The sequence below is a fragment of the Halichoerus grypus genome, chromosome X, assembly GCF_964656455.1.
Source record: "Halichoerus grypus chromosome X, mHalGry1.hap1.1, whole genome shotgun sequence".
Lineage (NCBI taxonomy): Eukaryota > Metazoa > Chordata > Mammalia > Carnivora > Phocidae > Halichoerus > Halichoerus grypus.
The window spans coordinates 92,392,458-92,536,636 of NC_135727.1; the positions used below are offsets into that span (position 1 = coordinate 92,392,458).

General features: G+C 42.2%; 2 long non-coding RNA genes and 1 pseudogene across 3 annotated transcripts; all 3 read left to right on the plus strand.

Moving 5' to 3' along the window:
* Positions 1-29,157: 29,157 nt before the first annotated feature.
* Positions 29,158-96,795, plus strand: LOC118523088 (uncharacterized). 2 transcript variants are annotated; one of them, XR_013444696.1, is made up of 5 exons: positions 29,158-29,453; positions 51,449-51,601; positions 74,663-74,796; positions 76,412-76,497; positions 95,859-96,795. It is a non-coding gene; the product is annotated as an uncharacterized LOC118523088 (long non-coding RNA). The 2 variants fall into 2 exon arrangements; XR_013444695.1 differs by lacking the exon at positions 95,859-96,795 and adding an exon at positions 80,015-82,115.
* Positions 54,361-61,803, plus strand: LOC144380511 (uncharacterized). The gene is made up of 2 exons (XR_013444697.1): positions 54,361-54,486; positions 60,406-61,803. It is a non-coding gene; the product is annotated as an uncharacterized LOC144380511 (long non-coding RNA).
* An 11,937-nt stretch (positions 96,796-108,732) lies between the features above and the next one.
* On the plus strand, positions 108,733-110,371 carry LOC118523087 (splicing factor 1 pseudogene; annotated as a pseudogene).
* Positions 110,372-144,179: the final 33,808 nt, after the last annotated feature.

Here is a 144,179-nt window from a genome sequence, read left to right on the forward strand (position 1 = left end):
TCCAGGTGGCTGCCTTCCGTGGCATCCACCTGACCCCTGGGAAAACTCACACCCTCACTCCACCAAACTCTAGACCTGCACACTGTCTACACTGCTGCTCTCTTTCTTTTTTTTTATTATGTTAATCACCATACATTACATCATTAGTTTTTGATGTAGTGATCCATGATTCATTGTTTGAGTATAACACCCAGTGCTCCATTCAATATGTGCCCTCTTTAATACCCATCACCAGGCTGACCCATCCCCCCACCCCCCTCCCTTCTAGAACCCTCAGTTTGTTTCTCAGAGTCCGTAGTCTCTCAAGGCTCGTCTCCCCCTCCGATTCCCCCCCTTCATTTTTCTGTTCCTGCTATCTTTTTTTTTTTTAACATATAATGTATTATTTGTTTCAGGGGTACAGATCTGTGATTCATCAGTCTTATACAGTTCACAGCGCTTACCATAGCACATACCCTCCCCAATGTCTATCACCCAGACACCCCATCCCTCCCCCCCCACCACTCCAGCAACCCTCAGTTTGTTTCCTGAGATTAAGAATTCCTCATATCAGTGAGATCATATGATACATGTCTTTCTCTGATTGACGTATTTCGCTTTGCTGCTCTCTTTCTTTACCTGGCCATTTCAGGCTGCCATCTGGCCTCCTCTTTACAGGTTCATCCAGGTGGGCGCAGTCATCAGTCTATCTTCACACCCCCAAATCTTGAGGACAAGCTTTACCAAAAACTCTCAAGCTGCACCACAGAGACAAGATCGGATGGGTTGGTGAGTTTCTGCAGATGAGATGTTAGTCTCCCCATCTAGAAGGCAACCTCCATGATTCTGAATCACCTTGGGGCCCCTTCTCTTAGCTTGAGGTGGCGGTGGGGAGGTCCAGAAGAAAGGGGCAAAGTGCTCCCTACTGCAAAATTTCCTTTCAAAAAATAATTTTTAAAAAGGAATCTCCAACCTGCTCTCACATCGGCTGGGGGAGGAGGATGGGCTGATAAGCCAAGAACTTGTTGGCACCTCACAGTTAAATTTTCCGGAATATGTGTAGACACCACATGAATATGAATATGCCTGGAATTAATGGATACAAATAAAATATTTGTACTCTTCCCATTTTATCCTTGCACCTGCCTCTAGCTAGGGTTACCTAGTATTTTATAAAGCCAAAATAATCTTATTTTTTTCATGGATGGATGTGTTTTTCTAGAAATAGTCCTTCAAGTTGCCAGAAAATGACTAGATGATAATTCTAATTCACTCTAAGAAATTAAAAGCTCCAGAAAAGGTGAATATGTAGGTAAATATAAAATACTGTTTATTTTAAAATCTTTTAACAGATTTAAAAGACATAATATTGCATAAAATAATTATAAAACGTATTGAATTTATAACATATAAAGATATAATATATAAAGGTATAATGTATATGACAACAATGACACAGAGAGGGGAGAGGAAGAAATGGAGCTATGTTAGTGCAAGTTTTCTATATTTTACCAAAAGTAAGTTAGTATTAACGTGAAGTAGATAGTGACAAGTTAAGATAGATTTTATAATCCCTAAAGCAACAATAAATGATTTTTAAAAATACAGTAAAATAATTCAACAAAGGAATTTAAATGGTATAATAGAAAAAATCTAACAAAAGAAGAAAGTAAAGAAGGAAGAGTGAAACAAAAAAGACATGAAACATATAGAAAAGAAGTAACAGAATGGAAAATATAAATTCATCATGTAAATAATTAGATTAAATGTGAATAGATTACACATTCCGGTAAAAAAAAAAAAAAAACATAGACTGTTAGATAGGACAGAAAACAAGATTCAGGGGCACCTGGGTGGCTCAGTCAGTTAAGGGTCTGCCTTCGGCTCAGGTCATGATCCCAGGGTTCTGAGATCGAGCCCCGCATTGGGCTCCCTGCTCAGTGGGGAGCCTGCTTCTCCCTCTGCCTCTGCCCCTCACCCCTGCTCGTGTGCTCTCTCTCATGCTGTCTGTCTGTCTCTCTCAAATAAATAAAATCCTAAAAAAAAGAAAACAAGATTCAACTATATGCTGTCTACAAGAGACACACTTTATTTTGGAGGACACAGCTACGTTAAAAGTAAAAGGATGAGGAAAGATGCACCATTCAAACAGCAGCTATAAAAGTGCTTGGGTCGCCATATTAATACCTGACAAAACAGACGTTAAGACAAAAAATATCAGAGTCAAAGGGGGTATTTTGTAATGATAAAAGTGTAAATTTACCGGGAACGTAGAACAATTTGAACCTATATGTATGTAACAATAGAGCCCAAAATACATGAAGCAAGAGCGGACAGAATTGAAAGAAGAAATGGACAATTTAACAATAACAGTTGGAGCTGTCAACACCCCATCTCTCAATAATGAATAGAAAAGCCAAGACAGAATATCAGCAAGGATATAGAACCCTTGAACGACACTATCAACACACTTGAACTGACTGACATCTATAAAACAGTCCATCCAACATGAGTAGAACACACATTCTTTTCATGTGCCAATGGAACATTCTCTAGGATAGACCATGTGCTCAGCCATAAAAAGCCTCAGTAAATTTAAACGGTTTGAAATCATACAAAACATTATTCTCTGAACACAGCAGACCTGAATTAGAAACCACAAAGAATGAAATTTGGGAAATTTCCAAATATTTGGAAATTAAATAACACTTTTTTTCTTTTCAAAGTAGGTCCTACGCCGAATGTGGGCTTGAACTCATGACCCCAAGATCAAGAGTCTCACACTCCACTGACTGAGCCAGCCAGCTGCCCCTATATCACATGTTTCTAAATAACTCATGAATGAGAGAAAAAATTACAAAAGGAATTTAAAAATATGTTGAAGTGAAAGAAGATGAAAATACAACATATCAAAATTTATGGGCTAAGGCAGTGCTTAGAGGAATGTTTTATAGCTTAAAAACCTATATGAGAAAAGAAAAAAAGAATCCCAAATCAATAACCTAAATTTCTACCTTAAGAAATTAGAAAAAGAAGAGCAAACTAAATCCAAAGCAAACAGAAGGAAGAATATAATAGAGATTCCAGCACAAATAAATGAAGTAGAAAAACAACAACAACAAAACTATTAAGAAAATCAATGAAACCAAAAGCTGGTTCTTGGGAAAGGTCCATACATTTTAACAACCTTTAGTTTGACCAAGACAAAAGAGAGGAGACAGAAGTTCCCAATCTGGAATGAAAAAGGAATCACCACTATTGATCTAACAGAAAGTAAAAGAACTGTTAGGGAACACCGTGATCAACTTTATGCCAACAAATTAGAATATGTAGATAAAATAGACAAATTGTTAGAAATATGCAAATGACCAAAATGGACTCAAGTACAAATAGAGACTCTAAATAGGCTTATAGTAAGTAAGGGCATTGAATTAGTAATTAAAATTCTGCTTGTGAAGAAAAGTCCAGGCTCAGATGGCTTCACTGGTGAGTTCTATGTAATATATAACAAGAATTAACTTTGACTCTCAACAAATTTTTCCAGAAAATGGAGAAGAGAACACTTTCCAACTCATTCCATGAGAACACAATTGCCCTGATACCAAAGCCAGATAAAGACAGCACAAGAAAAAAAAACAAAAAAATACTGACAGATGTCCTTCATGAACACGGGCATAATAATCTTCAACAAGATATTAGCAAACCAAATCCAGCAACATATTAAAAAGATCATACACTGGGACCAAGCGGAATTTATTTCACAAATGCAAGATTGATTTATCATCTGAAAATCAATTTATATAATAAATCGTATTAATGGCATAATGGATTAAAAAAACACACTTTCATCTCAAATAGATACAGAAAAAAACATTTGATAAAATCTTACATCCATTCATGATTTTAAAAACCAAAAAACAAAACCTCTCTGCAAACTAGTAATAGGCAGGAACTTCCTCAATTAGATAAGTGGCATCTATGAAAAACCCACAACTAAAATCATACTTAATGATGAACATTAAATGCTTTCCCTGAAATGGAAACAAAGCAAGAATGTTCACTCTTGCCACGCCACCTTTATTCAGTATTGAGCTGGATGTTCTAGCCCATGGGGGAAAGAAAAAAATTAAAGGCATCCAGATTGGAAAGGAGGAAGTAAAAGTTACCTTAATGTGCAGATGATATGATTTTAAAATTTTAAAATTCCTAGGGTATCCACCTGTATTTTAATTTTTTTAAAAATTTCATTTTATTTTAAAATTTAAAATTTTATTTTAAAATTCCTAAGGTATCCACAAAATATTACTAGAACTAATAAACAAGTTGAACAAGGTTATAGGACATAAGATTAATGCACAAAAATCAATTATGCTTTTATATACTAGTAATGAAAAATCTGCAAATGAAATTTAAGGAAAGGATTCCATACACAATAGCATCAAAGATATGAAATATTTAGGAGTCAATGTAACAAAAGAAATGTAAGACTTGTACAAAACATCATTGAAAAATTAAAGATCTAAGTAAATGGAGAGACATTCCATGTTGATGGATTAGAAAACCAAATACTGTTAGATAGATCTATCGATTAGTATAGATAGCAATAGATCTATAGATTTAACTCAGTCCTTATAAAAATCCCAACTGGCTCCCCCCACCCCAGAAATGTACAAGTTGATTCCAAAAGGACCCAGAATAGCAAAAACATTTTTGAAAAAGAAGAACAAAGTTGAAGGACTTTCACTTCCTGATTTCAAAGAAACTAAAAACAACCATAAGGACAGTAATCAAGACAGTGTGGTATTGTCATGACGACAGACAATGGTACAGAATTGAGTCCATAAACAAACCCTTATGTTTATGGTTAATTAATTTTTGGCAAAGATGCCAAGACAACCCAGTGGAGAAAGGAAAGTCTTTTCAACAGATGGTGCTGAGACAATTGGATAGCCACACGCAAAAGGATAGATTTGTACCCTTACCTAGCAACATACACAAAAATTCACTCACGGTGGGTCACAGATCTAAATGTAAGTGCTAAAGCTATAAAACTTTTAGAGAAAAACATGGGAGCATATTGTAGCTTATGGTGGATTAGGCAAAATTTCTTAGGTGTAACACCAAACAAAATACATGAAAGAACACCTTGATGAATTGAAATTCATCACAATTATAAAACCTTTGAGCTTCAAAATACCCTGTGAGGAAAATGCAGGGGCGCCTGGGTGGCTCAGTCATTAAGCGTCTGTCTTCGGCTCAGGTCATGATCCCAGGGTCCTGGGATCGAGCCCCACATCAGGCTCCCTGTTCGGCGGGAAGCCTGCTTCTCCCTCTCCCACTCCCCCTGCTTGTGTTCCTGCTCTTGCTATCTCTCTCTCTCTGTCAAATATATAAATGAAATCTTTAAAAAGAAAAAGAAAATGGAAAGACACAGACCAGAAAAAAATACTTGCGATTCATATTTCTGGCACAAGGTTTGTGTCCAGAGTGTACAAAGAAATTTTACCACTCAATAATATGACAACAAGCTTAATTTAAAGATGGGCAAAAGTTTCAAATACACATTTCACCACGGAAAATCTACAAATGACCAATAAGCGCAGGAAAAGATGCCCTACACCATTAATCTTCAGGGAAATGCAAAAAAAAAAACCACAACGAGACAGCCCTTCCTACCCAGAAGAATGTTGGTGAAGATGTAGAAAAATTGGAAGCCTCATGTATTGCTGGTGGGAAAGTTAAAACAGGACAATCACTCTGGAAAAACAGTTTGGCAGTTTCTTAAATAAATGAAGTTGCCATAAAACCCAGCAATTCTTGAGGTATCTACTCAAGAGAAATGAAAACATAATACGCAAAGACTTGGACGCCCATGTTCATAGGCACGTTATTCCTAATAGCCAAAAAGCGAAAAGAATTCAAATGTCCATCAATTGACAGATGGATAAATAAAATGTGTTCTATCCATTCAATGGACAATAAAAAGGAATGAAGTACTGATATTTGTTAGAACATGGATGCATCTCAAAAACATTATGCTGAGAGAAAGAAGCCAGACGCAAAAGCCCATATACTGTGATTCCATTTCTATGAAATGTCCAGAGAAGGCAAATCTATAGGGATAGAAAGCAGTTTAATAGTTGTCTGGGGCTGGGTGTTGGGAGTGGGAATGGCGAAAAGGATATTTTTTGAGCAATGGAAATATTCTTTTTTTCTTTTTTAAGATTTTATTTATTTGACAGAGAGAAACACAGCCAGAGAGGGAACACAAGCAGGGGGAGTGGGAGAGGGAGAAGCAGGCTCCCCGCTGAGCAGGGAGCCCGATGTGGGGCTCAATCCCAGGACCCCGGGATCATGACCTGAGCCGAAGGCAGACGTTTAACCCACTGAGCCACCCAGGTGCTCCAGAGATGTTCTTAAAGTGGATTGTGTTGATGGTTTCTCAACTCTATAAATTAAAAAAAAAATCATTGAATTGTACATTCAAAATGGGCCAATTTTGTGGAGTATAAATTATTCATTGATAAAGCTGTTTTTAAAAAAGTCAAAGCTGGCCTGGTTCTTACCCACAAGACGCAGAGTGCCTGACATTTAACAGAAGAGACAGACACATCTGCAAATGTAATATTTTGAGCTAATTTCATTTATAGACGTGTATTCAATGCGCTATGGTTTTCTTTCTAATTATGTTTCACACCTGATCTCAAAATCCAACCTTCTCCTTGGAAAAGGTGGATTTAAATAACAGCACCCTGAAATCTCTCATTATTAAGCCTCTCTCTTTCTGTCAATCCATCCGTTCTCTATCTACCATTGAAATAGTGTAGAAGACAAAATGGAAAGACTAGATGCAGTGCTTGCTTTCGAGTAGTTTATATGTAAGTACACGAATAGCAGCAGTTTCCCCGTCATTCTCTTTTTGACTCTATCTCGGTCTCTGTTTTTTCCCTCCAGGTAGAAGATGCTGAAATGATAATTTGACTAAGTTTTCTGAGTGCAGTCTGGAAACATTTTGCAGAAAAGCTGAATTTAAGGGGAGAAATTTCCTGGAGTGGAAGGAATTGGTGTGGTGAAAAGCATAAAGTAAATGTTCCAGAAAAGAGAGATACATATGGGAGAATAATTTGATTCAGTTTTTGTTGGCCTATGTATGGAGAAGAACAAATGCATTTGCTTGGCTAACCTTATTCTGTAACAGATTTTTAAGGAGTGGGTGGAGGATGGAGAGGTTAGTTGAAGAAGACAACCAATTTGAAATTTGGTTGAAATTCCTCATAATTCTCACAGCTCATAGCTAAGACATTGATCAAAAATAGTTTCCAAAATTTGTTTACTAAATTCCTGGACATGAACTTTTTTTTTTTTTTTTTACCAGTTTGGACATTGCAGAAATTTAGGGAATTCAGAATGTCAGAACAAGGGTCTTCCATTCAGAAAGGATAAACCAGAAGTTATTACTGGAATTTACTGGAGAAATTTAATTTTTTTTTCCAGTTTTTATCGTAGGATTTTCCTTGGGACATGGTAAAGGAGAACACCTCCACCCCCCCCCCCCCCGTTACCCAACATTGTAGCCTTATTCTCCGAAATTGTTAATTTCACACATCTGAGGTTGATATAGGAAATGTAAATTCATGCGATTGCTGAAAGCAAAGGGTGTACTGTGGCCACACTGGGGCAGCAGACACTTGGCTTTTCTAGCTTTCTCTCCTGGAACTGTAATAAATGGAGCGATCGTACACATTACTCTCTTTGACTTAAATGTCTTTTTCAGACTGCTAAACCGAGAGAAAGGACTATCCTTAAAATACTAACAACAGAGACCTCACGTGTTAATTAAGAGGTTGGGGAAGAGCTTGATTTTTTTTCCTAAATGGCTAGTTTTTCAGAGGTCATTGAGAGCAAGGGACTGTTTCTTAGTCATTGGATAGCCTCAGGGCAATCGCATCTCCTGAGAGCTCAATAAATTTTGGTTGTCATTAGTGTTTCTAGAAGGCAAGTGCTCCAACTCGCCAAAGCATAATGTCTAAGCTTTCAGACCACCTCCATCCGGAGGGACCTGCATCTCTTCAGCTGCGGGTACTTCCCGCGGTCTAGCAGATCTGCAGCTTTTCTAAAGTTCTACGGTACTGAATTCAACATGATTCAGTTCCCAGCTTCTCAAGGAAGCTTAAAAAAAATCGGTGATTCTGAGAAAGCATATCTGGCATGGTTACTTTTTGTTTACCTTGTGAAATTAATAAAAGGTGGGGCGCCTGGGTGGCTCAGTCGGTTAAGCGGCTGCCTTCGGCTCAGGTCATGATCCTGGGTTCCTAGGATCGAGCCCCGCGTCCGGCTCCCTGCTCTGCCGGGAGCCTGCTTCTCCCTCTCCCTCTCCCTCTGCCTGCCACTCTGCCTACTTGTGCTCTCTCTCTCTCCGTCAAATGAATAAATAAAATCTTAAAAAAAAAATTAATAAAAGGAAACCTCATTAAAGCTGATTCAGGATGCTAGAGAGGGGAACTGGTAGAGGAAGTCTACCAGGAATGTCAATTACAGGAAAACTGTCAATTACAGACCCCTAACAGAAGAATCTGCAAGAGGAAACAACGATCAATTACAGGCCCCAAGAGGAAAAGATGTACACTGTATCTCCTACAAGAAATTGACTACCCCTGCAACTCAGCCACTGAGAAACCCATTATCACCTGAACCCTTGCTTTTCTCCAGTGGACTTTTGTTCAAAACAACCCCTCCCAACTCCCTCCTTCTCCATAAAATAACTTAGTCAGACCTGCCTATGGCTTTGCGGAACCGTGTTTGTTCAGGACGGCAATTTTCTGCTATTCCCGAATAAACCTATTTTTGCTGGTAAAATAACTGGCTGTTTTATTTTTAAGGTTAACAGCCTACATGGTGCCAGCACCAGAACTACAGTTGGAGGTCTGGGGGTGGAAGGTGAGGGTGGGAGGGCCAAGGTTGCAATCTTGTGTCTACTACTTCATCTGTCTCCTTTGTTCCCCTACCAGCCTTTAATAAACACCATGGTCTCCTGGATGAGGTGTGGCACTCATGAGGGCACCAGCTGCCTAACTTTTGTGAAGATTAAAAAACGGAAACTTTCTTAAAGTGAAACAGCAGAGCTAGAAGGGGGAGCATACCACTCAATGTCAATTACAGAAAAAAATTGTCGATTATAGACCCTAATGGAAGAGTCCTCAACAGGAAAGAATGATCAATTATATGCCCCAAGAGAAAAAGATGTACTTGCATCTTCTATTAGAAATTGACTACCCCTGCCACTCAACCAAAGAGAAACCATTATCTCTGCTGCACCCCTGCTTTTCTTCAGTGGACTTTCATTCCAAACAACCTCTCCCAACTTCCTCCTTCTCCAAAAAATTGTGTTCCTCTCCTCCATTTGTTGGACTTGCCTGTGGTTTTGCCATCGCTTGCATGTCCCAAATTGTAATTCTCGGCAACTCTGGAATAAACCTTTTTTTTTTTTTTTTTTTTGCTGTTAAGATAGCTGGCTATTTTCTTTTTAAGGTTAATACTTTTTACCTTTCACTAACTCAACCCCATTTGTTTAACCCATTTGTTGGATGCCTACTTTTTCTTAGGTGCTCCTTACAGATCTCATGTTCTTTTTCTCTACATTGTAGGAAAGCTGGTTTGCACCTTGTTTCGTAGGCGCCATTCCTTCTGCCTGGAATGTCCTTTTCTTCTTCTCGAGTTAATTCCTCTATGCCTTCACAGTCCAGCCCAAGGCACGCCCTACTGTAGTTGAGATGCGGCCACAATGGACTCTCAGCCCCCAGCCTTACCCTCAGCACAGGATGAGATCACAGAGTCTTTTCGTTTTCCTCTGTTATGAGACCATAAGCTCCCTGAAGCCAGAGCCCTGCCTTATTTGGCTTTGCATTCCCAAAGTCTAGCAGCATTTCTGACACATTGGAGCGGCTCCATCCATGTTTGTGGAACGAGTAAATGAATCAATCCACTTACCACTGAATGAGATGTTTCATTTCCTTCCCTTCTCTTCCCCAGTTAAAATGCCTTGGTATTAAAAAAAAAATCCCTCTTAGGAAATTATTTTAGAAAGAGGCAGTCAGCTCCTACCTCCCACACAAGGAACATCAGAGAATACAAATGAGCCGTAATTTACAAGTGGTACTTCCTGAAGGAGGAAATTTGTAGCATGAACCTCTCAATGTTTCAGCCACTGCGTAGTCCTATGGTGATAGAAGCCAAGCTCCAGGCCTGCGGCTCCGGGAGATGCCCCACATCGGGCTTCCAGAAGCCCCTCAGTGTTCTAAGGAAGTTATTCATCGATTTTCACAGCATCTCTGCAGGCTAAGCATGAGAAATGGAGAATTTCTTTTCTTCCTGTCCTTCTCTCTTTCTGCATGAACCTTCTTAACAGTCGGGGAGTTAGAAAACAGAAAAAGACCTAAGCAAATTGCCTAGCATCACGTAAACGAGAACAGCCAAGCCAGGACGCACTCTGGTGCTCATTCCACAAATCCGTGCTTCCTGTAACTTACACAGGTCTGTGTTTTAATGAATTCGTGGCATATGGGCCATAATATTCAAAGTGCCTGGCATTTCCTGCAATTTATGATCAGGCCGGGAATAGGTTGTTTTCTCCTTTTGAGTGAATTTTCACATGCCTAGGTTTGGAGTTAATAAACTTGACATAAGTGAAAATAGTTTCTAGAATAGGTAATGCTTTTTTGTTCCTTCTGTGATCTGGATCCACATCTTCTCTTTCTCACCCCAAACTTCATCCCTACCCATGAACTGCCATCACTGTTTCTTCTCTGGCCTTTTGAGAATGAGCGGCGAGATACTGTTCTCGAAGTCTGCATCATGGGGGAAGGAAGATGATTTTGTTTGCTGTCTTCTCTATGAACAGAGACGTTCACAGGCCCTCCCCAGTGACCTACAGTTGTTGGACTCTTGTCTGTAGATAAAGAGCTCTCCTTCTGACTTGACTTTTGTTTATCTGGTTTCCAAAAGGCCTTGTTGATCCAGGTAGTGGTGAAAGTCTGTGAATTCAGAAACGGCCCCACCCATGCGCTGTGTTTGGCTAAGTCTTTCGGAGTTGCGTCGAGTGAGAACGGTAGCTAGGTCGCTTTGGTCCAGCTCGCTGAGAAAGTTGCCGTTGCGCATTTATTGTGGGCATTTGATGCTCAGTACGGGTTATACCCATTGATGTCAGTGAGCCTAGGCAAATACCTGTTTTACTAATATTGATGTTTGTGTTATGTTCTGGAAGTGAATTGAAGTTCCCTGTAAGCCTGACCCCCTCTTCTCCACCAGATCTTTGGTTGGCAAATGCTAGCAGTGATTTTTTTTTTTTTAAGAACCTCAAATTGCGTTTCTCAGGCGTGCCTTCTAAAGGAGATTATCCCATGCTTTGTTTTCTTTCTAATATTTTATGTGTGCAGTTCTTACCAGCTTGCAAGAACTCTTTAAAATGGAATCCCCGAATATGTGAAATGCATTCTTTTTCTGAGACAGACTGTCATGGGAGCTATTTAGAGCCTACATCATCCTGTTTGAGGGCTGAATGCTGCACTTTTCTGAGCATATTCTTAACTCAAACAGCAAAAGGCTGCAAGTCAGCTGAGTATTTCCAGACCCAGGCAATTTGTCAGTGAACTGTAGATCTTCAGGATTTTCCCTTGCACTAGGAGCCCTCCAGAAGCACCACTGGAATTTCCAGAATGAGTCCTGAGCATGTTGAAGCCGCTGGCATGACCCTGGGTGCCCTGGCATCCAGGAAAGTCCTTTTCTCAATGTTCAGATGACTCCTGCCCTACACCTGGGTTAAAATATTTGGAATTCCTAAGCTAATATAATAATGAGGAAACCTCTAGGTTTCAAAGATCCCAGTTCAAATATAAACATCAGGAAAGCGAGGGAGTCAGTCTCCTGGGTTTGCAATTTGTTACAGATGTGCAATTCTTGGGGCCCATGGGGGCATACAAAGTCCTTCTCTCACTGAGGGGAGACAGAGGCTGGGGGAGAAAAGAGGAGTGTTTCCCAAGGAACTCAATTCAGCCAGGTACACAGTATCTATATTGGATCTTGTTAGTGCTTGATGGGGCAAGAGGGTTCCCATGGTAATTCCCTGAGGTTAACCAGCTGTGACAGGGGAAAGTGATAGCCATATGATTCATGAATGTGTATAACCAAACTGGCCCAGGCAAGGTTCACAGGGTCACATAGAGACCAGTGTCTGAGGTCGGATTTCAGGCGGCGTGCATGTGCTATCCTGTATGCAGACTAAAAAAGAAGCAGTAAGTGTTGGCTTGAATAATAACCCCCACCCATGATTCAACACCAGTTAGGAGGGAATTTGTAGGGGCACAAGATGAAGAAGTGGTGTGGTTTTTTTTTTTTTCTTTCCTTTCCTGTCACATGACAATGGACTAGAAGAAAAATAGAGAGCTCATAATTTTACTTGGATCTCATTGAGTGTAGGCTGGTATCGTGTAATTTATTTGGATCTTATGGGACGTCTCAGATTCACAACTGATTTACCTGGCTTGTGAAGTGATTATTTTAAAACTTGAATGATGGATGCTCACATTCCATGGTTCACGGTGGGATGAATTTAGAAGGGGAAACAATGACCCATGGTGTAAGCCAGAGGCACGTCAAAATCAGAATCTGTGCTAATTAAAATAACTTCCTCTTGAATCTCAGATTACCTTGGGAAAGTGTATGATCTTCTGTGCCAGCATTTTGAAACATTTGAGCTTCCGTGATGCCTGCTTGACTTAATTCCAAATGCATGACCTCCTACAGATAGAACATGAGAGCAGGAATTGACTTTGTAAATAGTATAGATCAAATGAGGCCCAGTGACTTACTTGCCCAGGCTAATAAGTGGTAAAACCAAGACCAGAACATCAGAAAGCAGGGCTTTGTCATCTGAGCAAGTTTCCTTAGTGTTCCCTCCCTTTGGCCACCCAAACGGTTAAGTTTGGAGGTGATATATTTATCAAATGGATTCTACTATAGAGTCATTCAGTCTTATATCTTATGCCTTTTCTTACAAATAGAAGTACAGCAAAGAAAAGTTGATATTGCATTGTCTGCGCTCTTATTTACTTGTTACAACACATGAAATACAAAATTGAAGAAGTCACTTTTTATAGTGCTTTTATAGTGTTAGGTCTAGAAATCTTAGTAGACACGTTTATAAATGTTCCTGATTTTTTTTAAATAAGTCTTACTTTTAATATAAGAAACTGCAATTCAAGCCAGTAGTCAAAAAGCTTGTTTTCCTGTAGGCACAGGCTTAGAATAAACTGAAACCAGATTGAGGCGGGTTTATCAGTTGAAGTTTGAAAGGCGTTGCTGGTCTAATCTTACATGTTTTTACTCTGACAGTTAAGTTGGTGAATTCCTTGCTCTTAAACAGATTCTATTAAGAGTTTTATATTACTTGAGATTGTTTAATCCAGCATAGGTTTTACCCTATATTTTCTTAAAGATTTTTTTAAAAATTTTTAAGTAGTCTCTACACCCAACGTGGGGCTCGAACTTACAACCCCGAGATCAAGAGTCACATGCTTTTCCGACTGAGCCAGCCTGGTGCCCCCTCCTGTATCTGTATCTTCAGTGAGTCTCACAATCGGTAGGGAAAGGTCCTGGTTTGTAATATGAGACAATCCCTTTTTCTCTTTTTATTTATTTCTGGATTTTGTTTTCAAGTCCCATTCTATTTTTGCTCGTATAGGAGTTACGGAATGCTTTTTATCCTTTCTCGGAGAATGGAAATCCTACTCATGTTCCCAGACTATGTTCAAACACTACTTCCTTTGTGAGGCCTCGTTGATTTCTACCCCTCCTCAGGTATCCAAAGAAATTCCTTCCTCTTCAATATTCTTAAACCTGTTTCATTATACATCTCCTCCAGTACTTCATTTAAATCTGCCTTCTGGGTTTCGTTTATTTGTTGAGCACCTACTACCTGCTAGGCAGTGGTCCAGGCCTAGGTAATAGAACACTGAACAAAATCTCCAGTCTCGTGGAGATTATATTCTAGTGGGTGTAGACAGACAAGAAATGAATGAGTATTGAGAGAAAGACAAAGCTAGGTAAGGGAGGTAGGGACTGCTGGAGAAGGAGAGATGTGTTACTCTTTTTTTTTTTTATTGGTTTGCTGGGAAGGTGACATTTGAGCAAAAATCTGAAAGAAGGGTGGGAGTGAGCCCTGCAGTTATTCTGGGGAATAGCATTTCAAACCGAGGGAAGAACAAGTACAAAGGCCCCAAGGCAGAATTGGGCTGGGCATGTTTGAGGAATAAACAAGCAAAAACAAGGATGTGGAGTGAGTGAGGGGGAAAGCAGGAGGAGATAAGATCAGACTAGGAGCAGGACATGGATTTTTACTCGGGGTGGAATGCGAAGTCCCTGGAAGGTGTTGAGCTGAGGCGTGACAGAGCTCCAGTGTCAGGACGGACTGTTGGCAGGCAGGGGGAGAAGAGGAGATAATGGCGGCTCCCGCCGGGAAGTAGTGAGAAGTCAAATTCGGGATAGATTTCGAATTGATGGATTGGACGTGGAGTGTCAGAAGTCGAGGATGACTCCAAAGTTTCTGCCCTGAACACCTGGAAAAATGGAATTGCCAAATACCAAGATGGAAAAACAAGGAGCAGGTGAAGGGGGCAAAATCAGGAGGGGTTTGTTGTTGTTGTTAGTTATTTTTTATTTAAAAAAATAATTTTTAGGGGCGCCTGGGTGGCTCAGTCATGAAGCGTCTGCCTTTGGCTCAGGTCATGATCCCAGGGTCCTGGGATCGAGCCCCGCATCGGGCTCCCTGCTCAGCGGGAAGCCTGCTTCTCCCTCTCCCCCTGCCTCTGTGATGTTTTTTTCTCTCTCTCTCAAGTAAATAAAATAAAATCTTTAAAAAAAATTTTTTTAATTGAAATACCATATTCTAACAGAAAAATAGTCACTGACTTTTCACAGAGTGACTTCCCCCCGAAACCTGCATCCAGATCAAGGAATAAAACACCGTCACAGATACAGAAGTAGTGATTTCAAGTAGGTATTTGGATAGCAGGTCTGTTGCTCAGGGGAGATATAAATTTGAGATTTGTCAGCAAATAGATGGTAGTTAAAGCCACGAAACAAGGTGGAATCACCTAGGAAGTGAGTGTGGATAGAGAAGAGGTTTGAGGACGCAGCTGTGGGACCTTCTAACATGTAATGATCGGGGAGATGAAGAGGACACAGTAAAGGAGACTGAGAAGGAGCAGACAGTGAAGTAGGACACACCAAGAGAGAATGAGAAGAAAGGAAGACCATCTCCTCAGTACATGAATTCTGCTAGATATTGGGGATAAAGCAGTGAGCAAGATAGACCATGTCCCTGACCTCAAGGAGCTTATGTCAAGTAAGGTATACAGACAGGTAAAAAAAAAAAAAAAATCATTATCTATCTATCATCTATCTACCTATCTATCAAATCTATCAATCATCTATCAATTATCTCTCTCTCTCATCTATCTATCATCTCATTATAATGTATAAAACAGGCTCTGAAGAAAAAGCACAGTGACAGGGCACCTGGGCGGCTTAGTCGGTTAAGCCTCTGCCTTCGGCTCAGGTCATGGTCCCAGGGTCCTGGGATCGAGCCCCCGAGTTGGGCTCCTTGCTCAGCGGGGAGCCTGCTTCTCCGTCTCCCTCTGCTGCTCCCCCTGCTGTGTTCTCTCTCTTTCTGTCAGATAAATAAATAAAATCTTAAAAAAAAGAAAAAGCACAATGAAAATATTTATGGGGGGATCTGATTTAGTTAGTAATGGCTTCTCTGAGGAAGTGATATTTAAGTTGAAGCTTGAAGGATAGAAAGGGATTATCGAAGATAAAATGTGGGGGATGTATGAATTTGCTAGGGCTGCCATAACGAAATACCATAAACTGGGGGGCATAAAACTGCAGAATTTTATTCTCTTACAGTTCTGGCAGCTAGAAGTCAGAAATCAAGGTGCAGCAAGGTCATGCTCCCTCCGAAGGCTCTAGGGAAGCATTCTTTCTGGCTTCTTTCAGCTTTTGGTAGCCCCAGGCACTCACTGGCGGCAGCATCCCTCCAATCTCTGTCCCTCTCTTCACGTGGCCTTGTTCTCTGTGTCCTCTCTTCTTATCCAACACCAATGATTGGATGTAAGGCCTACATTAAATCTAGCATGATTTCCTTGCAAGATCCTGAACTAATGACATCTGTGAAGACCCTATTTCCAAATAAGGTCACATTCTGAGATTCTGAGTAGGCATGAATTTGGGTGGGGGGTATCCAATCCACTACAGAAGATGACCAGAAGAATTTTTAGCAATTTTGTTATCTGGTTCACTTTGCGTCAGTAGCTTGAAACTGGCCGCCATGGGGATATTTACACCATGGAAACTGCCAGATGCTACAAATCGGGTTTAGTTATTTTTCTTCTGGAGAGGCTTTTTTTTTTTTCTTTTTAACTTTTTATTTTAATTCCAGTTAGTTAACACACAGTGTTGTATTAGTTTCAAGTGTACGATATAGTGATTCAACACTTTCATACATCACCCTGTGCTCATCGCAACAAATGCGCTCGTTAATCCCCATCACCTATTTGACCCATCTTCCCACCCACTTCCCTTCTGGTATAAGCTGTTGTTCTCTATAGTTAAGAGTCTGTTTCTTGGTTTGTCTGGAGAAGCAATTGTTAAACATTCAACCAGTATTCCATGGGTTTGAAGACCTTGAGTCCAAAAAAAATTGTGTCTAGTAGGGCTGGACCATAATGAAGTGTGGTGCAGACCAAGGCACACAGGGCCTTGAATACCATGGCGAGGCTTTTGGATTTTAACCCAAGTACAGCTGGGGTTTATCTGAGAATTTTAATCAGAAGAATGGCAGGGTCAGATTTATGTTATTGTTCTAGTTGTTTATATGCCAGTCTTTCCTACGAGAGAGCAAATTCCTTGAGAAGGATTTTATATTCATTGTTTTTTAGCGTCCCTCATGAAATTTTGCACATAAAAGACATTTGATAAATGCCAGTTCATGAACACAGGGTTTTATAAATACCACACTGATTGGCAAAAACTATGGTTAGTGAAGCCAGCAAACTCGATCAATCACGAGTATGTCACGGAGGAATCACCGGAAACTTCTATCATTACGTATGCCACCCATTTAGCAGACATACATTCAGAATTTACTGTCTACAAGCAAAGGGCGGGGGGTGGATAAGGCAGTGACAAATACACAGTCTTAACTGTAACTTGGAATCTTGTAGAAAATGCAACAAAAGCCTGTCAGAGCCCTTTTGTGATTAAATGTGTGACAAAGTGAACATGAGCGGATATCTTGAATTTGGGGGTTTGGGGAAGTTCCTATACTAAGCACAATTTTTAGAGAAAGTATTATGACCTGAACTATACTCTGAGTTCACTATTGCCCCCTTAAAAGGGTGGTAAGCAGGCTTAGAGGACTGAGGAAGCCGAAGGACTTTGTGTCTTTGAAATGACCTTGGAGGCTTGTTATACCTTCTACTTGCCCACATCCGCTAGTTCTGCCACCTTTGTCCCTGTGGGCTGAAGTAGGCAGAATTCTAAGATGGCTCCCAATAAACCTCACCTTTGTATAATCTTCTCCCCTTTGAGGGTGGTTGAAACCTGTGAATATAAGATAGTAGGCCTGTGCTGATGTTATGTTTATAGCAAAAGGGAGATTATCCTGGGTGGGCCTGACCTAATCAGGTGTTTCCTTTAAAAGCAGAGTGTCCTCTGGCTGGTGGCAGAAGAGAAAGGCAAAGATTTGAAGCACAAGGATTCAATGCACCGTTGCTGGCTTGAAGATGAAGTGTGAGAAAGAATGTAGGTGAATTTCTAACAGGGGAGCATAGACCCCGGTGGAGAATGAGCTAGGAAATGGGGACCTCAGTCCTAGAGCTGCAGGGAAGGGAATTCTGCCAACAATTAGAATGAACTTAGAAATGGATTTTCTCCCCAGAGTCTCCAGACAGGAATCCAGCCAGACCAACACCTTGATTTCAAACATGTCACACCCTGAGCCTCAGAGAACCGGCCACACTGTGCCTGACTTCTGACCTACAGAACTGTGAGATACTAAATTTTCGTTGTTTTCAGCTGCTGTTCCATTTGTGGTAATTTCTTACCTAACCAGAGAACTCGTACCAGGGCCTCCGCTTTGGAGGGCTGGCTCAAGAATAGTAAAGACAGGGGCGCCTGGGTGGCTCAGTCTGTTAAGCGTCTGCCTTCAGCTCAGGTCGTGATCCCAGGGTCCTGGGATCGAGCCCCACGTCGGGCTCCCTGCTCAGTGGGGAGCCTGCTTCTCCCTCTCCCTCTGCCTCTTCTCAGCTCATGCTGTCTCCCTCAAATAAATAAATAAAATCTTGGGGCACCTGGGTGGCTCAGTCGGTTGAGCGTCTGCCTTCAGCTCAGGTCATGATCCCAGGGTCCTGGGATCGAGTCCCACATCGGGCTCCCTGCTCTGCGGGAAGCCTGCTTCTCCCTCTCTCACTCCCCCTGCTTGTGCTCGCTCTCTCTCTCTCTTAAATAAATAAATAAAATCTTAAAACAAAAAAGAATAGTGAAGACCACATTTCTTTCATTTACCCTGCAGAAGTGAGGTGAAGAAAGGTCAGTGCTAGTTTGCAGAACAGGAGCTGACCACAGAGAAATGTCTATAAGGCACCAGAGGCTCCTACGGGGGCAGGAATGACATTATCACAAGCTGTTATTCATATAATTATGACTTCGCAACTGTCCTGTAAATTCGAATTGCCTTTATGGTACTCTGTGCCAATTCTTATGGGATGTGCTATTGCAAATAACAAGCATGCCACTCTGTGGACCTGGTAGGCATTGATGCAAATCCTGGCCATGGAAAAAGAAATCGCATGAAATGCTGCGTCACGTTCTTTCACAACCCAAGTTGTTCCCTTGGAATATAGTTTTTCTCTTTTTGCAGGTTAGGCAGGTACTCTGGAGGGTGTGGGGCCTTGAATAGAATTCTAGTTGCTCTGTGGAAGCAGCAGTTTGTACAACAGAAGCCTAGTGAGAAAAAGAGAACTGCGATATTTCTAGAGATTTCCAATCGGTGCGTAGGGGCATTCTCTAAAGAGAATTTCAGATGCAGTAAGACGTGTTTGTGGCTCACTTTACTTGTAGCTATTGACGTAACTGGTTTTCTGAAGTAGAGCTGATGAGTGATAGGTGCTGTCGGGCAGCAGACCTTCCTCTGGTCCTTCTAGCTGGACACCTATTAGTTTTTTTTAATGTTCATTTCCTTCCGATTCTCCTGAAAGATGCGTTCTCATTCAGATTCCATGCTTCTTAGCTTCGTTTACTTAAGGTTGGGTCTCTATAGGAGTAATCAATGTTGCTCAATTCTATGTAAAATCAATGTATGTTGGGTGGGGAAGTACAGATGATGGGGAATGGCTTATAAGGAACCGGCAAAGGAAAGAGAAGCATCTGCCCCTTCTCCCACGCAGAAAATAATATAATTGAACATTTTCAATATGTTATTGAAAAATAATATAATAATCCCATAATAATACCTTTCCTTTATATAGTACTTCTGAATCAAAAACATTTATTATCTCCATCGGACATATACATGAACAGTGAAAATCAGTACCTTCCCATTGAGAAGAAATAGATCTGGCCAAATATCTAAAACGAGATACGTGAATGAGAAGAGAATTAGCACAGCAAAGAACAGATGATGCAGAGGAGGAGGATTTTAGAAGAGGGTTGGATGGGAGAGAACTTGCTGGATGTGTACTAAGGGTCTTGATTTTAAAATTTGTGTGGTTTCGGGCACCTGGGTGGCTCAGTCAGTTAAGTGTCTGCTTTGGCTCAGGTCATGATCCCGGGGTCCTGGGATCGAGCCCTGCATCAGGCTCCCTGCTCAGCGAGGAGTCTGCTTCTCCCTCTGCCCCTCCCCTTGCTTGTGAACTCTTCCTCTCTCTTTCTCTCTCTCAAATAAATAAATAAAATCTTTAAAAATAAATAAATAAAATTTGTGTGTGTATTTTTTTTTTTTTAATTTCAGGTAACTTCTAGAGTGGGCTGAGAAGGAAGGCTGTCTCTCACTTGATAGATTCAAAGGGGCAAAATGAATTTTATTAATTAAATCTAAACTATTTCTTGCAGAAAATATTTCACGGTGGTGTAGGGGAGGAAAAATTGTTTCTCCTCTACTCTCCTAGGTTCACTGGCCGAGACCTGTGAATCAAGTTGGTAAAAGAACCGATTAACAGGAGAAAACACAGTTTTAATTACGTATGTGCCCACAGGAGTTCACAAAGAAAAATGTGGCTCAAGGAGGCAGCCAATCGTTTGAGGCTTATATACCATTTTAGGCAAAACAAAGGAAAAGGGGTTTGGGGCTTCTTGGCTGGGGAGGTGAGTTATGGGAAGGTAAGGGAAGGAAATGTATGGTAAATAAGGGTTGTCTTGTAAACAGGTAAGGGTCTCTCAGGTGATGAGTTGTCTCCTGAGGAGTAGCTCTCTTCCTGGTAGGAGGCATTTTTACAAATGGAAATTTCCTTTATAAATGTAAATTCCTTTTACAAAAGGGAAAATTTGTACTCTATTTTTAGGCAGTGAGGGGGAGGTAAAGAGCTTCTCCTGTGTCTGTTGATTCTCAATTGCCTTTAGCTGAAAATAATTCATATGTCAAAGAGGCACATTTTGGGGTGGCATATTTTGATCTCTTCTGTAGGTACATATCAAGTTTTCTTTAGAAGTAGCTTTTTCGGTGTCACTTATTTTGCAAATTATTTTCACATATTTTTGCCTCTTTAAGTTAGAGGTAGAAGGAAAAACCCGTCCAATCAATTGATAGCAATATTCCTCTGTTCATTACTTGAGGTAAGACCTATCTGAGAGAACACTTGAGCAAGGACAGAACAGATCCAGGTCAGTTCATTCAGCAAATAACAACTGAGCCAGCAGTACAGCTAGGGTCCCTGCCTTCATGGAGCTTACAGTCTTGTGGAGAGGAGACAGAGATTTAAGAAGTGAAACTTAATAAGATAATTTAAGGTGGTAAAGAGGGTCAGAATATACCACCCCAAAATATGCCACTTTGGCATAAGGATTATTTTGAGCCGAAGGCAATTGAGAAACAGTAGACAGAGGAGGAACTCTCTGGCCTCCCCCTTTCTGCCTAAAAGCAGGGCAAAAATTTCCATTTGTCATGGTGTCTCCTTCTCACATACCAGGAAGAAGAGAGTAACCCTTAATCACCAGAGCTGACTCTCATCCCTGGAGATGGCACTGACTTGAGTCTCCATAATGAACTGTACAAAACAGCTCTTATCTACCATTAGTTTCCTCCATATCCTTACCTTCCCACAATTTATTGCTCCTAGGAACCCAAATCCCTTTTCCTTTGTCCTGTCACTTTTTCTCAATTTATCATTCCTTTGCTCAAATGGTATATAAGCCCCTGGGTCTAATCACCACTTTGGAGTTCACTTCTTTTCTATATAGCGTCCCCCCCCCCCGCCAGGCACCCATAAAATTAAAAATATCGATGACATGTGTAGGTTTTTTTTCTCCTGTTAATCTGTCTTTTCTCATTTTAATTCACAGGCTTCAGGTACTGAACCTAAGAGGGTAGAGGAAATGCTTTCTCCTCCCCTACATTGGTGATAACAGTTATGAAGAAAGTAAAAGAAGGTAATGAGATAGGGGATTGAGGGAGGTGACTTAGGTTAAGGTAGTTAGGGAAGGCTCATCTGAGGAGATGACATCTTAGTTGAGACCTGTAAGTTTAAAAAGGCACAGGCCATACCAAGACCTCAGGAAATGCATTCCAGGCAGAGGGAATAGTAAGTGAAATATCTCTGGGTTAGGTGTCATCCTGGAGTATTCAACAGGCAGAAAGAGAAGGCCAGAGTGGTTGGAGTGGGCTGCACTAGGGAAAGAGTTGAACTAGATGAAGTCAGCAATGTTGGCAAGGGCCAGACTGTGCAGGATCTTGTAGGTCAGTGGTTCCCAGACTTGAGTGAGCATCGAAATCACCTGGAAGACTTGTTAAACTTAGTACAGGTTCTTGGGCCTCATCCCTAGAGTTTTTGATTCTAGGTATCTGGGGCGGGACCCAGAATTTGCATCTTGGAAAGACCTGAGTTCTTACCCTATTTCGCCACACCTTGAGTGAAACCACTGATGTCACGGAGCCTCAATTTCCCACTTGAATATCAAACATCAGAAAGAAAAAAACTTCATAGGGTGTTAAAAGATCTCATCTATGTGCTAGAACAGGGAAAATTTAAAGTCTTAGGATTGTTAACAAAGATGACATTTATGGGTTACAGACAAAGGAAATCCCAAATGTAGTTGTGGAATGTGTGAAATTAAAGAAGGAGGTGCAGAAGAAGGAGGAGGCATGGAGAGTTGCAGGCAGGCATGATTTTTTAAAAATTATTTAAGGTAAAAAATATTTGTTAAAAGGAGGGCCCACCTTGGTCCAGAGGTTAGATTTTTAGACCAAACTTGAATGCCTTAATCTTGAATGCACTAATTCATAGAGCTGTGTAACTTTGGTCTTTGAAGAAATAAAACACTCTGTTAAAGGCTCAAAAGACTTTTGTCAGAGGAGACCAGTAAGCAACTCTTACAACCTTTTTGAAGTGGAAATGATTTGAACTACCCAATATTTTACCCATCAGGGTAGAGGGTTTGGTAAGGCTCACCCTAGGCGCTGTCTTGGACCATACCCTTAACGCTGATAACAGCTGGGAATTTAACCTAAAGGTTTTTGAGCATAATGTGTGTGTACTGGAAGAATCAATATTTATTTAATTTTAGATAACACAATTGAGAAAGACTGGAGGTAAAAAAGAGGTTGTGCGTGTGTGTGTGTTCATATCTATGCAGGATATTCCTGTTTCTAGTCTGATAGCAGTCAAAAGAAATCTACTTGATCCATGGAGAAGTTGAAGATGAAGGTAGAAGTTAAAATACTCTTGTTTTCTTAAATGCCTTGACACCAGCCCTCACACATTTCCAAGGGCAGAGAGGACAACCTTATAGTTTTATATTTAAGCCATCCATCCTTCTGTGCCTTTGTTTGGTAAGAGCCTGGTAGTAACCCCTGTTTTTATGTTTGAACTGTTTGAAATGAGAACCTGATAGCAGAAAGACTTTCTCTGAAAATTTCTAAGGAAAGGGCAGACTCCTATCTTATAGGAATAGTGTCTGTGTCATGTTTTGCGGGTGTGAGTTAAATCAGAATTTCGAGATGTATCTAAAGTGGTCTGCTAATTCCTCCTTCACTCATGTTCTCAAGAGAAGGGACAGGGTTGGAGAAGGCTTTACTTTGGTATCCCTTATTGGAATTCAAATCCTGGGAACCTGTCACACTTTCAACTCTGATCAATTAACAGGGATTAATGAGATGGACACCTAGAGCTGGTGAGGTGCAAATCCAGAAGGGAAAAAAAAGAGGTGATGTCGGTGATGTCAGAAGTGATGAGCTGGTGCCAAAAGGCAGACTTTGGTCTGGAGGCCCCTCCTTCACCCCAGATGCAGCAGGCCCTACATGATGGTGGGGGAGACTTTGGGTAGGACTCAGGTTACTTAGACTAGAAACTGGCTCCATTGTAGTGTCCTCTTGATGGAACTTTTTAATGTATAGAATAAATACCTACCTGATAATCCTGTTCTTTCGACATTTCTTTCATATGTCCAACAGCTACAGAATGGGTTTTTCCCCTTGGGGAGATTGTACTGGAGGATTCATTCTTCTCATGCCTTCTCTCATTTCCCTTCCTGCTCCAGAACGCCATTCAATCTGCTTCCATGGAGATGGTCTTTCCCGGATGGAAAAGTTGCAATTCAGGTACTGCTGGCAAACCAGGGAGGTAGTAGACAAGGAACTTGGTCTACGGAGTCAGAGTTGGATCAAAAGTTGAGCTCTGGGGGCGCCTGGGTGGCTCAGTCATTGGGTGTCTGCCTTCGGCTCAGGTCATGGTCCCAGGGTCCTGGGATCGAGCCCCGCATCGGGCTCCCTGCTCAGCGGGAAAGCCTGCTTCTCCCTCTCCCACTCCCCCTGCTTGTGTTCCCTCTCTCGCTGTGTCTCTCTCTGTCAAATAAATAAATAAAAAATCTTTAAAAAAAAAAAAAAAAAAGTTGAGCTCTTTGCTTCCAAGCTCTGTAACATCAGGCACGCTTGTATCAGTCAAGGTTAGGACAACAAAACAGAAATTACTCTTGGTGTTTCAATCAAAAGGGGTGATAACACAGAGCCTTGGGTGCTTATAGGACTGTTGGAAGGGCTGGAGGAGCAAAGTCAGGAAAAGCCACTGCCAGCTAGCTCTCAGATCCACTGCTCGCTTCAGAGACTCGGGAGGCTGCTTCAGGTGTCCGGGAAAGGAATCACAGGAGACCACCACCAACAGTCATGGCTGCCAGTAACATCACAGAGAGTGATTAGCTGAGAAACTCGTGGAAGCTAATGAAAAAAAAAAATCCTATCATTTGAGACAAAGAGGTCTATCTGCAGGTAACTTTTCTTCACCTTCCAAATTTTGTGCCTCACCGTTTCATTAGGGGAACCTAAAATGAATCCACAATCTTGCCGGCAAGGAAGTCTGGGAAATGTGGTTCCCAGACTTCTAACCTCTGAAAACCAAGAGAGGCATAGAAGAAGGCACAAAGAAATGGTGAGTGCCAGCGAACTCCGTGTCTGGCGCAGCAAGGCATTATATCCTTGAGCCTATATCATCACCAGTAAAATAGAGATCCTAATATCCAGAACTACAGCTGTCACCAAAAAATGTATGCAGAATGACCAATAGAGTTCCAAAACCATTTGTCCCTTTTCTGGAAAATCATATGATTATAGAAAGCCAAAACACTTTTAAAAAATTTTTTTTAAAGATTTTATTTATTTATTTGACAGACAGAGACACAGCAGAGAGGGAACACAAGCAGGGGGAGTGGGAGAGGGAGAAGCAGGCTTCCCACGGAGCAGGGAGCCCGATACGGGGCTCGATCCCAGGATGCTGGGATCATGACCTGAGCCGAAGGCAGACGCCCAACGACTGAGCCACCCAGGGCCCCGCCAAAACACTTTTTGAAAGGAAAACAAACAAAAGAACTTTTGTGCTACTTATTTTTTTAAAAAATATACGAATAATGAAGGCTTTCAGAGCATGCCACCCCAAAATATGTCACTGCATGAGGATTATTTGAGTGGAAGGCTACTGGGAAGCAGCAGACACAAGAAAAACTCTCTGCCCTCTCTTTCTTTCCCAGGAAGGGCAGGAAGATTCTTAATCACTGGAGACAACTCTAGACTCTTACCAGCCCAGAGATGACACCAGAGGCATTACTAACTAGTCCCGATTTTCCATTCGTTTCCCCATATATTTGCCTTCCCGCAATTTGCTTCCTTCCAAAACTCCAAGTCCTTCTCCTTTGTCAGCTCTCTAAAATGTATTGTTCTTTTGTTAAGATGCTGTGTAAGTCTAAGTTCTAATTACCTCTTTGAGTTATTACTTAATAATACTCATCACTGAGTATTCCTGTGTATACGTACAATGTACATATTAATAAACTGTTTTCTCTTGTTAATCTCCCTGTTGTCAGTCCAATTTGCAGGAGCCCCCGTCCAAGAACCTAAGACGGTAGAGGAAAAAAGTTAAGTTTTTCCTCTTCTATGACAATAAATGCTGATTATAAAAAATTTGAACATAGCAAAGAAGACAAAATGCACTGGATAGTTAAGGAGATGATTTTATTCAGGCCATTGCAAGCGGAAGAATGTTCATTAATTAGAAACATCTCAAAGAAGAAAGAGAACACTTGAGGTTTTATAGAGGCAAGTAGACAAGGGTGTCATGGGGCAGGTGGGCAAGAAATCTTATGGGAGTTATCAGGAGTCATGAGAAAAGGTGGAGGTGGGTCTTATCTCTGAATTCCAAGGATAGGGTGGTCCTTTGCATTTGTTCTTTCCTGGAAAAGGGGGAGCAATTTCTTAACCATTGCTGCTTCCTGGGAACATGGGGCTCAGATAAAATTTAATGTGGTCAGAGCCCCCCCTTTTGTTGAAGGCAAATAGCATGAATCACTTAACAACTCAGAGGTGATCATAAACCCGAGTGGAGGAAGCAGGGTCTAAGAAATAGTCTTTCTAAGACCCTTATTGCCATTGTTTCTGTAAAACCAGTTAAACCATCAGTTAAGATTTGCGGGCAAAGGTAAGTTGTTTTAGGATCCTGGAGATCAGGCATTTCAAAAGAGGGCTGCCTGAAGTGAAAAAGAGGAACGCTGATATAAAAATAAAAAAAAACACAACACAACTAGATCCCCCAAAATGGGTGGAGGAAAATCTTTAGTAGCTCAGGGGTCAGAAGAATTGTAGTTGTTTGACATATTTCTTTGTTGGCGCCTTGAACGTGATTATCAGCTATCAGGTTATCAACTGTAAAGATGTCAGAGAAGTTTTGGGGAACAAATGGATAGCAGTTGCCTCCAAATACTACGCATGCACCCTCTCTGGAGGCCAGAATTCTGTGAGCACCAGTCAGACAGCGCAGCTCACTGACCTTCTGGAAGCTCTTAAGTTAGTATGTTCATACTCTCAGTCATGTTGTCCAGTCTTGGTTACCAATCATATCAGGCCATGCATGACCTGAGCATTTCGCTGGACTTCTTCAGTAGTCCAGACAGTGGTTCTGATCTGTTGCAATAGTGAGTTGGGTCTTTCAAAGTTTATATCAAGTCTTTGCGATTCAGCTTGCAAGGTTTCTTTAGGTCATGATGGGGGTGGGGGGGGTGGGGGAAGGTCAGCTGCAAGGGAGTCCAGAGTCTCAACAGTCAGAGCTTCTGGGCAGTCAGGTTTTAGTTCATGGTGACTCTGAGTCAGGCGGGAGGGAAAGAGATCAGATCTGTGAGTTTGGAGTGTTGTGGCCAGATGCTCAAGAAAACTGGAAGAATTGACAATTTAGCAAGAATGGATAATTTGGGCAAAGCAACAGGATCCAGCCCAATTTGCAGGTAGGGACCAACATTGTTTTTTCCAGAGGGAGAAGAAGTCACCGAAATCTCTGTCAGACAAGACAGAGTTTGTGTATCTATTAGTTACCTGCAGTTTACAAAGAGATGCAAAATAGTTCATTGACGATGACCAGGGCCACAGTCTGACTGCCTGGAAGGGTGTGCTGGTAACAATGTGGAGATCTCTCCTGAAACAAAATTTGTCTCTGCCATTGAGAATTATTCACTTACCAATTCTATGAACATTTGTTATATAGTTGAGACCATAATGAATTTTCAGCCCAGTATTTTGATTTATTTTTTTATGTGCTTTTCCCTCCTCCATTGAAAAGGAATTCTTTAGAAGGGGAAAATGTTAGATATGTATAGAATGACACATCACTCTGAAAACAGAATCTATTTTCAGTGTCAAAAAAATTAACAAACAAGGTTTAAACATCAACAGGATATAAATTGGGAAATTCAGAAAGGAAGGAAATGATACCACAAAATGCCAAATATTTATGTACTGGACTCTCACAAGTGACTTTTCACATATTTATTTTTGCATCCCTCCAGCAGGAACATAGACATCAGCACTGAGAAGCCCTTTATTGAAGTACAGGAATGAGTGTGTTTTGATCCTAATTAGAAACAGAGTTTTGCCTGCCTCAGTGAGAGGAGAAGCTGAAGAAACACAGCAGTCATTGTTTCTACTAATTTGATGTTATAATTCAATGCGAGGTTGGAAAACTGTGCCCCTTGGGCCCAACCTAACTTTGGGGGAGGAAAAAAAAACCCTACCTTTTTCTCTACCCTCTTAGGTTCAGTGCTTGGAGGTCTGCAAATTAAATGGACAAAAGGCGGATTAGCATTGATTCATAGAGGTACTCAGTAGTTCACAGAAAAATGTGACTCAGAGGGAAGTTAGAATTTGGAGCTTTTATATCATCTCTGTAGAGTATGGGAAGGAGCAGAGGCCCTTAGGAGAAGAGATGGGAGATATGGTAGTGTTGTGGCCATGTCTGTTTGGGTGTTCTCCTAGAGAAGAGAAGATTAGAGCTGTTCCTGAGAAGGGGTTAAGACAGTTGAGCTCTTTTGGGAGGCTTTGCTTTTAGTATATAAGAGACTCCGGGAACTCAAATGCCTTCCACTCAAAATAATTCTTATGTCAAAGTGGCATATTTTGGGGTGATATCCTGATCCCTTTCATGGCCTGCTTTTGTAAATAATGCTTTATTGGAATACATCCATGCCCATTTATTTATACGTTGTCTATGGCTGCTTTTGCCGTAAAAGTAACAGAGATATCTTCTGGGCCACAAAGCCTCAAACATTTACTATCTGGCTCTTTCCAGAAGAAGTTACTGATCTTTTATTTAATCATATATAGTGTATATATATATATATACTCCACATTTTGTCCCTGAAGATAAAAAAATCTCATACAGAGATTTTTCAGTTTAATACATGATTTTTTTTTGAGCTTCTACCATGGGCCGGGGGTTTTTCTAGCAGGGAGAACCAGAGACAGGGGTGCTTGTAATCTGAGGCAGCCAGTGGAAGTGTTAGAACAGAGAAGAGCCAAGCACGAGACGAGCAGACAGAGTCAAGGGACAGACTCTGTGAGGATCACCAGGGAGGGATTATGGAGGAGGAATGATTTAAATGATGCATGGAAGGAACTGATAGTATATAGACAGGTAAGGATGGGAGGAAAGAACATTCCACCCGGGGAGAATTCCATTCATTCGCTCATTCATTTAACAGATCTTTATAGCGCACCAAATGGAAGTTTCTGCCTTCACAGAACTAACATGTCAGGTAAGTGGTAAGTGTTTTGAAGCACAAAATGCTCTGGTAGGAAAATAGCAGGTGTTTTAGGGAGCGATTGCATTGTCTTCCGTGACCACAGAGGAGGCTGCAGTGGGATGGGGTATAGGGAAGCCATTTTGTCTGGAAAAATAAACAGAGATCAGATTCTGGGGGGTCCATTAATGCGAAACTGAGAACTGTGTTTTGCTTTGCATTTTGCTTTCCATTGTTTTTCTTGTTTCTGGCTTGGCACTAGGGAACCCCTGGAAGGTTTGAAGATGATCTGTGTGCTTTATGCTAATAGACCAATGTGCTTTATGCTAATAGACCGATGTGCTTTAATATAAGGAAGAACTGGGGGCAGAGAAGGAAACCACTTCAGAGGCCAGAGTGAAGAAGCATCTGAACGAGGATGTAGGCAGTTGCAACAGAAAGGAAGTGGGAAGAAAAAGATTGCAGCAATAGAAGGACAGTAATTAGCAGTTGACAGAACATAGAGACGTTGCTGAGGGTTTAAGCTGGAGAGACAAGTTATTGCTATTCCGAAGACTGGAAGCATGGGAAGAGGAGGTTGAAGTGTGGGTTATAATAGATTACTTCCCTCTGCCAAAGGACAATCCAGAACTTCGCAGTGCCAACATGTGAGCTTCATCTGGGTAAGTCTGCTAAACTTAGTATTTTAAGAACACGATTCAAACTAGCTATTCCGCGCTCTGGTTTTGAGACTTCCCAGTCTGAAAAAAAAAAAAATTTCAAGCACTGTCATGATATCTTTAACAGTTTTGAAACCTGTATTTTTCCATTCTGATTGAAAACAAAAGTATCAGCTATACAACACTCTTTAGAAAGGGGATATATTAGCAAATCAAAAATGTAGCACTCAATCCTTAAGGCATGGTAAATTAACGTCAGATTAACTGCAAGTTTTGTTTTTCTTTCTTTTTTTAGAAGATTTTATTTATTTGTTTGAGAGAGAGCAAGAGTGAGAGAGAGAGAGAGAGAGGGAGAGAGCGCATGTTCGCATGTGCGCATGCTCATGAGCGGGGGGAGAGGGGCAGAGGGAGAGGGAGAAGCAGACTCCCCACTGAACAGGGAGCCCAATGCAGGCGTCGATTCCAGGACCCTGAGATCATGACCTGAGCCAAAGGCAGATGCTTAACCAACTGAGCCACCCAAGCGCCCTGTTTTTCATACTAATAGTTTGGCTTTCTCTAGACTAGAGAAAACTTCTGTGATTTTTATCATGACATTTACTAGGAGTTAACCATGCCATTGTCCTTTGAATGTCTGGAAAGAACAGGCCACGGAAGCCCTGGGAGTGAACAGTCAGTCCCTAACGCAGGGAGGCAGGGTTGTGTAAAAGGAGGCATCAGAAAGACAAGGACTGTCCCCTGACTTTGTCACTTGCTAGTTGTGTTAGCCTCTGTACACCTAGTTTGACAGATTCGTTAGCCTCTCAATGCCTCTGTCTCCTCATTTTAAAATGGGAATAAAAACACTGCCATGGGAGTTAAATGATCAAATGCAGGTAGAAAGCAGCTGGTGTGGGGCCTGGTCTGCAGTCAACGTCAGCTATGGTTATATTTCTTTTCTTTCTTTCTTTTTTAGATTTTATTTATTTATTTGAGAGGCACAGAGTGAGAGGGAGCACAAGTGAGGTGAGGGGCAGAGGGAGAAGCAGGCTCCCCGCTGAGTAAGGAGCCCGATGCAGGACTCGATCCCTGGACTCTGGGATCATGACCTGAGCCAAAGGCAGATGCCCAACATCTGCAAGAACATTGTTGTGTTATTCAGGATTCCCCAGTGAAACAGAACCAATACAATAGATAGATAGATATGGATAGATTGATGGATAGATAGATAGATAGATAGATACATACATACATATAAAAGATTCATTAGGGGAATTGGCTCATGTGGTTATGGAAGCTGAGAAGTGAAGATCCCATGATGTTCATCTGCCAGCTGGAGAATCAGGAAATCTGCTGGTATAATTCTGTCTGAGTCCAAAGGTCTAAGAACGAGGTGCATCCATGTCCAAGGGCAGGAGAAGATAGATGTCTCAGCTCAAGCAGAGAGAGTGAAGTTGCCCTTCCTCCCCCTTTTTGTTCTATTTAGGCCCTCAATGGCTGGATGATGCCCTTGCATTGGTGATGGTGATTTTCTTTATTCAGTCCACTGACTCAAATGTTAATCTCTTCCAGAAACACAGACAGATACACCCAGAAATCATGCTTTGCCAACTATCTGGGCATCCCTTAGCCCAGTCAAGTTGACTCATAAAATTTACCATCACAATTGACCATCCATCTGAAGGACTTTTTGCTTTCAGTTGTGTGTTTGTGTGTGTGGGGGGGTCCTTTAAACTAAGCAGCAAAGAGTCAGTATAGAGAATAAGGCCTTTGCTCTTCCGCTCACCAGCGCCACCAACACAAGCAAAGTGGTGGTAAAATACATAAGAAAAGGCACCTGTTCAGTTAGGTTGTTCTTAAATGCACTGCCTTCTACTATCTTGGGTGCTTTTGGCCTGCTTTCCATGGGATTTGAGAATTTGTGAGCAAATATGCTGGGACTATTTGCTATGGGCAGGTACTTGTACTTTTGGCCTTGTGATATGAGCAGTGTGGAAGGGCAGATAAAGGGCTGTGGTCCTGAAACTCCTCCCATTGGAGACTGGATAACTCTGGTCCAAGCCAAAAAATCAGAAGAAAAAAAAAAGGATGCTGAATGCTGGAATTACGTCTTCAACTAAAATATATCATATTTCCACAATTGGAGAAATAATTGACATGGACAGTCATATAGGTGTCAGTTGACTGTCAAAACAAAGTTGTTACCTGTGTGTTTTCCCCATCACGTTTTCAGAGAACTGGCAAATTCTAGCATTCTGGGGAGCATCGGCCTTTTTTGAGTAAAAGATAAAAGAGTCGCGTCTAGAGCAAGAGCTAGGAGGGTTTTCATGTGTCATGCCTACTTTGAATTTAAAGCACAGTATGTTTGAGGATAGTTAGCTGTGAGGCGGAAGTTGTAAACTTTGCTCCCTGCCCATCTCTTACTTCTGTACTCTTTTGAGCATGCTCTTCACTAGGAGTTCTCGGTACAATTAGAGACAGAAAGTGATGCTGCTCATTCTCACTTATATTAATTAAGGCATGTTCAGGTTTTATACAGTTTGCATAACTGAGTTTTTAAAAAAGATTTTATTTATTTATTTATTTTGAGAGAGAGCAAGCGAGAGCAGGGGGAGGGGCAGAGGGAGAAAGAGAAAGAGGATCTCAAGCAGACTCCATGCTCAGTGCGGAGCCCAACGTGGGGCTTGATCTCAGGACTCTGAGATCATGACCTGAGCTGAAATCAAGAGTCGGACACTTAACTGACTGAGCCACCGAGGCGCCCCTCGTAACTGAGTTTTAAGACCAACATTAGCTGGTCTATTGTAGCAATTGTATGTATCAATTTTCTCTGCCAACTTGCTTTCACTTGCATTTTTTTTCTCTCTTATGAGTATTCTTTGAGGATAACATCTCTACTAAAAGCTCTTTTTTTTGTCTCCAGGTACCTTTGAATGAATGAACTAAACCTGTGTTTAACTCAACAAAACACTTCTGTCCATTTGTTTAACCGTATGAAAATAGCTTTTCTCTTTCTTAATGAGGAAGAATTATTTTCTCATCTCTTTGCTTTAATATCAAACTTTCTTATTAATTTCTTTGTTATTATGTAAGGGTCTAATTAATGACCCACAAAGGGTTATTCATGGGAGTGAAAACACTGACCTTGTCAAAGATGCCTTAATTGGAGGAAAATATGACATCTTCCCCACATGCAGTCATGGTTTGGACATATTGATTTCTGTTCTCTGAGACCTAGTTTTCTGGTTTTGTTTTTATTTGTTTTTATTTTTTTTTAAAGATTTTATTTATTTATTTGACACAGAGAGACACAGCGAGAGAGAGAGCACAAGAAGGGGGAGTGGCAGGCAGAGGGAGAGGGAGAAGCAGGTTTCCCAGCGAGCAGGGAGCCCGATGCGGGGCTCGATCCCAGGACCCTGGGATTATGACCTGAGCCGAAGGCAGATGCTTAACGACTGAGCCACCCAGGTGGGTTTTTATTTGTTTTTAAATATGAGTTCTTATTGTCTGTAAATTGCCATCTCAGTGCATGCATAAATAACACACTCACACAACACAAACCAGATTACTTGGCTAATGAAATTAAGCAACTGGACTGGTAGGTTTTTCAAAGCTGAGTCAGAGTGTCTGACACTTAGGGGGGGAAAAAGGTTGGTATGTGATCAGTTTGATGCTCAGAGCCAGGCACGAGGGAGCTGGTTCCCTTAAGTTCACAGCAGCGAGCCCAACTCTTCCCGCCATGTCATAGATTTCAGTAGGAGAAAGCCTTTACTCAAGGGTGCTGTGATTATGCCTCAAGCAGCTGTGGAATGGTGGTTCTGGGAACCAGAAATAGATATGCTCTTCTTGGAGTCATTTACTGCTCTCGCAGAAACAATATATCCAATGGTTAATTGAGTACATAAGTCCTTATTTGTAGAAGACATCATGAAGCAGGGTCTCAAAAGAAGCATTTTCAAAAATTATAAAGGTCGACACTTGTAATAAAAGGGAACTGTGCTAAAATCAACTGCACATATTTTTGTAGATATTTGACTTAAATATTGACATTTTGGATCACTAAATATAAATGGAGAACAACCACTGGCAATGTTGCCGATTGAAGTCATATTTGTATTGCTTTTTTCTTTTCATTTTTTTTTTTTTTAGAGAGAGAGAGAGCAAGCTGGAGCGGGGGGGGAGGGCAGAAGGAGGAAAGGGAGAGAGAGAATCTTTTTTTTTTTTTTTAAGATTTTATTTATTTGCGAGAGAGAGAATGAGAGACAGAGAGCATGAGAGGGAGGAGGGTCAGAGGGAGAAGCAGACTCCCTGCTGAGCAGGGAGCCCGTTGTGGGACTCGATCCCGGGACTCCAGGATCATGACCTGAGCCAAAGTCAGTCGCTTAACCAACTGAGCCACCCAGGCGCCCAGAGAGAGAGAATCTTAAGCAAGCTCTGTGCTTAGCACAGAGCCCAACGTGGGGCTTAATCCCACCACCCTGAGATCATGACCTGAGCCGAAATCAAGAGTTGGACACTTAATTGACTGAGCCACCCAGGTACCCCGAGGTCATATTTATATTTCTATTATTGAATTTCAACTAAATTTTTATTTTATTTTATTTTTTATTTTTTTTAAAGATTTATTTATTTGACAGCGAGAGAGGGAACATAAGCAGGGGGAGTGGGAGAGGGAGAAGCAGGCTTCCCGCCGAGCAGGGAGCCCGATGCGGGGCTCGATCCCAGGACCCTGGGATCATGACCTGAGCCGAAGGCAGACGCTTAACGACTGAGCCACCCAGGCGCCCCGAATTTCAACTAAATTTTTAAAGATGAAGTCTCTTTAGTTTATCTTACTAATACTGCTAACAACAACAAGCTAATATTTCATATTTGGGGGAAATTCACACTCTTATACTTCCATAACACAAAGCTATCTTATGTTTGTATATCAACCGAGTGGCAGATTATTATGTGGCAAAAGTATTATCACCTTTTGCAGTTCATTCAATCCATCAATAGTACTTTCTGAACACCTACTATGGCAAGGCACAGGCCCAGCAGCATTAAAGAATGCAGTCCAGAGTTTTTGCTGTTTCCTGCTCCTTGAACATATCTTGTTCTTTTCTATTTTGATTCTTCATTCACTTCTGTCCTGTCCACTCTAATGCCCTCTTCTCTATCTCTCTAAATCCTACCCATTTCCCTTAGACCTAGGTCAAGTGTCTTCTTGGCAAATCTCTCCCAAACTACTTCAGAGGTCGGTGATTTCTCCCTTGTCTGAATTCTTATGCAGTTCGTTAATTGCTGGCAATATCTCTTCTACCTTGGTGTATTTTTGTTCTGATTCGTTTGCCTTAATAGAAAGGAAAGCCCTTGGGCAAGGTGAGCATGAGGTGAGGGAAAAGGGACAATGTTTTACATTTGTGTTCCTCACAGGGACTTGCTGGCCATGCATTGCCACTGAGAAGTGATTGGGGAATTCAGAGAAGACAGTGATACCTGGCATAAGGTCAAGGAAGGGTTCAAGGTGGGATTTGATCTGTACTTAGAAGGGTAGGTAAGATTTAGGTAAGGGGATAAGGTAGAGGTCATATTTCAAAGGATACTTGAGTGAAGGGCAAGTATGAGTGAAATTGAGGACTTAGCATCAAACGGAAATATATACTCTCCAAATTATTAAAGGCTGCCAAGAAGATGGATGAGTTATGGAGCATACTGGTCTATTGGCCTCCTGAAGCACACAGTAGAGTAATCAAAGCCCAGAAAGTGGGAAAGAACAAGTGATGCCCAATGCAATTGTTTCTCATTGGCTGCTTTTCTTATAAGACAAGCTCTGCTATATTTAACTTTCTTGGTATATACCTTTTCTCTACCTCTCTTTTTCCACCATGATTTATTTATTTTTATTTATTTTTTAAATTTATTTTATTTATTTATTTGAGAGAGATAGTGAGAGAGAGAGAGAGCACAAGCTGGAGGAGAGGCAGAGGGAGAGGGAGAAGCAGGCTCCCTGCTGAGCCAGATGCGGGACTCGATTCCAAGACCCTGGGATCATGACCCGAGCGGAAAGCAGACACTTAACCAACTGAGCCACCCAGGTGCCCCTTCCACCATGATTTAAAGAATTTTTTTTTAATGTGGGCTATTAGGTAAGAGATTCAGAGGTTTCCCATTTCATCATGGGGAGAACTAGGAATGACCCTTTTATAAAGATTAAAAAGTCCTTTGACTGCCATATCCTAGAAGAGGGGCCAGGCCTTAGTTAGGGGCGCACAAACATAGGAACAATCACTGGCCAGTAAATGAGCTTTCCCATCCATTCTTACTGGGAAAATAAGGGTTTTCATGATGTCAAAGGAGAGCGTGAGGTTTTACTTTCTTCTTGCCTTGAGCACCATGATGAGGAATGCCCATAGGCTGTTTGGAATAAGGAAGTTGACAATCAGGTGACAGGATTAGGAGAAACTCTGGGATTTGATAAATTGAAGAGTTAATGGAATCAGTAATTTTCCACTCATTAAATTAAGGAAATTGCTACATATATTTGGCAACGGGGGTGGAGCTATGAATTCCTTCATCCTGGAAAAGTCTGAAAGTAAATAATTATGGTCTTCATCCATGTAGAGTAAAATTTTATTCAATCGGACACTACCAATGCAAATTCTTATGATGCTTGAGAGTGAGAGGTATAAAGGGAATAAAAAGATATCAAAGATTTTCAATTGCTTGTCGTTAGGGATGTGCAAATTACAAACATATATTATCTCATCCTTGAAGCAGAACCCCTAAAGATTTTTCCTACTCAACACTTTGTTAATACAGTTCAATTACATGGAAGTTGATATGTTCTGTCCTTCATGTGTTTATTTATTCATTCATCCAACAAATATTTATTGAGCACTTAACTATGTGCCAGGCACTGTTCTAGCAGCTGGGGATATAGTGGTGAATAAGAAAAAGAATGTATTCTTATGAAGATTACTCCTAATAAAGATAGCCACTAAGTAGAAGAGAAAACAAATGTATAACATAAAGTTAGTGTTTTATGTTATTGTCTTATAAAAAAGAATAGAACAGGGGCAGCTGGGCGGCTCAGTCAGTTAAGCATCCAACTCTTGGTTTCAGCTCAGGTTATGATCTCAGGGTCGTGAGATCAAGCCCTGCATGGGGCTCGGTGCTGAGCGTGGAATCTGCTTGAGACCCTCTCTCCCTCCCTTTCCTTCTGCCCCTCCCCCCAATCCCTCTCTGTCTCACTCAAATAAATAAATAAATCTTTAAAAAAAGAATAGAATAAATTGAGGGGGTAGAATATTATAAAATAAGAGGACAAGTATAATTTTTCATAGAGTGGTGAGAGGTAGCCTCCTTGAGGAGGTTATATTTGAGATGAAAAGACAATTATAAAAGTTCTATTGAATATTTCATAATTATGTTGGGGAGAGCCACATAACTTACAGTATTGAGTCTCAACATCTCATAAATTAGTATATCTGTTCACTCAATCAGATTAACTTTTATGAGGTTTCATACTTTGTTTAATATAGGTCTTATCCATTTCTTGTTAAAATTATTTTTAGGTTTGGGCGCCTGGGTGGCTCAGTGGGTTAAGTGTCTGCCTTCGGCTCAGGTCGTGATCCTCGGGTCCTGGGATTGAGCCCAGCTTCAGGCTCCCTGGTCAGCGGGGAGTTTGCTTCTCCCTCTCCCTTTGCCCCTCCCCCCGTTCATGCTCTCTCTCTCTCTCTTGCTTGCTCTCTCTCTCTCAAATACATACATACATACATACATAAAATCTTTAAAAAAATTATTCTTAGGTTTAAAATAGGTTTGTTTCCATTGTAAGTCGAATATTTTGTCATCATAGTTTCTATCCGATTATAGTTAGCATAGGAAAGCTATTAATTTTTTGATAATTATCTTGTCTCTTGTATATCTTGTATAAGAGAGTTACTCAGCTTATTAGGTTTGCCTTGGGGGGAAACAGTCATATCACTTTTTTTGTGTTGACTATGCTCTCTAGAACAAAATGGAATGATAATAGTCATTATGATCTTTTTTCAAAAAAAAGATTTTAGGGGCACCTGGGTGGCTCAGTCATTAAGCATCTGCCTTCGGCTCAGGTCATGGTCCCAGGGTCCTGGGATCGAGCCCCGCATCGGGCTCCCTGCTCAGCGGAGAGCCTGCTTCTCCCTCTCCCACTCCCCCTGCTTGTGTTCCCTCTCTCACTGTGTCTCTCTCTGTCAAATAAATAAATAAAATCTTTAAAAAGAAAAGATTTTATTTATTTCATTGACAGAGAGAGGGAGAATGAGCACAAGCAGGGGGAGTTGCAGGCAGAGGGAGAAGCAGGCTCCCTGTCGAGCAAGGAGCCCGATGCAGGACTCAATCCCAGAACCCTGGGATCATGACCTGAGCTGAAAGCATATGCTTAACCGACGGAGACATCCAGGCGTCCCCATTATGATCATCTTTTAAAAAAATTCTAACAGTAAGAATCCTTATAACATTTATTTTACCAATAAGTGGGATGCTCGCTGTTGCTTTCTTGTATAAATCTCTTTTTTTCAAGTTCAGGAAGTTTCTTTTTATTATTTGTTTGTTAAGAGGTTTAGCAGGAATGAGTGTTGAATTTTACCATATGCTTTTTGGTGACTTTGTATGATTTTTTTTCTCATTTAATCTATTTATGTGAAGTATTAGATTAACTTTTTTTAGTGCTGAAACACCCTTACTTTTGTGGGACAAACTCCTTTGGGTCAAAATGGATTAATTCTGTGGAATGTAATTGGTAATGTTATTTCCATTGTTATCTATATTTGTTAGTGAAATTGTTATATAAATTTTGTGTGCGTGTGTGCGTGTGTGTGTTGTGTGCTCACTTTGCCTGATTTAGATGTCAGAGTTATGCTAGCCATAGAGAATGAAGTGTACAACTTTTAGTTCTTTCTGGATTTAGATTGGAACCTCGAAGTAACTTCCCTTGAAGTTCTGGTAGAACTTTCTCTTACATCACCTTTGTGTGGTGTCTTGGAGAGGGTAGCACTTTGAATAACTTGAAATTTTCCTATGGTCATTAGATAATTTTGGTGTTGTCAATATTTTGTGATTTGAATAGGAGAGGATATTTGTAAGCATATATAACAGAAAAAAAGATTAGTAGCCAGAATATATAAAGAATGCTTCCAGTGGTTATTTGTTTAAATCTGGTTTTATTAGTTTGTTACAACCCTTTTTATCTTTATTCAAATATTGATGAAAAGCTGGAATCAATTTTACCAAATTCACAATTATGATTTTTCTCCAGGCGGGGGGGAGGAAAAAGGGGAGTGGAGATGTACATCTTACCAGTCTTCACATGATGGTTTCTTTGGTCTTTATTCATAAATATTTCATAATTTCAGTTTTTATTTCTGTTTTGAGTCATTTAGTAGTTTTTTTTAAAGTTATTTATAGTTTCTTAGTACATAGCTGCTTTTTGGCTGTTCTTTTGTTGTTAATGTCTAGTTTTATTTCATGTTGTGAAAGAATAAGCCTATATAATATTGATCTTTTGAATTTATTGAGATATTCTTTGAGCTGTAATGCGTGTTCTGTTTTAGTAATTGCCCCATTAGTTGAAAAGAGTAAGCAGTCTATTTGCTGGATTCTGTGTTCTACAAAATTTGTTAAGCCAAGCCTATTAATTGGGTTCAGATCCTCCATATTCAAGTGTATTTTAAGGCACTCAATCTGTCAAAATACGAGTGAGAACATAAATTACCCACAAGGATTCACTCATTAGTTCAACAAATATTTATTAAGGACCTGCCACATGTCGGGCCCTGTTTTAGGTGCTGAGGGTATAGCAGTGAATGAAACCAAGACAGTGTTTTCAAGGGACTTAGCTTCTGGTTGGAGGAGAGACAATAAATAAGAGACAAGGGGTGCCTGGGTCCCTCAGTTGGTTGTGTGTCTGATTCTTGATTTTGGCTCAGGTCATGATCTCAGCATCGTGGGACTGAGCCCCGCGTCAGACTTCTCACTCAGCTGGGAGTCTGCTGGAGATTCTCTCTCTTCCTCTCCCTCTTTCCCTGCCACCCCCTTTCCCGCTTTCTCACTCTCTCTCAAATAAATAAATCTTAAAATAAATAAACAGACAAAAATATCTGTAATAATTCAGGTGGTAAGAAGTGGGCAGAAGAGGGACGCCTTGGGGGCTCAGTCAGTTAAGCATCTGCCTTCAGCTCAGGTCATGATTCTGGGGCCCTGGGATCCAGTCCCACATCGGGCTCCCTGCTCAGCGGGGAGCCTGCTTCTCCCTCTGCCTGCCACTCCTCCTGCTTGTGCTCTCTCTCTCTCTCTGGCAAATAAATAAATAAAATCTTTGAAAAAAAAGAAAAAGTGGGAAGAAGAAAAATAGAGCAGATAAAGGGATAGAGAATGACAAGGATGGTTAAATTGGGGGATGGATGCTCTTTTAGAGTGTAAGAGCAGGTCTCTCTGATGAGGTAACATTTGAGCAGAATGGACAGGGGGATGGGGAATCCAGTGCCGCCAAGAGCTGGGACTCAGGGTTCCAGAGGGAGTCCAGGACCCAATTATGTCAAATACCAACAAGAAAATCCTTGTAAGTGCTTTTACCTCATCTGAACCTGCTTTCAGGGGCCCCGCACATGAGCAGAGACTGAAAGAAGGGGAGTGGTGGGTAAAGCCTGTGGTTTTCTGGAGGAAGGATGTCCTAAGCCAAGGAAAGAGTCTGTGCAAAGGCTGAGGTGAGAATGTGTTTGTGAAATAGCAGGGTAAGTGAAAGGAGCTGTAGGTACCATGGTCAGGGAGAAGTAGTGCAAGGACTTGAAGGTCAAAGTAAAGTCATAGTAAAGCTTTGGATTTGTGCTTTTGTCAATTGTTTTTCTGTATCGGTCAGATTTACTTTATATAGTTCAGTCCTTGAAAAAAATTTTTTGATTTGTACGTACAAACTCAAGACTGATATAGCTTCTTTTTTTGGAGAGGGAGGGAGAGAGAGAGAGAGAGAGAGAGAGAATCTTAAGCAGGTTCCATCTCACAACCCTGCGATCATGACCTGAGCCGAAATCAAGAGTCGGACACTTAACCGACTGAGCCATCCAGGTGCCCCTGATATAGCTTCTTTGTAGACCATTCTTTTATCAGTACAAAATACACTTCTTTGTCTATTTTTTAAAAAAATTCCAGTATAATTAACATACACTATTATATTAGTCACTGTTTTTTGACTTGAATTTAATTTTGTCTGATATTATTATTGTTTATATTTTCATAGAAATGTCATGGCATATCTTTGGCAATTCATTTATTTTCAATATTTTTTGCCATTTTGCCTTTTAAAATATCAAAAAGCCCAGCATTTATTTTTTGTTTTAAGCTTTTCACTTTTATTACGGTTGCTGATACATTTAGACTTTTTCAGTCACATTTTTTCTATTTACTGTAATACCCTGTTTCTTCTTATTTCTTCTTTCCCTTGCCCACCTACATAATGTAATACCACCATAATCTGGTGTCTCATTGTCTTTCTGGCCCCATCACTAATAACTCCTGCCTTGGTTCACTCAGCTATAGATATACCAATTTTTTCCTGTGTCTCAGGGCCTTTGCACTGGCTAGTGCATTTGTCTAGGATACTCTTCCTCGAAACATCCATTTGGCTTACTCTTTCTCCTTCTTAAGTGTTTCCTCATATATCACCTTTCACCCATGTCTTTTGTGACTGACCACTATATTTATAATTGCGCTCTCAAGACTCTCTATACCATTTCTTGCTTTATTTCTATCCATAGCACTTTTTACTATCTAACATATGATGAAGGCACAGATGTGGGATCTGATTTATTCACTGCTGTGTATATAAGTTTAGCATATTGCCCAGTGTGTATTTCCACACTTAGTAAATATTTGATGAATAAATGAATGATTGATTGAATGAATGAATTTTGTTCAGTAAGCCTTTTTTGAATAGCACCTAGATATTGACAGTGTTCAGAACTAGGGAGATAGAAATTACTGATGAAGGTACAGTTTCTGCCTGAAGGGCTTTTTGTCTTAATAAAGGGCACCAACTTGGAAAGATACTGTCACTATATGATAGAAATAACTGGATACTATGGGGTCCAATAGAGCATCAGCACTCTAGGGTTGGGAGAGGATTCTGAAGAAGGTGACATCAACATTGAGTCTTGAAATATGAAGAAAATATTAGCTAGATGAGGGAGAAGCACCACAGGCAAATGAACATTATTGTTTTTTGCTGGGGTGGTAGTTATTAAAAATGAAAGACTTGGGGCACCTGGGTGGCTCAGTTGGTTAAGCATCTGCCTTCGGCTCAGGTCATGATCTCAGGGTCCTGGGATCGAGTCCCACATCGGGCTCCTTGCTCGGTGGGGACCTTGCTTCTCCCTCTCTCTCTGCCTGTCGCTCCCCCTGCTTGTGCTCTCCTCCCCCCTATCAAATAAATAAAGAAAATATTCAAAAAAATGAAAGACTCATGGGGCGCCTGGGTGGCTCAGTTAGTTAAGCACCTGACTTCGGCTCAGGTTATGAGCCTCCTTCTGGTATATCATCATAAGGTCAGTAATAGCCTGCCGCTATGTCACAGTGCCTGTGTCATTCCCCTCACTTTATTTCATCACATAGGCATTTTGTCATCTCACATCATCACGAGAAGAAGGATGGGTACAGTAAAATAAGATATTTTAAGAGAGACCACATTCACATAACTTTTCTTACAGTATATTGTCATCATTGTTCTATTTTATTATTAGTTATAGTTGTTAATCTCCTACTGTACCTCATTTAGAAGTTAAACTTTATCATAGGTAATGCACATATAGGGAAGAGTATAGTATATACGGAGTTTGTTACTATCTGCTGTTTCAGGCATCCCCTGGCGGTGTTGGAATACACCCCGTTGTAGGCAAGGAGCAACTACTGTACTCATTTGTTTAACACTAATCTACATGTAAAGTATTTTTGGAATTGCTAAACCCCTAGGAGAAATTTATCAACTAGAATACAGTGCTTATGTATGGTCCTTTTTGTATTTAGCCTTCGACTATCCAGACAAAACATTGTTTTCACAAGTGAATCAGAAACAGTCGAATACATTGATAAATGGGGAGAAGAGACAAGTCTTGCTTACAAAAGAATTCTAAATAATAGAGGTAGATACTCCCTCCTGCAGGAAGTGAACTTAATGGCCCATCTCCTAGGGTGGGCTAGACTTAGTGACTCATATCCAGATTAGAGTAAAGGAAAAAGAAAACTTTACAGTGGAAAGACATGGCAAGCAGTACATTAACCAAGTGATGAAGGTTAACGACATCAGTAATAAGTGATGTTGATAGCATATGCCACCAGATACACTAGAAAGGCACTTCATCTTTGTGGTATTCTTCCCCCAAACTCATAACACTAGTATAATCCTGAGAAAACCATCAAACAAACCCAGATTGAGGGACATTCTACAAGACACTGGCCAGTATGCGTCACGAGTGTCAAGGTCATGGAAAACAAGAAAAGACTGAGAAAGTGTTAAGGACTAGAAGAAACTGGGGAGACATAACAACAAAATGCAACGTGGTACCCTGGATTGGACCTTGGAGCAGAAAAAGAGGCTGTTAATGGGAAAACTAGTAATATCCAAATAAAGCCTGCTGTTTAGCTAATGTACTAGTACTAGTACTAATAGTATTAGCTAATTAGCTAATATTAGCTAAACCTGTGAGAGGTATACAGGAACTCTCTGTACTATCTTTGTAACTGTTCTATAAATCTCAGATTATTTCAAAATAAGTTTATTTGTTTAAAAAAGTTAATTAGGTCAGCTCCTTTTCCCCTCGTAATCTTCAGTGAGGTTATGTCATACATTTGTAATATACTGAAATTCATTTGTCACAGGTTCCATCCTATCCTGGAATGCCCTGATATCTTGGTTTATTTTACTTTTTAAAGATTTTATTTATTTATTTGAGAGAGAGTGTGTGAGAGAGAGAGCGCACAAGAAGGGTGAGTGGCAGAGGGAGAGGGAGAAGCAGGCTCTCTGCTGAGCGGGGAGCCCAATGAGGGGCTCGATCCCAGGACCCTGGGATCATGACTTGAGCTGAAGGCACATCCTTAACCGACTGAGCCACCCAGGCACCCCACTGATAGATTTTCTAAAATTTGCATACAATAAGGTTTACTCTTTGTGCTGCAAAATTCTATGTGGTTTTTTTTTTTTTTTTTTTTTTTACAAATCATGTATCCACCACTCCAGCACCAGACTGAAGAGTCAGTCCCACCAGACAAAAATTCTCCTGTGTAACCCATTTGTAGTTAACTAGTCCTCTACCCCTATCTCTGGCAATTACTGATCTGTTTTCCATCCTATAGTTTTGCCTTTTGCAGAATGTCATATAGATAGGATCCTATAATATGTAGCCTTGGATCTGGCTTTTTTTCACTTATCAAAATGCATTTATGATTCATCCATGTTGTTGCATGAGTCAAGTGTGTTCCTTTTATTGCCAGATAGAATTCCATTGTATAGATGTAACATAGTTTTGTTGTTTTTGTTGTTTGCTTATTTGTTTTTTGTCATCATCTGTTGACAGACATCATGGTTGTTCCTAGTTTGGAGTGATTATGAATAAAGCCTCTTGAAACATTAGCATACAGGTTTTATGTGTGTGAAGACTGTCTTTCCATTCACTTGGGTAAATACCTAGGAGCAGGATTGCTGGGTCATATGATAAGTCTATCATGAGTTTCCATTTATAAGAAACTACCAAATTATCTTCCAAAATGGCTATTCCATTTTGCATTTCCACCAGCAATAAATGAGATTCCTATTACTCTGTATCCTTGACAGTATTTGGTATTGTGGTCAGGGGGTCCCCCAAGACCACCCTTGAGTTCAAAAATTCACTATAAGGACTCACAGAGCTCAGAAATGCCGTTAAACTTATGGTTATGGTTTATTAGGGAGAAAGGATACAGATTAAAATCAACCAAGGGAAGAGGCACATAGGGCAGGGTCTAGGAGAGTTCCAGGTGAGAAGCTTTCAATCGTCCTCTTGGCCGTGGAGCCATAGACAAAGCTGACTCCTCTCAGCGGTGATATATAACAATACACACAGAGTGTTGCCATCCAGGGAAACTCACCTGAGCCTTGTTGTCCAGAGATTTTACTGGCGTTCCATCACATAGACATGGCTGGCCACCTGTGTGGCTGACCTTAGTTTCCAGCTTCTTCAGAGGGGGGCTGATACCACATAAACCAAAGTCGCCATCATAGATCACATTGTTAGATTAGCTGCTGTGGCCCGACGCTCCCCTGTTTTTTTTTTTTTTTTTTAAAGATTTTATTTATTTATTTGAGAGAGAGAGAATGAGAGAGAGCGAGTACATGAGAGGGGGGAGGGTCAGAGGGAGAAGCAGACTCCCTGCCGAGCAGGGAGCCCGATGCGGGACTCGATCCAGGGACTCCAGGATCATGACCTGAGCCGAAGGCAGTCGCTTAACCAACTGAGCCACCCAGGCGCCCCGCGACGCTCCCCTGTTAAGCTAAGAAACTTAGCAGATAGGACTCATAAGGACTTAAACATTACTTCTCAAGAGCCATGGGCACAAGCCAGACCTCTCTTTGGGGAAGGTTAATTCTACACAAATAAGAACTGAATATTTTCTAATCCATTGTATGAGTTTATGTTCAGAAAACTGAAGCTTTTTCTATGAACAAAAATAGTGAACTTTTCACTAAAACTCCATAGTACTGTGGTGCTGGTGGTGGTGGGGTGTGTGTGTGTGTGTGTGTGTGTGTGTGTGTGTGTGTGTGTGTAGAAAGAGAGAGAATAGGGGGAGGGACAGAAGAAAGGGCCAGGAGAGATTAGGATTATAGTAATAATATATTTAGGAAAACTTCCAGGGCGCCTGGGTGGCTCAGTCGGTTAGGTGTCTGCTTTCAGCTCAGGGCATGATCTTGGGGTCCTGGGATTCAGCCCCTGGGATCGAGTCCCATGTTGTTGGGCTCCCTGCTCAGTGGAGAGTCTGCTTCTCACTCTCTCTCTGCCCCTCCCCCCTGTGCTTTCTCTCTCTCTCAAATAAATAAATAAAATCTTTTTAAAAAAATTAAAAAATAAAAGGGAAAATTTCCCAGATTGTATTACTGTCATTTATGTATTTGGTTTCCTGCTCCATTTTGGTTGCTAGGAGATATGGGATGAGGCTACAGTCTTTTGTCTATTCTTTCCTCTTTTATAAACTTCTGATGTCAGTATCATTTAGAATTCAATTAAGTTGTACATTTTTTTTCACTTTATTTCACTGCATCATTTATTTATTATTTATTATTTTAGGGTTGACAGGACACAAACATGCCGGGCAAGTTTTTCGAAGGTCATTGTCAGATTTCAAGTACAAGATGAGACACTGACACTTGTGTTTGCCTTGCCTTTCTTCCAAAATCCTAGTGAAACATCCAAATAGATATTTTTAAAAATATTGATCCTTGGGGCGCCTGGATGGCTCAGTCGTTAAGCGTCTGCCTTCGGATCAGGTCAGGATCCCAGGGTCCTGGGATCGAGCCCCACATCGGGCTCCCTGCTCCGCGGGAAGCCTGCTTCTCCCTCTCCCACTCCCCCTGCTGGTGTTCCCTCTCTCGCTGTGCCTCTCTCTGTCAAATTAAATAAATAAATAAAGTCTTTTAAAAAAAATATTGATCCGTAAAAGCTCTAAAAAAAATAAGGGTACCATCAGTGGCCCAGAAATTTTAAGCCAGTGGGAAGATTTCTAGAATGGGAAAACCAAAGGGGGACGGTTGCTTAGACGGTACCCTCCTCTTCCCCAGAGACATGAAGACATTCCAAGCTTTGAGTCCACAAGCACAGAAAGGAAGAGTGGGGCCATTATTATAGTAAGGAGGTTCTCTAGTGAAGACATAACATCTATTTAGCTCTTACTAGTACATACAGAACCTTTGTGCGTACAAAATGATGCCATTTCTAGGCCAGTGAATTATACATGGCACATCTTCCTCGGAGAAAGGAAGCAGAGAATTTACCCACACCAGGGCACCGAATTTTGAAAGGGGAATGTGACTGCATTTCAGCCCTACTCACCGCCCCAGTGGGATGCCTCTGCTAGGGGCAAAACCTCCACAACCTTAGCTGGGTTTTTTTTTTTTTTTTCTTGTTTTATTGCATCTGCAAGATAGGTACACAGAAGTTTCTCTGCCCTTCCTAGGGAAGGTGGTTCTTCAGTGCTGTGTGGGAAGGGTTCCTGTAAGGCAGCGCAAACAACATTCTGTGTTTTTAATATCCAGGCCCTCCTTAGAGGCTGCCGAGCCTACTATTCACTTCTGATTGTCTCCCAAGTGACGTAGCCCCATTCCTTCTAGGTCCTTCCTCTTACAACTAAAAAAAAAAAAAAAAACCCTGGAAATAACACACAAACAAGCATAGGAAGACTCTGGAAGGTAGAAAGAAGAAGGGGGACTGCTTAGGGACTGCAGGATTGAGGAACAACATGGGAGTGAGTTTCCTTTGCTTTCTCATTGCCTCCCATTATATCCTGGACCAGGGGCTGCAGAAGCCTCCAGGCCGCTGCCAACAGGCACAGACCGAAAAAAAGCTCCAAGAAAAGCCTGTTTCCCTTAGCCAAAGGAACAGGAAAAGGGTCGCCTTACAGAACAGCCAATCTTTTTTGGTAATACCCACTCTGCTCCAGCCAATCACATCACAGTCCCCCAGCGCTCTTCCAGTGGGGCCAAGCAAGAAGCTGATCTTCCACCTGATTCTGATCCCTGGCCCAATGGAAGCCAACCATCCCTGCTTGGTGGTATCCGGGGGCTGAGCGGATCACACTATGTAGGACATTTTCCGTAACTGTAAGGACTTGGATTTTGACTCTGAGAACTCAGTGGAGGGTTTTGAGCAGGGAAGGACACGATCTGACTTAGGTTTAACAGGATCCGGCTGGTGTGTTGAAAATGGACAGAAGGAGGGGGGAGAGGCAGAAGCAAGCTGTATTTTCTTTGTGGAACCGCAAGACAACTGGACGAAGTTGCCAGGGCACCTTTTATCAGGTTACTTTTGTGGTTAAGACAGCTGAGACTCAGGTAAGAGGCATGTTCAAGGTCACACAACCAGCATGGCCCAGAGCGGCATCTAACACCCGGATCTTCAAGTTTCCGTGAAAGGAGTCACTAAATGTACAGAACTTCAAGAAGATTTTAAAAGAGCTCCTGTTAAAATGCTGCGAAGTGTTTGTGAAAATTGCATCAAACAGGGATAATGGGGGAGAGCAGAGAAAGAAAGGACCTGGAAGAAGGATGCTAAAAATAGGTCTGCATTGTCTCCCTTCCACCGTTAGATGGCGAGTTTCTATTTGTTACCGAGGAAATAGTGCCCCGGTTTCCCTGGCATTTGACAGAAACGATGGAATTAAGGACTGAAACTAATGAATGAGGGGGTCAAGGCTTTGAAAAAAGCAAAAATCCAATTGATCCAGGACATGTGTGGGGCGGTGGGAGAGGAGGATCGGGGCTCTGAGAATGGGGGCGGGGGGTAGAATGAACACAAAAAAATTGACAATCACAGCTGACAGCACAAATTAGAGCATTGATTTTCAAACGGCAGGTCGTAAAAGAGAGTAGTTCCTAAAATCAATTCAGTGAGGGGGCAACTAGCAGTCTTTTCATTAAAAAGAACAGAATAAAATAGAAAAATACGTTGTACACGGTAAGATCAGAATTTGTGAAACTTGTCCCGTTTTATAAAAATAAATATGTATGTGTTGAGCTGTAATGCAAAATGCGTTTACAATTTTTTTTTTTTTTTTTACCATGGGTATGGTCAAAAAAAGTTCGAAAGACACTAGACCCGGATGAAATGGAAACGAACAGAAGGATTGTACCCACTTGAATCACATATGATTTTGTAGAGGGGTTTCTCTGGGTTATGAACTTTCTTCCGCCCCCCCAGTCTCAGGGCCCATTGTGGGCTGAATTGTATGCCCCCCAAATTTATATACGGAAGCCCTAATCCCCAGTACCTCAGAACGTGACTGTCTTTGAAGGAGATGATTTAGTTAAAATGAGGCTGTTAGGATGGGCCCGATTTCAATCTGATTAGTGTCCCAGGAAAATTTGAACACAAAAGAAACACGAAGGATGTGCACGGACAGAGGAAAGACCACGCGTGAGGACATAGGGAAGAGAAGGTGCCTGTCTGCAAGACAAGGGATAGAGGCCTCAGGAGAAACCAGACCTATAGACACCTTGATCTTGGACTTCTAGCCTCCAAATCTGTGAGAAAATAAATCTCTGTTGTCAAGCAACCCAGTTTGTGGCATTGGGTTATGGCAGCCCTAGCAACCTAATACAGGGCTAGCGTCTGGTACGCATTTCTGGGACCTGGGACAAGGAAAGACCTGGGCCAACTGAATGTCCTGCTGCTTTCTAAATGAGAGTTCCTGGATTCAGTTCAGTTCTTCACAGAGGAGAGCGCATAAGCTCTTATGCCAAACGTACCTGCATTCTTATAGCCACTCCATCATTTTAATAGACATGACTTTGGCTTAGTTAACCTCACCGAGATTAAATTTCCTCATTTATAAAGTTGGACTAATCATACCTTTCCTGCAATGTTGATGTAAAGATTAAATGAGTCAATTATCTAGAATTCCTAGCAGTCAATAAATCCTTGTCATTTTTTCCTGTTGTCATTGGAGTTGATGTTTATTAGAGTTATGTATTCATTTTGTGCTTGTTGCAATTTCTGTCTTTCCTTCGAAGGTACACTGTCTGCTGGGAACATCTGCTGAAATGGTTAAAGGGTAGAGTGGGAATAAAAGAAGCTGAAAAGACCAAAATGATCTGATCCAGTGTAGAAAGGGTTGGCAGTGGGGGTGGTGGGGAAGAGGGGTGCTTGTTTGACATCCACTTCAGTTCATTAAGAGGTTAATTAGTAAATGGATCCGAGATCTAAATAATGATAAAAAACATGAAATCGTACAAATAATAGAGGAACACATGAATAAAGTTCTTTTTTAAAATTTTGAGATCATTGTGGATTCATATGCAGTTGTAACAAATAATACAGAGAGATCCTGTGTACCCTTTACCTAGTTTCCCCTGCTGATAACATCTTGCAAAACTATAGCACAAATAGGCAAATTCATAGAGACAAAAAGTAGAACAGAGGTTACCAGGGGCTTGGGGAGGAAGGGGAATGGGGATTAATTACTCACGTTACAAAGTTTTTGTTTTGAGTGACGAAAAAGCTTTGGAAATAGTGGTGATGGTTACGCCGCACTGTGAATATGTTTAATGCCACTGAATTGTACCCTTAAAGCTATGTATATTTTATCACAATAATATGGGACACCTGGGTGGCTCAGTTGGTGAAGTGTCTGCCTTCGGCTCAGGTCATGATCCCAGGGTCCTGGGATCGAGCCCCGCGTTGTGCTCCCTGCTCAGCTGGGAGCCTGCTTCTCCCTCTCCCTCTGCCTGCCGCTCCCCCTGCTTGTGCTCTTGCTCTCTCTCTCTCTCTCTCTGTGTCAAATAAATGAATAAAATCTTTAAAAAAATAATAATAATAATTAAAAAAAACACCTATAATGAAGTGAATGTTTGGGCGTCCCTCTCCAGTTCATATGTTGAAGCCCTACCCTCCGGTGTGATAGTATTTGGAGGTGGGGCCTCTGCAAGTTAATTAGTTTTAGATGAGGTCATGAGAGTAGGGGCCCCATGATGGGATTAATGTCCTTAGAAGAAGAGGAAGAGACACCAACGCTCTGTCTCTTGGCTGTGTGAGGAGACGGCAAGATGGCAGCCATCTGCAAACCAGGAAGAGGGCCCTTACAAGGAACTGAATCTGTGGCACCTTGATCTTGGACTTCCAGCCTCCAGAACTGTGAGAAATAAATATTGGTTGCTTAAGCCACCAAGTCTATGGTGTTTTGTTATGGAGGCCCGTGCAGACTAACACACCGATAGGACAATATCACAACCAGATACAGTCAAGATGCAGAACAGTTAATCACCAACAGGGATCCTTCCTTTGCCTTCGCAGCCACACCCTCCTCCCTTATCGCTGAGTTATGGCAACCACTAATCTGCTCGCCATTTCTATACTTTTGTCACGTCAGGGATGCGGTATAGATAGAATCATATAGCAAGTGACCTTTTGAGATGGGATTTTTTTTTTCTCAGCCTAATTCCTTTGAGATCCACCCAGATTGTTGCTGTATCAATAGTTCATTCCTTCTTATTGCTAAGTGATATTTTATTGGTATGGATGTACCACGGTTTGTTTAACCACTCACCCAGTGAAGGACATTTGAGTTATTTCCAGCTTTAGGCTATCATTAAGAAAATGTATATGAACATTTGTGTACAGGTGTTGGTGGGAACGTAAGTGTTCATTTCTTGCAGATAGATGCAGAATAGTACAATTGCTCAGTTGTACCGTAAGCTATGTTTAGTCTTCTGGAAAAGTGCTGTGCTCTTTATCAGAGTGGCTGTGCCCTGGGGCGCCTGGGTGGCTCAGTCGTTAAGTGTCTGCTTTCAGCTCAGATCATGGTCCCAGGGTCCTGGGATCGAGCCCCGCATAGGGCTCCCTGCTCAGCGGGAAACCTGCTTCTCCCTCTCCCACTCCCCCTGCTTGTGTTCCCTCTCTCGCTGTGTCTCTCTCTGTCAAATAAATGAATAAAATCTTAAAAAAAAAAAAGAGTGGCTGCGCCATTTTCCATTCCCACCAGCGATGTCCGAGTGATCCGGTTTCTTCACATCTTTGAAAGCACTAAGCATGTTCACTATTTTTTTTTTTTTATTTATAGCGATTCTGACAAGTGTGTACTGATATCTCATTGTGGTTTAAATCTGTATTTTCTTGATGGCTAATGATGTCGAACATATCTCTATGTGTTTATTTGCCATTCGTATATTCTCTTTGATGAAATGTCTGTTCAGGTCTTTTGCATGTTTTCTCATGTATTGTTTGTTTTCTTTACTGTTGGGTTTTGAGAGTTCTTCTTTTTTTTAGAGTGGGCTCCACACTTGGAGCCCAACGAGGGGCTTGAATTCAGAATCCTGAGATCAAGACCTGAGCTGAGATCAAGAGTCAGACGCTTTACCGACTGAGCCACCCAGGCGCCCCAAGAGTTCTTCGTAATTCTGGATACTGATCCTTTGTCAAGTATGTAGTTTGCAAAGATTTTTCTCTCATCTGTTGGTTGTCTTTTTTACTTTCTTAAGAGGGCCTTTCACAGAACAATAGTTTTAAACTTTGATGAAGTATGATTTATCAGTTTCCCTTTTAGAGATCATGCTTTTGAGCCCAGTCCTAGTCATGATGTTTGCCTTGTCCTAGATCGTGATGATTTTCTCCTATCATTTTTATAAAAAGTTTTACAATTGTACATTTATCTTTATGTCTGTGACCCATTTTTAGCTATTTTTTTGCATAAGGTATGAGGTTTAGGTAAAGGTGGTTTTTCCCTACTTCTAGACGTTCAGTTGCCCCAGCGGTGTCTGTTGTAAAGGCTATTCTTCCTCCACTGAACTGTGTTTCACTTTTGTCAAAAAGCAATTGAGCATATTTATGTGGGTCTATTTTTGGCTTCTCTATTCTGTTCCATTCACTGATGTGTCCATTCCGCCACCAATATCACGTTGTCTTGACTACTGTAGCTATGTAGTAGGGCTTAATATTGGGAAAAGTGATCCCTACCAGTTTATTCTACTTTTTCGATGCTGTTTTAGCTATTCTAGGGCCTGTACCTTTCCAAATAGATTTTAGAATAAGCTTGTCTTGCCTACGAAAAACCTTGTTGGTATTTTGGTTGGGATTGCAATAAGCCTATAGATTAATTTGGGGGGGGGGAATGGCATCTTTATACTATGTTGAGTATTCCAATCAATGAACACTGTATGTTTCTCCATTAATTTGGTTTTGTTTCTTTCTTCAGCATGTAATTTTCAGCATACAGATCTTATACATGCTTTCTTAAGTGTATACTTAAGAATTTCATTTTCTTTGGAGAGACTGTAAATGGTATTGTAGTTGGAATATTGCTTCTACATGTTTGTTAGTATACAGAAATGCAATTAATTTTGTGTGTTGATCTTGTATCCTACAACCTTGCTGAGCTAACTTCTTATTTCTAGGAGTGTTTTTGTAGGTTCTTTAGGATTTTCTAGCCTCATGATCATGTCCCCTGCAAATAGGTAGTTTCATTTCTTTTTTTTAATTTAAAAAAAATTTTTTTTAAAGGATTTTATTTATTCATTTGACAGAGAGAGACACAGTGAGAGAGGGAATACAAGCAGGGGGAGTGGGAGAGGGAGAAGCAGGCTTCCCGCGGAGCAAGGAGCCCAATGCGGGCCTCGATCCCAGGACCCTGGGATCATAACCTGAGCCGAAGGCGGACGCTTAGCGACTGAGCCACCCAGGTGCCTCTAGGTAGTTTCATTTCTTCCTGTGCAATCCATATGCTTTTTATTTCTTCTTACTACAGTGTTTAGAACTTCCAGCACTATGTTGAGTAAGAGTGTTAAGAATGCACGTTATTGCCTGTTCCCAGTCTGAGGACGAAAGCATTCAGTGTTTCACCATTAAAGTAAGATGTCAGCTGTAGGGTTGTGTTTTTTTTAAGATTTTATTTTTAGGTAATCTCTATACCCAACATGGGGCTCGAACTCACAACCCCGAGATCAAGAGTCGTGCACTGACTGAGCCAGCCAGGTGCCCCGGCTGCAGTTTTTTATAGATGTTTCTTAACAAGTTGAGATGGTTCCCCTTCATCCCTGTTTTGCTGAATGTTTTTATCATGACTGGGTATCGGATTTTGTCAAAAGCCTTTTCTGTGTCAGTTGATAAGCTCATACAATTTGCCTTCTTTAGCTTGGTAGATTACAATGGTTTATTTTCGAATATTCGACCAGCCTCTCATGCTTGCAGTAAATCCCACAAGGTTATGCTGTATAATTCCTTTTATACATTGCTGGATTAGATTTGCTAATATTTTACAGAGGTGTTTTGTGTTACTAGGGTTCACAAGAGATATTCTGTAGTTTTTCTTTTTTTGTACTGTTTCTGTTCGGTTTTGGTATCTGGGTCATACTAGTATCATAAAATGGGTTGGAAAGTGTTCTTGTCTATGCTATGTTCTGGAACCGATTGTGTGAAATCGGTGTTAATTCTTCTTTAAATGTTTGGTAGAATTCTCAGTGAGACCATTCAGGAGCTTTTTAATTACAAGTTCATTTTTTTTTCAGTGGTTATAGAACTATTCAGGTTGCTTATTATTTCTTTATGATGGTTGAATATGGTGGCTTGTGGATTTGGAGGGAGCCTGATGCGGGACTCGATTCTGGGACTCCGGGATCATGACCTGAGCCAAAGGCAGTCGCTTAACCAACTTAGCCACCCAGGCGCCCCTGGAAGAATCGGTTCACTTCTAAGTGCTCAAATTTATGAGCATACAGTTATTCGTAGTATTCCTTTATTACCCTTTTAATGCCTTCAGGATCTGTAGAGATAACCTATGTTTTATTTCTTATATCGGTGATTTGTGTCTTCTAGTTTTTTTTATCTTTGTCAGTCTTGCTAGAGTTTATCAGTTTCATTGATTTCTTAAAAATAACTTTCTTTTGTGTCATCGATTTTTCTGTATTGTTGTCCTGTTCTTCATTTCATGGGTCTCTATTTGGTTCTCTCATATAACTTCTATTTCTTTGCTGAGATTTTCTATATTTTTTCATTTGTTTGGAGAGAATTTATAACTGCCTATTGAAACATTTTTATGATGATCGTTTTAAAATCCTTGTCAGATAATTTCTTCATCTGATTTGTCTTCATTCTGTTGATTACCTCTTCTCATTCATGTTGTGATTTTCTTGGTTCCTGCTACGATGACTTTTGGTTATATCCTGAATGTTTTGGATATTATATTTGTAGACTCTGGATCTTATTAATTCTTTTTTTTTAATAGGCAGTCCCTGGTTGAGGTGGAGGAGGAGGGCTGAGTGGGTATATAGTTTCAGCTTCTTCTGGTCTCCGATGATCCTACTATGGCAAATGTAAGCACTGATTCTCATTGCCTCATTATAGATATATGGGATGGAAGTTCAGCTCTGTCCTTGGCTCCATTAGCACGTTTCCAGTGAAAATGAGGCACTGATTCATGACACCTCTCTGCCTCCTAGTGTGGATGTAAAGTCAGCTCCTCACCAGCCCCCACCGACATTGGTGAGAAGGAAGGCCAAGGGTTGACTCAATGCTTTTTTGCTACAGGGTAGGGGCAGTACTCAGCTTTGAGCTGGGCCCCTCACACACAAAGGGAGAGAAAGAGGAAAGTGGAGGGCCACCAAACGCTACCTCTCGCCACCTCCTTTTGTCCTGTTGATGCCTGCTGAAGATTGAGGTTCATTTCCCAACAGGGCTCCCGAATACGTGGGTAGAGGGGAAGCCAAGTTTGGATTAACCCACCTCATTAATGGTGGGTGGTGCTGGAGGCCACCTCTCCACTGGGCCCAGCTGATGGGGGGGGGCTGGTTAGCGGGGAAGGGGAGTGGCTACTTGCCCTGTTTCATCCCACCTTGTTCAATCTTGTAACTGGGTTGGCATGGAGGAGATTCAGCTTCCTACTGGGCCCTGCTGACCCCAGAGGCAGGGGAATAGTGGATAGTGAAACACTGACTAGACTGTACTGGCACCACCTTGTTCAGTGTGGTTGATGCCAGATAGGGGTAGATACTTAGCTCCCCACTGTTGGGGTTCTGCTAACACTTGGCATGAGGGGAGATTAGAGTACTGAGCATCAGTACCACTGCAGGGGAATCCAAGTACCACCTGCATCTGCCAGTGGGGGTTGGAAGATCCCACGGGGCAGGGGAGGGTGTGCAGTTTTTCTGTTGGTTGGTTGGGGTAGTGGTGATAATACCCAAAACTTTTCTGTTGTTATGTCATCCTTTTCCTGGTACTTTGGCTAGGGATATCAAGCTTTTCTTGGGGCTTGTTTTTTCGTCTGTGTCTGTTGGCAGTTCTGGATTGGAGGTTTCTGCAGGGCCTTATCTGGGATATATAAGGGAGGCAATAAAGAAACGCAGAGAGTTCCCTTGTTGCTGTCAAGTTTGCCATCCCTAGGAAGTCAGTTTTCTTCTTTCCACCTTTCAGAGTCTTCTTATGCTTGTTTGTTGTGTTATGTCCAGGGTTTCTTAGTTGTAAGAGGAAGGCCTTAGGAGGAATGGAGCAGTCCCTCTTGGCCAGAACCAAAAGTTCCTTGTATTTCCTTTTAACCTGGGAGTAGAGAAAGCTTTTCAAACTATTACTCAACATTTAAAATCAATAAATAGAAGATTAATAAATTTTGTTTACATTAAAGACACATAAACATAATCAAATGTAAAAGGACAAATCTGGAGAATATATTTGACATCTATATGACTAACAAAAGACTAATAGTCTCTGACTCAATAAAGAGATCTTATCAATTAAGAAGGAAAAGACTAAAATTTTCATAGAAAAAATTGGCAAATGGCAGGGTTCACAGAGAAATGCAAATGACATTCGGAAAGATGTTTACTTTCACTCACAATAATAGAAATGCCAATTAAAGCTACACTGTTACCATTTTACCCAAATCACATTGGCCCAAGTCCCAAAGCTTGACAAAAACACAGTGTTGACAGGCCTGTGGAGAAATGAGCATTCTCATGCGTTGTCGGTGGGAGCGTAACAGGGTATAATTCCCAAGGAGAGAAATCTGGCAGTATGTATCAAAATGACATTTACCCCTTGACCTAGCAATCCCACATCTGGGAATTTACCCTGTAAGTATGCCTGTGTAATTATGAAATAATAAATGCACAAAGTTATTTATTGTGGCATTTTTATTGAAGTATACCTGACACGCAGTGTTATATTTGTTTCGGGTGTGCAACATAGTGATTCGACAATTCTATACATTACTCAGTGCTCATCACGATAAGTGTAGTCACCGTCTGTCACCATACATTATTGCAGTGGTGTTCTTGACTATATTCCCTATACTGTGCTTTTCATCTCTGTGGCATTCTTTTTAATAGGGAGGACTGGAACTATCTGAAATGTCCACCAGTAAGGGATCTGTTGAATAAATGAAGGTTTAACCTCATAATGAAATATTATATGGGCATATAAAAAGAATGAGAGGATGTCTATGTACGGAGGCTATTTATATTTATAAAAAAATGTGCAGAGCATGTATATAGCGTTTTATTTTTTGTATATGAAAAGGAGGAAATAAGAATATGTATATGAATTTGCTTTATTTTTTTTTCAAAAAATACTGGAGGGGCTCCTGGGTGGCTCAGTCAGTTGAGCGACTGACTCTAGATCTCGGCTCAGGTCTCCATCTCAGGGTTGTGAGTTTGAGCCCCGCATTGGGCTCCATGCTGAGCGTGGAGCCTACTTCATTAAAAAAAAAATACTGAAAGAAAAACCAGAAACTGATAGAAATGGTGACCTATTGAGGGCTTACAGAGCGGCTGAGGAGGAGAGAAGGGGAATTGGAGAGAGATTTCTCTGAGTATGCCTTTTTACATAGAATTCACTTTTGAAATATATAAATGTTTAGCAGCCAAAGCATACAGTGAAATGAAAAAGAAGACAAAGCAAAGCCTAAAATTGGAAACAAACAAAGAACTTAATGGCATATTAGAGGTGACAGAATCACGGAGAGACAAGAATTATTTCAAATGACTTATTAACATAGTACTTAGACTGTACTGAAGTAAAAAAGAACTGAAAAGAAATCTTAAACATTCCTTGGTAGTTTTATTGTTAGTAGCAACCTTGGTATTGAAAATTTGAAACTTATGTAGGTGTATGTATGTATTATAGGTAGAGCAAATAACTAATTATGTTAATTATGTTTGGAACCAAAATTTCCAGTGTAATAGAAAATATGTGCGTGTATAAAATAAATGTTTGGGAAATCCTATGATGTTAAATTTGAATGAAAAATATCAACACAATCTCCTGATTAATATATATGTATATCTAGATCATATATATCAATAGGATCTCATGATTAATATATAAAAGTATATAATATATTGTAAATATAAATATATATTATGCATATATATGGTTTTTCCCAAAACCAGCGACATAATTTTTGGCCCAGTGCAAAATGAAAATACAGGACTTCTTGTTCAAAAAAGCAGGGATAGGGGCTCCTGGGTGGCTCAGTCGGTTAAGCATCTGCCTTCAGCTCAGGACATGATCCCGGGGTCCTGGGATTGAGCCCTGCATTGGGCTCCCTGCTCAGCGGGGACCTGCTTCTCCCTCTGCCTCTCCTCCCACTGGTGCTCTCTCTCTCTCTCAAATAAATAAACAAAATCCTTAAAAAAGCAGGACTAAAGTGCCATTAAAGTACTAAAATATAAAGTTTTTTCCTTTCTTCTATGGTCTCTTACTCAACTTGTCATGGTGTTTTTTATTTGCTATTTTATGTTGTTCTAAGTAAAGAAACATTAAAATCTTAAATTATTAGCATGAATTTTACCCTTCATCTTTATATTGTGCAATGTCAGTTTTAAAAGCAAATGTAAGAGCATTTAGTTCCCATGTGGAATAACTGAAATTTCACAATTTTTATTTTGTGACTTGTCCTGGAGACTGCCTTGAGCTGGCCAGAAGAGACTAACACAAACCAGATTCTGGAAGTGAGAAGGAAGAAGAAAGGGTCTCCCTAGGCCCAGGATGCTCCCTTTGCACTGGATACTCATGGCAAGTGGAGTTGCTCACAGGCCCTCCACATGGGGCATGTGGGTCCTCTAACCTGATGGTTGCTGGGTTTCTCCTCCTGCCAGTCTCTAGACTAAGGCTGGGGGTTAGGGAAGCCAAGCCAGGCTTCTCCTCTTCCCCTGGGGCCTGCTGCCCCCAACCCAACAGCTAATGGGAGACCTCCAAGTATATTGCAACCTTGGTGCTCGGAAACATTAGTGACGGGGATTGGTAGTGGGTGAGAGCTTACCCTTGCCCTTGAATGTGATGTGGCATTGCCAGCCTGGGGTGAAAATGCCACCACTGTGCCTTGTCTCGAGATATTGTGGGGTAAACATACTCAACCCTGATCTTTCTTGAGCTCACATCTGGGCTTTCACTGGGGACAAAGGACAACAATGGGAAGGATTGGAGATGGAGAGGCTAGGCAGGGCCCAGAGCACCAGCACATGGGGGAACAGCCCCCAAGAACATGTCTCGGGGACCCATGCATGAGCCTAGGCATCAAGTCCTTGGTGCGTGCTCCATTATCACTGGGCTCCACTTACCAAACACAAATATTTGTGGTAAAATTGCAAAGAATTTCAAGACAGTAATTACAGAGCGTTAAAGCCCAAACACAAGGCTCTTCTGAGCATGAGTGTCTTTGTGACTGTACCCTTCTATTCTGTAGCGCTGTTCACTGCCCTGGCCTAGAAGCAGTGGTATCCCAGTAGCAATAAGCTTATATTGAAAGCAGATCTTGATTTCTAAATACCATTCTCTAATGAAAGGAAACAGTGCTTCTTGGAGAAATGGTCTATTCTTGGCTTGGTCCAGGCAAAGTATAAGGTGAGGCTGGGGCTTCTTATGTCAGAAATCAAGAAAGCACTGAAAGACCAATGGGGTTGTGTCAAAGGAACCCAGGAGCCAGCTTTTTTTTTTTTTTAATTTTAAAGATTTTATTTATTTGTTAGAGAGAGAGAGAGAGAGCACACAAGCAGGGGGAGCGGCAGGCAGAGGGAGAAGCAAGCTCCCCGCTGAGCAAGGAGCCCGATGCAGGGCTGGATGTGGGGCCCAGTGCAGGGCTGGATCCCTGGGATCATGACCCGAGCTGAAGGCAGCCACTTAACCAACTGAGCCACCCAGGCACCCCCACAGGAGCCAGCTTAAAGGGGTTCTCACTGGTCAAATGTGAGACAATGGAGCATAAAGAAGAATAATGACTGTACTTGCTTATAATGATTGACTGAATTAAAACCATGAGTCCATCACGATACTCAAATGAGAGAGAAAACTCATTAGCGATTTGTGATGGCTATTCTACCAACACTTTGTTCTGAAAACTGGTAACTAAAGGAAAGAGGTAAGCATTTACCCTGACTTTGTAGGAAGGACTTTAGTTCATCTCTATTTGATTCTTTATAGGTGAATGCCAGCTACCAATTGCAAATGAATTTTTACAGTAGCATCATTTTGCCGCCTTGCAAGAATATAATCCACTCAGGCAAGATCATCAAGGAATGCTACAACAATTAGGTGACAGATCGATGGAAGCAGCATACTTGTGTGGTGGTGCTGGGGCACCTCCCCCTCAATTTACTTTCTAATTGCAAAGGGAAAAAATGCAGCTTGGGAGTCATGACCTTAACCCAGTGATCACGCTTAACATCAGTTTCCAGTGAGACGGCCTGATGCTACGTGATGCGATATGAAGCGCACGACATCACTTTGTGTCATATTCTTGCTAAAAATGTTCAACCTGAAATCTAATCTCTAGGTCTAGCATCCGGTTTAGTGGGTATATGTGTTTGCCGGGGCTGCCATAACAAAGCGCCACGCACCGAGTGGCTAAAACAACAGAAATGTATTGTCTCACAGTTCTGGCATGTGAGACGAAAGTGTCAGCAGGCTTGGCTCCTTCTCAGGGTTGTGAGGGAGAATCTGTTCCAGACCTCTCTCCTAGCTTCTGGTAGTCTACTGGCAAACTTTCATGCTCTTCGATGTGCAGAAACATCACCCTTCACTGCCTTCATGTTCATATGGCATTCTCCCTGTGTGCATGACTGTCTTTGCACTTCCCCTTTTATGAGGAAATTTCCAGTCATTTGGATTAGGGACCCACCCTACTCCAGTATGACCTCATCTTAACTCATTACACTTGACCCTTGAACAACACAGGTTTGAACTGTGTGGGTCCACTTATACATGGATTTTTTTTTTAAAGATTTTATTTATTTATTTGACAGAGGGAGACACAGCGAGAGGGAACACAAGCAAGGGGAGTGGGAGAGGGAGAAGCAGGCTTCCAGCGGAGCAGGGAAGCCCGATGCGGGGCTCCATCCCAGGACCCTGAGACCATGACCTGAGCTGAAGGCAGACGCCTAACGACTGAGCCACCCAGGCGCCCCTACGTGGATTGTTTTTGACAAATACAATACAGTACTGTAAATGTATTTTCTCTTATTTAAGATTTTCTTGTAACATTTTCTTTTCTCTAGCTTATTTTATTATAAGAATGCAGTATATAATACACAGAACATATGAAATAGGTGTTCATTGACTTTATGTTATCGGTAAGGCTCTGGTCAACAGTGGGCTCCTAGCAGTTAAGTTTGGGAGGAGTGAAAAGTTATACATGGCTTTTCAACTGTGTGGGAAGTCAGTGCCCCTAGCCCCTGTGCTGCTCAATGGTCCACTGTACATCGGCTACAACCTTATTTCCAAGGACGGTCACATCTGAAGTAGTGGGGTTTAGGGCTTTAACAGATGATTTTGGGAGACAGACATAACATCATCACAGGAAATCTAGAGGTAGAAGAACAAGTGCAATACCACCACAAGGAAATAACCAAAGACAAATCCAGGATGTGAGACTTTCTACGTGTCTTCACGAAGAAAATGCCATTTATAAAAAAGAAGTAGGGGGACTATTTTAAAAAAGACTAAAGAAACCAAATGCATGAGCTGTGATTGGATCCTGGTTGAAAAAAGAAACTGCTATAAGACATCGTGGTGGAAACTGGGGAGATTTGAATACGGACCGGGTATTCTGAGAGTTAAATGATATTAGGGAATTCCTGTTAATTTTCTTAGGGGTGCTAATTAATATTAGGAGAGTTATAAGAGAATGAACTTATAGGGGCGCCTGGGTGGCGCAGTCGGGTAAGCATCTGACTCTTGGTTTCGGCTTAGGTCCTGATCTCAGGGTCCTGATCTCAGGGTCGTGAGATCAAGTCCCGCGGAGTCCACTTGGGATTCTCTCTCCCTCTGCCCCTCCTGCTCATGTGCACACGCTCGCTCTATCTCTAAAATAAGTAAATAAATCTTTTTTTAAAAAATAGGAAAAAAAGAGAATGAACTTATATTAGAATATGCAGCCTGAAGTTATTTGAAGAGTCACGAAGTCTCCAATTTACTTTTAAATAGCTCAGCAAAAAATTATTTTAATTAATTAAAAAATTAAATATATATATTATATGAAGCAAACGTGTATATATTGTGTATAGAGATAAAGCACATATACCAAAAAGTTAACATTTGTTGTATTTAAATGGCGGCGCTGTGGGATGTTCACTGTGTTAATCAACTTTCTGTAGGTTTGAAGTTTTTCCATAATAAAAAAGTTAACAGCAAATGAAAAAAAAGGTGGTTTATTTCTGTCCGTTTGTTTTTTGAAGAGAAGCTTCTGCCCACCTTTCAATTGGAAATGGAGCATGCGGCGGGGGGGGGGGGGGTGCGGAATCCAACAGGCTTAAGGTATAGAAGATGAAAATTCAGTCAGTGAGAAAGAGAAATTCGCTGTCAGGGTTGTTTAGCAGTTGGGCTGGTTTCCAAGGGATTCCCCCTCAAAGTCTTTATTACTGAGAGGTGGAGGCTGGAGAACAGGCTGTCAATCAAGAATGATTTGAAGGCCCCCAAAAGACCTGCTGACCTCTAAATATCTCCCCCACCAGCTTCCCATGTGGCCTGAAATCCCGGTAACCTGGGTCAGTTCTTAGGAATCACGTCTTTTTCTCACTCTTCTGGGGCTCCCTTTTAAAATGCAAAGCTGGGAGGGTGCCAGGGCCTATTAAGTGGGGACAATTGTCTGAAGAACCAGCACCCGCCCATAGGCCCTCAATTCTAATGGCTCCTTCCCAACCCCTTACCACCGCTGAGATAGGACAATGCTTGCTTCAGGAAACTGAAATTGGACAATGTGGGCTCTAAGAAACGTCTTAGGTGAAGATACCATTTCAAGAAAGCTTATTTTCCGTGAATAAAACGGGGTGCATGAGGTCATTGCTGTTTTTACTTTGTAAACTGGGTGGCATCTGAAAGCTCCTTAAAACACTTCAAAGAAGCCTCCTCAACTCTTCGGGGCCTCCCACCCCTTCCCTTTGTAACCGAATTCTTACTGACCCCAAAGCTTTTCATTGAATGAAGAGTTTCCAAGGGGTCTAAAAAATACCTGAGACAATTAGGGAAATGAAAACCAGGGGGTCAAGATGAATTGACCCTTGGCGGAGGATTTACATAAATAGGTCCTAACCTCTGGCTGCGAATAAAAGATAAATGCCCCATTAGGGTCAGAACCACAGTTCAAGGGCATCTGCGGGGCCAAGCCTGGCTTCTCGGCTATGTCAGGAATGTCAGGAATGCCACTGATCATTGTGTGTTGGCAGAGCGCAGGGGGTTGGTTGCCGCCAGGCTAACAGAAACTCAGCCCTGCCCACTGGGTGAAACTGTAGCTCTCCCACACAGCGATCTGCCTGTCCAGAGCGTGGGAAACCTACATCCAGAAGGAATGCCTTTCAAAACGGGAAGGATGCCCGGCTCCCGAAAGGTGACCAGACTCGTGTATGAGATGGCCGTGTTAACCTGGGAGGTTAGAGGCACACAGGGACCATCCCCCTGCGAAGAGCCAATTTGCTCCCTCCGTGGGGGCGCAGCTCCGGGAGACGTCTGCCCCTTCCCTGGAGATCGGCCGACCCACGACTGGCCTTCCCCCCCCGCCCCCCCCGCCCCCCCCGCCGGAAGGCCTCCGCCGTGCCTCCCTCGGCTGAGACTGAAGAAAGAAGGCGCACGAGGACCGAGGACGTTACGAGAGAATGTGTAGAAGAAAGGGTGGCACGGTGACCCTCATCCAGATAGAAAAAATTACCATGTGTTGAAGATTATACTGTACTCCCCGCAGCGGAGGGAAGGAAGCACATTTTATAACCGACTTTAAAAAGAAGCAGCCCGGATTTATAGGGAGTAAAGAATGTTGAAATGAATTGCAAATGGAGGCAAGCTGAGTTTTGGTGCCTCCCCCCCCCATCCACCCACCCACCCACACGCCCACACACCCCGGGGAGAAAGAAGCCAAATGAACCAGACAGGACAGAATTTGCATCTCTATCCCTTACCTACAATTTACAGAGTTCTAAAACAGCTCCTGGAGGGAGCAAGTGCTGTAGGCAATAAGGAGTCTTCCACTGAAGTACGAATTTTCTCCACAGGGGCGAGAAATTTTGCTTTTAAAATATTGCCTCAGAGATGCGTCTCCTCCATCTGCTTACCTTTCACTCCTGCTCCCCCCCAACCCAAACGCGTACATACTTTTTCTTTTTTTTAAGATTTTATTTATTTGACAGAGAGAGAGAACAAGCAGAGGGAGGGGCAGAGGGAGACGGAGAAGCAGGCTCTCCACCCAGCAGGGAGCCCGATGTGGGGCTCCATCCCAGGCTCCTGGGATCATGGCCCCAGCCAAAGGCAGACGCTTAACCTGCTGAGCCCCCCCACCTCCCACGTACTTTTTAAAACGGAGAGTGAGGTGGGCTCAAGAATCTTTGGCCAAACTTCATTTGCAACCTCCACCCTTTTCTACCTTGCTTTATTTCCTTGTCACAGAAAAAATACACACAGTGCTGGCTGGGTTGTTCCCACTAGGAGGCTGAGGACTCGGGACAGAGAATCTGCTTGCTCTGCAGGTGTTTGGACAGGCAAACGCCCTCCTCTTGATGGCCATCCTGGGCTCATTTTGCTGAGAGTCTCCAAAGTGACGCATTGCATCGTGGAAACAAAGAACAAGGACCTCCTGAATTTTACTGCACTGAGAGTATATTTTTCTTTCCTGTTGCATCAAAGGGGTTTGTGACGCTTTCTCAAAATACTAACTCTGACTTGATGTCTAAAGTAACAGATGGAAATCTGGGCCCTTAAGATGGAGCTCTTTCCCCTATACCTGCCTCCAAGGGAAGAGAGGCAGAGATTCAAGGCAAAATCCTGATGGAGAATTACTCCTTGTTCCTGGGTTTAATTTCTTATTTTTATATTGTTGCATAAGAAATCCACTGCAAAAAGCATCTGCTTTCAAACCCGGGAAATCTTGTTCTAGGCTCATTTATTTAAAGACAAACAAAGACAAACCCACTAGGCCAGGCTTTGGCTGACCACCCCCACCCCACCCCCACCCCACCCCCATTTTCCTCTGGAGCAGTGATTCTGGAGCTACTGCATGAATTTTATTCTATTATTGAATGAACAAAGCCAAGGCTGGTGATGTTGAGAAAGCATGAGAGGAAAAAAAAAAAGATATCACGGTGACAGCACACTTCTGCAGAGTTCCATCCAAAAGCAAATAAATGACCTACTTATGGTTCTATAAAGAACAGGGCAGATTCTCACATGGAAAAACTGCCCTCAGAAGGGCGCGTGAGACCCTGGTATGTGGAAAGGAATTTATGCAGGGCTCTCTTCACATTGGCATGCAGGTATGCGAGTGTGGGTTAGTAGACATTCCTTTCTGACTCATTACCCATTTTGCCCCTGCGCACCCCCTCTTTAGTGCTTGAGGTACTTTTTTTCTGGCTTTCCCTGGGCTGGGACAGAGTTTGATGGTATCTTGGTGCTCTCCGAGGAGAAGCTGACTAGGCCCCTTTGCACTTTCCTTTTGCAGCGAGTTGTTAAGGCTTGCTGCCAAGCTCCATCAAATCAGCATGGCACAGCTGTCTCTGAGCTGAGAGCTCTTACCTGTCACCAGACTTTTCTGGCAGTCTGGCAGTCAATACATATTTATCAACCAGACAGACAGTGAGACAGACAGTAATGTAGGGGAAGAAGCACTTTCACTCTACCCTCTTATGTTCTGTACCTGGGACCTGTGAATTAAACTGACCAAACGCTAGATTAACAGGAGAAATTGATAGTAACATTTTTTTACATTCACAGGGACTTCACAGAAAAGAAGTGAAAACCCAAGAAGTAATTAGGCCTGGGTGTTGATACATCATTTTGACAAAGGGTGATAAATTGTGGAGAACTGACTAGATAAAGGCTTGGGCTTTCAGGTGCAAGAAAGGTGGGAAGGTGACTAAGAAATATATGGGAGAAATTAATGGCAGGTAAGGGTGATTTAATAAGGTTTGTTTAGGCAAACTCATCTTGGTGCCTTCTCTGTCTCCGATGGTAAGTGTTGTTTCCCTCCTCCACAAGGGAAATTTTTGCTTTGCTTTTGGGCAAAGAACTTTCGGTGTTTGATTTTTCTCGATTGCCTTTGGTTCAAACTAATCCTTATGCCAAAGTGGCGAAACTTGGGGTGTCATGTTCTGATCCCTTTCAGTGAGAAGGCGTCAAAATGGCTTGCAAAGCTTTCAAATACTTGTGCCACTAGAATGAGAAAGCAAACGTCTAGCATGGCCTAGAGATCCAGAGGCCAGGGTAGATGAAGCCAACTTCCCCCATCTGAGTAGAGGCCTCAGAGGCCTGGGGGGAACCAAAAGCAGGGGTGGGAGCCAAGGATGAGAAGGAGTTCCAGGAAGGGCCTGAGAAACAGGGTCTTTGATCAAGAGTCACCCTTGGGTCCCAGCTACTCCTCTTGGAGGTGGGATGAAGAAAGAGTTGATGTTTAGCATCTCATGTCCTGAAAAGAGGCTGAGGGAGAGAAAAAGATGGAGAAAGGAGTCACGTGCTATGAATCTGCTCCTGCCCCTCAAGTTCCTGGAAGTCTCCTGTTGGTTCCTGTGGCCTGTTGTTCTGTTCCCTCTGCAAAGGAAAGATGAAATCTGTTGCCTTGTAGGTACAGACATAATGACCAATGAAGGGAATCAGAGTATAGCACTCTGAAATATGCCACTTTGGCATAAAGGTTATTTGGAACAGAAGGCAATTGGAAAGCAGCCATCACAAGAACTCTCCCTTTCTGCCTAAAAGCAGGGAGGAAATTTCCCTTTGTAAAAGTGATATACATTCCCATTTATAAAGACATCCCCTTCTCCCATACCAAGAAGAGGACAAGACCCTTTTCAGAGAACATCTTGCGCCTCCATAGCAAACCCACTAAACAATCCTTACCTACCATACGTTTCCTAGTCACCTTCCCACAGTTTACTGCCCCTAGGAGCCCAAACCTGTTTTCCTTTGCATGGTCACTTCTTCACAGTTTATTGCCCTTGGTTAAAAGATCTTACTGCCTTTGGGTTTCATGTCTGTTCTGTGAAGCCCCTGTGCACATAAAAAATATTAACATCAACATGGGCGCCTGGGTGGCTCAGTCGTTAGGCGTCTGCCTTCGGCTCAGGTCATGGTCCCAGGGTCCTGGGATCGAGCCCCGCATCGGGCTCCCTGCTCTGCGGGAGGCCTGCTTCTCCCTCTCCCACTCCCCCTGCTGTGTTCCTGCTCTCGCTATCTCTCTCTCTGTCAAATAAATAAATAAAATCTTAAAGAAAAAAATTAACATCAACAAAGAAACATATGTCTTTCTCTTGTCAGTCTGTCTTCTGTCGGTTTAATTGACAGGTCTCAGGAACAGAACATAACAGGATAGAGGATGTTTCTCCTGCACTCGCTTCGCTTGACTGCGTTTGATTGCTCAGGAAAAGAGTTCTTGGGTTTTTTTCCCCACCGTTTCTATTAAACACATGGTTTAACACCAATTAGAGATCTTTGCAGAAGCTCCTCTAAAATGTTGCTTATTCTGGGAGGACAGTAAGACCCTCATGACCACGTGTTCAAGCTGCCCTGAGGACCACTGCTTTGTCCCTTCGCGGAGCTGCTCTACTGAGTCACAGCAATCCAGGAAAATTTCCTGGATTCAGACAATCCTATTATTCTGGAAAATTCATTTTTCCTGTCCCTCACACGGGCCTGCTTAGACAGAGGGACCATAGATCACAGACTATAAAGTCATGGTCAATTAAAGAAAATGACTCCTCCATTCCTTGTCTTCGGGGCTAATCGCGGAGGCCCAGGGACTTCCGAGCTGTCAGAGTGAGGCCCTAGGCTAGTTTCCCAGTGAAATCAAGCAGAGAAAAGCAAAGAGAGGAATCATCAGGGGAGCCCTAATTATTGTTTGAATTTTATGTTCGCAGTTTAACTCTACGAATCAAAAAAAGGGACGTTCACCCTGGTTTGTTAGGACACATGGTAATACCACAGCATTGCTATCAACAGCTTTCGGCTCTCTTCGTGATCAGTGGCCTCTTCGTAACAGTGTGTATTCTGAGCTTTGCAATACCTGACACATAAATTGTAAAGAAGAGGAGTTTTCCACAGGCTAAAGAGATATGAGAAAAGCAGTAAAACCTTCCAGAAATCTGGAACATTTCTGAGGGGTGTATGTTTGGTTAGAGTGTCCAGTTATTCTGTGACTAACTTCATTCCTACGGTTTTCTCAAGACAAGTTTTGTGAAGATATCCACTTATAAACACCAACTGCCTCCTTTGAACTATCCATGATGCCTACATTGATTTCCCCTAAATATTTATACAGCCAGGATGTTGGAGAGCTTGGGCGCCATCTTCTCTGTCATAAACAATTTTCTGTGAAACCTTTCCATGTTAACTTGCGGTACCTGATTCTCAAACCTGATATAAATTTAATGCATTCCCTTTTCCCACAAAATGTCTTTGATGCTCACTGTTTTGCTATTATTCTCAAAATATACACTGTATTCTCCTAACCCTGGGCCCCAAATCCCACAGAATGAGGGTAAACCACAGAGTCACAGAGAGAAAACACCTCTCTGTTCTGTGGATACTATTTTGCGTTGGGGAAAGGGTAGCGTTCACAGTTTAGTCTTCTGGATTTAATTTATAACTACTTCAGTTGGTGCCTTTTTTTAAAACCTCAAAAAAGCAAAATGGCAAGCCCTAAATGCCTGTTTTTCTAACTCCTTTGGCCCAAGGGGTTATCCAAGGCTCAGAGCACGTACATTATTACCAAAATACTGCCTTGTGTATATTCTTGAGAGACGGGGATGAGTTTGTAATGTTTTACAGGCCTGGTTCAGAGCTCTATATTGCTTTTCTTTTTGGCAGTCAATCTGTCCTACATGTGACAAGCTCTGTCCTACATGTGACAAAAACGTGTTGTTGCGTGTATGTAAGTAAGCTCAGAAGCAGAAACCGACAAAAAAGTGAAGATTCCCAGAACCTGGGAGAACCCACTAGATTCTGACCATCTGACAATCTCATGTCTCCACCTCCCAGTTTCCAGTGATCATAACGGTGACTGGAAGTGTTGAGCTGCTGATTTTATCCCAGAGTCATTTTTCTCTGTGGGTGCCTTGGATCTGGAGATAGAGAACCGTGCCTTCAGCTAAAGCCGCGTAGAAGGCTGGAGCACTTCCTGGGTGCCCTTTGAAACCTCGAAACTCAGCCCTTCAAAGTGAGAGCTAACTCATTCTGTCTTTCCCCTGAACAAATATATTTGCTGCTTATCATCTTTTTTTTTTTTTTTTTTGCCACCCCCACCCTAATTGACTTAGCTAACATTGATTTATCAAAGCAAAAGCATGGCTCCGACTGAGTCATAAGTTACACTTTTACCTGACATTATCTGGGCCTTTAGAAAGGAAGGCATAAAAATAATGGAAGTTTTGTGTACAGATGTACATACACGCACACACGTCTGTGTCTTTCTGTTTGCTTCATTCATCGTGCTGTTCCTCTTCTCGCTGTACACCCCCTCCATGCCTCACTTGCAGGAGTTTATGAGAGCGTTACGTTTTCTCATGAGCCAGGGGGTCATTTTTCAAGTTGAACCCTATTAACATCCGTTGCCAATGCTGGTTTTTCAGCAGTTCTTCTTTGCAAAACTTTGTTTTGGGGTCAGAAAGTTTATTTCTCTCTCGAGAGCCGGTGTGGCAAGAGGAAACTGAAGCTGGTCTCTGGGTGTGTGTTTGTGCTAATTTGCTGTACAATCAAATACGGATATAGGTCAATAAAAGCTGTTCTTTGATCTATTGCTACAAAGGATTCATTGTAAATACATTAGTGGATAAGAGGGTTACAACTGCGTAACTGCCCCTTGTGAACGGTGCCCTGTGTCACCCCTGAGCTCGTGCAAGGAGTGAGACATCTGGCTTCAGCCTGCCTGGGGTTTGGTTTTTTTTTTTTTTTTTTTTTTTTCCCGTTGTGGTAAAAAACACATAACCTAAAATTTACCATCTTAACCATTTTGAAGTGTACAGTTCAGTAGTGTTAAGTATGGCCTCCCTGAGTTTTACTTTGCTGAATTAATTTTTTTTTTTTTTTTAGGGAGTGGGAGAGGGGGGCGGGGAGGGGCAGAGAGAGAGAGAGAGAGAATCTTAAGCAGGCTCCACGCCCAGGGCGCAGTCTGACGTGGGGCTCGATTTCACAATCCCGAGATCACGACCTGAGCCGAAACCAAGAGTCGGATGCTTAACCGACTGAGTCACCCAGGCGCCCCCGAATTAATTTTTAGTAGGTAGTCACAGTATCGTTTCTTTTGGGGGTATCCCCATAACAGGATAGTATTCAGGCAGAGAAATAGCTTTTTTTGTTTATTTATTTTTTTAATTTTATCTATTTATTTATTTTTAAAGATTTTATTTATTTCTTTGAGAGAGAGAGAATGAGAGAGAGAGAGAGCACATGAGAGGCGGGAGGGTCAGAGGGAGAAGCAGAAGGGAGAAGTCTGGATGCAGGACTCAATCCTGGGACTCCAGGATCATGACCTGAGCCGAAGGCAGTCGCTTAATCAACTGAGCCACCCAGGCGCCCCGAGAAATAGCTTTGAAAGAACAACAGGAATAACAGCAACAAAAAGATTTGGCAAAAAAGGCCAATATTTCTATAGGCAACTATTTTGAGTTAATACCTGATATTATTATGTGTCTAAGCACCGGCCAAGGCCTTGTAAAGAATGCAACGAGACATGATCAGTGACCTCAAGGTGTTTACACTCCTGTTATGGGATGAAGGGATCAGAGTTACTCACATTCACTAAAATGAGAATCAAGACGTCCACCTTATCTACCGCACTCGGTGTTTGTATGTAGAGGCACGTTTCCTTTTACCCATAAACTTGTAGTGTGTGTAATTAAGTCCCAGAGCAGAGCAGTCAGTTGAAAAGGTCCTTGTTTGAAGTCACAGGACCTATTTAGGTGTGACAAACAACCCTTGGTGGCAGGGGATTTGGAACCAACCTCTGCTGAGTGCTGGGACTGGTGTGGGGCCAGTGGGGCCAGTGGGGCCCGTAAGAGTCTCAGTGGGAGACTCTTCTATGGATAAAGACTCCACGTCTCCGATCCCATGTCGATCCCAACCCCTGCAGAGTTTACACGGCTTGCTGTCAGTTAGCCTTCAGCTACAGGCCATTAACTTAAGTCAAGTTGATCGTCTAACAAGTGATAAGACATATAAAAACGTTTATAATCTCTAAAGTGCCAAGCAAATAGGAATGATAATGATTTCAGTGTTTATATGATTAAAATCAACCTTTCCAAAGTAACTTCTCTGCCATTTCCTCTAAAGGCAGTGTCTTCCGCTCTGGGTGCTGGGGACAAACATGGAGGAAAGGAACTGACTTTTTCTGGTTCACGCTGGAAATCGAACCGGGTGCACCTCCCCTCCGGTCTCAGTCAGGCATTCATTTGTTTTTATTTTTTTATCGTTTGCCTTGACCTATGGGGCAATCAGCACTCACACGTGTGCAACGCTCCCACAGGCAAATGCACTGGACAAAGCCTATTAGACTTCATCATTGCTATGGTGATAACCTTGGATCTGTTCTAATCTGTGAAAGAGCCCATCATTCAGAACCTTCTATACTTTATCATTATTAACAAATTACTTATGACTCACCTCATAAATGACCCCAACTACACCCGTGCTCGTGACTAAACGTTTCCAGCCTCAGTCTGGCCCTCCGGCAACTGAATTGTTCTGCCCTCCCTCGCATTGACTCCGGTTCTGGGAGGCTTGCAGATCCTTTCAGTTCAATGGTTTCTATTCAATTCCACAGACATTGAGCACCTGCTATGCTCAGGCACTCAGATGGACTCGCGGGACGCAGACGGAAAGCAAACCTGGTTTCCACCTTCCTGATGCTCACAGTCTAGGGACAAGATGCTTCCACAATACTCTCCCTAGCTGTCTCTCGTTTTTCCGTTGGTGCCTTCCCATCCCAGGTCTCTCTCTCCTCCCTGCAACTGAGGTCCCAGCGAGGCATGCAGGAGACCTTTCAGGGGTGTCTGAGATTCCTCTTTGCCCTTATAGACCTCTGGATTTGCAGTTACCGAGGTGAATTTTATTGCATATTTGCCTATATGCCAGTGCTGTGTGCTTAACCTTCTTTGATCCTCGACACCCTATGAAGTAGGTGCAGATAAGGAAATTAAAGCTAAATAAGCCAAGGGTCTTGTCCAAGGTCACATAAGCAGTAACAGGAGAGTCCTGTCCTGAATGAGGGGCAGTCTAATTCTACAATTGTTGTGCCCGTGATCTCTAACCATCAAGTGTGAGGCATTTAAGCAAATATTCTGACCATGATTATTTGAAGACCCATTTCCATGTATTCCTGATTCATGCCGCTGGGTCTGAAGATGATTTTATGACAGCTATGTCCACTGAAATCTTAATACACTGATGACAAGGAGTGAAAAAAGTACAAAGAACTTTTAAAAGACCCAGTATTTCCCAGCTTCCCCAGCAAGGCGTACCAGGATTCTAGCCTAATCGGCAAGCATATTTTCCATGAGGCTCAGCAACCTGTTGATGACATAAGGCCCCATGCCAGAGCCCGCAGTGGATTCGAGCATGCGGTAGAGCCCAGGAATCTGAGGAAAAGCTTTTGTGGAAACACAGCCTCCACTGTCTATGTGAAGAGGCTTGGCCTTTTGTTTTGTTTCTGTTATGAGAAATGGCCGGAGACCTGCCTGGTAGACCGAGTAAGACAGAATCGACAAGAAGGCCATTTCGTGAATGGAGACACCAATATGTATCACCTACCACCTTGTGACCCTTCATGAAGCTTTGATCCTGTAAATTCAAATGGGTTTCTCAACCCACTTTGCATTTAAAATCTGCCTGGCTCTGGAAGAAATTGGTCGTTACCATGGTAGCCAGCCTACATAACAGAAAGTTTTCTACTGTATTATTTTCTCTGCATGGGCTTCAGTTAATAACTCGTGGGGAGCTTCTATAGACCCGGCGTATGCTGAGATCCACAGTCTAAGAACTGAGCATGCATCTCTCCCACCTATGAAAGGTTAAGGCCAAGGATTAGACTGGCCGTGCTGGGAACCTGGAAGGTTCCTGGACCTCCGCACATGTCTTAGGTGAGTGGTGCTGAGAGGCAACAAAAGCTGGCAGAACACCCCAAAGGACTACAAACTTGCTATGCGCTCGAGAATACTCACACACACTCAGAAAGAGAGGCCCAGTGTTGGAAGGCCCGGTGCTTGCCTTCCTGTTAAAAAGCCCACTGATGAAGCAGGATGCCTTGCCCCAGGGCAGGGAAGATTGTATGGTTTTACCGTACTCTGCACAGAGCCAAACAGATGAAGAAAAGGAGCTAGGCACTCCCCCTACATGTTCCCCCAGCATCCTCTCTGTTGTAATTGCCTATTGACCTGTTTGCCAAATTCCACTGCTAATTTCACATGGGTCGGGGCTATGCCTGTCTCCTTCATCCCATGGCTCAATAAATAGGCTCAATAAATATAAATATTTGCTGCTGACAAAACGAATGCAGCTTTAACAATGCTAATTTGATGAAGAGATGCTAACAGACGATGATCTCTATGTGATTCAGTGATGTGATCAGAACCAGAACAGGGAGAAAGGGAAGCTGTGGAGAGAAATTGAGGCTCAGGGGCCACATCTGTTTACTCAAAGATAGAAGAGCTGTGGTGAGCGTGGGAGAGGCACGTCTCGGCTGACCAGGGGCAAATCGGGGAGAAAGGCAGGATGGGGTTTAGACGCCCCCCGCCAACAGACGAGCACTCGATGAGGGGGATTTTGTAATTTGGGGAGCAGAGAAGCACTCTGGGAAGGAGTGTGGGGCTACACCCCAGACTGAAATGAAGTCCTAGATTATCAGAAAACAATCTCCCTTGGGGAGTGAGGGGGACCTGGCCTGCCACCAGGGCAGGGCCAGCGACAGAGGAAAAGGGCTGGGGACAAGAACCATAGATGCGCTGAACAGCGTCCAGCTGGTTCCAGGAGCAGCCAGGCATTGCTTATGCCTGAGCCAACCCCGAGATAACTTCACAGCCAAGCAACTTGGCACCAAGGACCTGGCTCTTCAGCAGTGAGGGTCCTGGAGAGGCTGCTTACCTTTGGTAGGCAAACCTTGGGCCAAATCCAGTTGGCCACCTGTTTCTGTAAATAAAGTTTTATTGGAACACAGCCACTCCCATTTGTTGACATACTGTTCGTGGCTGCTTTGTGGCCCGGTTGTTGCAATGGAGACCAGATGGCCCACAAGACCTCAACTCTTTACTGTTTGGCTCTTGACAGAAAAAGTTTGCTGACCTTGGTGTAGCCAGCCAGCCTGGGGGCGGGGGGGCGGGCTCTCTGTTTCCTCTGCTGTGATGAGCAGGGAGTGGACCGAACACGGCGTGTGGCGTGGAAGTGGCCTTCTTGTCCCCGGGTCTGGTCTTAGATCATTGCAGACAAGTCACCTAACTTTCCTGAAGCATGCTTTGCCAATCGTGATATGGCCGGTGATTACCACCCTTTCTACTTCGCAGGGGCCAGTGAGAAGTAAAGGAGAGAAGCTGTGGGAAAATATCCCACAAAGCCCTCCCGTAAGTTGTCCCCCAAGATGGCCAGCCTAGGCATTAAGGAGTTGGTTGGTCACATGGGCCCAGTGTGGAATTTTTGTGTTACCTTCTCTTAAGAAATCTCTAACCCATGATTTTTTTCCCCAGTTTTTTTTTTTTTTTATCGTGGTATACACAACGTAAAATGTACCATCCTAACCATTTTTAAATGCTTCTGAATTCATTGTTGTCTCTGACAGTTTTCCCAAGTCTTTTTTTTTTTTTAAAGATTTTATTTATTTATTTGAGAGAGAGAGTGAGAGAGAGAAAGAGCACAAGAGGGGGGAGCGGGAGAGGGAGAAGCAGACTCCCTGCTGAGCAGGTAGCCCGATGCGGGACTCGATCCCGGGACTCCAGGATCATGACCTGAGCCGAAGGCAGTCGCTTAACCAACTGAGCCACCCAGGCGCCCTTCCCAAGTCTTATCATTGTTTTTCTGAGGAGAGGATTTGCTGAACTCTTTCAACAGCCACTCTGGAAGTCCCACCTCCCATCCCATGATGTGTCGACAGCCAACAGCTGGGTCTTTCCTGTCCTGTGAAAGCATCGGATTCATGGATTTTGTGGGGGGAACATCCTCCAAGTTCATATGGACACTCGCAGGTGAGTTCCCTCTGGTTGTATGCCCTGGTGAGGCACGTTGTTCGTACCCTGTATTGAGGGGGATGGTTGTTGCCGTAGCTGGTGGGGCCCCGGCAGATCCTTGGCCTCTCCGTTACAAGTGTTTGGCAGAGCCGAGGGAATTTGCGCATCTCCGGCTCAGGGAAGATTGACAACTTGATAACAAAAGACTGTTCAAATCCTTGTATGGGGCCCTGGTTAGGCTTTCCTGACCTCTGCATACATTGCTCCCCAGGTTCAGTGAGCATCCACCCAGGTCATCTGTGGCCCAATCCCGTATGTCTTGCTCTCCCACTCGCCTAGATGAATTACCCCAGACACCTTTGGTCCAGCGGACATCACACAATAGATATTGCTGTTGATTGTTTATGCCTCTGCGTCTCTCTGGCCAGACGTGCAGCCCCTTTGAGGCAGAGAATCTCATCTCATCCAGAAGTAGTATATATCATATATTATTGAGGGAGTAGTATTTATAATAGTAATGACTCAATATGATAATAGTAATGATATCTAAAACGAAGAGCTCACTGTCGCCCTGCAGCTGTTTTAAACGCACTTACTAACTCACCGAAGCCTCACCACCACCCTTGGGGAGAGGTATTCTTCTTCTTCTTCTTCTTCTTTCTTCTTTCTTTCTTCTTTCTTCTTTCTTCTTTCTTCTTTCTTCTTTCTTCTTCTCCTCCTCCTCCTCCTCCTTCTCCTCCTCCTTCTTCTCCTCCTTCTCCTCCTTCTTCTCCTTCTTCTCCTTCTTCTCCTTCTTCATTTTGCAAATGAGGAAACTGAGGCTCAGAGCATGTAAGTAATCTTTCGGTCAACTTCGGCTACCCTATACCTGCTAAGAGAATAATAATTTGAAGGAAAAAAGAAAAAGTCGACTGCAGCAAAGACGGCCAAGCCTCCTCAAGTCTCTGAGAGAATAAAGCCCAGGGATGTGAGGGAGACAATGGAGTTTGCTGATCACGGTCTGATGCTGGGGAAACAATGTTTCTGAGGCCCTCAGGCTTTGAAGCAATACCACCTCTCACTGGCTCCTTTATCCAGAGGCTCTGGGTGCTAATGGGGGTGGGGGTTTGGGGCTCTCCCGCGCTGCCCCCTTCCAGAATTTCCAGGGCAACCTCCTGAGGGTGGGCTGCTCCCAGGTCCCGAACTGGCTCCTCACAAAGGGGGCACGTGTGCTCTCAAGCCTGAAATCTTTTGTCATTTAAATGTCCTTCTTGGTGGTGGAGCGGTCCTCTTACTTTTGAGACTGCAGCCAGAAACAGCTAGAAACCTGTGACTGCCCGGGGGCCCTTTCCTTTATAATTTCTGGCTTTTTGAAAAAAAGGAGAGGAAGAGTGGAGCCTCCCCGTCAGACAGACCAGCACCAGACGCCTGGAGAGATGCAGGGGTGGATCCCCCCCGCCACCGCTGTAATCATTGTGTATCCTGGGTCAGGGCCCTGATGTTACAACGACTTTTTATAGTTCACTTTAGCCATTATTGTACATTACCTTTGCCATGGTAACCCTACAGCTTTCCCAGAGATAATGTGCAAGAGGCTGCGGGAAAATGCTGTTCTTTCCTTGCAGCTGTGGCCATTTTATTGACTCATTTCCAGGCTCTGAGGACATGCAGCACCCAGGCCTTCCCTCCGCCTTTCTTCCGAGAGGCCAGAGTCCAAAACGCCGGCAAATGTTCCTAGCGGTGAGTTGGTACTGCTCATTCCACCTGGAGGAAGAAAAACAGGAAGGGATTTTACCCTTTGGGGTCACAGCTATCTTTCGGACGGGGTGGGGGGTGGCGATTGCAAAGGTGAAATGTCTGAGTCAGGGAACTTCCTCTGTCTTTAAGATGAAAATGCTGTGGGCCAGTGTAATTGGTGCCCTGGAGCCTCCCCTTTTGCCCCCAAATCCCCCAAAGCCCTCCTTTAAAAAAAAAATTTATTTAAATTTAATTAATTAACATATAGTGTATTATTAGTTTCAGAGGTAGAGTTTAGTGATTCATCAGTTGCATATAACACTCAGTGCTCATCCCATCACGTGCCGTCCTTAATGCCCATCACCCAGTTACCCCAGCCCCCCATGCCCTCCCCTCCTGCAACCCTCAGTTTGTTTCCCAGAGTTAAGAGTCTCTCCTGGTTTGTCTCCCTCTCTGATTTCGTCTTGTTTTAATTTTCCTATGAAAATATCTGCCCCATATTTTCAACTCCCTCCTCTCAAAAGCCCCTTTCCTTACAGAACGGACGTCAGATTGTTCCATTTCATTAGGTTGAACCACACGAAATGGCTGATATTTGATCAAGTTTTACCCCTCTGATGGTTCAGCCTAATGTAGTTACAGGTTTCCGTTTGAGCAGGAGAGAGAGAAGCAGTACCATGAATGAGAACCGGGACAGCATGACTTCCTGAAGGAGAAGCAGTGGGGCCCGAGGGGGGGGGCCGACGGGGCTTCCCAGCCCTGTCTTCAGGTGTGGGCACCGCAGATGGTGCACCTCTGCCTGGATCCCAGCCTCAGGGTGAGGAGCTGATGCTGGTCGGAATGGGAAGACAAATATTAGGCTCCAAGAACATCAGCTTCCCTGATGAGTCATGCAACCCTACAAAGTCGAAGCAGGTTGTGGTTGAAAAATGCAAAACAACCCTGTCCTCATCAGAGTTACAAAACATTGGCCATATGCACACGCAAAGAAGCACTTTCAGCCCGCTGTATTGCTCTTGCTGGGCAAAGGCTGAGCTTTGATTTCCCCCCCCCCCCCGATGTTCTTTATGGTAGCTGCTTCCCTAGATTAGAAAGGTTTGCAGTTCCTCACATCTGTGTCTCAGGCTGAGCGTGGCTATTACATTACTTGAATCAAAGAAATAATGAAACCAAACCCCAATAGCTCAGATAAAACATGTAGAAACTAGCTAGTTGGGGAATGAATGTAACCTTTAAATCTACTAAGGAATGGGCTCTCGGGTGATTCATGCCAACGAATAACCAGGAAAATGAAGATCACAGTTTGAAATGGCGGACCTCTGCTTTTCAAACTCAGTATCACGTTAAAAAGTATGATTTGTGTTCGTGTGGCTTGTGGCACAGGATACACAGGCTCTTATTGGAATTTATTTCGCTAGAGGCAACTGATTGACAGAATTCTTCGGATTTTGTATCTTCTTCAGCCACCAACATGTTAAAAAGGATAGACTCTCTTCTCTTTGTGTCCTCATGAAATTTGCACGAAATAGCAAGAAAAACCAGAGAAGGCATTCAATTCTTGGGCAGGGGTCCCCTCAGCCACTGTGCCCAAGGCCTGTCTGTAGTGCCTCAGAAGACTGACCTTTCTCTGGTTCTGGCTCTTTTTTTAAATACAAACCACAAATCATCCAGTGCCACGTTCGTGATCCCGATCCTGATCCTGGTTCTGCTTTAGAAAACGTTATGTTCCTTGAACCCAGTCTCCCAGAGCACTCCTGGACAGAGTTTACTAGACTGGGTCACCCAGTGGTCTCTACTCACCTCTTGTAAGGATTCTTGTCGCCCGAGTAGTAGTGGTAGTGTTTGTTGTCGTTCAGCTAATCTCTCAATTATGGTAGCCCCCCCCCCCCCGCTCCGCCCATTGGTGGTTTCGCTTTCTGTGGCTTCAGTTCCTCGCCGTCAGTGGCGGTCCAGAAGCAGATGATCCCTCCTTCTGTATGCAGAGGGTTCAGGACTATCTGAGGTTGCAGGCATCCCCTGGGGGTCTTGAAACATATCCCCCACAGAAAAGGGGAGACCGCCAAAACGAATAAACCAGTTTCCTCTTGTGCCAGACTGCTGCAATGATACTACCTTACAAAGTTGTTGCGATGAGAATTAAGATTCACTAGATAAAGAGCCTGAAACAGGGGCTAACCCATAACAGATGCTCAAGAAATATTTATTCTAGTCCACTTAAAAAAAAAAAAAAAGCAACCGTCAATTTAAAGCATTTACTTCATGATAACACATGGAAACTGGAATCCAGAGAGATTCCATTTCACTTCACTTTGCTGCTGGTTCACTCACCATCCCAGGCCCCCCCGACACCCCGTGTCAGCCCCTCGGCGGGGGGGGGGGGGGCAGGCTTAGGTTCACAACCTCGCATTCCCCTAGCTGGGGCCAGCCCTCCCGTAGAGCAGTTGTTCTAGAAAGCGTGGCCGGGACCTGCAGCCGGGGCACCTAGGAGCTTGTTAGAAATGCAAATTCTTGGGTCCCCTCCAGACCTACTGAGTCCACGCTGGGGTTGGGACCCAGCGGGTTTTGACAAGCTCTGCAGATGGCTTGAGAAGCCCCGCTGCTTTAAAGTATGGGCCGTGGAGGGAGGTGAGGGCAGGGGGCACGGTCTTGGCTTCGTGCCTCGGAGCATCCTTTCTCTCTCCTTATCTAAAGGGGAAATAAAGAGAAAAACCTTTTTCCTCTCCTCTGGGGACCTTGAGTGGCAGCTCCAGTGGGTCCCTTTGCTGTGTGTTCTGGGCAGCCGCGGCGGACCTCTGGATGTTGGGCTTGAGGCAAGAGTAAGTTTTTCTGTCATCTTCCTTCACTTGCTATTATCAGAGGTAAGCATAGTTCCCTTCAGAGGCTTAACTTCCCTGCCCTCTCAGTCTGCCTAGCCCTGTCCTTCTCCTCCTCCGTGCTTGGAGTCCTAGCCCCAAGGAGGAAGAGAAAATGGGGTAAACTGGAAAGAGGGGGCTGCCTAGCCAAATGGGCCCACCCTGGTCTTTGGTGATAAGTTGTGGATTGCAATTTTCCGTCCAATGTCTTTAATTATTATTATTATCATTATTATTATTTTATTTGAGCAGAGCTGACACACAATGTTACAGCAGGTTCGGGTGTACAACATAGTGGTTTGGCAACTCCGTACATCATGCTGTGCTCCCCGCAAGGGTAGCTACCCTCTGTCACCATGCAACACTATTTTTTAAAGATTTTATTCATTTATTTATTTATTTGAGAGAGAGAGAGAGAGAGAGCATGAGCAGGGGGAGCGGCAGGCAGGGGGAGAGGGAGAAGCAGGCTTCCCGCGGAGCAGGGAGCCCGATGCGGGGCTCGATCCCAGGACCCTGGGATCATGACCTGAGCCGAAGGCAGACGCTTCACCGACTGAGCCCCCCAGGCGCCCCACATGCAACACTATTACAATACCATTGAGACTCTACTTCCTATGCTGTACTTTTCATCCCCTCAGTCCAATTTCTTGTCTTGGATTTTCTTTCAGGTTGTTTGATCTGAAGCACCTTCGAAGCCCCCCTACTCCTCCCTCCCCACCCAAACCCCAAAAGACACTCCTTCGAAGTCTCTCTAGTAATCTGTGGCTGAGAAGATTACATAAGGAATATACAAAGCACACCTGAAAACATTAGGCGTCTTCCAGGAGGGGAGTGCAAAAGGCCCGGCATGCTTTTCCCGAGTGGAGTTTTCGGTCTGATGAAAACAAACAAAAAACAAAACAAAACCAAAAAACCCACAAAACAAATACTGAACCAAAAATGAAAAAAACTTGCTGTCTTCTGTGTCACCTCGTGCTCCAAAGTCATAGCAACTGTGTACATTCCTGAGAAGTGATTGCATTTAAATATTAGCCCCATGAATGGGGGTGAGGGATGACAACTGGTTGTGTAAAAAATCATATAGAATATGCACTTTTTTTAGTATTTATTTTTAAGAACTCTTCATTATGGAGAATTTCAAACATATGAAAAAGCAGACACGATAATCTAACAAAACCCGCTGTGTCATCACCTAGCTTCAACGACTATCAATTCATGGCCAATCTTGTTTCCTTTATGCCCCCATCTCCTTCCTCCTTCCTATATTTTTGGGAATAAATCTCACATGTCATATTATTTTATCCATCACTATTTCAGAAGGTAAGGCCTTTAAAAAAAATACAGCCATGATACCATTATCATATTTTGTTATGTAGAAATTTTTTTTATTATTATGTTATGTTAATCACCACACATTACATCATTAGTTTTTGATGTAGTGTTCCATGATTCATTGTTTGCGTATAACACCCAGTGCTCCATGCAGAACGTGCCCTCTTTAATACCCATCACCAGGCTAACCCATCCTCCCACCCGATACGATTATCATATTTTAAAAAGGTAACAACAATTCCTAATGCCATCAAGTATCCATCAAGTGTTCAAATGTATAATTTTTCAGACGTAGCATAAATTATTTGTTTTAATTGGGATCCAAATAAGGCCCACACACTGTGATTGGTTATTCAGCTTTTAGGTCTCTTTAAAGCTATAAATCTCTCTCTTCTTTCAGTTGATTTGTCATTTAACCTGTTCTCCTTCCCTTTACAATTCCTGTAAAATGTTATTTGAACTAGACTTGATCATATTCATGTTTGGTTCCTTTTTTTGCAAGAACGCTTCATATGTGGTATTGTATATAGCATATTTCACAAACAAATGTTAAGGATTATAGGCTTATCAGCTATTTTGCGTTCCATGAATCACTGTTTTATCTCCATCAGAGCAGATGCTTGAGAGTCTGTAATATCTCCCAATATATTTTAAATCAATTTTAATTCTTCAGAAATTTGAGAATTTTTTTCTTCCCTCTGGAAGAATTCTGTGTGTCTGGCTGTGGGGGGTGGGAGCACATTAAGTTCTAAACCAGACCAAAGGCCCTCTTAGTAAACAACTAAGGCCTTCGTTCTTTGATTTTTTTTTTTATTTGAAAATGTCTCTGGAAAGGTTTTCCAGAGGTAAAATCTAGCGTAAGTCAAACAAACAAAGTTATGTGAGTTTTATTGGGGTTCTCATTCAGAAGGTCTAAAGGTATTTGCAACAGCAATAAGATATTCATCTATGACTTTAGTGAATTCATTTATCAGTTTTAGTAGTTTTTCGTGGAGTCGTTTGGGTTTTCTATATACAATATCATGTCATCTGTGAATAGTGAAATTGTGACTTCTTCCTTGCCGATTTGGATGCCTTTTATTTCTTTTTGTTTGATTGCTGTGTCTAGGACTTTCAGTATTGTTGAATAGAATGAGAGTGGACATCCTTGTCTTGTTCCTGACCTTAGGGGAAAAGCTCTCAGTTTTCACCATTGAGTAAAATGTTAACTATGGGTTTTTCATATATGGTCTTTATTATGTTGAGGAATGTTCCCTCTAAATCTACTTTGTTGAGGATTTTTATCATGAATGGATGTTGTGTTTTGTCAAATGCTTTTTCTGCCTCTATTGAAAGGATCATATGGTTCTTAACCTTTCTTTTATTAATGTGGTGTATCGCATTAATTGGTCCACTCTTGCAGCCCAAGAATAAATCCCACTTGATCTTGGTGAATGATTCTTTAAATGTATTGTTGGATTTGGTATGCTAGTATTTTATTGAGAATTTTAAAAAAGATTTATTTATTTATTTGAGAGAGAGAGAGAGAGAGAGAGACAGAGAGAGGGAGAGAGAGTGTGTGTGTGTGAGCACCGGGGGAGGAGTAGAGGGGAGGGAGAGAATCTCAGGCAGACTCCATGCCAAGCAGGGAGCCTGACATGAGCCTGATCCCATGACCCCAAGACCACAACCTGAGCCAAAACCAAGAGTTGGATGCCCAACTGACTGAGCCACCTAGGCACCCCTTTAGTGAGAATTTCTGCATCTGTGTTCATCAGGGATACTGGCCTGTAGTTCTCTTTATTAGTGGAGTCTTTATCTGGTTTTGCTATCAGGGTAATGCTGGCCTCATAGAATGAATTTGGGTTTTCCTTCCTTTTCTATTTTTTGGAATAGTTTGAGAAGAATAGGTATTAACTCTTTTTTAAATGTTTGGCAGAATTTGCCTATGAAGCCATCTGGACCTGGACTTTTGTTTGTTGGGAGTTTTTTGATTACTGATTCAGTGAAGTCACAGAATACAAAATCAATGTGCTGGAATCTGTTGCATTTCTATACGCCAATAATAAAGCCACAGAAAGAGAAATTAAGGAATCAGTCCCATTTATAATTGCACCAAAAATGATAAGATACCTAGGAATAAACTTAACCAAAGAGGAGAAAGACCTGTACTCTGAAAACTATAAAACACCGATGAAAGAAATTGAAGATGACACAAAGAAATGGAAAGACATTCCATGCTCATGGATTGGAAGGACAAATACTGTTAAAATGTCTATGCTACTGGGGCGCCTGGGTGGCTCAGTCAGTTGAATGTAGGACTCTTGATTTCAGCTCAGGTCATGGTCTCTGGGTCATGAGGTCGAGCCCCATGTCAGAGTCCGTGCTCAGCGTGGAGTCTGCTTGTCTCTCTCCCTCCCCCTCTGCCCTTGTCCCCACTTGCATGCATGCTCTCTCTTTCTCTCTCAAATAAGTAAATAAATAAAATCTTCAACAACAACAATAGAATGTCTACCACCCAAAGCAGTCTGCACGTTTAATGGGATCCCTATCAAAATACCAATGGCATTTTTCACAGAGCTAGAACAAACAATCCTAAAGTTTGTATGGAAACCTTGAAATTAAGTAGATCTCTCTGAATTTCCAATTTAAAACACATTGTTTAGCAGATGTTTTCGAATTGTCTTCAGTTTTCAGAAATTTGATTTTAGTATGTCTGGATATGGATATGTGTTTATTCTATTTACGGTATTTGGTCTTTTGTGTCTGGCTTTTTTCATTTAACATAATGTTTTCAAGGTTTGTCCATATTGTAGCACCATAAATTTTTATATATTCTATTTTGCTTTTCATTTTAGTTTAAAATATTTTAAAATTCCCCTTAAGGGGACACCTGGGTGGCTCAGTCAGTTAAACATCTGACTCTTGATTTAGGCTCAGGTCATGATCTCAGGGTCGGGAGATCAAGGCCCGCATCAGACTCCACGCTGGGCATGGAACCTGCTTAAGATTCTTTCTCTCCCTCTGCCCCCTCCCTGCTCTTTCTCTCTCTCAAAAAAAAATTATATATTAAAAAAAATTCCCCTTGAGATGACTTCTTTTTATCCATGGGTTACTTAGAAGTGTATTGTTTAACTTACAAATATATGGTGATTTTCCAGATATCTTTCTATTATTGATTTCTCTTGTAATTTTGTTATGATTTGAGAATATACTTTGTATGAGTTCTATTCTTTTTAATTTGTTAATGTTTGTTGTATGTCCCAGAATGTGGTCTGTCTTGGTGAATGTTCCATGTGCACTTGGGAAGAATGTGTATTTTGCTCTTGTTGCGTGGAGTGTTCTATAAGTTGTCAATTTGGTCAAATTGTTTGCTAGGGCTGTCCATGTCATCTACGTCCTTACTGATTTTCTGTCTACTTGTTCTATCAATTATTGAAAGAGGGTCGAAGCCTCCGACTGTAATTGTGGATTTGTTTGTTGCTTCTTTCAGAGGTATCAGTTTTTGACACTCTGTTGTTAAGATGTTTAGGAAGTCTTTTTCACTTATTTGGAAAATTTGATTCTGATTTGAATGAGGTAGGGCATGATGAACTAAAACCAGGGAAAAAACAACCTCTTGAATTAAAATTAGAAACACAGTGTCTTGAACTTGTAGTTCTTTAGTCGTTTTGGTGAACCATCTTATTGTTTTGCTGAGTCCCTCTAGTATTAAAAGGAATCCAGCAATTGCCTGCCTCGTGAAGGCGTCCCGTGCACAGCTGGCTTTCAAGGTCATCATGTAGCCAAAGCTAAATTTAGGACTAGTCGAGTCAGTTCGGTGGTACAAATTTGCCACACTGAGACTCTTAAATATTTTAAGGTTCTAGCAACTGGTTAATGTCTCAGAAAGGGGACACAGAGAAGGTGGCTTCCCTGGGGTCAAGAACATTGGAGAGGTGACAGCTTTTCTGTGGCTGTGTGGGATGTAGGATGTATGTATGCATCTTCTGCTGACTGCAATCGACACAGTACCCACCATCTCTCCTCCAGCTTGTCACATAGACTGTATGCCTCTTACAAATAAGGCATTGCTATGTGGTTTGCCTTTGGCCTCAACAGGACCCAGAGTATAAGCTACCCTTCCCTCCAGCTGTGTTGTTCCAAGGGTTCCCAGTGGGTCTTCAGGGCAGTGTCACTGGAGTTCGGTCCCTTTGAAGGAAACATATCTCCTGTTCCATGCATTTAAATATTGCTCTAAATTCTTTTCTACTTCCCCCACCAAGAAGTAGAGTTGTTTTACCCTCCTCTTGAATCCGGCCAAGTCTGTGACTTGCTTTGACCAGTAAAATACAGGGTAAGTGACACTGCGCAACTTCCAAGGCTGGGCCTTAAGAGATCTACAGCTTCAGTTTTTGTATGCTTGGAAAGCTCCCTCTTATAACCCATCTGCCATATTATGAGAAGGCCAAGTTACATGGAGAGGCCACGTATAAGATGTTCTAGTTAACAGCCTCAGCTGGGCTCTCAGCCGGTAGCCAGCACCAGCTGCCACCATGCGAGGGAGCCATTTTGGATATTTCCGTGTAATCAAGTCTCCACAGGTCTGCAGCCCCAGCAGACATTATGTGGATATGCAACAAAGGTGTAACCTTGGGGGCCTGGGTGGCTCAGTTGGTTAAGCGACTGCCTTCGGCTCAGGTCATGATCCTGGAGTCCCTGGATCGAGTCCCACATCGGGCTCCCTGCTCAGCAGGGAGTCTGCTTCTCCCTCTGACCCTCCCGACCCTCCCCCCTCTCATGTGCTCTCTCTCTCAGTCTCTCTCTCTCAAATAAATAAATAAAATCTTTAAAAAAAAAAAAAAAAAAAGGTGTAACCTTTCCCAAAGAAAGGTTTGATCCTTGCCCTTTTTTTAAGAGGTAGCCTCTAAGGCCTTAAAATGTCCTGTCTGATAAGAGTGTCTTTGTTTACCTGGGGGCCATGGGCCATACCAGATAGTTTTTGCTGATATGATTTATGGTGGGGGGGGGAGGGTCTTAGGCCACACGGTATTAGCTTGATCTCTGAAGAGTCTGGAGGCTAAGGTCAGCCATGGGGGAGGTCAGCCATGCATCCATGACTGAGCCCCAATAAAATCTCCGGACACCAAGGCTCAGGTTAGCGTCCCTAGTTGGCAATATTCTGTGCACATTTCTAGAAGTAAGTTCTGTCTGCACAATTCCACTGGGAGAGGACAGCTCTCCTGGACCCTGCCTTACGTGTCTCTTCCCTTTGTTGATTTTAAGCTGTATCCTTTCACTGTTATAAACTGTTAACCGTGAGTGTAATGGCTTTTCTGAGTTCTGTGAGTCCTTCTCATTGAACCTGAGGGTGGTCTTGGGGAGCCCCAAATGGCAGTGGAGGAGAAGCACTGCCCAGCTGAGCCTTGCCAACTCACAGAATCATGAGCAATAGTAAAGCGTTGTTGTTTTCTTAAGCCATTATATTTTGGGGTGGTTTGTTATGCAGCCGTAGATAACTGAAACACCTGTCTTCTCTACTAGATGGGTGAGATTTTTGAGAGCCAAGGTAGTTCTGTAATTTCCACCTCTGTTAGTGTAGCACCTTATGCACTGCAGGTGTACGCTAAACATTTGTTAAATTGTTACATTGGAGGAGAGGCATCTTCATGGACTAACTGAGATGGGGGACTTGCAGAATGACATTATTTCATCTGGATATAAAAGAAAGGAATCCCTACCCCTTTTGTATGAAATCATAAATGCAGTTTTTCAAGATTGCTGTGCTAGCAATGATTTCTTCTTCTTCTTCTTCTTTTTTTTTTTTTAAAGATTTTATTTATTTATTTGACAGAGAGAGACACAGTGAGAGAGGGAACAGAAGCAGGGGGAGTGGGAGAGGGAGAAGCAGGCTTCCCTCGGAGCAGGGAGCCTGATGCGGGGCTCGATCCCAGGCCCTGGGATCATAACCTGAGCTGAAGGCAGACGCTGAACGACTGAGCCACCCAGGCGCCCCGATTTCTTCTTCTTCTTTTAGGATAATTGTACCGTGGTGTAAAGAATACATATCCTAAGAATATGACAGTTCGGGTCCAAGTTCTGCCTTTGGTCACTACTTTTATGGACTCGGGCAAGTCTCCGCTTACCAAATCTCATCTTGAACCAGAGATAATAAAGGCAGTCCTACAAGGCTGTCGTGAGTTGTTTTTTTTTTTTAATTGGAGTATAGTCGAGACACAATGTTGTATTAGTTTCGGGTGTACAACATAGTGATTGGCTAAGTCTCTACATGATGCTCCCCACAAGTGTAGCTCCCATCTGTCACCATACAGCGCTATTACGTTATCATTGACTCTATTCCCTATGCTGGACCTTTTATTCTCGTGACTTATTCATTCCATACCTGTAAGCCTGTATCTCCCACTCCTTCTTCTGAGGTTTTAATGCAAGCAAAAGTGCTGTGAGAGATGTAAAGTGCTATGTAGGTATAAAGTATCATTGTGTGCAGACTTTCGATCAATGATGCCTGTTAAATTTTTATCATTTTTAGCCCTTTTAGCCCATTATCTATTATAAATACTTTTAAATACGACTGGCATCTCAATAGCATCAGGCATCTCAAGCAAGCTCCACACTCGTTGCGGAGCCTGACATGGGGCTTGATCTCACGACCCTGAGATCATGACCTGAGCTGAAATCAAGAGTTGGACGCTTAACCGACTGAGCCACCCAGGCGCCCCAAAAAGCAACTTTAAAATAGTAGTTTTCCCTCTAGTTTTCTTACATCATCTCTTCACCCCCACAAACCACTCCACTTCAGTTTTCCCAGAAAAGGAATGGAGAAAAACAGTCAGAAGAGGCGGCACGGAAGCAGGATTTCTTTTCTCCAACGTCACGTGTGTGTGAGCGTGTCAGATGTCCCTACCTCACATTTCACCTCTCTTGCCACCGTGCCTTTTAGTCCAATAAACAGCAACTGCTAAGTATTGACAAGATACTATGTGCTATGCCCTGACAGGCTTTGTGAATTCGGGCCCTTCTTACTGAACCAGGTTTGATAGCATCACGTGGTGGTGCTCCCAGCACTTTGGAATGGGTCCACAGGCCTATGAGAGCCACTTCTGGGTTCTTCGGGTTCATACCTGCAGCTCAGAGGAGAGGATCCAAAAGGGATGCCAAAGTCTTGCCATGAACCTTCTCAAGGATGCTGTAATTCCTCGGGGTCTTTCCCAGTATGTTGCTTTGATGCCATTTAGAAAACATCAGTTGTCTTCTTGGGTCTCATAAGGTGCTAGCTGCCTCCTGCACTTACATGCGTCTTATCAACCTCAATGATTTTGAATATTTGCCAGTTCCTAACAGAGTAGCATGACGATCGGAGTTGGAAGGAGCCTCAGAGATTGGAGCCCTGGCTCGGAAATTGGTTGTCATTGACTCGACAAGAGTTAAGAGCAAAGAGTAGTGGCCTATAATAAGAATATGTGAGCAGGTTCTAAGAGTCCAGCAAGGAAGGGTTTAAACCAGAGCCTGGAGACAGAGTGGTAAGTTCCAGGGATGGGGAGCATGGGAATGAGAGTCAGCCAAAGCAAGTTGATATGCCCGATAAGAAATCAGGATTGAAAGATATTTTGACAGCCTGGAAAAATCAGCTGAAATGAAAAGAGAGGCCATTTCCAGAAGTCAATAAAAAATATTTCCAATGGATCCAAAATCAGCCATATAGGCATGTAGGGGAAACCAGGGTTAACAGAAATTCAGTAAAACACTTAGGGCCCAGCTGTCAAATGGGCCAGAATGAGTCAATCATAGGACACCATTCTCTATAATGTGAATCTTAGGATGCACGAATTAAGGCCAGAACAAAAGAGGTGATGGTCCCACTGTCCTCTGCCTGAGTTATGTGTAAATTGCATTCTGTTCTCAGTGCCGTATGTTAAATTGTATGGATAAATGAAACTGTATTGAGAGAAAGAATGTAATATGGTGGGAGGTGTAGAAGTCACTTCACCTGAGGAATGGGGAGCTAAACTGGACTAGTCACATTCACCAGGTAAGAGAAGATAGTTGGGGGTATACATCAGGTGTTTTTAACAATTCGAGGCGTTGTTATGTGAAAGCACAATCGGGCCTATTTATGTGGGTCTTGAAGATAGGATTTTGATAACTGGATGAAAGCCAGAATGGGCCAATTAGAGCCAAGTGAAGGTGAGAACTGTAGTGAAAGTTGCGCATACAAGAGGAGGGATATGGTATGAAAGGGCACGCTACTCAATGGAGAAGTGCTCACGAAGAGGCTGAATGACCACCGACCAGGAAGACTGCAAAGTGGATTCCTACACTGGGGGGAGGCTGAACCGAATGGTCTTCAGGATCCCTAGAATCTGTCAAGTTTCATGACCCTATGATCCCCTGTACGAAGACACATAGACGTTCAGAGATTTCTATTGGCAGCCTGGCACTCTAGTTGGCCACATAATTATGCAGCAGGCTGGCCAGCAAAATGGCCAGTAGGTCCAGTGTCGGTGTAGAATGCCCACACAACCCAGGCTTAAGGTCCTGAACTTAACTGGACTGTAAACTTCATGAAGACAGAGACAGCATCTTATCTGTTTGTGTGGCAGTGACTGGCCCATAGTAAGAGATGCTTGTCAAGTGTTTGCAAAATGAATGAACGGACAAATGAATATTGGGCCTTATATTGGTCCCCTGGGTCGGCTACAACAAATTGCTACATATTCAGTGGCTTAAACCAACAGAAATTTGTTCCCTCACAATTCTGGAGGCCAGAAGTCCGAAATCAAGGTGTTAGCAGGTCTGTACTCTCTCAGAAGGCTCTAGGCAAGAATCTGTTCTTGGCTCTTCCAGCTTCTGGTGGCTCCCAGCCTTCCCTGGCTTGCGGCTACATCACTATGATCTCTGCCTCCATGGTCACATTGCCCTCCCCTCTTCTCTGTGTCCCTTATAAAGATACTTGTCATTGGATTTATTTATTTTTTTAAAGATTTATTTATTTATTTATTTATTTGACAGAGAGAGAGACAGCGAGAGAGGGAACACAAGCAGGGGGAGTGGGAGAGGGAGAAGCAGGCCTCCTGCTGAGCAGGGAGCCCAATGCGGGGCTCGATCTCAGGACCCTGGGATCATGACCCCTGAGCTGAAGGCAGATGCTCAATGACTGAGCCACCCAGGCGTCCCTTGTCATTGGATTTAGAGTCCACTTGGATAATCTAGAATGATCTCCTCATCTCAAGATCCTTAATTACATCTGCAAAGATTCGTCTTCTAATAAGGTTCCATTTACATCATTTTGGGGACCACCATTCAACCCACTACGCTCATTTTTAATGGCCATTAAACTATCACCATTATCCAACCAAGAGTTCTTGGCCCGTGACACTACTTTTCACGTGCAAAACAGCAGTATTGAGAAATTCACAGTGTAGTGCTTAACAGGCTAACTCTTGGAGTCAGACAGGTCTGAATTTGATACCAGTTTTGCTACTTAGTAGCAACGTGTCTTTGGCCAAGGTGTTGAACTCCTGTTTATTTCACCTTCCCCATCTCTAAAACGAGAACAGCAGTATTATCTCAGAGATAAATACAAATGTCCAACGGAATAATGCTTGAAAATTACTTAATATAGGACCATATAGCTGACACGCTACAAGGCAGTTTCCAGAAGGCAATAAAAAAATATGAGCTTATTCCTTTTCCCTGGTTTCAGGCTGCCTAGAGTGTCAGGTTTTTATCTTTCCCTGGAAATTTAGTTGAAATCAACATATGTTTACTGAGACTTTACTCTGTGCCATTTCACTATCATATAAAATAGGTATAAATGAAAATAAGACAGATACAGTCCTTGCCCTCACAGGGCTTACAGAGTGATGGCATCAATGGTTAATAAAACCTGGAAGTATAAGGGGCGCCTGGGTGGCTCAGTCGTTAAGCGTCTGCCTTCGGCTCAGGTCATGATCCCAGGGTCCTGGGATCGAGCCCCGCATCGGGCTCCCTGCTTGGCGGGAAGCCTGCTTCTCCCTCTAGGGGCGCCTGGGTGGCTCAGTCGTTAAGGGTCTGCCTTCAGCTCAGGTCATGATCCCAGGGTCCTGGGATCGAGCCCCGCATCGGGCTCCCTGCTCGGCTGGAAGCCTGCTTCTGACTCTCCCACTCCCCCCGCTTGTGTTCCCTCTCTCGCTGTCTCTCTCTCTGTCAAATAAATAAATAAAATCTTTAAAAAAAAAAACCACCTAGAAGTATAATAAGCATTGCCATTATAACAATTGGGGAAAATACAGGGAGTGGAGAGGAGTATATAGAACGGGGACCTAACGCAGGCACAATTCTGGATAGAGGAAGAAGATTGTATATGGGAGGATACTTACATTTACAGCAGGGCCTGATTTGGACTCAGGCTATACCTGAGAAACCGGTAGACTAGTAGTTCCCCAGGAATGTGGTAGATGTGTGCCCTGTGTCTGGAGAGCAAGGCTGGGAGTTGGGGAGGCCTCTTAGTTTAGGTTCCCCTAGAAGTAGACTCTAAGACCAAGATTTGAGTGCAAGTAGGCTTTTCTTGGAGATAGCTTTCAAAAACACTACTTTAAAAGAAGATTTTAGTTATTTATTTGACAGAGAGGGACACAGCGAGAGAGGGAACACAAGCAAGGGGGAGTAGGAGAGGGAGAAGCAGGCTTCCCGTGGAGCAGGGAGCCCGATGAGGGGCTCCACCCCAGGACCCTGGGATCATGAGCTGAGCCGAAGGCAGATGCTTAACCGACTAAACCACCCAGGTGCACCCCAAAAACACTATTAAGGGAGTGGGGAAGTGACACTCATCAGAAAAGAGCCACCACACGAGGCCTTATCAAGCCAGTTACCACTGTCGTTCACTGGAGCTTCATTGTAGTGGGGATCTCTAGAAGCCAATGTCGAACACAAGCCTCAGAGTCATCTCCACCTGCTCCTATCAGAAGTTGGTTGAGCACCGTGCCCAAGAAGCTGGGCCATGGGCAAGGCGGGCAGGCTACTAACAAAGCCCCTGGGCAAAGCAATGCACCTGTTGGGCCATTGGTAAGGCCCAAGGCGGTATAGGCAGGACATAGACAGCACGTGATACAGTGGGGGAACGTGGTCTGCACCCCAGCTTGTTGCCAGGGATGAGATCTGAGGCCCATGAACAGAGGGCTTCTAGCAAGAGCCAAAGAAGTTTTTCTCATGAGGTTCCACTTGATACTCGTGATACTTGGGGAACGACTCATACTTCTTAAAGGCCAGGTGACAAAATGCAGCACAGAGCTGGGAGGAGGGGCTTTTCCCATATGAATGCCTAGAACACAGCGTGGCCCATCAGCATGAGGACTTAAAATGAACCAGTTCTGTTCAAACCTCTCATGATTCACAGCTTTGAGGTAAAGCAAAAGCTGCTTCCCTGGCATGGAAAATCAAGGCAGGCCTGTTTTTGGCTTCACAGGACTGGGAACCCCAAAAACCAACACCAAGGGAGGAAGAAAATTGGAGAACACGTTCTTCCAGGAATTCTCGGAAATAAATGGGGAGACTTTGGAAGAAAGTCAGATAGGTTTTGGTACAGATGAGGCAGATGGACCAGTGGGGTTTGAGTTTCTACTGTTGACCCACAAAGACATGAGCAGCCTGTGGAAATTTAGTTTACACATGACTCCCTGCCTATACCTCCCCCCTTAAGAAGCTGCTGATATGTATGGACCACCTATTACTGTCAAGCATTCTATATATCTTTAAAAAAATTTTTTTAAACATCTTTTTTTTAAAAGATTTTATTTATTTATTTGAGAGTGAGAGCACGTGAGAGAGAGAGAGAGAGAGAGCGAGCATGAGCACAGAAGGAGAAGGAGAAGCAGACTCCCCACTGAGCAGAGAGCCCGATGCGGGGCTCGATCCCAGGAGCCCGGGATCATGACCTGAGCCGAAGGCAGACACTTAACCGACTGAGCCACCCAGGCGCCCCGCATTCTATATATCTTATCTCATTTATTCGTTGTGATAAATCCAATGTATAGGTGAGGGAACTGAGTTTTCCAACAAAGTTAAATAGTTTGCTTACTGTACACAGCCAGTCAGCAGCAGACCTGGTATCTGAACCCTAGCTTGTCTGACTTGGGAACCCATGCTTGTTTACACTACCTCTTATGCTAGCTGGTGATGTAAATAAATACACATGCACGTGTGGGTGTGCACGTATAAACAGTTTGAACCTGGAAATGGATTTCAAGTTAATAATAATCTCGAGAAGCCGAAACCACAACCATTTACTGAGTTATACGAGATGCTTAAGTTATGCAAGAGTTTTTGTTTTTTTTGTTTTTTTTTTTTAAGAACAACCCCAGCAGAATTTAAAAAAGAAGGATGGAGGACTGAAGATGAAGGGAGTAAATGCCATTATTATTCACTGACATACCAAAAAAAACACAAGAAAGGAAAAAAATGGCACACCTTTGTCTTTTCTCTTAAAGTGAATAATAGCTATTTGCTTGACAATGGCTTATTTTTGTCCCAGAGTGGTGGATGAAATCTGGGTCCGTGTTCTCAAGGCTAAAAATTCCCTGTCTAAAATGGCTACCCCAACCACTCAGAGAACTAACGGAGACCAAGCACTAATATTGGAAGCTTGTTCTTGTGCTAGGAGTTCTAGCAGTGTCTCTCTGACTGCTTTTAGACGAATGAGAAAAGTTGACTTTATTTTTGGGGCTGAGCCCATATGTTAGTCCGTGATGCCCTTCAGAAGAAGGGGAAAGGAAAGAGAAATAGGGTTTAAGGTGTGAGAGTGAAGAAACTTACACTCTCCAAGGATCTGGAGTGAGCACAATCCAAGTGTAGCCAAGTAAGACATTTAAAGAAAGTGTTGGAATCCTCATATTCTCCTTGGTGTTGGCAAGAAAGATGTCGAACATGTAAAGAAATGGCTGAATAAATACACGGAGAAAATATCAACCCAAGCCTCCTTTCATAGTGCTAGTGTATCCTCAAGGAATGGAAACCAATTTTAATAGGAGACATGGTTCATAAAATTACAGATAACATTTACTAAGCACTCATCTGTCAGGCAGTATGCTTTGTCATGTATAATCTCAATTATATCAAGGGCACCCCAAAGCAGGCTTTATTTTTAGATGAGGAAACGCGGGCTAGAGAGAGAATTTACACTGCCCACGCGCTTGCAACTTCTACATGATAGAGCTGGAATTTGGAGCTCGAAGAGTCAGACTTTAGAACTTGTTTTCCAAGATGAGTATATTATACCGCTTCCCTGTATGCTAAAAGAGAAGCATGGTCCTGGTCATAAAAATTTTCCTTGAAGTGTAGGGGTGCATAAATTAGTTTTGGACTATCCATTCCTTCTTAGCATACATCACCCTTGTGAGTAAATTTCTGAAATATTCACTCGCATCATGCCTTCCTGCTGGGTTTTAAGCACGATGAAGGCAGGATTCTGTCTGTTTTGTCCGGCTCCATGTGCCCAGTACCAGCACGGGTAGTTACCGGACAGAGCAGGCACTGAGGAATTTTTGTTGATTGAATAAACCATCCATTCCTCTATTTCTCTCTGTTAATGGCGGGGGTGGGGGGGGCAGCGAAAACTCCCAAGAGTTGCTGAGGAATGCAATACATTTTTAATTCATTGGTTTCTTAACATAATGGTGCCCTGTCCCGATAGCTCCTTACACTTGTAATGTCTAATTATTCAGGAGGCAACATTTGTTAACTGCCTTGTTTTAGGCAGAATATCAACTCTTAGATGCGAATTGTATTTTCATATTCATAGGGTCCAGAAATGTACCTTTTGAAGCATTCATGGGGGTGGTGTTTTAAATGTACTTTTAAAAAGCTGCACTCAAAGGAACTGATTTGGGTGGTTTTTTTGTTTTTTGGGGTTTTTTGGCTGACAAGCTTTTCCTAGGTGTGGCTCAGATTCTAAAAACTCTACTCTTCTAGTAATGTGTCCATATCATAAGGTGCTGTACAAAGAGATGCATGAAGGTATGGTTTGAATCAAGTTGGTATGATGTGAAGAGACAGAAATGCTCCCCCTCTGCCTGCAAATGACTGAAACTTTCCCATGCATCCATATTTGGTCTAAAATTTTGGAACGCACTTAGAAGGCAAATATACTAAATGAGTCCCTAACCCACTACCTTGAATTACTATTCCAGATTTAGAGTTTTCCAAGCTCTAGATAGAAAGGAAGATTCAAGAAGATGGGACGCAGGACAGGTCCATTTCAATGAGGAGTGGGGAATGTGGTGAGGGGTAGAGAAGCTATGTGCGGGATAGGAAATCCATAGGAGGGAAGAAGCCAAGATAAGATTGCAGATAAATGCTACGGTGTGGGGAGGCACCAAAAGTCATATTCCAATTTCCCATTTGCCCTGCATGGGTCCCCTCAGATCGACACGTGGGGCGAGCAGAGCAGGAGGGCAGCCTAGGGACAGACTGCTATCCATAACTTCGGAGCAAGTATTTCTGACTTTGTGAGAGTGTCATGTGTATGACTGCCGTAAATGTGGAACTGAATGCTGGACAGCTCCTGCTTTCGCGACCGTCCCAGAAGGCGTGGGACGTTTGCCGTATTAGCCAGCTTCCAAGATGGACCACGATGATCCTTGCCTCTCGGTATTCACTTCCTTGTGTAGACTCCTCCCACACAGAAGAGGACTTTGCAAAATGATGGCGTGTGACCTCCGAGGTTAAATATAAAAGACAGCAGCACAGCTGCCACTTTGGTCTCTTGGACAGTTTTTCCGGAGGAAGTGAGCACCCATGTCATGAGGATACACACGCAGTCTTATAGAGAGGGACTCAGGCCTCCCACCCACAGCCAGCAGCAGCCTACCAGGCATGTGAGTGAGCCCCCTTGGAGGTAGATGCTCTAGCCTTAGCTAAGCCTTGAGATGACAGTAGCCCCACTGGCATCTTGAGTACAACCTCATGAGAAACCCTGCACTAGGACCACCTAGCCAAGCCATCCCCAGATTCTTGACCTCCCGAAACTGCAAGATAATACACGTTTATTATTGTTTTACATCACCACGCCTGGGGTAATTTTTTGCACTGCATTAGAGACTACTACATTTTCTTGAAGTCTGTGATCACGATTGCATTATACTTACTACTTTGTCAAATAGGTATCGAAGTCTTCCAGATCTCTTTAAAGGTGGTGATTTGTTCTTTTTTTTTTTTTTTAATTTTGAGAGAGAAAGAGCGAGAGAGCGCGAGAGCTTGAGAGCGTGCTCGAACCTGGAGAAGAGCAGAGGGGGAAGGAGAATCTCAAGCAGACTCCACGCTAAGCTGGACATGGGGCTTAATCTCACGACCCTGAGATCCACGACCTGAGCCGAAATCAAGAGTTGGATGCTTAACCGACTGAGCCACCCAGTGCCCCGATTTGTCCTTTTTTTAAAGCTTCATGTAAAGACCTAAGAATATGGAAGGACTCTCAATCCAGGCAGGCATGAATTGGAGTACTGGTTTGGCCACCTGTGTGACCTGGATCAAGTTACATAATCTAACTTGTAAATGTATTATGAGCATGAAAGAAGCAAATGTATTTGAAGCACTTAGGATAGTTCATGGCTTATGGCAAGAACTCAATAAGTGCTATAGCTATTGTAGTTTGTCACTTTGTAAAAAGAGAGGTCTCTAAGGGTCTTACCTTATGGCTTTGTTAACACTAGCCAGTACTCCAAAGGAGCTGCAGTATGTCTTGTACCCCAAGTGGGGAATTTGGTTTCCATTAGAATTGTTAAATAAATTTATTAGGGCATAATTTGTACACCATAATTTCACCCATTTTAAATGTACAATTTCTGAGTTTTAGTAAATTTACCAAGTTGTGCAACTATGACCATCATCCAGTTTTAGAATATTTTTCATCACCCCAAAAAGAAATCTTGTGCCCATTTGCAATCACTTCCCATTCTCACCTCCAGCTCCAGGCAACCATGAATCTATTTTCTGTCTCTATAAATTTGCCTTTTCTGGACATTTCATAAAAATAGGACCATATAATATGTGGTCTCATGTCTGGCTTCTTCCTCATAGCCTGTTTCTGAGGTTCTTCCATGTTGTAGCATGTATCACTACTGCATTTCTTTTTCTTGTTGAATAAAATTCCATTGTTTGGCTGTATCACCTTTTGTTCATCCATTCATCCATTGATGGGCACTTGGGTTGCTTCCACATTTTGGCTTTTACAGATAATGTTGCTATGGACATCGGTGGACAAGTTTTTGTATAGGCATATGTTTTCATGTAGCTTGGGTAGATACCAAAGAGTGGGATTTCTGGGTGATATAGTAAAAGTGTGTTTAACTTTTTAAGAAATTCCCAGTTTTCCAAAGTGGCTGCATCATTTGCATTTCCCCCAGCAATGTATGAGAGTTCTCCTTTATCCATATCCTTGTCAACATTTCTTGTTGTCTGACTTTTTGATTATAGCCATTCTAGTGGATGTGAAGTAGTATTGCCTTGTGGTTTTAACTTGCATTTTCCTAATGACTTATGATGGTGAGCATCTTTTCATGTGCTTATTGGTTATTCATATCTTTTCTTTGGGGAAATATCTGTTCAAATCACTTGCCAATTTTGAATTGTTTGTCTTATTATTGAGTTGTAAGAGTTCTTGCTATAATCTTTTTTTTTAAGATTTTATTTTTAAGTAGTCTCTACACCCAACATGGGGCTCAAACTCACAACCCTGAGATCAAGAGTCATATGCCCTATTGACTGAGCCAGCCAAGTGCCTTGAGTTCTTTCTATACTCTGGACACAAGTCTTTTGTTGCATATGTGACTTGCAAATATTTTCCCCCAGGCTGTTGCTTGTCCTTTTATTTTCTTAATGGTATCCTTTGAAGCACAACAGTTTAAAATTTTGATGAAGTCCAATCTATCACATTTTTTTCTTTTATGGATCATTCTTTTTAGGGTTGTATCTAAGATATCTTTGTAGAACCCAAGATCTTGAAATTTTTCTTTTAAATATTTTTATAGTTTTAACTCTAACATTTAGGTCTACAGTTCATCTTTTGGCTTGTGGATGTCCACACATACCAGCACCATTTGTTGAAAAGACTACCCTTTCCCAGTGAATTGCTTTGGAAACTTTGTTGAAAAATCAATTGACCACAAATACAAAAGTGTAGTTCTGGACTCCCAGTTCTGTTCCATTGATCTGTATGTCTATCCTTAATGTATTACCTTACTGTCTTGATTGCTGTATCTTTATAGTAAGCTCTAAAATTTTTGAAATGAAAGTCTGCCACATCTCTTTTTTAAAAACTGGTTTAGCTATTCTGGGACTTTTGATTTTTCATATAAATTTTATGATAATCTTATTGATTGACTGAGAGAGAGATAGAAAGCCCGATGAAAATTTGATGGGGATTGCACTGAATCTATTGATCAATTTTGGAAGAATTATTATTTTAACAATATGGAATCTTCCAAAATCCAATAACATGGAATGTCTTTTATTTAGATTTTCTTTAATTTCCCTTAGCAAAGTTTGTAATTTTTAGTGTACTTGCTTTGCAATTCTTTTGTTAAAATCTATTGCTAAACTTTTATTCTTTTTGATGATATTATGAATAGAATTGTTTTCTTAATTTCACTTTTGGATTATTCATTCCTCATATATATAGAAAGACAATTGATTTTCATATATTGGTATTGTGTCCTTCAACTTTGCTGAACTTGTTTATCCATTCTAATAGTGTTTTGAGAATTCCATAGGATTTTCTATACACAGGATTATATCATCTGTGAAGTTTTACTTTTTCCTTTCCAACCTGAATATTTTCTCCTTCTTTTCCTTACATAATTGCACTGGTCAAACCTCAAGTGCAAGGCTGAATAGAAGTTGTGAAATGGACAGCCTTTCCTTAGTCCTGATCTTAAGGGGAAAGCATTCAGTCTTTCACCATGAAATATGGTAGCTGTATGGTTTTCATGGATGCCCTTTTTCAGTTCGAGGAAATTCCCTTCTATGTCAAGTTTGTTGAGAGTTTTTATTATGAATGGGTATTGGATTTTGTGAAATACCTGTTCTGTATCTGTTGAGATGATCATGCAGTATTTGCCCTCTATTTTTTTTAATATGGTTTGTTATGTTAGTTGGTTTTCAGCTTTATTTTAAAAATTTTATTTATTTATTTATTTGAAGATTTTTATTTATTTATTTAGTTGAGAGAGAGACAGAGAGAGAGCACGTACACAAGCAGGGAGAGGGGCAGAGGGGGAGGGAGAGGGACAAGTAGACTCTGTGCTGAGCATGGAGCCCAATGTGAGGCTCAATCCCAGGACCCCGAGATCATGACCCAAGCCAAAACCAAGGGTTGGATGTTTAACTGACTGGAGCCATCCATGTGCCCCTGGTTTTCAGCTTTAAACCAACCTTGCATTCCTAGGATAAATCCTAATTGGTTGTGATACATAATCCTTTTTATATCTAACTAGATTTAGTTTGTTAATTTTTTTTGAGAATTATAGTGTCCATATTCATGAGGGATGTTGGTCTGCAATTTTCTTTTTGTGATGTCTTTGTCTGGCTTTGATATCATGGTTATACTGCCTCATAGAATGAATTGAGAGTTGTTCCCTCCTCTATTTTCAAGAAGAGTTTGTGTAGGACTGGCATTATTTCATCTTTACATCTTTGATAGAATTTACCTTTGAATCCATCTGGTCCTGGGTTTTGCTTCATGGGGAGATTTTAGATTACTAAAACTATTTCTTTACTTGTTACAGGCCTATTTCGATTTTCTATTTGTTTTTTAGTCAATTTTGCTAACTTATGTCTTTCTAGGCATTTGTACGTTTCATCTAAACTGTCTGATTTATTGTCATAAAGTAGTCCATGGTATTCCCTTATAATTCTTCTGTGTTTTCTAAGATTAGTAGTAATGCCCCCTCTTTTTTATCCTGATTTTGGTGGTCTCTGTCTTCTCTCTTTTTTCTTGGTCAGTCTAGCTAAAGTTTTATCAGTTTTGTCAATCTTTTCAAAGAATTAGGTTTATTGATCTTTCTTTAATGATTTCCTATTTTGTCTTTCATTGATTTGCATTCTAATCTATTATCTTCTTTCTGCTTGCCTTGTGTTTAATTAATTCTTTTTTGGGATTCATAAGGTGAAAGCTTACTATATTGATTTGAGACGTTTCTTCTTTTCTAACATAACTATTTGTGGATATAAATTCCCCTCTTAATATTGCTTTGGCTGCATCCCATACATTTTTATATGGTGTGATTTCATTTTCATTCAGCTAAAAAATACTTCCCTTGTTAATTTCTTCTTTGACCCACAGATAGAAAAGTGATATTCAGTTACCAAATATTTTTGAATTTGACAATTTTTTAAAAAGATTTTATTTATTTATTTGACAGAGAGAGAGTGTGCGCAAGCACAAGCAGGGGGAGAGGGAGCAGGGCTTGATCCTAGGACCCTGGAATCATGACCCGAGCCGAAGGCAGATGCTCGACCTACTGAGCCATCCAAGAGCCCCAATTATTTTGTTTTTTTTTATTTCTAAGTTAATTCCATTGTGTTTCAGAGAATATATTTTAAATTATTTCGATCCTTTTAATTTATTGGTGCTAGTTTTATTGCTTAGAATATGGTGTATCCTGCAGAAAGTTCTGTGTGTACTTGAAAGAATGTGTAGTATATTGTTGTTTGGTGGAGTGTTCTATAGATGTCAATTAAGTCAAGGTGTTTGATAGCATGGTGCCAATAAGGCACAGCAAGTCTTATATATCCTTGCTGATTTTCTGTCTAGTTATTTTATCAATTTTGGGGAGTTGAATATTGAAGTCTCCCAATTTATTGTTAAATTGTATATTTACTCATTTTTGTATCATGTATGTGTAGGCATAATTATGGCCCCCCGATATATCCAAGTCATAATCCCTAGAATCCATGAATACACATTACACAGCAGAAGAGAATTAAGGTTGCAGATGGAATTAAGATTGCTAATCAGCTGACCTTTACAATATCTGAAGTAGCTCTTAGTCTAAAGTGAATCATCATCCCTTCCTGCCCACAAAACCACACAGCCAACACCAAATTAGAAAACCATGTGCTGTCTTTAGAGAGTAAGGAAACAAAATCCAGTATCCCATTCATTATGTCAAGCAGTAACAGATTGGGATTCTTCTTTAGCTCTTTGTGTGACTTTGAGTGAACTACTTGATTTCACCGAGCTTTAGTTTTGTATCTTTAAAATATTTTACGCCTATTATAGGATAATATATACTTCAAATAGATGTCAAGATGTAGAGCGTAAATAATCCCAAACTCATTTTCTGTGGTGAGAGAGGTGGTGTGTTTGAAAACATTCACTGCCTGGGCACTGGGAGGCAGCAACTCTTTTTCACAAAAATGCCAAGGGTAAAACGTGGAGAAAAGCTCGAGATTGCTTTGCATCTCACAACAAATGACATTCGTGACCAATTTTGATTTTCCTTCACATTCTGTACGGTTAACTTTGAGGGAGAACTGTCTCACTCAGGCTTCTGAAAAATTTTTGCTGCCATGGTGAAGCTGAAACTCTTCCCCGCCCCCCTCCACCCCTATCTCTTCATCATTTGACTTGGAAAATTTAAGATGATATCTCAGCATTTTTTCTGTGACTTTGATACTGAATGTGAGCCCCTCAGAGAGTCCAACTGAAACCCCTCTGCGTGTTCTTAATTTGGACTTGCACTGTCAGCTTGCTTTCCAGCACCTTCCCCACCTCACCCCACCCCTGCTAACACACACCCACTCACACAATTTACACCCACACAGTGACTCCAACATAAAGTGTAGGCTTGTGAAGCAGCAGACTTTTTGAAAATCACAAATTTAGTGATCAAGGCAATCTCCAGTTACATAAATTGCAGGGCCCAGTGCAAAAGGAAAATGTGGGGTCATTTGTTCAAAAAGCAGGAACAAAGTGCCGTTAAAGGTACTAAAATGGAAACCTTTGTCCTATCTCCCTTGGTTTCTCTCTCTCGCTTGACTTGTCATGATGTTTTCTATTTGCTATTTAATGGGTTCTAAACAAAGAAAAATGAAAAAATTTGAATTATTAGCATGAATTTTACCATTCATTTTTGTATTACCCAATGCTACTTTTAACCCGTACACAGAATTGCCAAAACCACACAATCAGTATTTTGTAGCTCATACATGCATACGTATATCATTCATACCAGAACAGTGGAAATCCTACACAAAACGAAGCCAAATATTTTCATTTCACTTCTTGATGTGCTCACAGTCTACCAATAGTCCACTTTGGCTTACTGATGAGTAAGGAAAAGCTGGAAGGAAAGGAACTATGGGTTGCCCTATCTTTCCCATTCCTTCTTTGTCATCACTTTCAGAGTAGGTGATTAGCTAATGCAATGCAGTAATGGGAGTAAGAAAGGGTATAATAGGGTCCTTGGGTTGTTTGTGGTTCTTAGAACACCACTGCCATCTTAGCAAGTTCTAGTTTACGTGGGAAATGTGCCTTCTGGGGGCTGTCAGTGGCCCTGAATATTCGGTCATAGACGTAACACATAGACATAACTTGTACTGATTTTTAGTGTCACTGAACTCTTTTTTTTTTTTTTAAGATTTTATTTATCTGCGAGAGAGAGAATGAGAGACAGAGAGCATGAGAGAGAGGAGGGTCAGAGGGAGAAGCAGACTCCCTGCTGAGCAGGGAGCCCGATGCGGGACTTGATCCCGGGACTCCAGGATCATGACCTGAGCCGAAGGCAGTCGCTTAACCAACTGAGCTACCCAGGCGCCCCTAGTGTCACTGAACTCTTGATGCATCGTAGATCCACTGGAATTTGGTGCTCATGAGATAACATGAATGCTCTATGTGACTGGGGTGACAGCAAACAGTGGACATGCATGTTGCCCACATCTCTTCTGCTCACGCTCATGCTCCATTGTTCCACCAGATTTCCCTTACAAAACACAAGTTTGGAGATAAAATTATTAAGAATTTCAAGGCAGCGGGGTGCCTGGGTGGTGCAGTCGGTTAAGCATCTGCCCTTGGCTCGGGACATGATCCTGGGGCCCTGGGGTCCTGGGATCCAGCCCGTGTCGGGCTCCCTGCTCAGCAGAGAGCTTGCTTCTCCCTCTCCCTCTGCCCCTCCCCACTGCTCGTGCACGCTCTCTCTCTGAAATAAATAAAATCTTTTAAAAATTATTTTTAACAAAAAATTTCAAGGCCTCAACAGCACAGCATTAAACCTTCTGAATGTGGGGCCGGGTACGGCCGCACAGGTCACACACCCATGAAGTTGGCCCTGAAGCAATCTTTTCTTTCAACTTCCTCCCCTTTAGCAGGCATGTCAGCTTTGCTGCTTACTCCCTCTCTAGATCATCTCTGAAGCAGTTTATAAATACACCTTTGTACCCATCACTGTCGGTTCGCATGCCAAGACACGGGTGCTCAAGCAGGATTGTTCTTTCTCTTCATTTGCTCCCACAAACAGCACCCAAACTGGATGTTTCAGGACGCTTTCTGAAGAGAATACTGCCGTCTTTTGCAGTCCCCTATTGTACCGTGAAGTTACGCTGATGGATTCAACAGATGCTGAAAGTAGCTTGAGGCCTTTGCCTTGCTGTTACCCAGGAGGCCATGTGGGTAACATTTTTTAACATTTTAACATTTTTTTTTTTTTTAAAGATTTTATTTATTCATTCGACAGAGAGACACAGCGAGAGAGGGAACACAAGCGGGGAAGCGGGAGAGGGAGAAGCAGGCTTCCCACAGAGCAGGGAGCCCGATGTGGGGCCCGATCCCAGGACCCTGGGATCATGACCTGAGCCAAAGGCAGACGCTTAACCGACTGAGCCACTCAGGCGCCCTTAACATTTTTTTTTTTATTTTTAAAAAGCTTTATTGGTATATGGTTGACATGCAATAAACTGCACATATTTAAAGTATACAGTTTGATAAGTTTTGATATGTATATATACCTGTGAAACCATCACCACGATCAAGATAGTGAATTATCCATCACCTTCAAAATAAACCCATTTTAATTTCACATTTAAGGTATTTTATATGGTTCTTTTTTTTTTTTTTAATTTTTTTTTTTTTTTTTAAGATTTTATTTATTTATTTGACAGAGAGAGACAGCGAGAGAGGGAACACAAGCAGGGGGAGTGGGAAAGGGAGAAGCAGGCTTCCTGCCGAGCCGGGAGCCCGATGTGGGACTCGATCCTGGGACTCCAGGATCATGACCTGAGCCGAAGGCAGTTGCTTAACCAACTGAGCCACCCAGGCGCCCTTTTTTTAAAAAATTTTTTTTTATTGTTATGTTAATCCCCATACATTACATCATTAGTTTTAGATATAGTGTTCCATGATTCATTGTTTGTGCATAACACCCAGTGCTCCATGCAGAACGTGCCCTCCTCAATACCCATCACCAGGCTAACCCATCCTCCCACCCCATTTTAACATTTTTTCTTATTTATTATATTTTAATAACAACTTTATTGTGATAGAAGTCAGATACCATAAAATTCATCCTTGTAGAATGTACCATTCAAGTTTTCAGTATATTCACAAAGTTGTACAACCTTTGCTACTATGTAATTGCAGAACATTGTATTCAACACTCCTCAATCAAGCTCCATATCTATCAGTAGCCATTTCCCATTTCCTCCTGCGCCAGCCCCTGGAAAACCACTAATCTCTTATCTGTTTCTATGGATTTGACTATTCTGGTCATTTAATATAAATGGAATCATATAATATGGGACCTTTTATGCCTGGCTCCTTTAACTTAGCATAATGTTTTCAAGATTTATTCGCATTATATTATAGCATCTATCAGAGCTTTACTACTTTTTATGGCTGAATAATAATCTATCATATAAATATACCACATTTGGTCTATCCAGTCATCATTTGAGTTGTTTCCACTTTTTGGGTTATCATGAAAAATGCTGCCATAAACACTCATGTACAGGTTTTTTTATTTTGTGTGTGTGTGTGGATATAATTCTCTTGGGTATCTAACTAGAAGGGGAATTACTGGGTCATACGGTAACTCTGTGAAGAACTGACAGACTGTTTTTCCCTGTGGCTGCACCATTTTACATTCCCACCAGTGGTGGATGGAACACTTTCCACTTTCTCCTCATTCTTGTCAGCCCTTGCTATTGTCTGTCCTTTTGATGATAGCCATCCTGGTGAGTGGTATCTCATTGTGGTTTTGACTTTTATTTTTCCAATGACTAATGATGTTGAGCATATTTTCATGTGTTCATTGGCTATTTGTAGATCTTCTTTGGCTAAATGCTTACTCAAACCTTTGCCTAACTTTTAATTGAGTCATTTGTTATTTTTATGTTGTAACCTCTTTTGGTAAATGTATCCTTTTTATTCCTATTTCTTTTTTGATGCTACTATAAATAGAACTGTTCTCTTAATTTCATTTTCAGATTGTTCATTGTTGGTGTATAGAAATACAAATGGTTTTGTATATTGATCTTGTATCTTGCAACCTTGCTGACTTTGCTTATTAGTTCTAATAATTTTGGTGTCAATTCCTTTTGATTTTCCACATATAGGACCATGTCATCTGTGACTAGCTTTACCTCTTCCCTTATAATCTGTATGTCGTTCATTTCTTTTTCTTGCCCAATTGCCCTAGGTATAACCTCCATTACAATATTGAGTAGAAGGTGTGAGAATCCTTGTAGAAAGACATCCTTATCTTGTTCCTGATCTTAGGAGAAAGCAATCTTTCACCATTAAGTATGATGTTAGCTGTGGGTTTTTTGTAAATGTCCTTTCTTAGATTGAGTAAGATCTCTTCTATTCCTAGTTTCTTGAGTGTTTTTATCATGAAGGGGTGCTAGATTTTGTTAAAGGCTTTTCTGCATCCATTGATATGATCATGTGGTTTCTATTCTCTATTCTATCAATATGGTGTACTATATTGATTGATTTTTGTGTGTTAACCTAACTTTGCATTCTTGTGATAAATGCCACTTAGCCATGGTGTATAATCTTTTTTAGATGCTGCCGAATTCAGTTTGCTAATTTTTAAAAAGAATTTTGCATCTACATTCATAAGAGATACTGATCTGTAGCATGTTTAGTGACTTTCCTGGACTCATTCTATAAAATCTATATTAATTTGTTGTGTGTGGCCACTGAAGTCTCTGCATGGTTAGCATAATAGTCAGCTATCCACGGAGCAGGGATTTTCTTAAATGCTTGGAGCCAATTAGTCTCCCAGCATTTGCTGAGAGGCTCAGTACATGTTTTGGGGCATGCTTCAAATGCCCCAGCTCGCAGTTTTGTGCCTTTGTGCTAACCTTCACTTCCTGCTTGTGAAGAGCTTCAATATTGGCCAAAGGTAAGAGTTTAGGGTCTTCTGAGGTCTTTTTTGGGCTTGGGCACAGCCCACCACATTCATGTGGCCTTTTTTTTTTTTAAAAGATTTTATTTATTTATTTGTCAGAATGAGAGAGCGCACAAGCAAGGGGGAGTAGCAGGCAGAGGGAGAAGCAGACTCCCCACTGAGCAGGGAGCCCAATGTGGGGCTCCATCCCAGGACCCCGGGATCATGACCTGAGCCAAAGGCAGACACTGAACTGACTGAGCCACCCAGGTGTCCCTCATGTGGCCCCCTTGATTCCTGATAATATGTCAGAGCTTTTCAAAGCACCCTACAGAAATCTTATTCCCCGGTTTTTTCTTTTAAAGTTTTTGGTCAGCCTCTTGTTAACCCCAGCTTGAAATACCATCTCAGGCAGCTGTGATTTTAAATAATTCTCAATGATTGCTTTTTCAATGCCCTGCAGGTAGAGTTGTTTGCACAGAGAAAGTTCTGAGTCAGGTCAAATAAAGATTAGCTCTATGAAAGGAGCTTTTTAGTGAATTGCCAGACAGGTCAAATAGTGACAATTCTCTGGGGTTGGGTTTTTTAGGGACTTTTCAAGGCTGTTCTATTCTCCTTACAGTGAATGCTAAGCTGTCAGGTTTCCCAGCTCCCATAATTGTGATTTCATGGGTTTTCAAGGCTACTGTGGAAAAGGAGAGAAGGGGTGGGATTACGGCAAGTTAAAATGCCACAGTATTTGTTGTTCTTACCAAGATTCAGCCACTTTTCTTGAATAAACATTCCTAATATTGTTGTAAGCCTTTAATTAATTTCCAGAGCCCTGAAAATATTGATTATGATCATTTTATCCAGTGTTCTTCTTGCTTTTGTGAGGAGTGGATTTTTGGAGGTCTTTATTACATCATTCTACAAGTTGAGGTTGAGCTGCCTCACCTATCTTTTTTTTTTCTTTAATTTTTTTTTAAAGATTTTATTTATTTATTTGACAGAGAGATAGAGAGAGAACACAAGTAGGCAGAGAAGCAGGCAGAGGGAGAGGGAGAAGCAGGCTCCCCGCAGAGCAGGGAGCCCGATGCGGGACTCGATCCCAGGACCCTGGGATCATGACCTGAGCCGAAGGCAGCCGCTTAACCGACTGAGCCACCCAGGCGCCCCTGCCTCACCTATCTCAAAAAAAAAAAAAGAAAGAAAGAAAGGGTCGCCTGGGTGGCTCAGTTGGTTAAGCATCTGCCTTCAGCTCAGGTCATGATCCCAGGGTCCTGGGGTGGAGCCCCGCATCGGGCTCCCTGCTTGGCGGGAGGCCTGCTTCTCCCTCTCCCACTCCCCCTGCTTTTGTTCCCTCTCTTGCTGTCTCTCTCTGTCAAATAAATAAATAAAATCTTTTAAAAAAATAAAGGGTATTCTCAAGCATTTTTGTACCAACTAATGCTCTTGAAGCCTGGGACTGGACTGGGAGTAGAGAGAGATCATAAAGTGTGGCACTGTTCTCCAGGGTCCCATCCTCTATGGAGATGAAATCTCTTCTTGTGTCATGGTCAATCAATCAATTACAAGTTTATGATAATCCTTTGCTCTACTGTAATACATATACCATATTTCCATGGATGTACTCAGGGCAATGGATGTCTACTTTACAGTCCACTGGCTCTCCCATCCAGCAAAGTATGTCAGAAAAAAAAAAGTAAGTAGGTGCCTTAGTTGGGTTTACCCCAGAACTAGACCCTAAGACAAGGATTAGAGTGGTAATTGTTAATTTGGGAGGGAATCCCAGAAAGTGCTGCTTAGGGATTGGGGATAGAAGACAGGGAAAGGAAAGAAGGCAACCAAAGGTCTTTTTGCAAGTTATCACTGTAGGAAACTGGAAAGCCATCCTACTGAGGAACTGTAAGAGCCAGTGTAGAAGATACACCTCAGAGTTATCTCAACCAAGGGGATAGAAAGCTGGGGTATTTAACTACTAACGCCTATCCCTCCTTGGTTGAGGGCTGCCCGGGGGACATTAATTTTTCAGCACTTTCATTTTGTGATGCACAGGGTCCTGAATGCTCTGGTAGCCAGCAAACCCCTCTCAGGCAGAAAGTCACAGATACTCACAGCAGACAGCCTTTAGTGTGTAGAGATGAAGGCCAAGGGGCTTTGGGTAGGGCAATAACAGTGTCTGCTACAGTACTAATAACATTATTATTGGGATAACTTTGAATATTTGAATATAAGTAAATAAAATATTTTAGTATTTAACTCTCATTAGTAACAGGTAATTTATGATTATCTCACAGTAGATGATGAGGCTTACTGCTCTTTAAAAAAAATTTATTTATTTATTTGAGAGAGAGAGAGAGTGCACAAGCAGGGGGAGGGGCAAAGGGAGAGGAAGAGGGACAGGAGGAAGGACAAGCAGACTCCCCACTGAGCAGGAAGCCCCAGCACAGCTCAATCCCAGAACCCTGAGATCATGACCTGAGCCAAAGGCAGACACTTAACTGACTGAGTCACCTAAGCAACCAGAGGCTTACTGCTTTATAACAAACATTTTCAAAAAATGGGCCAGCGCATCTGGCCCAGCCACTGCTGGGGGTGTGAGAGACAGACTCTACGTGCTCCACGGCAATGTAGTCAGGTCCCCTCCCCCTGGAAGCTTCACAAAGAAGAAGCCACCACCGCCTGGTCTGGGGGGCGCCATGGTGACCAGAGCGCATGACAGGGTGCAGTTGGACTTCCCAAGTATGAAGTGGAAGAGAAGCCACTGGAACCAAGATACAATGAAACAGAAGATGGAGAATCCAGGAATGCCTACAATTTCCCCCCCTGGACTTACTCGGGAACAAGAAAGAGCTTATATAGTGCAACTGCAGATAGAAGACCTGACTCATAGCTGTACACAGGAGACCTGGGCATCCCCCCAACCCTGAGGACATCACCTGAGCCCATCTATAATAGCAAGGGGACGAGGCTTAACGCCCGTGAGTTCCACACTGGCAAAATGCCTGAAGAGGAGCGGCACAACCTCATCATAGAGATGGTTGCCCTCAACCCAGATTTTAAGCCTCCTGCAGATTATAAACCTCTAAAAGCTTGTGTGAGTGATAAAATAATAATGATTCCACAAGATACGTACCCAGAAATCAACTTCATGGGACTGCTGATTGGGCCCAGAGAGGACACCTCCAAGAACACATAAAAGGAGTGTAATACCAAGATTATGGTCTGGGGAAAAGGGTCTGTCAAAGAAGGGAAAGCTGGGCGCAAAGATGGCCAGATGTTGCCTGCAGAAGGTGAGCCATTTCATGCCCTAGTTACCACCAACACCATGGAGAATGTGAAGAAAGCCATGGAACAGATAAGAAACATCCTGAAACAGGGTAGTGAGACCCCTGAGGACCAGAATGATCTATGGAAGATGCAGCTTCGGTAGTTGGCTTGCTTGAATGGGACCCTTCAGGAAGAGGAGAGCAGGATCATAAGACCCTGGCAGAGCTCAGAGACCTGCAGCATTACCAATACCACAGTGAGTACCAAGTGTGGCCACACTGCTTCTGATTGCAAATTCCAAAGTCCTGCTGACCCCCAGTCAGCTCAGGATAAAGGATGGATGGATGAAGAATATTTGTCCCTCATGGCTGAACCAGGTGAAGTGCCTGTGGGCTCCACTTCTGGGCCCACCATCACACCCCTAACCAGTGCACCTGGGCCTGCTGCTCCCGCCAACAACCCACCTCCACCGTCTCTCATGTCCACTACCCAGAGCTGCCCACCCTGGATGATAAATTCTGGCACTTCAGAGAATTGGCCCTACCATGGCATGCACAGAGGTGGTCCTGGTGGTCCTGGAGGTGGCCCCCACAGTCTCCCACACCCATTACCCAACCTGACAGGTGGGCATGCTGGACATCCCATGCAGCATAACCCTAATGGACCCCCACTCCCTTGGATGCAGCCACCACCACCACAGATCAAACAGGGCACCTGGGCCACCCACCTGGGCACCATGGCTCTCCTCCAAAGGATCAATACCTGGGAAGTACGCCTGTGGGCTCTGGGGTCTATTGCCCACATCAAGGAAAAGTTATGATGCCACCACCACCTGTGGGCATGATGTCGCCACTGCCTCCCAGTGGGCAGCCCCCCCCCTCCCACGGTCCTTTTCTCCCATGGCAGCAGCAGCAGTAGCAGCCTCCGCCACACCCTCTCTGCTCAACAGCAGTATGTCTTTCAGTACCCCCTTGCCAGGGTGGCAAAGATCCCTCCCCGCAGCAACAATGGCCTGAACCATCAGAGTGAGCCTATTGGTGACCTTTCCAGGCAGAGCCTCAGCAGCGCCCCTGGTGGACAGACTGGCTCGGCAAAGCAGCCTGAGTTTGTGGACAGAATTGGAACACAGGGGCTCCATATCACGAAATTTGTATTAATTTTTTTCTTTTGTTGTTTCCTTATCTCTTCCTTCCTTCAGAGTGTCCAAGGGGACGCTCTTCCCAGATCTTCTGCTGCAGTTAGATTCCTTTCCTTTTTGTCCATTCCTTATTCTTTTCTTCCCAAGGAGAGGAGGGAGCAAATGGTTTTAGGCATAGCTTTGGCCATTAATGTCAGGCCAGTTATGGGGGTGGGTCTTTTGGTTCTAAGATTTTCAAGGTTGCCATGATTTTTTTTTTTTTTTTTTTTTTTTTGTAGTGTGAGATTTTTGTCTCTGCCACCTTTATGGAATAGTGGGTTAATTTCTGGGTCTGGGGTTGACATCCATCTTGGCGCTCCTGCCAGTGGTAGGTGGGGCCACTCAAGCCCCCTTTTGCTTGTCTGCCACACTGGAGAGTCCTTTCCATGCTTCCTGAGCACCTAAGCTGCCTCAGATTCCATTTATTCCCTTCTTTTCTGAAAGGTTTCCTTTTAAATTTGATTTTAATCCCAAGCATCTGAATGTTTTGCAGTGTCTAGGGGTTTGAGCCCCTTGTTTTTCATTCTACTTCCTTTTTTCTCCTCTTCCCTCCTCATGGAGTGATTATGTTGACAATAATGTATAATGTGCATTCTCTTCACTGGTTTATCTGCAGAAATTTCTCTGGGATTTTTTTTTTTTTTTTGGCTTATGATTCAGCACCGTGTTAAAGGGGAATGTTCCATTGAATACAAGAGCAATGTGTTAAAAAATTATAACAATTATAGCAAGGATGTCGTTGGTCAGCAGGCTTGTACTCTCATAATGAGTTTACAACACTCATTATGACAATTGAATGATAATTGTATTCAATTGTGTCTTTCCACTAACCGGTTCAATATCTTTACAGACCTTCTCTAGAGATTTTACAGGCCTTCTGGATGGAAACACTCATTGACATCTCTCTTGCTGCTCACACATAGCATGGCCAGTCAGATCATTTCCTGAGATCTTCCCTTGGTCATTGCCTTTATCTCAGCTCCAGCATCCCACTGTAGGTAGCTGTTTTCAGCTCCTGAAGCTGGTGTGTAGGTCTAAGAATGCCTTCACAGTGCAGGACCAGCAAATTCCCAGAATTCCAGGAACAGGCAGAGGAACTGCAGGTCTTCTTCACATAAGTGAAAGTCTCCCCAGGGCTCAAGTATCTCAGCTTCTTGATGTGTAACCATGTCTGATGCTGAGATAAGCCCACTAAACCTCTTTGCCTCTTCCAAGCCTTTTACCAGGGAACTTGAACCACCAAGCATTGCCAATCCCCAGTCTAGGCTCAGGGTTTGTGGGACTGAGATATTTGCTGGACTCAAAATGGGAATGCGTCTATAGCTCACTTGGGATCTCTGTAGACTTTCTTCACAAGGTGAAAATTTACCCACCTACTTTTAGTAACCTGCTATGGCTTCTTCCATATGCTTCCCTTTTCCAATAGGGTCTTGCATAAAATATATCATTACTTCTTTACTGTTTCTGCTGATGCTCTTGTTAGATCTTTCTCCATTCCTTCAAGCTTCACATAAACTTTTACTCCAAATTTCCCCCAGTTACTTCTGATAACAATTACAGTTATATTTCAAGAGCTTAAAGGATGTGAAAATTTTCAGACTATTTCACTTTTTATTCACACATCCTCTCCCGTTCCTCCATCCTTATCATCTTTATTAGTTTCTGGTGGGAATCTAGCAATATGGGCCAATGGAAGGGGGTTTAGGAGAAACCAATTTGGCCTTGGTGGTTGGCTCTAAAGGACAGCAAGGTGGCCTGCTGCTGGTTCAGAAGTCAATCTCTGTGGCATCTAATCTAGCTGGTGGGGCACAGCCCTGAGATATTTCATGTGCAATTCTTGTGAGTAGAATCTCCATGGTTGTAGATAACCAATCCATCCATGATCCTAAGAATGGTAACACTTAGGCAAGATAGGAGGGTCTTCGCCAAGAGAACTAATTCCAGGAAATGATGGGTAAGAGCATGGATTTGGACATCAATAGATCCAGGTTTGAATCCTAGGTCCAACCTGTAGTAGTCCTGGTACTTCAGGGACTTGCTAAACCTCAGTTTCTACATCTATAAGATGGTAATAACAATGGGGCACCTGGCTCACTCAGTCAGTAGAGCATGTGACTCTTGATCTCAGGGTCATGAGTTCAGGCCCCGTGCTGGGTGTAGAGCTTACTTAATTAACAGATGGAATAACAATAGTATTTACTATTATTATGGGCTTTTTGGACAAGTTACATGGGATCTAGCGCATATTATATGCTCAAAAATGTCAAATGTATGGTGGATAAGACTCCCATCTCAGCTGAGGAATAGGAAGACCGGTCAGGAACACAGAGGTGGAAGCCATGGCATTTGAACTGTCACCACGCCAAAGACATTGGTGTGGGAGAAACATGGGCATCTGAGTTCCACCAGGCAATGGATCTAGGCATTGAATTCACCCACTACAGTGGGCAAGGTGGCTCAGCAAGTTGATAGATCTGGGGCTGTCTCTGGAAGAAAAACATGACTAATTGCTCCTGCTGGAAGGACAAGGGCTACACAGAAAGACTCTTCATTCTTGCTTCATTTTGAATGACTATCTAGCAAATTTTCACACACTTTCCCTGAACAGGGAAACTGTGTCCCACATGATCTTGAGTTCATCTAATCATAGAATTACAGCATTTTAGACTCGAAGGGACCCAGAGCTACATGCCCTCTGCATCAACCTGGATACTTACTGCCTTGAAAGTAATCTGTTTTATTTATGGGCAGCTTATCTAAGTTTTCATTCAATTCAGCAAATCTATTTTATGTGTGTAATATGAGGGTAATGGTAATACTGACTTCATAAAACGGAGTGAGGATTAAAAGAAAAATCCCATGACACAGAGTAAGTCTTCAACAATATTATTTAAATGCACTACCTGTCATAAAGTGCTCATGAGTGCTTTCTCAAATGTTGAGAAATGTACCCCCTTCTAACATTCCCCGTCTCCCCTATGTTGCCATATAAAATAAGTAACCTATCAGACATTTGGGAATGATTCTCATGTTCTCTTTCTCACATGGAACAGTCCCAGTTTTCTCCTTTGTTTCCAGTGTGATCTGGCAAGGAACAGTCCTTCCTTGAAGGGAGATACCCATCTTGTTTCAGGTGTGGTTCATCCACTACAGATGACCATAATGCTGGCACATCTCATATCTTGAACAGAAATGCATTGGTGTCCTCTAAGATTGCATTGAACTTGCACTCAAAATGCCTTCATCTTTTTAAAAAAATTATTTTTTAGAGCAATTTTAGAATCACAGCAAAGCTGAGCAGAAGGTAGAGATTTCCTACATAACCTATGCCCCCATACATGCAGAGCCTCCCACACAATCAACGTCCCCCATCAGAATGGTGCATTTGTTATAATGGATGAACCCACAATGATACATCATCATCATCCAGAGCCCGTGGTTTACATTAGGGTTTGCTCTTGAACAAATAGATTTGAACAAATGTATAATGACATGATCCACCAGTATAGTATAGTATAGTATTCCAGGGTAGTTTCACTGCCCTGAAAATCCTCTGTGCTCTGCCTGTTCACCTTTTCCTCCCCCCAACCCCTGGCAACCACTGATCTTTTTACTGTCTCCATAGTTTTGCTTTTCCCAGAATGTCATAGTGTTGGAATCATACAATATGCAGCCTCTTCAGATTGGCTTCTTTCACTTAGTATATGCATTTAAGTTTCCTCGTGTCTTTTCGTGGCTTGGTAGCTCATTTATTTTTAGTGTTGAATAATATTCCACCGCCTGGATGTACCACAGTTTATTTATCTACTTACCTACTGAAGGACATCTTTGTTGCTTCCAGGTTTTGGCAATTATGAGTAAAGGTGCTATAAATATCCATGTGCAGGTTTTTGTGTGTTTTCAACTCCTTTGGGTAAATACCCAAGAGCATGATTGCTAGATCATATAGTAAAAGTATGTTTAGCCTTGTAGGAAACCACCAAGCTGTCTTCCAAAGTGGTTGTACCACTTACATTCTCACCAGCGATGAATGAGAATTCTTGTTGCTCCCCATCCTTGCCAGCATTGGGCATTGTCAGTGTTCTAGAGTTTGGCCATTCTAACAGCAGTGTAGTGATATCTCATTGTTGTTTTAATTTTTATTTCCCTGATGACATATGATGTAAAACATCTTTTCATATGCTTAATTGCCATCTGCATATCTTCTTTGTTGAGCTGTCTGTTAAGATCTTTAGCCCAGTTTTTAATTGGGTTGTTTGTGTTCTTACTGTTGAATTTTAAGAGTTCTTTGCGTATTTTGGATAGCAGTCCTTTATCGGATATGTCTTTTACACATATCCTTTCCTGGTCTGTGGCTTATCTTTTCATCCTCTTGACAGTGTTTTACTCAGAGCAGAAATGTTATTTTTAATGAAGCCCAGCTTATTAATTATTTCTTTTATGGATCATGCCTTTGGTGTTGCATCCAAAGAGTTATTGCCAAACTCAACATCATCTAGATTTTTTCCTATGTTATCTTCTAGGAGTTTATTTTGCTGTTCTACCATATTGCATTTTACACTTAGGTTTATGATCCATTTTGTGTTAATTTTTGTGAAGCGTATAAGGTCTGAGCCTAGATTCATTTTTTTTTATGTGAATATACAGTTGTTTTGGTACCTTTTGTTGAAAAGACTATCTTTGCTCCATTGACTGGGCCTTTGCTCTTTTGTCAAAGATCAGTTGATTATATTTATGTAGGTCTATTTCTGGGCTCTCTATTTTGTTCCTTTGATCTATTTATCTATTCTTTTGCTAACAACACACTATCTTGAGTAGTGTAGCTTTGTAGTAAGTCTTGAACTTGAGTAGTGTCTGTCTTCCAACTTTGTTTTCGCCTTGAGTATTGTGTTAGCTCTCCTGGGTCTTTTGCCTCTTCATATAAACTTTAGAATTAGTTTTTTTTTTTTTTAAAGATTTTATTTATTTATTTGAAAGAGAGAGAGAGGGAGAGAGAGCACAGAGGGAGAGGGAGGAGCAGACTCCCTGCTGAGCAGGGAGCCCGATGTGGGGCTCGATCCCAGGAGCCTGAGATGATGACCTGAGCCGAAGGCAGACGCTTAACCGGCTGAGCCACCCAGGCGCCCCTAGAATTAGTTTGTTGACATCCACAAAATAACTTTATGAGATTTTGATTGTGATTGTATTGAATCAATAGATCAAATTGGGAAGAACTGGCATCTTGACAATATTGAATCTTCCTACCCATGAATATTGAATATTTCTCCATTTACTTAGAATATTACTGCATTTACTTCTTTTTTGATTTCATTTATCAGAGTTTTGTAGTTTTCCTCATATGTATCTTATACATATTTTGTTAGATCTATAACTAAGTACTCCATTTTTTGGAGTATGAATGGAAATGATACTGTGTTTTTAATTTCAAATTCCACTTGTTAATTGCTGGTATACAGGAAAGATACTGACTTTTGTGTATTAACCCTGTATCTTACCACTCTAGTGTAACTGGTTATTAGTTACAGAAGTTTTTTTGTTGATTCTTTCAGATTTTCTACATAGATGATCATGTTACCTCTGAACAAAGACAGTTTTCTTTCTTTCTTCCCAATCTGTAAACCTTTTGTTTCCTTTTGTCTTATTGCATTAGCTAGGATTTCCAGTATGATGTTGAGACTCCCATGGTCTTCTAAAATATAAACTGCTACCTACTCTAGGCTAACCCATTCTTTGAATTAAATGTGGGACTTTGCATTCTGGTTAACTCTCATCCTGTCAGTGAGGTCCATCATTAAGCTTTGCCAGGTATTTCTTGACTCTTGATGCCCTCAACTTTTATGTTAACTATTCCTACCATCTTTGAGTCATTTGTAAATGCTTAAAGCATATATTTTGTGTCTTCATCCAAATCATTTAAAACATTTTTGAAAGGATCAGAAAGATCAAGTGCAGCATCCTGAAGTATGCTAGTAGAGAGTGATTATCAGATACAGTTTTGCAATGGACCTATCAAATTGATTTGCTATCCTTCCAGCATTTTCCATTGAGATCCATACAGAGAATGGGAGAGTACTTCTGAAACATCTTGCAGAAATCCAGCTATGCTAGTTCTATGTCATTCTGCCCTGATGCCTCTGGACTGAGTTCATACCCATTTCTGTGCTCTCTTATGGGATGAGTCTTAATACTCTTGCATCCACAACACTGTATTATAATTTTCCATTTGTTTGTTATCTTCTATTGTTGTATTACGAATTTCTTTTTTTTTTTTTTAAGATTTTATTTATTTATTTGACAGAGAGAGAGGGAACACAAACAGGGGGAGTGGGAGAGGGAGAAGCAGGCTTCCTGCCGAGCAGGGAGCCTGATGTGGGGCTCGATCCCAGGACCCTGGGACCATGACCTGAGCTGAAGGCAGACGCTTAACAACTGAGCCACCCAGGTGCCCCTGTATTATGAATTTCTTGAGGCCAGGGATTACATTTTATTTACATCTATATATCTGGTACTTGGCAACTATAACCCACAAGGTGTACCAGGAATTCTATACATGTATATTAGGGGTTCTAAACACCCTTTATTTTTATTTTTAAAGATTTTATTTATTTGTTTGACAGAGAAAGAGACAGCGAGAGCAGAAACACAAGCAGGGGGAGTGGGAGAGGGAGAAGCAGGCTTCCCGCCGAGCAGGGAGCCCGATGCGGGGCTCGATCCCAGGACCCTGGGATCATGACCCCAGCCAAAAGCAGACGCTCAACGACTGAGCCACCCGGGCTCCGCTAAACACCCTTTAAATGTGTTGAATTCCACTTACATATTAGTCTACTTGTGCCTTCCTTTAAAAAAGAAATGAAATTAACTTGACAAGACTTGTTATTAATGAATGGATATTGAGTCATGCAAGAATATTTTCCTTACTGATAAACTGTTTTTAAAAATAGAACTATAAAAGCATAATATTCTCTCATATGCTTGTACCATAATTAATTTAACTAATCTGTATTGTTCAACATTTAGGTTGCTTTAAATTTATCATGGTTTTAAATATAACTGTGATGAACATCCTTTATATAAATCCTTGACTGAATCTCTATTTCTTTAGAATGCACTGCTAAAGGATGATTTGTTGTGCTAATGAGAATTAATGCTTTAGGGATAGAAGATTGTACCAATTTACAATCTCATCAGCAGAGAATGAGAATGTTCATTAAAATGTACCTTTCCTGGGGCGCCTGGGTGGTTCAGTCGTTAAGCGTCTACCTTCGGCTCAGGTCATGATCCCAGGGTCCTGGGATGGAGCCCCGCATTGGGCTCCCTGCTCCGCGGGAAGCCTGCTTCTCCCTCTCCCACTCCCCCTGCTTGTGTTCCCTCTCTCGCTGTGTCTCTCTCTGTCAGATAAATAAAATCTTTAAAAAAAATAAAAAATAAATAAAATGTACCTTTACCAACTGGCTTATTTTTAATCACTAAGTGTGACATTTTGCTGATTTAAAAATAAACTATTTTATTTTATTATTTTAATCAGTGCTTTATGTTTCTACTGAGGTTGCAAATGAGCCAAGTATATTCTCTATGGATTGTCTGTTTATGTCTTTTGACCATTTTCTAATTGAAGTTTTGGTGTTTTTCAATTTTATACATATTTACCGATATAAATTAACGTGCGTAGGGAAATCTGGAATATTTAGAATGCGATTAAGATGACATTTCATACTGTGGAATATAATAGACTGTACAATAAATGGTGTTGTGAAAGATGGTTCTTTCTTTAGAAAAAAAGTTAGATATCTACCTTATACCATGCACATAAATAATTCCCCAGCTAGAATAAAGAGCTAACCATAAAAACAAGACTATAAAATTAGACAAGAGAATATTTTTCACATTTAAAATGGAGAGGGATTTTTTTAAGACACAAGATTAATTCTCTGAATTCACTAAAGTGAAAGACCATATATCTACATGAAACTACAGACCTTCTGTGTGGCAAAGACACGTAAGCAAGCATAAAAAATTAGTGAGAAACTGAAAGAAAATATTTGCAACGTTGGAAGGCAGGCAAATTATTAAGATCCAGCTTATATAAAGCCTTCCCAATTCATAAGAAAAAAATAGGCAACCCAGTAGAAATCGAAGTGGCTAACCCATATAAAAAGATGGTCAACCGTATAACAGCCTAGATTAAGGGACCCCAGCTCTACTGTCCCCTTATTGCCTCCATAAAAAAGTTCAAATTTCATATTTCCTTCCTTGATTGGACTCCTCTCTTCCTTCTGGCCTCATCTTGGCCCCTCTGTCCCCACTCCTAAACTTCACACTTCAGTCATGAGGACCTCTTCAGGACTCCCAGCACCACCTTTGCTGTTTTCTGATATACCTGCCCTGGCCCTGTCTGACATGCCACACTGTTTGCCTGCTCATACTTCAAGATAATGATCTCATCTACAGGAGCTTCCCAGCCCCTCCACCGATACTCTTTGTGAAAGCTCTTGGCCGACTCTTCATCATCTCTATACCTCCAATGCCTAGTACTATATATCTGGTGCAGAGAATGTATAGGCAATGTTTACTAAGTTAAATCTAGCAGTATCCCCTCTTCTTGAGTCAATGAAATGTACAGAATTTATCCTGTTAGCTAGATAGAATTAAGTTTAGATTAAAACCCATTTTCTGGGGCACCTGGATGGCTCAGTCGGTTAAGCATCTGCTTTCAGCTCGGGTCATGATCCCAGAGTCCTGGGATTGAGCCTTGCATGGGGCTCCCTGCCCAGTGGGGAGCCTGCTTCTCCCTCTGCCTCTGCCCCTGCTTGTGCTCTGTCTCTCAAATAAATGAATAAAATCTTTAAAAAACCCCACCATTTTCCCTTGAATCCTAGACTTTTTAACTTTCTGATTAGCCTTATTTAACTTAAATTACTTTATTTTAAAGATTAAATGTTCAGTATAAAACCTCGTATTTATTTTAAAAAGGCATAGAAAGTAAAAATTTTAAAGCATAATTAACTGACCTCTCATTCAAGTATCTGGGAGGAGAACCAGAAGAGTACCTGTCTTCTAAGAAAGGACAGTTTTAGAACACAGGCAGTAGACAGCTACATCAACTGCACCCAAATTCAATACACGTGAGGACAAAAATGGTGTATTTATTTTGGCAGTAAGAAAGTACCATGACTTTTTTCAGGGTAGTTTCAGTGGAATGATGGAGGACAATGCAGTAGGATAGAGATAATGAGGGGGAAATAAGTGGAAACAGTAAAAGGGGGACTATTCTTTAGAGCTACATACCTTGTTTTGTGATTCTCAAACCACTGGAACCAAGTTCTGGGCCTGCTGTTCTGGGTTTTGCAAAGCTCACTTGTAGGAATTTAAGTGAAGACAGAGGCATTTCTGTCTTGTTCATACGAATTGAACACTACCTACCTAGCACAGTACCTGGCACCTAGTATGTGCTCAAAAACTATTTGTTGAGTACTGAAATCTTACCGTAGGCAGAGAGGAGGGAAAAGAAACTGAGGCTCCAGAGGTTAGTAGCTCAAGGTTACTGTATTGACATAATTCGGGGGAGATTCTGGGTCAAAATGATTCCCCAGTGGCCACATCTGGGCTTTCCTTAACACATTTCTTGTGTCAGATCCTATCTATCATCCTGGCCATGGAGAGGGGAAGGAGGGTGAATGATCCATGGATGGGTGCTTGATCCAATTTTCTTCCCCTGATCTTCTTACCTCACCCAAGCTAGAGAAGATCCTCTTTCCTTTCCAAGGCTAGGGTCATTCATATTTGAGTCCAGAACTGCCAGAGGCCATGTTCCCTGGTGCAGAAATCAAGTCTACTGAGGGGCGCCTGAGTGGCTGAGTTGGTTGAGCGTCTGACTCTTGATTTCGGCTCAGGTCATGATCTCAGGGTCTAGAGATCGAGCCCTGTGTTGGACTCTGTGCTCAGTGGGTAGTCTGCTTAGAATTCTCTCTCTCCCTTTCCCTCTGTACCTCCCCCACTCCCTCTCTCTCTCAAATAAATAAATCAATCTTAAAAAAAAGAAATCAAGTTTACTGATAGTAGAGGAGATCAAAGCCAAAATGTTGAGTAAGTAGAGGGCAGGTCCTAAAGAGTTTGAGGTCTTAGAACTGTTGTTCCTGAGGCCAGCCCACCCATGGTTAGATTACCTGAGTCACTAAGTACTCCTTCCCCCTGCTCTATTTTCCTTGAGCTCATTTGAATTGGGTTTTTGGCACTGATATGTGAAAGAGCCAAAGCCAGGAGAGACAGGGCTGTGGTTACTGTGGTTAGAAGCCCAGTCTTCACCACAGTCCACATCTGCCTCTCATACCCAATGACAGTGGCAGACCAAGATCACGGGTTGTTTCCAAAAGGACAGGTGGAAGACACAGTAGCTTGTTTTTGTAAATAAAATTTTATGGGAACACAATCTTGTCCATTCATTTACATTTTGTGCTACGACGATAGAGCTGAGCGGTTGTGACAGGGACCATATGGCAAAAGCTTAAACGATTTACAATTTGGCCCTTTATGGAAAGTTTGCTGACTCCTGATTTAGAAGATAGTGATGGAGGGAGTGGTAGTGGAGACTGCTGATGCCTCACCCAGATTCTTTTTTCCTGCCCTTACACTCATATTCCAGCTGCCGCAACTGTTAGCTGATAACTTACAGATGCCTTCTTCCCTAGATTGCCTGGCAATCTCCGTGCCCCTTTGCCTACAGCAGACCTTGGCCAGTAACATACAAGGGTGTGATTGGTGTGCCAGAGCTGCCCTGTGGGATCAGGCTAAAGCTAGTCTCCTGCTGAGATCACATTCCTGCCTAGAGCCCTTCTTCAATACATCACTTCAACAGAAATTCCTGTGTCAACCCCTGCTTCTAGGAACCCCATCAGAGGCAGGGGGTGAAGAATCTTTTGCAGGTGAAGAATCTTTGGCAGGTATAGCCTAGTCCTGGAAGCACATGGAGAGCTTGGAAGCTCTCCATGAGCTAGCCTCATGGAGACTGGTGATGAGCTTTGTAATGTTCCTGGATAGGAGAGCTAGACCAGGGAAATGACCCCACACATCTGTTCTAATACACTCTTTGTTTTGCACTTGTAATCCCCCATGTGTCAAAGCCCCTTCTTGACCCAAGGCACTTCAAGATTAAATATAAAAAGAAAAAGAATTACCCTTCCAGTATTGGAACCAGAACAAGTATAGCGAGAAGAAGGTGTGGGGTTAGGGCTGCAGCAGTGGCTTCTAGGAAAAGCCCTGATATTTTGACTGAAATCATTGCTCAGCTAGGAAGTTGGACCTCTCAAGTTCTCTCTTTCCTCCTTACCTTACCATCCTTACACAAAGCTTCAGGACTTTGAACTTCTTAATGATCTGATATTCAGATCCTGTGAATGGTGGATTCTGCCAATTCTGGAAGAGCTCATTGCTGAGCAGAGAAATGTATGAGGAAAGCTAAATTTATCAAGTGTTTATTCATAGCTCGGTGTTATTCACTTTTGTATTCACTGAGGCTGGCCCAGAGTAGCTGCTTAATGCCTGCTTGCCAATGAGTCAGCCTGTGTCCTAGTGCTGGGCAGGGAAATGCAAGACTGCTTGAGCCTCTCGTGTTTATAGCCTCTGGAAAGAGGGAAGAGATCAGACCAGCTCATTTCCTCATAGACACAGGTGTTCCTCAGCTCTGAACTTGGCCGTTGGCTTGTGTGTGAATTCCATGTTCAGGAGCGGCCAGGGCCTCAGGCTGGGGCAAGGGTGTGGCTGGGCAGGGTTCAGGAATGCATTGTTCCAGAAAATTAGTCCAAACAGTTTTTCTGCCTCCCTTTCCCTGGCTGGCTTCAGTTTAAGTAATAGAAAACCAGCCCATTAAGGTTTGCTTTAGCTGCTACTGCAGTGGTCAGAGGACTCTTGCTCTCTTTGGGAGGGCTATTGCCAAGGGCTTACTAGATGCAAAGCACAGGCTCAAACCCAATTGTCACCAAATAGTTAGAGGAGAAATGTCCTGCTTGGGTCCTGCCCCTAAATGAACCCAGGTTATTACTGCCTATGGTAAAAAATGAAAACAGACCTCAGTGTTTTGTGCTTAGACTTTTGCCTCGGTTCCCTCCACCCCACCCTCACCCCTTCTCTGCTAACCTTTTCTGCTTTTCTAAGTGTTGCTCCCATGAACCTTAACGGACGTTAGATAGCCAAGAGACAACCATCCCAGCTTACAAAGAGCTCTCCAAAGAATCCTGTCAGCTGCCAAAATGAAATTGCACCAGTGACCTGAGACAGAGGCACGGAAATCACTCCATCCCGACCTTTCCAACAGCGAGCTTTGCAGCAATTACAGATAAAGAAAACTGGAACCTGGGACAAGACCAAAGTCACGTACCTCTCTCTCCTTGTCCTATGGCAACTCCAATACTGCTTCAGTGAAGAGTGTTACCTAATTTTGAGGTGCTCCCTGAAGCCCATCGTCTGAATAAAGCCTTCAACCTCTATTTGGATCATTTAACTATTTTTTGTTTCTTGGCGGTTGGATGCCATGAGTTATATAGAGCCGAGATGAGCCCTGAATCCTGCTGAGGTTTCAGAGATGGAGAGAAGGTGCTGAGGAACCCTTGCTTCCTCCCTTCTTGGTGACCTCTTTTGGGTCCTCCTCCAATCTTGTGCTCCAGTTTTTCCTTGTTGCATGGAAATTTCAGGCTTGGATTTCTTTGAAAGGTTGACCTATTGTCTGATAAGTCGCTGCATCTATTTATCTTCGTCTTTTGGGATTCTCTGGGCAAGTAGAGAATTAGGTGATAGTCCTAAGGTAGGACAAGGCCCTTCTCCCTTCTTCCATCTAGGATCTCTTTTATTATGGAAAACACAAACCCTACCTTTCTCCCCCCCCCCCCCCCCCGCACCCATCCACCCCCAGGGGTCATATGTTCTGCCACTATGATTCTAACTGTTAAGTTCCTCCTTAAGTGATGGGACTTCAAGAAAGAATATATTGAACTCCAAGGGGAGCTCCAAAAGCGGGGGTGGGTTCTTGAGACAAGTCAAAACTTGTATATTTGCATGGTACCTTGGAACCAAAGAAAAGTAGCTAACTTAAAATGGGTGGTTTTCTTTAATATGTAAGAAGAAGCCACTGAAAAAAGGAGCAATTCAGACAGACTTCCATCTATGAAGGTCTCTTTTAAACAACTTCAGCTTTCTTCCTACACAAAGATTGACTCCGCTCTTGTCTAGTTGTTTCTGCCTCTTATAACCCCAATTCTCTCTGGCCTCCCTCCTTTCCTGATCCCTGCCCTCCCTTTCTCCTCTTGTCCCTCCTCAAGTCCTTCTCACCTTTAGACCCAGACCTTCACCTGCTCCCTTCCAAGAAGGCCTGACCCAAATCCAGCACCCCCAACCACAACCTAGTTTTGGGCTGACTTCCACACCATTGTCAAAGATTTCCCAAATCCTTGAAAGAATAGAGAGAAATTATCTGAGCAATTCAGGATAATTTGGGGGGCTTTATCCTACTGAGCGCCCTGATCTATATCAGTCAGCACACCTTTTAGTGGGACCAAAGGGTGACAGAACCTGGGTTGACAAGGCCAAACGGCCACCATAAATGAGGATATAGCTAACTCTCATAGAAATAACACACCTCCTCCAGATATGCTAAAGCCCTAGAGTTAGGAGAGTCTTTTAACGGTGATTCCTGAAGGTTTTTTTCCCCCCTCTCATTGACTGGGGAATGATCTAGTCCTGTCAACAAGGGTGTGATGAGTCTGTCTCTAACTTTAGGGACTGATTAAGGGACCACCCCTCATCTGGGATCACCACCTTTTTATTAATAATCCTAAACCTGAAATATCAGATGCTGTTCCAAAGCATAAAATAGGCTGACAGACCACACCTTTCCGTGAGTTACAACACTTAGCCCAGTGTTTTGCAGATAATATGATAAAAAAAGAGAAAAGCTCATACCATGAATTTATGACAGTACAGTTTAAAAAGCTTGAGGGAAATAAAGGGCCTTCCACAAACACAGCAGTTTCCTGTCTCCTTGGGACCATTAACTTGTCAACATGCTTTTTCCTTCAGTCTTTCCATCTTCCCCTGGCCCCCTATTAGGAGTGGGACCTTTTGCCTCAATGAGAAGCCAGGATTAAGGGCTCACTGGAAAGACTTTCTCTTGACCTCCCCGACTGGGATGACCCAGTATACCCTCACATGGTGGCTTCCCTTGATTACCCTACACTCTTATTTCCCCACCTCTCTTCTTAGAATTACCTCATTTTTCTGATTTACTTTTCTTAGTCTCTGATGTCCTCTGGATTTCATCATCTACAAATGTGGGTGAAAGAAAGACTCTAGTGCTTTATGAGATCCCATAATGCCTCTTCCTAAATTGTCCCAGTATCTCTTAAGCCCAAAGCACCAGAGGGACTATAACCCACTGTTGCGGATTTACTCATTTCTTGTACCTGATCCTGTAGCACTCCTGTCCTCTGCTTTATACGAGGCTTGAGGGCTATAAATATTATAGTGCAACCACATTTCCCTGCCTTTATACTCCTCCAAATCTAATACACTACGTAGTAATAGATCTCAGCTCAATCTTCTCCCTTAACTGGAGACTTAAAACTTAAGAGTTTCCTGAAACTCTTCTGAAACAGATGATGACACAAAGGAGACAAATTTCCCAAGAAACTTGGTATAAGATGATCTGGGATAGTGGACAGCTTCTGCCCAAGATGACAGAACAATCCTGCCCCAATTTTATCATCTCCCTTTTCATGCTAGCCTTGTTTCTCAGTCTTTATTTCTAACTTCTGAATATGTAGAATAATCTCCAACTGTTATCCTTGCTCTGTTATTTCTCCTTCCCTCTATCTTTCCTTTTCCTCCCCCCCTCCCCTTTTCCTTCCTCCCTCAATATTCCCAGTCTTTGGCATTTTCTGGGTCAGCCTTATACTTTTGAAGCTAATGTCACCTATGATTGTTGACTCTGCTCATCTTTTCCATCAATTCCATTGCCATTTTAGAAGTACCTGTTTCCTACACAGAGGGAAATCTGTCTGTCATTACTGTTGGCATGTGGGACAAGGTCCCGCCCAAACTGGGTCTCCAACAAATCTCCACGGTTAGCACACCCTACCTAGAATACTCCCTGAAGAGGAGGAGCCTGTTTCTCTTGAAAGGAAACATTTGTTCCTAATCCTCAATTCATGGGTCCTGAGCTATTATAACAAAACCTGCCAGGCCCAATTTAAGGGCATGAATGTCATTGGGCCAGCTTTACCCAGGAAAGAGCCCCAAGGGATTCATACTTTGTGTGTGTGTGTGTGTGTGTGTGTGTCTGTCCACTGCTTATTTGTTTTTGCCAATTAGCAAATGGACAGAACCATGTTCTCTCATTTATCTGAGATTATCACCTCTTTGGGTCAGCAGTCAAATTCTTGCTCCCAAACCAGAAGAATAATCCGTGATCGAGGACAAGCACCCCTCTTTGCAAAGCATCCATTTTCAGCAAAATGGGCAAAAAGGAAATGTGTGAAGAAGCTAAAACACTCAGAAACAATCTAGATGTGTTCACTGCCACCTGGGGCAGGCCTTATGCTGATGTTATTACTGAAGGAGCAACCCTGTGGGCTTCTGAAGATTTTGATGCAATGCCAGAGTTTTTCATGCTGTCATTTGTGAGCTAACCCATGCCACCAACAATGTCACCAAAGTAGTAAAACACTTGCTCAAGAAATGCTGGAATTCCAGAGGCTGTTGTCCATCATTGACTGGCATTTGACATCATCTTGGCATCTAAGGGATGTACTTGTACAGCTGTCAATGATGATTTTTGTACACACACACACACACACACACACACACACACACACCTCCCAAACTTTCTGATGTCTTCTCATTGAATAAACACCTCTGTGAAGCCAGTCAAAACATTTGCCGAGTGAATGAGGTAGTCCTGTCCTCTAGGACCTATGGATCATTGTCTGGTGACTGCGGAAGGGACCTATTCCCCTGCGTAATTGCAACAGAGATACAGTCCTTGGGATACATTTCTCTCCTAGGGCTAGTGATCATTTTCTTTTTCTTCTGAAAAGAGTACCCCTCCTCAAGTGCATCCAATCACATCTAATCAAGACCAGCGGCACTGTCCTGTCCAAACAGATGATCCAAACTGTGATTGAAGAGAGAAGACCAAAGAACAGATTGTCCTCCAACCCACTACGAGAGGCTTCTTGACTCAATTCCTGAACCTTATGCATCTCTGTAATTTTGTTTTCTCTCCCAAAAGATTTGCCTGGAGATGAAAGTTATTCATCTTGGCCAAGAGGAGGAGGTATAAAAGAATTAGAGCAGACCCCTGTTTTCCTTGCTTAGACCTTTGCCTCTTTTCCTTTTTCCTCTCTTCTCCATTATTTTTCCTTTTCTATCTTCCACTCCCCTGAAACTTGACTTACATTAGGCAGCTTACTGACAACTGTCGAGGCTTAAAGACAACTCTGGAAAGAACTATTCCATCAGCTGCCAAAATGAGATGCACCAGCGATTCCGAGATAGAGGCATGAAAACCAACCTATCTCAGCCATTCCAACCACAAGTTTTGCATCTGCTACAGATAAAGAAAATTATAACCAGGGACAATAGCGAAGTCCTGTACCCCTCTCTTCTCCCATCCTGCTTCAGCTCAGGGAGTTACCTAAAGTTGAGGTGCTCTTTGATGTGCATAGTCTGAATAAAACCTGTAACCTCTATTGGGTCACCTTAACTATTTTTTCCCTTGATTTTAAAATCTTTTCCCAAGACACATACGATCATTAAAGCGTGTAAAGACATTTGAGCTGCCTGTGCTGGGCGCAGTCACTGCATCTAATCCCTTCCTTATTTACATGTTTTGATATACATAGGTGTTTAAAATTTTTTTTGAACTTGGAGAAGAAAGAGAGAGAGAGAAAGAGAGAGGGAGAAGCATGGAGGTGAATAGTGGAGGGGTGGTATAGTATTTGTTCCTGGTTTGATCTAGAACTGATTACCTTCCATGTGCTCCTTCAGATTCACTCTCCACCCTCTCTATCCTGCTCTGTTCTTTAGGAGACTGATATCTACGGGATGTATCAACAGGCTCCCCACCCTTGGCTTCGTGTTGGGTTCAGTCAATGGGAGGCACCAGAAGGATGTCGGAGGGTGGACATAGTGAAGTCAAGGTACATATTCTCTGGGTCCTTTCCTGCCATGGGTTGACTGAATCCTTGACCCAAAGCTCTACGCAAGGCTTCTGTTAGTCATACTTTCCCTTGTTCCTGTAACTTCTTTTTCTTACCTCTTCAGGCCTGAGGGATAACAGCTCCCTTCTGTTGTTAACCTCAGAGAATTGCACCATGCCCTGACCATTTCTGAAAACTCTGCCTCTACCTTTGGAAACAGCCCTTTATGAAATTGTCCTCAATTGACTATTTTTACTGCCATTTGTTTCCTGATAGAATTCTAACTGATACAGGCCCCTGGACCTGGATTTGAGCCTCTGTGGTTAGAAGAGAGAGATACTGGCAAAACTATAAATATTTTTTTAGATTGAATAATATTCTGGAAACAAGCAGAGATTCTTTGAGACTCAGGTGGTAAATTGTTTCCCATTATTTGCTAGATCAATTCTTTTTTTTTTTCTAAGATTTTATTTATTTGACAGAGGAGCACAAGCAGAGGGAGAGAGAGGGAGAAGCAGGCTCCCTGCTGAGCAAGGAGCCCGATGTGGGACTCGATCCCAGGACCCTAGGATCATGACCTGAGCAGAAGGCAGACGCTGAACCGACTGGGCCACCCAGGCATCCCTAGATGATCAATTCTATTTGGACAGAGATGATGTCAATCTTGTTCACTGCTAAGTCCTCTGTTATAGCAACTACCATTATTGAGTGCTTACTTTATGCCACATACATACTGTTCTTAGAAAATTACACATATTCATTCATTTAATCCTCACCAAGGTTCTGTAAAGTGACCACTGTTTTTTTTGCCTCCACTTTTTACAGTTGAGAAAACAGACACACATCAGCTAAGTCATTCTCCTGAGGTCAGATGGCTAGTAAAATAATGGAGCCAGGATTCAAATCCAGGCTATCTGGCTCCAGAGTCCATGTTCTTTTTTTTTTTTTTTTTTTTTTAAGATTTTATTTATTTGACAGAGAGAGATACACAGCAAGAGAGAGAACACAAGCAGGGGGAGTGGGAGAGGGAGAAGCAGGCCTCCCGCAGACCAGGGAGCCCGATGCAGGGCTCGATCCCAGGACTCTGGGATCATGACCTGAGCCGAAGGCAGACGCTTAACGACTGAGCCACCCAGGCGCCACCTCCAGAGTCCATGTTCTTAAACACCCCACTGTTCTGCCTTCCTAATGCTTAGCACAGCACTTAACACATAGTAGGTACTCCATAAATATTTGAATGAGGAAATAAATAAAAGGATAAGTAAATGAAGAGTTGGAAAAGAGGCCATTCACTCTCATTCACTCTGCCACTGCCTGGAAATCAATCATGCTTGGGAGCACTGAGGGCGGGCAGTTTTGCAATCATCAGAACTGCATCCTTGGCATGAATATAGGCATTCTCTTGGTGGGTAGTAACAGCAGAGAGGCTTCCCCACAAAGCTAGTGGACAGTGGCCATGAACAAGAGGGAGCTGCAGTGGAGAAAAAGAACGGAATGGTTGCTGTGTGGAGACTGCAGCTGCCAGACTATGTTGTGGATTCATGGGAACTGCCCTTTTGGGGATCTCAGAAATAATGGGGGGAAGGATGCAGGAAAATATTTAATAATTAAAATTAAATTAACATTGAAATACTTTAAATATTTTGGAATTTAATTTTTTTAAGAATTTAAAATATTTCATAATAAAATAAGTAATTTCCAGAAATAGTCCAGTGCAGTACCCATAATATTATTTGTTTCCTAAATAAGATGCCACCTTATGTAGTAATCACAGCCTTATTATGGGTCGAGGACACCCAAGTAACAGATGGGATGAGATAGGGTCTGATTGAGCTCCTCACTGCAACAGAGAGCACAAATTGGGCGTGCGGAGACCCACGTTCTATCCCCAGTTATGCACCAAAACAGCAGTATGACTCCCAGCAAGTCACTAACCTGCTCTGAATTTTAGATTCTTTATCTGTAAAAGGAGAGGGTTGGACAAGGTGATCACTGAAGTCCTGTGAACTCTAACTCTGACATCCTTTGATAAATGCTTGCTGAGTGAGTAAATGAAGTCCTTATTAAATAAATCAAATTTGGAAGGAGGTTCTTAAATTTGCTGAGCTCTATTATCAACCTATGAAAGTAGGGCCAGAGAAGGGAAAATAAAGGGAGCAGACAGTGTCAAGGAGTCCCAGGGATCATGTACACAGGAGACATAGAGAAAGGTGACCTTCATTCGTGAAGGGTGGAGCAAATCCACTCTGTCTCCTCGGCAACCTCACCCCTGCCCTCCAGGTCCTGGTGAGAGCAGCACCAAGAATAAAATGGAGGTAGCAATTCCTTGTCTAGTGGCTGGGACCCCTGACCTTCTCTTCTGAAAAAGGGACATGCTCAACACTCCTCGTTCCTGGAGTCACCCACAAGACGCAGGAAACCACTGGTACTCTCCAATCTAACATGTGGTTTTCCCTATGTCCCGTTTATGAGCCACCTTGAAAGCCAGTGAGGTACAGTAGCTTGGGAGCAATAGAAGCCCAGTGAGGGAATCTGGACAACTTTGAGAATCAGCCTTTCCAGGAGGCTTTGTTGTTCCCTCCTTCTCTTTGTGTGATCATTTTACGGGTGAAATCACTCCTGAGAATTCTCAAATATCTCCAGGTCCATCTTTGGAGAATGTTCAAGATCTCTCTGCCCTGCTCCTGGCCGACTGGGCAGCTTCACAATCACAGAGTGGGTGAGAAAGGCAGGGAGTGGGCTTGGGAGGTGGGAGGATTACCTGGAATTTCAGTCACCGCTTTGTGCCCAGAAGGGAACTGGATGAGGCACTGGATTCCAAAACTTACCAGGGAAGAGACTGTCATATCAAAGCATTCTTTGTGCTGTATTTTGGGCATAAAGCACATTTGAAGTCCTTGTCTTAAACCCACTTCCTCTACCCAGCGCTCACTCCAGGATGGCAACATTCAGGTCTCCACTCTTCTCCTGCCCAAATCCTCTGCTCCAGCCAGCTTGTTCTTTTCACTATCTTCCAAACATGTCCCTGCTCTTTCCTGCTTATGCACTTTTGTTCATGCTGTTCCTCCTTCCTGAAATACATTCCCTTCCTTTACCTGCCCCCTCGCATCCTCTAAGGCCAGTACTGAGTCCCATGTGTTTCTTATGGACTATGCAGTCCTTGTCAACTCATAAGAACATCCTCACTAAATTCCTCTAGTGCTTACTTTCTGAACATCTCCCTTGGGAACTTAACCCTTTATCTGTATTACTCCATTGAAATTCTTCACATCAGGCTTACCGGTCACGTACCTGTGGCCAAAGCCAGTAGCCTCACCCGTTTTTCGTCTATTCTCTTTCCGGCTTTATCGAGATATAATTGGCATGGAACACTGTAAGTTTAAGATGTACACCATGACGACTTGATACACATGTATGCTGTAAAATGATTACCACAATAAGGTTATTTGAGACCTCCATCACCTCACATAATTACCTTGTTTTGTGGTGAGAACGGTTAAGATCTACCCTCTTCACAACTTTCAAGTCTGTGATACAATATTGTTAGTTATAGTCACCAGGTGATCCAATGATCACCAGAAATTATTCATCTTGTGGCCAGGAGTTTGTACCTTTCTTTTTTTAAAGATTTTATTTATTTATTTGACAGAGAGAGAGAGAGCAAGAGCAGGAACACAAGCAGGGGGAGTGGGAGAGGGAGAAGCAGGCTTCCCGCCGAGCAGGGAGCCCGATGCGGGGCTCGATCCCAGGACCCTGGGACCATGACCTGAGCCGAAGGCAGACGCTTAACGACTGAGCCCCCCAGGCGCCCGAGTTTGTACCTCTCAACCATCTCCCTATTTTCCCCACCCCTGCCACCAGTCCCTGGCAAGCACCATTCTACTCTCTATTTCTACAAGTTCAGCTTTTTTAGATTCTGCATATAAGTAAAAACATACAGTATTTGTCTTTCTCTGTCTGACTTATTTCACTTAACATAAAGCCCTTAAGGTCCATGCATGTTTTTGTAAAAGGCAAGATTTCCTTCTTTTTATGGCTGAATAATTTTCCATTGTGTATATACCACATCTTTATCCATTCATCCGTTGATAGACACTTAGGTTGTTTCCATGTATTGGCAAGTGTGAGTAATACTGCAATGAACATGGGGATTCAGCTATCTGTTTGAGACAGAGATTTCATTTCCTTCAGATATATACCCAGAATTTATTCATCTTGTAACTGGAAGTTTGTACCTATTGACCAACAGCTCTCCTTTCCCCCTACTCTTGGCCCCTGGTAACCACCATTCTACTATTTGTTTCTCTAAGTTCAGTTTTTTTAGATTCCACATATAAGTGAGATCATACAGTGTTTGTCTTTCTCTGTCTGACTTATTTCACTTAACATAAAGCTCTCCAGTTTCATCCATGTTGGTGCAAATGGCAGGATTTCCTTCCTTTTAATGGCTGAATGATATTCCATTATATATATGGAATATGTGTACATAAAAATCACATTTTCTTTATCCATTCATCCTTGAGTGGACACTTAGGTTGTTTCTATATCATGGTTAATGTGAATAATCCTGCAATAAACATGGGAGTGCAGACATCTCTTTGAGATAGTGTTTTCATTTCCTTTGGATATATATCCAGAATCGCTACCGTAGTCTATTTTTAATTTTTTGAGGAACCCCTATAGTGGAGGTTTTCCATACTAGCTGTACCAATTTACATCCCTGCCAACAGTGCACAAGGGTTCCCTTTTCTCCACATCCTTGCTAGCATTTGTTATTTCTTGTCTTTTTGAGACTAGCTCTTCCAACAGGTGTGAGGTGGTATCTCATTATAGTTTTGATTTGCATTTCCTTGATGGTTATTGATGTTAGGGCTCTGGGAGCAGGCCTAATGCCGGGGATGGCCAGGAGCCTGGGTTTGTGGGAGACAGTCTGGAGTCTAGGTCTGTCTTTGTGGACTGGCTTGGTGGTGGGGAGGGCAGGGGGGCCTGAGGCCAGAGGAGCTGCCTGGTACCGGGGTGGGCCAAAGGCCTGGGTTCATAGGATCCCCCCTGGAACCCGGGTTTGTAGGAGCTGGCCAGGATCCTGGGGCCCCAGGAGCCATGTGGGGCCACAGGAACCATGTGGGGCCACAGAGTTTGCCTGGTGTTGGTGTGGGCCTGTTGCTTTGGTCCATGAAGAAGTTGGGTGCTCACTTCACCTTTTCCCCCACAGGGAGGGTGTATGTCTTCATGCTGGGCTGCCTGTACTTGAGGGAAAGATGATGAGAGTAATGTGAAATTGTCTTTCCTACTGTCTTCAATGTGTTTTCTTATATCTGGGCTCTACCCAGTTGCTGTAATCCCTGACGGAGACTCCTTAGCCCTTGTGAAGGTATTCCCAAGTGAGCATAGTTGTTGAAATTGATGCTTCTGGGGGGGGGGGGGCGGGGGAGACAAGTGCTAGAAATTCCTATACCACTATCTTCTGAATCTCACTCTTCAGAATTCCCTCACATTTTATCTTACTCCTCTTCCCAAAGTTAGTCCTTTTTCAAAACACTTTTTTTTAAAGAGAAATTTTTTTTAATAGATTTATTTTTTTATTTTAGAAAGAGAGAGACAGCACGAATGCACGTGCAAGAGCGGGGGTTGGGGCAAAGGGAGAGGGAGGGAGAGAGTCCTCAAACAGACTCCCCGATGAGCACAGAGCCTGATGAGAGGCTCAGTCCCAGAACCCCGAGATCATGACCTGAGCTGATATCAAGAGTCAGACGCTTAACCGACTGAGCTACCCAGGCACCCTGAGAAACTTCTTTTTTACTTGACTTTCAGGATACTTCTCGGCTTTCCTCCTACCTCACTGGCTGCTTCACTTTTGCTTTCTTTCTGGATCTTCTTTCTTTTCTTGTAAAGATGGGGTAATCTGGGGGTTCTCAGATCTCTTCTGTTCTCTATCCACACTTATACTATGGTTCTCAAACTATGTGTCTTGGGTATGCTGCTCAAATTTACAGGGACACTATGGGATATTTAAAATTTTGGAAGGAAACATGATGTTTCTTGACATGAGCCGGGCTCTATACAAACAACCAGTTTGAGGTAATTCATAGCTCCAACCTTTTGTGAAAGTTGGGTTTTGGGGGGTGGTAAAAAAATCAGTGTGAAGAAGGAAATGAGGGCAGCAGTATTTGATCTGAGTCCAAGGTTTGAGAAGTTGTACAGTGCCCAACATGGGCATGCTTCCGGTTACCAAGTATTTATGGTTACTTAAGAATGAAAGGAAAATATAATTTTGTCTTTTAGTTATGTGTATTACTTTTTCAAATGGCTGCTAAGTTGTTAGGACAAAAATACTTACTCAGATGGCTAAACTACTTGGTAAACAGAATTGCTGGGTGTTTTCTTTTGGTGTGGAAGTTCTGCGAAAAAAATTACTGAGACCCCAGTGAACCAAGAAAGTTTCTGTGAACCAAGAAAGTTTGGAAACCTCTGTTCTAAGTAATTATATATGATTCCATGACTTTAAATTCCTCCAATGTGTTGATTACTCCCACATTTTTATCTCCAGCTCTGATTTCTCCCCTTAATGCCAGACTCTACTTGTAATTGCCTACAGTACATCTTTGATTGGGTATTGAATAATCATCTGAAATGTGCCTTGTGCGAAAATCAAGCTTGGATTCCTCCAGGCCAAAGTGGCCTTCCTGCAGGTCTCGCTGTCCTAGCATATGGTGTTGTCATTCACACAGCTGCTCAGGCCAAAAACATAGGAGGTGTTCTTGATTGTTCCTGTTTAGGGACCAGCAAAATTATCTGTAAAGGACCAGAGGGTCCTTTTATTTTAGGCTTTGCAGGCCATAAGGTCTCTGTCACAAGTATTCAACTCTGCTATTGTAGCAGGAAAGCAGCTATAGAAAATAGTAAAGAAGTGGGCATGGCTGTGTTCCATAAAAACTTTATTTACAGAAGCAGATGGTGGGGTGGATTTGGCCTGCGGGCTGGAGTTTGCCAACTCTGCTCTGTTTTGCCCACACCCTTGTGTCCAATGCATCGCAAACTCTGCTGGCCCTTCCTTCAGAATATCTTTTGGATATTAGCCCTTCTCATCACTTTTGTCATCTCTTGCCTGAACCACTGAATATCTTCCAAACATCCACCCTTGCCCCCAGCAGCCAATTCTCCATAGAGCAGTCAGAGTAATCTTTCTAAAATATAAGCCAGAGGACATTACTGTCCTGTTCAAATCTTTGAATGGATTGCCATCATAATAAGAATAAAACTTGAGGTCCTATTGGACCACACATGATTTGCCCCCTTTGTATCTCTCCAACCTCATTTACTCATCTTGTTCACTGTGCTCTAGCCATAACTGGCTTTATTGTGATACACCTTAAGGTCTTGCTATTCCCCCTGCCTGGAATAATCTTTCCTCTAAATAATCTACATGACTTATTCCCTGAATTTATTTAGCTGTCTGCTGAAATGTCACATTCTTAGAGGTCCTCCCTGATTTTCCTATCTAAAACAGCCCTTCTCATATTTCTATCACTTTTTAAATCTCATTGCCCTGATTTAATTTTCTTCCTACTGTCTTACACTGATGGAAATGATATTAGAAATTTATTGGTTTATTGTCTCTCTTCCATACTAGAATGTATGTTCTAGCAGAATGAAGAATAAATTGTATTTTCCTCTGAATTACCACTGCCCAGCATAGTTCCTGGTCTATAGGAGATCCTCAATAAATACTTGTAGAATAAATGAATAAATGGATAAGCTGCTGTATTAGCCAGGGTCCTGGCAGGAAACAATCCAGCTCAGATGGTTTTAAAGACTTTAATGAAAGAACTACTCAAGGAAGAACAGACTGGGTTAAAGCAACCAAGTAGGAGTGGTGAGGCCCTCAGAGACCAGCAGCAGCAGGAGACCATTACCACCCCAAGGGGAAGGAACAGCGTTACTGTAGCCAGTGTGAGCTGGAGGCCTGGAAGAAGGCCCACACAGTAGGAGCTGTAGACACGGGAGGAGGCAGCCACCGCCAAGAAAGTGGCCCAAAGCGGAGGGGAAGGCAGGGAAAACATTTTTTGACCTCTGTATCCTCCTATCTTCCAATTTACTGCCAGCGCCTCACTTGGCTAATCTCAACTGGAAGCCAGAAGCCAAAGGAGCCCAGGCAATGGTGTCTCGTACAGCATGGACTGGGGTAAGTAAGTTGGAGAGGGATGTGGATGGGAGGGGTAGACAGACAATGACCAGGACAACTGTTTGCATTATGGCTTGGCAGGTTTAAGTGCAGATGCTTCACACCTCTGCGGTGTGTATGCCAGCTTCTTAAGCACAGGAACCTTATCTTTTAACAATCTCACATATCCCCTCAAGTTGGAACCTGTATTGGATGTACATGTTTCGTGCTTCTTGACTTGAGTCTTCCTCATTGCTTTAAACTCCAAAGACTACAATGATCTGGCATATTTCATTCTGCCATATTGCTCCCCCAATCCAGGCAGCATGATGGCCTCCCTTTTGAACATAAGATCCTGTTGATTGAATAGCAATCTTTCACCTGGCTGCTTTACACTGACCAGAAGCTGCTTGCCTCTCTTGATTTCTGTAAGTGCCAACGTCCCTGCCCTTCACAGTGGACCTCCGTGCCATCCTGAAAGCTTCCTTTCCAGAGGATTTATGTATGGACAGCTCGTCCATTTTCTGTACATCACGTACTTTCATTGTTCTCTTGCCCACTCGTGTGTTATGAAGTCAGTACCATGGTACTTAGGTGCTTCTGAAAAAGTGAAATGAGGAAGGGATGCTTTTGATCATGGGATAGCTGGGCTGTGATGAGCCTGGCTTTCTTCAAATTCCATTGTACCAAGAAATTCCATAGTTAGGCTGCTCCATCCTTCATGTACAGGGCAGCATGGACTGGGGAAGCTATGTGAAGAAATAAACCTGTCTATGAGAGCAGATAAAATCTGCCTGCAGCCTGCTAAAAACCCAGTCTTTCCTGGAGTCAGGAGAGGTCTGTCTTCAGTCATTGCCTTCCCACATCAGCTGTAGTTATCTATTGTGGTGGAACGACGTACCCCAAAACGTAGAAGGTTCAAACAATAAACACTCTGTGACTATCTCACAGAGTTTCTGAGAGTTTGAAATTTGGGAGTGGCTTAGCTGGGTGGTTCTGGCTCAAGGTAACCTCAGGAGGTTGCAGTCAAGTTTTCAGTGAGGACTGTAGTCATCTTGAAGTGACTAGGGAATTCACTTTGAAGCTTACTCACATGACTGTGGGCAGAAAGAATGAAACAGGCTGTGTGGGCTTCTCTGTAGGACCGCTCATAACATGGCTTTCCTCGGAGGGTGATCTGACAGAGTACATCCAACACAGAAGCAGCAGTCTTTTATAACCTAATCTTGAAAGTGACAAACCACCACTTCTGCTGTGCAGTGTGGGAGGAGACCACACAAATGATCATTGGGGGCCATATTGGAGGCTGCCTACTACACCCAGATCTTGGCAGAATGATACACAATGAGGCTTCTCATGATAGAGTGTTGGCTGGAGTGGGGTCAAAGCCCAGGAGCTCCTATCAGCAGTGACTAGTCAGATGCGAAAGGCTCTAAGGGACTTAAACTGTGTGACTAGAGAAACAGGAATAAGCCCTCTGGACACTAACGTAACTCTGGCTGGGCTTATGCATCATCTAAGGAATCAAGAACTGAGGATCCAGATTGCTTCCCCAACTTCCCTGGCTCCAAAGACAAACCATCTGTGTGAGAATCTCCTGGAGAACTTGTTAAAAACATCGATTCTTTGCCCAAGAAATACTGTACCAGGACCTCTGGTGTGGACTCACAAAATAATTTTGATGTGTACCCAGGTTTGGAAACTACTGTAAGATGACACGGGTTTTGAGGGAAGAACATTTAGCCTGTAACTAAAGTGAGGGTCTGGCTTTGACTCCTGAAAGCATTGAGTGTAGTCTGGGTCTATAACTGCAGCTTCCCTTCCCTTCCCTTCCCTTCCCTTCCCTTCCCTTCCCTTCCCTTCCCTTCCCTTCCCTTCCCTTCTGTTTGAAGGCACAGTGGTTAAAGACATCCAAGAAGCTCTTGTTTACTTATTACTATAAATGATTTAAGAGATGCATCTTTATTTTCCATAGGATTAAAAGGAAAAACAGACAGAACTCCGAATGCAATGGATTAAATAAAATACACAAACACAGTGTGAATTTACAGTTAAATCAAATCCTGACCTTCTTGATATTGAACGGTTGGTCATGGAAAGAAGAAGAGACACAGGGAAGTTTCTGTAGGCTTAAGGGGTAGACGAGAAAATGCTATTAAGCTTTTCCCAGAATATAAATGTTCAATATCATCTTCCCTTCTTTGTCTTTTGTTTCATAGCAGACTGATCTGAACAATCATTTGTATGCCGTGCCATTGGAACTGCAACTCTATGGCCTTTGGAAGAGTAACCTCTTTGCCATGAAGATAGTTAAAAATTGCTTTTGAACATCTCCCTAAGGGATTTCTGATTTCAATACAGGGATCTAGAAAGCTAGAGAGAGTCATTCCCACCTTTACAATAAAAAGGCCAGACAAACTACATGTCCATAACTCTTCTTGAGAGCTGAGTGGCAGGATAGCCAACTAGTCTGAAATCAGAGACAGGCATCCTACAGATAGGATGTAAGTACTTGTTTACCTAGGGCAGAAGTTCCTGGACACTGGTATGAAAAATTCACCTAGAATCAGTGGAGGCTGAGTGTGGACTGGTGGTAGAATATGGAGACCCTGGGGGCTACAGATATAAGGCAAGTTTTTCTCCATGGACCCTACTTGCTGAGAGTTCTGAGAAAGCATCCCTCATGGTAAAGGCCTCAGGGAGAGGAATAGCGACCATTGTGGAAAAGGGGAGGAAACTGTGCCCAGGACTTTCTCCCTTGTATCCTCTATGGAACAAAAGCTTTAATCTATGCAGGGCAACAAACACTGTTGTCCATAGAGTGTTGTTGAAAAATCTGTTGCAGCAGAAGGAAGGGACCAGAAAAAATAAATCTATACCCCTGAGGGAAGGGCAGCAATGGGTACAGGGCCCTGAATTATATATGAGGGAGGGACTGGAGCACTCAGAAGGGACATAGGCCCTGCCTAAAACTGAGGTTTAATCAGAACAACAAATATATGACTCCCATGCTTTCTGACAACCATCTACCAAGTGTCAAGTAACAAGTAATAATGGAATACTGGCAGAAGAGTTGCAAGACTGTGGAGACCATCCCAGTTTAGAAGGAAAATCTAAAGCTGATGTGACATTGAAACCAGTCCCTCTAGCAAACCAGTATCCAGCCTCAACACAAGGCCTCGCTAGAGGAATTTGAAGTCTATGATATATTGAAGGTACACTAAAGCAATAACAAGCTTAAGCAACAACAAAACTCGAACCCCGCTCAATTCCTGACTAGATTAACTCAAACTTCCACACCAAAGGCTTGGCAAAAGAAAAGGCATGCCCATTTCCAGGTATAAAAATGATTTACTTTGGTCTTTACCACACAAGAGGTCTGAGTTTCAACTAAACATTATGAGGCATACAAAAGGAAAGAAAAAAAAAAAACCCCACAAGAGACAAAGAAATCAACAGAATGAGATTCATAGACAACACAGATGTTGGAACTACCTGACATAGTGTTTAAATAGCCATGAATAATATGCTAAAGGCCCCAGGGGAAAAGATGGACAATGTGCAAACTCAGGTGGGAAATTTCTACAGAGATATCAAAACTATAAGAACGAGTCAAATGAAAAACACAGTAACAGAGGTGAAGACTATCTTTGACTGGCTTATTAGCAGACCTGACACAGCCGTGGAAAGAAGCAGTGAATTTGAAGAAAGGTCAATAAAAATCATCAAAACTAAAATGCAAAGAGAGGGGCGCCCGGGTGGCTCAGTTGTTAAGCGTCTGCCTTCGGCTCAGGTCATGATCCTGGGGTCTTGGGATGGAGCCCCACATCGGGCTCCCTGCTTGGTGGGAGCCTGCTTCTCCCTCTCCCACTCCCCCTGCTTGTGTTCCCTCTCTCGCTGTGTCCCTCTCTGTCAAATAAATAAATAAAATCTTAAAAAAAAATAAGACACAAAGAAAAACGTAAGTGAAAATAAAGCACACAGAACAGAGAATCCAAGAACCATGGAAGAACACCAGGTAGTCTAACAGACACAGAATTGGAATCCCAGAAGGAAAAGCGAAAGAGAATAGGACCGAAGAAATATTTGAAGAAAAAATTGCTGGGCATTTTCAAGAGGTAACGACAAACACTACACAGCAGAGAGAAGAAGCCAAGAACAACAAGAAAGATAAACACCAAGAAACAAAATCCAAACCCTCTCAAAACACCCACCTAAGCATAAAATCATCAGACAGCTGAAAACAAAACACAGAGAAAATCTTGAGGCATCTGGAGGGAAAAAAAAAAGACACATTGCGCACAGAGGAAGAAGGATAAGGATTGCTGTAGACTTCTTGTTAGAAACTACGCAAAGCAAGGAAAAAAAAAAAAGAAGAAGAAAAAAGAAACCACACAAAGCAGAAGACATTGAGTGAGAACTTTAAAGTGTTGAAAGAAAAGCAAATCTTTCAACCCAGAATTTCTAAAGCTCACAAAAATACTTTTCAAAAATGAAAGAGAAGTAAACATTTTCTCAGACAACCAAAAAATGAGAACTATTCTACCAGAAAAGTTAAAAGAAGTTCTTCAGGCAGAAGGAATATGATTACCAGGTAAAAACTTTAGATAGACCCAAAGAGATGAAGAGCACTTGAAATGGAATAAATTAAGGTAAAATAAAATGTGTTTTTTTTTCTTATTTAAAATTGCTGTAATAAAACTAACTGGTTAAAGCAAAATGGTGTTTATGGCATATGTAAAAGTAAAATGTATGATGATATAGAACAAAGAATGGGAGAGAGGAATGGGAGTATACTATTTAAGGTCTGGATGCTACACATGAAGTGGTATGTTATTTGAAGGTGATTCTGATTAACTGGTGTTGTATATTGTAAGCCCCAGAGTAAGACAAAGTTTTTTAGAAAGTGTAAATAATAAATTAATAGTGGAGACAAAATGGAAGAACAAACAGCTCAGTTAAAAATATATAATTAGGGGCGCCTGGGTGGCTCAGTAGGTTAAGTGGCTGCCTTTGGCTCAGGTCATGATCCCATGGTTCTGGGATCGAGCCCTGCATCGGGCTCCTTGCTCAGCAGGGAGCCTGCTTCTCTCCTGCCTGCCTTTTTCCTGCTTGTGCTTGCTCTCTCTCTCTCTCTCTCTCCCTGTGTCGAATAAATAAATAAAATCTTTAAAATATATATATATAATTAATACAAGAGAAGGCAGAAAAATAAGAAAAAAGAAGCAAAGAACAAATGGAACAAATAGAAAACAGCTAGCAAGATGGTAGATTTTAATCCAACCACGTCAATAACCACATTAAATGTGAATGGTCTAAATGTACCAAATGAAAGAGAGATTGGCGTGTTGGGTTTAAAAAAAAGCAAGACCCAACTATATGCTGCCATAATAAATGCAATTAAAGTAGGAAGATACAGATAAGTTAAAATAAAAGGATGGAAAAAGATCTATAATGCAAACACGATAAATAAAGAAGCTGGGCAGCTGTATCATTATCAGACAAAGGAAACTTCAGAGCAAGGAATATCATGTAATAATAAAGGTGTAAATTCTTTAAGAAGTAATTTTATATGTGCATGTATCTAACAACAAAGAGTTTCAAAATACATAAAGCAAAAACTGATAGAACTGAAAAGACAAATAGACAAAAACTATAATTATGGTGGGACACTTTAATACTAGTCAGTAATTGATAGAACAAATACACAGAAAGTCAGTAAGAACTGAACGATACTAGCAAACAACTTGACCTAAATACCATTTATAGAGAATGCAAAGCAGCAAGAACAGAATGCACATTCTTTTCAAGTACACGTAGAATATTCCCAAAGACAGACCCTATCCTGTGTCAAAAATCAAAAAGTACACTTGATATTAAAGAACTCATGTATGTTCTCTGATGATAATGGAATTAAACTAGAAATCAATCATAGAAAGAGTTCTCACCTCCTCTCAGATATCAAAATTAAACAGTATTGCTGCTATGAACATTTGAGTCTAAGTTTTTATGTGGACATAAGTTTTCATTTCTCTTGAGCATATAACCACAAGTGGAATTGCGGGGTCATATGGTAACTATATGGTTAGCCTTTTGAGAAACTGTAAGACTGTTTTCCAAAGACTGTTTTGCCCCCATTGACTTGTCTTGGCACCCTTGTTGAAAATCAATTGACTATAAATGTGGGGATTTATTTCCAGACTCTCAGCTGCACCATTTTACACTCCTATCAGCAGTGAATGAGGATTTCAATTTTTCCACATTCTTATCAACATTTGTTATTATCTGTCTTTTTGATTACGGTCATTCAAGTGGGTGTGAAGTGGTATCTCATCGTGGTTTTGATTTGCATTTCCTGATGACTAATGATGTTGAACATCTTTTCTTGTGCTTGTTACCCATTTGTATATCTTTTCTGAAGAAATTGTTCAGATCCTTTGCCAATCTTTAAATTGTGCTTTTTATTATTGAGTGCTGAGAGTTATTTATATATTCTAGACACAAATCCCTTAATAGATATATGATTTGCAAATATTTTCTCCCATTTTGTCAGTTATATTTTCACTTTCTTGATGGTATCCTTTGTAACATAAAAGGTTTTAGTTTTGATGAAGTTCAATTTACCTGTTTTTCCTTTGGTTGCTTTTGTGTTTAATGTCATATCTAAGAATTCTTTGCTTACTTCAAGGTAATGAAGACTTTCAACTATCTTTTCCTCTATGAATTTTATAGTTTTAGCTCTCACATTCAGGTCTTTAATCCACTTTGAGTGGATTTTGTATATGGTATGAGGTAAGGGTCCAACTTTATTCTTTTGCATGTAGATATCTGGTTGTCCTAGGACCATTTGTTGGAAAGACTATTCTCTTCTTCATTGACTTGTTTTGGCACCCTTGTTGAAAATCAATTAACCACAAATGTGAGGATTTATTTCCAGGTTCTTAATTCTATTTTATTGATCTATATGTTTATCCTTATGCCGGTATCACACTGTCTTAATTACTGTAGTTTTCAGAGTTTTGAAATCAGGAAGTGTGAGCCTTCAAACTATGTTCTTCAAGATTGTTTTAGCTACTATGAATTTCTTAAATTTCCATGTGAATTTTAGGATCAGCTTGTCAATTTATGGAAAAAAGTCAGCTGGAATTTTGTTTGAAATTATATTGAATCTGTAGATAAATTTGGTGAGTATTGACATCTTAACGATATTTGTCTTCTGATCCATGAACATGGAATGGGTTTCCATTTATTTATGTCTTCTTCTTCTTCTTTTTTGCAATGTTCCCATCTTTATTTTTTAAATTTTTTAAAATTTTAATATGTTATGTTAGTCACCATACAGTACATCATTAGTTTTTGATGTAGTGTTCCATGATTCATTGTTTGCATATAACACCCAGTGCTCCATGCAATATGTGCCCTCCTTAATACGCACCACCAGTCTAACCCAACCCCCTAGCCCCCTCCCCTCTGAAACCCTCAGTTTGTTTCCCGGAGTCCATAGTTCTCATGGTTCGTCTCCCCCTCTGATTCCCCCCTTCAGTTTTCCCTTCCTTCTCCTAATGTCCTCCATGCTATTCCTTATGTTCTAGATATAAGTGAAACCATATAATTGTCTTTCTCTGCTTGACTTACTTCACTTAGCATAATCCCCTCCAGTTCCAACCATGTCGATGCAAACGGTGGGTATTCATCCTTTCTGATGGCTGAGTAATATTCCATTGTATATATGAACCACATCTTCTTTATCCATTTGTCTGTTGAAGGACATCTCGGCTCCTTCCACAGTTTGGCTATTGTGGACATTGCTGCTATGAACATTGGGGTGCAGGTGCCCCTTCTTTTCTCTATACCTGTATCTTTGGGGTAAATACCCAGTAGTGCAATTGCTGGGTCATAGGGTAGTTCTATTTTTAACTTTTTGAGGAACTTCCACACTGTTTTCCAAAATGGCTGTACCAACTATTTATGTCTTCTTTAATTTCTTTCAGCAATGTTTTTAGTTTTCAAAGTGTACATTTTGCACTTCTTTTGTCAATTTTATTACTAAGGATTTTATATTTTTTGATGCAATTTTAAATAGAATTGTGTTCTTAATTTCATTTTTGGATTATTTATTTCAAGTGTATAGAAATACAATTTATTTTTGTGTTTTGATCTTTTATCTTGCAACCTTGCTGAACTAGTTTTTTTTTTAAAGATTTTTATTTATTTATTTGACAGAGAAACACAGCCAGAGAGGGAACACAAGCAGGGGGAGTAGGAGAGGGAGAAGCAGGCTTCCTGTGGAGCAGGGAGCCCAATGCGGGGCTCGATCCCAGAATCCTGGGATCATGACCTGAGCCGAAGGCAGATGCTTAACGACTGAGCCACCCAGGCGTCCCTAATTAG